Genomic DNA, 144,179 nt, shown 5'->3' on the forward strand with positions numbered 1-144,179 from the left:
TTAATAACAGAGTCATGCCACATTTCAAGAGACTAAAAATAGTAACTGTACCTTCCCTCTAAATTAAAACTCAGATTTAAAGCCAATTGTTCTCAATAAAACTAACATTGAGAGTATTTAACGTACAGAGGTTATATTCACAGTTGTGAAGCAAGGATTGGCATATAATACAAACTTAGAATATAATATATTAAACCAGTCCAAAAATAGTTTCAATATACTGGCAGAAATCTATGTAATAAATTACTGATGGTGTTTAGAGACCTACCATAGAATTCTCTTGAAAGTTATGTACAAAATCTATTAATCAACAGCAGTGTTTGTGAAGAAGATTTTTTATAATAGCATGATATCCTAAACCAGACATCTATTTCTTTAATGTAACATCCAATTTTTAATGTAAAATTTTATTATTGCATACATATCGATATCCATATCATACACATGATCTGTGATTGATGAATAAGTATGAAATAACTTGTAATGATAAAGATAAAAAAGCAATTTCATGAAGTCAATGGTATTCATTTTGACAACATTCCTCAACAATGTTAGCACCAAGTTAAAATATTAAAATAATACATTTGATAGTAAGCAGAGCAAACCTTTCATGTTTACAGCTACAATGAATCTCGATCATATGAAGGAACTATAGAAGTTTGAAATTGGTGTTAATCTCCTCACTAGCTTGAGAAAAATAATATTATCAACATTGTATTACTTGAAATGCCTATCATTTTCATGCCAACAAGATGAAGGTAGTACACAAAACTGCCAAATCTTAAGTACTTCTAATGGTTCTCTTATTTTTCATCCTTCCTGTTTCTCACTTCATTGAGGAATTAGCATCACACACACAATTTCACAATATTGTTCTGTGTGTTTTAAATGGTGGGAGTATAATTAGTAATAAAATAGTTGTGCTATGTTATTTAAAGATATTCTAGCTACTTGAATTTTTATATGGCCAATTGATAATACAGAAATCTCTGACCATGTTTTACAGACTTACTATATGTACCATTGTTAAGTTAATGTACAGTATATTACATTTGTTCTTACTTATTCATAATTCTCAGAACTTCAAAATGTGTAGTGTAATTCATGGTAAACAGTACTGCCATAAATAACTGGCCATCATTTCTTAATTAATTTTGAAGTTGTGCTGCTTTTTCAGTGGCATTCTTGCATACAAAGCACACTCCATAACATTTTCTTTTTTCTAAATTCAAGACACACACTTGCATAGCTCTATTGCTTCTTGTCTGGCTCCCTTCCTCTTTGGAAAGCTCCAGTACTTCTGAAAACGACCATAGAGTGCAGCATCTTCTACTGTCTCTGGAAGTTTCTCATTAAGAGATTCCGGCACAAATGACACAAAAAATGATGTAATCAGTAATACACTTGCAAGTACACTAAACATGTACTGAGGGCCAGCCACTTTTTCCTATAACAGAAAGGTTCAAATACAATGTTTGTGCCAACATCTCACATTTTCATTTATCTAGAAACTGCTTGTTACATCATAAGCACATTAATAAAGAACTGTATGAAACCTAGATATACAATTCTGTAAATCATGAAAAACACAAAACTCATTTTAAACAATAAGAATGATGTAGAAATATAATTATGCATGCCAGATTCATTCTTGGAGGGGGGGAAGGGGGAGGGGCAGATATCACCACTATTTCTGAAGCAAAGTGCACAGTAAAGACACAGGCCACTGAATAAACAGGAATGTGTAACTGAAGACAAGAAGTAGAGAAGGAAAGCAGGAACCACAAAAACAGAAATGAACACAGGAATACATAAATGAGGACTTGATATTGGTAGAGTGTAAGTAAACACAAAGAAATAAGACAATTTATATTTCTGAATGCAGAAAGCTAACAAGGAGCACTGTGATGTGGGCAGGAAATGAACAGGTGAGTAAAAACAAGCAAGACAGGAGTTTAATTTCCTGATAACAATGGTGTCATTCTGGTTTGTGATTAAGAATGCACCAGTAAATCATATCTGCTATTTAAGGAATCATTCCAATGTATTAATACATGAACAGGCTAAATTATTGAACCAAGGAGGACATTTGCACTGCCATATATGTGGTCAAATGCCAGTGTCTTCTACTTCTTACATAACATCTGCATGTGGTGTGGGAATCTGCTCCAGTATCACAGGCAGTCATGTGACAAGGATTGCCAGTGTCATGCGTGTTATAAAACATTACTACAGACAAACCATAACATGCCAACCTTTAGCAGCTGCCACCTGTGGACCCAGTCTCACTGTTAAGCAGCACACACATTGGCAACATTAGTGTTTCCAGTAGAGGGACCACGCTGCATCCACCATCAAGTGCACACTCAGGGACACACAATAATCTTCCAATCACTGCCTATAAAATTGTTATTTCACTGCAAGCAGGCAGCAGTGCTCACATTCACAGTCACAACATAATGCACTGGCATTCATGGCCTATTATTCAGAGCTCATAACAGCCATGCAATGGCAATCTGTCAGTTATCTCTTTCAGAGTCTTTGTCCATCTGATGCCGACATTCCCCAGCTTTGGTACTTCAGTGGCCATTGCAGTTACCGTAGTGACCCATGTCACAATGTACTAGTATCATCACCTTGGTCATGACAGACTGTTGGCTTCACAAATATTCATATTTCATCAGGAGGATCCTTCCAGTTGTACCATTCAGAAGCTACACTATGTTGAACTTTGTTCTTTCTGTGTGGTATTAATAAAATGTCACTTGTATGCTACTTGGGAACTTATTTATTGTCTGCAGCCTACCTCTCAGGACACTGGAGTTGCCATTGATAATCAAGTTATGTCACTGCTCTGTCCAGTCTCATCTGCATCTCTTTTGCCAGCCTCCTGCAGCCACACCCAACAATGCTGCTGCTGCTGCTCTGCATGTTGCAGTCACACAGCCCTCCTCTCAAGAATGGCACTGCTCTGGCTTGATGTTTATGTCTAATGCTGCAGCAATGGGAGTTGTCTAACACTGTTTTCTTGTCTGACTACTGCTCATCCCCACCATGTTTGATGCTGCCCACCTACTTTGCACCTTCACAATGAAGATGCAGCTATGACCGGGCTTCCTCATGAAGATGGTACAGCACAGGAAACATCATTTGACAACATTGATACAATTCCATTCCTGCTGCACCTGACCTCATCTGCCCTGCCATCACCCTCCTCTGGCCATGAAACTGATGCTACTTCTCCAGTCCCATGTCTTCATCAAGAAAATTCAGCCCTTTTCAGTCTCTCTTACAAGAGTTATGCAGCACATCAGTTGGCCATGAGAATTGCCAATGTACTATATTAGATTAGAAAAGTGGCAGAAGATTTGAAGTTCAATGTATTATGTCTCCAAGAACCATTTACTAAGGGAGGAAAAGTCCCCAGTATGCCAATAACTGACAAGATAGTCATCCAAGGACAATATCCTATGGTATCAATAACAAAATTTAACAAAACCATTACCAGGACAAAAATATTGCAGTATTTTTCAGAACACACAATCAGTTTGTTAATGTTAACTGGAAAGGAAAGTGGTATCCTGGTTTCCACATATTAAAAAGGTGAATTTAGTGATTATATCAACACGTATCTGCTAAGACTGAAGGTTATCAGTCACCTAGGGTGAATTAAACCCATTGTGTATCACACTGGTGTAAATATGAAGTCAGTATTTTGGCATAGTTGTGTAACTGGTGACTTAGGAAGGCAACTAGAAGCAGCCATTACAGAAATCAACCAAGAGGTACTGAATACACGTCAGTCAGTCAATCTATCAAAGGAAGGTCACAAAATCATCAAATACAAATGTCACTCTAGCAAATACTGCAGCAGCATGCTGTGTGAAAGACTGGAAGGTTGAGAGCAGATTGATGAGTGTTCATATCATCATACACAATACCACCAATGAAAGGGAAAGCCAAGACACCACAAAAAAACGTGTGCATAATGTCTGACTATCATTTCAAGGAAGTGTTTCAGTGTGTAGGAAGTCCATAGTTGGATGCTGATGAAGATGTAAAAGGACAAGAACTGACAGTGACTATACATACAGCAAGGAGGCTTATATACCTATTAGGAGATGTTTTTCTAGATGAGTACCTTGCATCTGGACCAAAGCACAGCAGAAATTAAGATGATCCAAGGCATAGATAAAGGTATGTATTTTAGAGATGTGTCATGGAAAACAAAAATAGAGTGATGGAAACAGATTGTAGAGATTAACTTAGAAACTGGTTCCTGAGGAATACCATACAAAATAGTCTGCAAGAAAATACAACCACAAACAGTCTTTTCTCTTCTAAAAAGGTGTGGTGGTATAGTACCAGGAAGTTGCAAATAGTCAGCTCCAAAAATGTTATATGAATACTATAGAAACAAGCTTCTGCACAAGAAGAATTTATGTAAATAATTGAAAGACTAAAAAATAAAAAGTTTCCAGGATTGGATGGTATTCACACCAAAGTAACACAAACCTTGCAGGAGCAAATAGATTATTACTTGTGTGAAATATGTGTCTTGCAAGGAAGGGTCCTTGCACCATGGAGAATGCTGAAGTGGTGTTTAGTAAAGGGCAAGAGAAGGCTTTAATGACACAGAAATCCTACAGATCAGTTTGTCTTCTGAATGTTCTTGGCAAGACCTGTGAAAAAATATCATCCAAGAGTTTATACAAGATCATAGACTGCTACACAGGATGGGCCCTCACAAATATGGGTTTTTGAAGAGGCAAGTCCACTGAAGGACACAATAAGGTACTAGTGACAGATACTTCATCAATGTACACTGTCTGATGATCAATATTGCTGCACTTTTGATAACCTAGGGTGACCATATCACTTTCATCCCCTGTATTATTAGATCTGCATCATTTACCTGTCATGACTGGACAGACTGCATAAAAATTACATACATACTTGTTGTTTACAATTTTTCATAGAACATATGAAGAAAGCTGTTCTCAACAAAGACATATCATATAACAATATTATATAACAAATGAAAACAATATTATTTTGCTCAATCACTTTTGTCACTGTTGATAAATTTTCCAATAAAGTATGAAGGGGGCTGTTCCAAGTCCTACACAGTTTTCCTTACAAATAACCCTGGGAGCAGACATTGCACTTCTTGAGGCAGTGTGTTGGACATTTTTAGAGCAACTACTGGAACACTATATTGTGGTCCACACGGTTAGCACCTTGTTATTTTAGTGTCCTCTTCTTGTGGATGTCATAATTACGTATTTCTTGCCTCATGCTGAAAACCTCCAGTGTTTTGCTTTCTCTTATGCTGATAGGGCATGAAAACATATACGGGCTGAAAATATTCCTAACAAGGTGAATACGGACTTGCAATGTTTTAGTCTTCAGCTTGAAGTGATGATCCAGGCAGGTTTTCTGTAGCATTAATATCTCCTTGCAACCTAAAGTGTGCCCCCCGCCCCCCCCCCCCCATTACATCAGGCAATATTAATGTGGCTATGAAAGAGCATAGTACACTCTCAAGAGGTACTGCTCAGTTAAACACTGTTTTGTCTGCTTAGAAAGTACTTTACATGGGAGAGCTTGGAATGTACATACACACTGTGTGTTCATTGATTGATAGTTTTCTGTCAACCATGGAACCCAGAGTTTTAGAGCCTCTATATAATCCAGGAATTCAGCGTTGCTGAGGCTGCACATCAGATGTGTTTTTTCTTTGTCCATTTTTATTTTATTTTTGATGAACCACTCTTTGACTTGTTGAAAGAATGCCTCTATTGCTTTAGAGCTGCATCATTGTTTTCTTTGGCAAAAAGGGTGGTGTTATCTGCAAACTTTAACATGTGGTTGTTACAACCTATATCATTGACATAAATAAGGAAAAGGAAAGGCCCTATGAAGGTCCCCAAGGAAAAGGAAAGGCCCTATGATGGTTCCCTGGGGTACACCATGCTCCAATTTTTGTTCTTCAGAGATTGCTCCATGAACTGATACTACCTGCCTTCAGTTTTCAGGATAAACTGAAGAGTTGCCAGAACACCACCTCCAGTACCATAACACTTAGGCTTATTTAGCAATATCTTGTGCAAGATGTGGTCAAATGGCTTGCTAAGGTCACAGTGTTTCAGTGACACACTTTCACTGTCCTCAAACCCCTTCCTTATCTTTGTAGTTACATCTAGTGTTGCTGTAACCATTGACTTTCCTTTGCAAAAACCATGCTGTGTGACATGGAAGGGTTTACTGTTTTCAAAGTAACTCAGTATCTGGTATTTCATTATGCATTCCGGAACTTCAGTTAAAATTGGGAACATTGAAATTGATCTAAAACTGGAAACTTCACACGGGTCATCATTTTTGTAGACTGGTACTATCCATGCCAGTTTCAAGATTCCTGGAAGTCACTGAAGGATAAAGATTTATTGATTACTGCAGCTAATGGTTGAGCAAGCTCTGGAATAATTTTCTTCAGAACTTTGCAGGAAGTGCCACATATCTGCACACACTGAATATTTACATGAATTCACTATTTTTACTATGTCCTTGGGGTGCACTTCATTCGAGTTTCTAGTAGCCAAACAGCTCACACATTTTTTTGGACCTATATCCAAGTCTGGAATTTCACTTACAGCATTCTTCATTGCCCTACCAAAGTACTGACTGAAGACATCATGACTACATGAATTTAAGGTGGAGGTAGGCTTTTTCTTGTGCTCATTTACCAGGTTCCAAGCTGCTTTACGCTTAATGAACCTGTCACTGTGTTTTTTTAACATTCTCCACTCTCTTTCCATAAATTCTCATGGCTTGTATGTAATCAGAATGAAACAGCACTTTAGTCAGAGTGTCTAAAGTTGTCTTCATCCAGTCCTTTATGATTATAACAATGAATTTTAATTTATCTAGCTCTAGTGTATACCTTATGTCCCCTTTAATAGGTTTTTCCCCCTTCCTTGTGATATGACAACAGAATTCTTCTTGGGGATTTTTGGGAACATGACATCAAATTTCATTCTTAAGGTCTGGAAGACATTCAAATTAATCACTGGTCCCAATTTCGGATATTTTCTGCTGCATATTTACACCAGTCATTGCTCCCCTCAGGTCATTTAATGTTTGTTCTTTAATAATCCTTTTACTGAATGTGTAACTTGAGTGCAATGTGCTGGGTTGCAATTTACTCTTGCTCTCCATATTGAGGTCCATTACTAATGTGTTGTGATCTACAGCCATTGGTTCAATTACACTGATACTGGAATCCCAAGTATTGTGGTTGGTGATAACTATGTCTAGATAGGTATCACCTCGTGAAGGGAGTTAATTTTCTACAAACAACTCAAATCTGTTTATTAACTTCCTAAGGACCCTCTCTTTATTACTCCCACCACCCATATGTTTGTTGAAGCCACCATATAATGCAATTCAGACTTGAGGTCTGTAAATTGAGATAAACAGTTCTCTATTTGTGTAATAAAGTTTTCAAAGTTGCCATCTGGTGGATAATATACAGAGATAACAATGAGATCAATATTCGCTAACACTACTATGGCCAATTTAAGATCAAGATCTGTACACAAGTTTTTTTAAATTATTTTGTTTATAGTAAGATTTTTGTTTGCATAAACTGACACACCATGAGTTGTCATGGTTTGATACCATGTATTGCCTTTAGAGAATTGGAATGTCCAGAACCACTGTACAATTGCCTAAGAGACAGTTGCCACATGAGACATCCACATTTAATGTGTTCAGCAAATGACATAATGAAGACAACAAAAGGCTGTCTTCAGGGATCACTGTGGAGTCCAGAGTTTTGGGATGTACCACTGGAGCATATACAAGGTAAGTTACATGACATCAGTGAGCTCACTACAGACTCATCTGTGGCATTGTGAAAGTTTTGGTTGCAGTGTTTGCACCACCTGAAAGCCATGCTGGGGCACATGAACCTGGAGCGAGGCACTCAGTGGTGAGCTGAGAATGAGATAGTTCAGCAAGTGCTTCTAATGTGGGTCATGAGTTGCTGAGTCTTTAACAGGAAAAGGTTGTACCTGGCTTGTCATATGGTCTGGGGACGTAGCCACAGAACTATGTAGGAATGCAGTTTAGCATTCCTAGTTACTATTGATGAATGTGGGAACAACTACCTGACAATAGTGGATTTAGTCACAATGAAACTTCCTGGATGGGAGTTATATTTATATACAGTCTAAAGACAGTAGCAGGAACTGTGAAATTAGTGGTACATTTCTTCTAATGTTAAGGAGTTGGCCTGGTTAAGTTATACTTCAGTCCTGTCCACCCACATAGTAAATGCAGTAATGGTGTTTGAGATGTGTAACTAACCCAGTCATTATTTTAAATGATTCTGAGACTCTTTTCATAAGTAGTACCTCAGTTTAATCCATTTGTAGTTTGTGAAATTAGTGGTCATTGACACTTGTATTTTGCACACATTGTCAAAAGTGCAAGTGAAGTTACATGCAAGTTGCCAAGACTAGTACATTCTCACAGTGAGTTTATGGGGCATTACCATTAAAGCACAAGTGTAATATGGTGGGCTGGTGGTTCATCCAATCATCAAAACTTAACTGCCCAGTGTGAGTTTAGTAACACATTTTAGTAATTCGCAAGATATTAAACGAACTTTGCCTTTTGTGATCTAAGAACATTTGTACTCTCTTGTTGGTTATCACTATATGTTATGTGAAAGTGAAGCATACAAGCAGTAAATCCGGTGTAATGGCATGCATTCTACACTACTTTTGGAAATATAAGATACGATTTTGAAGAATTGTTAATACAGCATAACATGAGTGACAGCATAACAAGAGTGACTTCACAAAGTGAGACAGTTATTGACAACATAATTACTAATAACTATGAGTCACATGTAGTTCAGACAGAGATATCTGATCATCATGGACAACTAATCAGCTTTTTCAGAAGTAATGAGACAGTATCAGAACCAAAACAAACAACCAAAGAAATTAGGATCATATCAACATCTTTAGAACAATGTTAAGTAAGGAAACCTGGAATGAACCCCTACAGGCCCAGAGTGTAAATAAAAAAAATGATGCATTTATTTCAACAATTAAGTGCCATTTTAATGTAGCATTTCCCACAGTAAAGAGACAAGAAAGGTGGCAAGATCAAACACAGTGGATTACCAGTGAAATACTAGAACAGTGAAGGAAGCTTCAGGATGTGAGATGGATGGGCGAAGCTGAAAACTATAAAGTGTTAAAAAAGAAGTATAGGAAAACAATAAGAGAAGCCAAAGCAAGAGCAATTGACACCACTATAGCAAACTCAAAAAACAATGCAAAGGCAGCTTGGAATGCAATCAATACTGAAAGAGAGGAAAAAGATGGGTCAAACAAAGAAGAAGGTATTAGGTCAATTAAAATAGACAAAACAGTGGTCACAGATGGTATGGAAATAGCAAACATATTGAATAATAACTATATCAGTGTAGTAGAAAACTTAAAATTGGAAAGAAATAGTCAAAAACAGAAGGGTATTAAGGTACCAAAAAGATCATGCAGCACTATGTTCTTAAGACCAGTCATGGAAGATGAATTGCGGAAAACTATACAGAAACTGAAGTCCAAGAAATCAGCTGGTGGTGATGAAATATCAAATCATGTAATAAAGCTGGTATGTGAGGAGATAACAACACCACTGCTGAACATAGCAAACTGTTCTTTCAGAGATGCAATTTTTCCAGAAAAACTGAAGATAACAAAGGTAGTACCAGTGTACAAGAAAGGGTATAAGGATGATCCCAACAACTACAGACCACTTTCACTGATATCAGGTTTCTCAAAAATCCTAGAAATGCTTATGTATACCAGAATAGTTAACTATTTGGACAAACTTAACATTGTCATACCCTCACAACATGGTTTCAGAAAGGGTAAATCTACAGAATCAGCAATTGCCAGTCTAACAGAATACATTTTACAATCCTTAGATGAGAAAAAAATTGTCTCTGCAATGTTTCTAGATCTTTCAAAGGCATTTGACACCACTGACCATGAAATGCTGATACAAAAATTAATCAACTATGGCATTCGGGGGCAACCAGGTGAATGGATAAAATCATATTTGTGCAACTGCAAGCAGTATGTATCATTAGGAAACTTGTACCAATCAGAAACCAAACCCATCAAATATGGAGTGCCACAGGGTTCGGTAATGGGGCCATTGTTATTTAATGTGTTTGTTAATGATATAGGGCTTGAGGAGGAAGAAAAGAAAATATTGTATGCTGATGACACGACAATACTAAATAGTGACCAAAATATGGAACAGCTTGAGAGAAGAGCATACATTTCTGTAAATGTCACAGCTCAATGGCTGTTGGAAAACGAACTGGTTATAAATCTAAAAAAGACTATGTATGCAGTGTTTAAAAACAAGGAAAAGGCTGTAGACATGGATTTAGAGGCTGATGGAGCAAGGCTGGAAGAAGTAGATTCTGCTAGATTCTTAGGTATTCTTGTGGATAATGAACTGAAATGGAAAAAACATATTAATAGTGTCTGTAAGAAACTGAGCTCTGTCATATTCTTAATGATGCAGCTATCACAGTATTCAGACAAGAACCTTCTGTGTACAGTGTATCATGGACTTTTCGAACCATACTTATAGTATGGAGTGACTGTGTGGGGAAACCCAAACAAACAAGAGACAAAACGAGTGTTCACATTACAAAAAAAAAAGCAATTAGGACCATTTGAAGAAGAAAGACCTCTGAAACGTGCAGAAACTGTTTCACGAATTTAGGTATCTTAACTTTTTCATCGTTGTATATATACAAAACAATAATGTACATCACAAAAGGTAGTGAGGACTGGATTGCAAATGCTAGTGTACACACCCACAATACAAGAAGGAAGAATGAAGTACGGAGCATACCCCACCAACTGGCAATGCTAGAAAAAGAACCCCAGTACTCTGGTATCAGACTACTAAGAAGTCTGCCCAAAAACCTGCAAGATAGTGTACTTCACAATGACTTTCCAAAGAAACTTAAAGACTATCTCATTGAAAAAGAGTTTTACAGTATTGCAGAATACTTATGCCATTAAATTTGTATATATTGTTATTCATTATCAGTAATGTAAAAATGTAAGCTAAAGGTGTAGAAAAATAAGTGGTAAAGAATGTTAATACTTTGACATGTCCTATATTACACGTACATTTACTGTACACAATGTAATCTTACAGGATCAAATAAAATTCATTTCAATTCAATTCAATTCAAATTAGTGAGACTGATGACCACCAGGTCATGACTGAACTGCTTCATATTTAGTTTTCTGTGGAGAAGTTTCATCCTCTTCAGTAATCCTGTTTTCTACAATTTACCTCCCTCTCTTATTGCTCTGTTTTACATCATGAAAGTAACAGGGAAAGCCTGTTATTTGAAAATAAGGAGCATGCATTATGAAATAACGACTAAAGCCCTATTTGTGTACATGAAAAATAATTTTGTACATTTTGTACATGGGATTTTATACCTCTCCTTTCCCTTTATAAATAACTGTTGGGTTTTGTATACATTTTATAGGGGAGGTTTGGTGTTAAATATGTTCTGTAACCCAGTAAGTACAGAGATACTTATAAGCCAACGCAAATGTTTCACAATGGTGAAATACTGTGAGTGACCACTGACATACAGACAGCAATGTGAGCTAGCAGCCAGTACCTCATGGACATTGTGCATCCTTCAGTCTCACAAGCCACAGTCCATGTGGTTTGAGCACAATGTGTGCTCCCCACCATTGAGTACACAATCCAGACAGCCATCACTCATTTGCTACATTTATTGTGACCACAAATTAAGCGGTATCCATGAGAAGGGAGACTATTTGCATGCTCAGCTTGTCATGCATCCATTGCTCTTCCGTGGCCATGAGACTGCAGTGCATGCTTGATCACTGATGAGTATGTTCTCTCCAGGATCAATGCTCAAGCCATTCACTATGGCCATGCAATCATGGGACATTTTGAATGTGATTATTATGAGTTTTTGAAGTGTATACATTGCTGTTAATAACTGAGTTGTTGCATAATCATGTGTATTTAATTACTGTAACCTATTCCTCCATCTTGGACTTAGTGCATGGGCACAGCAGTATGAAGGCTCACAGTATGACAGTTTTGAAAGTGGCAAAAACCACTTGTTGCATGCTTCAGTAATGCTGCAAGGGTACATTGTGAAACATGCTTGGATAGCCTCATTACAGCATTTCACATGTAAGTGAAGGTTTTTTGTTTAAATTCCAGCTCATCATATAATTTTAATCTGTCAGAAAGTTTGATAACACACTCCATTGCAGAGTGAAAGATTAATTCTGACTTAGTCAGAAATTTGAAAATGTAGGCCAGTTGATATCATCCAACTAGTGTTGGAAAATGTGAACAGAAGGCAAACTATGGGAAATGAAGACTGTAAATAAAATCTGATGATTTATGTTATTACAGCCTGAAATGAAATAAGAGTTGTAGACCTGAAGTTTCTGTATAATGAATACCTACAACAATGAATATTCATCTTAAGTGGAGACACAGATAAATCTGTAGTAAAGTGCATAAATATTCATTTTCCCCTGAATAAAATGCATGAAGGAATTGTAAGTTGTGTTGTTAGGTCAGAAGAGGAAATTTATAGCTGTCATCAATGGCTAAGACACTACGTAAGAGTAATGTTGTGTAGGTAATTCTTAAAATTTATCAGAAAAAATATGTTGCACAAAAATATAATCACAAATCTACCTAGTAAACAAAGCAAAGTCGTGTCTGTGTCTTTCTTTTTGTCTATTTTGGAAGAAGGCCTTGTGGCCAAAAGCTTACATATTTAGTAGTCTTTATGTTGAGTCTGTCTTCAACTCAACATCCCTGCTATATGGTGAGTAACATTTCTGTCCTTTTCTAATATTGTCATTAATCCATTCTGGATTGTCCATTGTTTGAAATATATTTTCAACACACAATGTCATTTATCACACATGTAATTAAAAAAGAAAATTTTAATGCTGGTTCTTATGCAAGCCACAGAATTAGTTATAAAATTACTAAGTGTAAATAATAACATTAACATAGATTTCATGGCATAGGAAAGCATAAAGTAGAACAAAAAAGCTTTAGGTAAGAAATAATGATAGTAGAATTAGAACAAGCTGAAGATAAAGATGAACATTACTGAATGGAAGAATTATTTGATTAATAATGTATCATGAAAATACCAGTTACTCTTCGTACAGTCAGAGATGAAAAATTTGTGAAGGCAGAATAATTATCACAGTAAATGCTGTAAGTCATATATCTCACAACCAGCAAATTCAAACCTGTAATACATACCAGGTGTGCAAGATATGGTGGTAGGCAGTGGACACATGTAAGAAGAATATACTCCATAGCTAAACTGATCTGTCTAATGCAAGTAGGGTGTATTTCCATGCTCTGCAGATTTGTGAGTGACACTGAGCAGTGTGAACAGAACTGGAGTAACAAAGATCCAGTTAACACCATCCACGGAGGTGATGACTCTGAAAAATATGTTCCTTATTTTTTCATAACATTTACCTCACTAGATATAGTTTCTGATTGACACATTCAAAAAGAAGTGAACAGGCACTTATCAGTCATATCATCATATCATTGGCCTAACAGCATATTTGTCCACCTTATGTGAACAGCCATAAGAAGTCCAAGTATCAAATAGATTAATATGTAATTTTCCCACAGCATAATGTGGCCACTAAGAGTCCATGATCCTTATGGCAGGCAGATATTGACATCAAATGGCAATCCTGATGAAAAGTAAAAAGTGTAGCTCAGATTTCTAGTAAGACAAAATTTTCTTCCTGAGTATTGTGTCATATGTATGTTTTGATTCTTGGTGAACAAGTTAGGTGTTTAACAATGTTTGAATTTTATGACGATGATGACTATGATGGTAGTGGTGATGACAAGAAGGAGGGGGTGAAACCCAGTGCCAGCACAAGCCTACACATTCTGAATAGCATTAAGGGAGCCACCAAACTTGGCATCCCCACTTAATAGTCTGATCACCATGAACAGTGTCACACTCAGATATTTAGGTTATAAACTATCTTTTTCCAGAAGAAATAGACGTATCTGAAAAACCACCAGGTACACAAAAACAATGGAAGTCATTAGCATTGTAATAAAACCTTTCCTAGTATGGAAATACTCCATAATACCCTTTTCTAAGACCTGATTTGCTAAGGCAGTGAAACCTGGACCATAAAAGCAGAGGTGCAAAGAGACTAACAGCCTGTTAAATGACGTTCTTGAGATGAACTGCCTGTTACAAGAAATAGGAACATGAAAGAAATGAATATGCACTGAAGGAACTAACAGGAAGTTACTACACATTATATTTAGAAGTACCAGAACTGGAGGAAATATATACAATGAATGAACTCAAAGAGGATCCCAAAATCCATGCTACACTACCACATTAATTGTGCAAGACCATTACATAAACCAATGAAAAGATGGCAGGAGAACTTATCAAAAAGACTGTAACAGGCCAAGAGGTGTAGAACTTGGAAGGAAGAAGATGAAGATGGTGATTACGATGTAGATGACCCCTTCATATGAACCTCACTCATTAATTAACTTTACTACTGAATTTGACACAGACTGACACTCATTTCACTTCACAGATATGGCAAGACTGTGATGCCCATACCCTTGGATTAGGCAAAGAAATTTCAACTCTTGATGTAAGCAATGTGCTTCGCCTTCATTAACTTTCTTAATATACATCAACTGCAACATTATGTGTACAGTCAAAGAGAATGGTTGCTTCCACAGTATTCATTCATAACATTTACCTCACTACATTATGCTCTTTGTCAAAAATCACTTAAGAGTCAAAGACATTTCACTTTTTGCACACCTACATTATATAAAGCATCCTTTGTATCAAGTGCATCTGTATCACATGCACATAAGTGAATGCAAACAAACTCTCCAAGGTAACAACAATGAAATCCTTGAAACTGTGTGTAAGACACTGTCCCAAGAGAACAACAGAAGTAGTGAGGTGAATAAGTAACATAAGAAAGGATAGATTCTGATGTATGGAGACCATCATGGTCACAGAATAGTGCAAAACATCGTGAATATCCAAGATGACTTTATGGGTATGGATCACATTGAACCAGGAGCACCTCTTTCTGTTGCAGTGTAGCCATGTGTGTAAAATAGTGAATCATTCTCAACAAATGATATCATCATAATCATGGGAGATGTGAATGATATAGTGAAAAATCAAGCAAATGACACTATCAGGCATACAAAAGGACACTCAATAAGTTAATTATCACTAAAGCGATTTCTGCTAATACTCCACAGACACACAGTATAATGCAACAATTTATTTATGATCAAGAAGTGCAAAAGACAAACGATAGGATTAAAAAATATGTAATAAATTTCACAATGTGTCTCTGGTAAATGTCAGTAATCTAGAAAGAAACCTGCATACTACTTGAGGTATCCACATGAATAAAAGATGCAAAAATACTGTCAGTAAATCAACTGCAGAGGAAATTAGACAAAATTCTCCACAAAGTAGCGTAAATAAGTGCATGAACATGGAATGGCACAAGTCATCAAATCAAGATCTGCCTCATAAACTGTTACTGCAGGCATGCCAGGGAACTTTTAAAGCCTACTGGACAGTTTGGTAGCCCAACTTCATCCTGTATAGTCTGGCAGGAGAAATTCAGATTGTATTTCATATATCAATCTTGGTAGTCTTGAAAACAAGCACAATGATCTGGATATAATTTCATGTGTTGACAGACCTGATAATTTAGTCATAACTGAGCACTAATTAGCATCAGTCAACCACTCTCCATGAAGTTTTGTTCTGCCTTTGTGCAGGAAAAATAAGACTGGTGGTGGTGTAGCAATCTGCACTGTAAACTCAAGTAATTTCAGTGTTATTGACAAAGTGCCTTCTCCATAGAAGGAGTCGCAGAATTTTCTGCAATAAATCTAAAACAAGGTAGAGTAAACATAGCAGTTATTGGTGTGTACAGGTCACCTGGAGCCTGTATAGAGATCTTTTTCAAAAAATCTAACCCATTTTGTGATATATTCACACACAGGTGTTACATTTTCTGCGTTAAATTGCCCTGTAAATATTGTAACAACAGGGGATATAAATACAGACTTAAAACAAATGACACCAACTCCAAAAATGTACATATCCTACTCAATGAATTCAATCTGACCCCACTGATCCATGAGCCTCCTAGAGAAATTGGCAACAGGGGAAAATGTCTGGATTGCATAATAACAAACATGACCCATCTTTCCTAGAGTACCTCTGTTCTGAAACTATCCATCTCTGCTCACCATGCAGTTCAGCTTAAGTTTGAAGCAAATAAGGTGCCTTTTGTCACTAAAATGAAACTATATGTAAGCAAAAGAATTATGTATAATGATAAAATTAACAGACTGAACTGCATGTTAGCACACATACTTGTACATGAGAACAGTAGCTTTTCCTATTACAGCTTAGCTGTTGCCTTCTATGACTGTTCTGATGACACTTGTCCACTTGAAGCAGGGATGTGGCTTGCCTCCTATTTAAAGGACCAGAAACAGAAAGTTATGGTAAACGACACTAATGGGGAACCAGTGTCCTCTTCTTGGGGCACAGTAAACTGTGGAGTCCCACAGGGCTATATTCTGGGTCATCCACTTTTCCTTATTTTCATAAATGACCTTCCAATGAGTACAAGGGCTAAGGTAAAATTTACTTTGTTTGCTGATGACACGACAATTCTGGTAGACAATTCAACAACTACTAATCTTGAGATTGCTGTAAATGCAATTTTTCAGGAGACTTAACTGGTTTACCTCTAATGGACTATTACTAAATTTTGAAAAAACTCAATTGATTCAATTCCATACAAGCCGAAATATCGAAGGTGAGATTAATGTTAAATACAATTATGGGAATTTAGCAAGAGTGGAGTCAACAAAGTTCCTGGGTCTACTTATTAATAGCAATCTAAACTGGTCCTTACACATTCCTTACCTATATAAAAACTAAGCTCAGCAATTTATGCTATTCATGTGATTGCTTCCTTCAGTTATTTAAATACTTTGAAAGCTGCCTATTTCAGTTATTTTCATGCCCTGATGGCCTATGGAATTATATTCTGGGGAAACCAGCCAAAGGCAAACAAAATCCTCATAGCACAGAAAAGAGTCATTAGGATTCTGTGTGGTGTCAATTACAGATATTCCTGCAGGAAACTCTTCCAAGAGCTGAGAATACTCACAACAGTATCTCAGTACATTTGCTCTCACATGTGTTTCTTGTGTAAAAACCATTCCCTTTTTGAAATGAACAGCATGTATCATAACTATGACACCAGGGTAAAAAATGATCTGCATCTTGAACAAAAGAATCTAAGTATGGTACAAAAATGCATAAAAATATTTAATGCTCTCCCTCAGGCAATAAAAATTTCAGTTATTGATCCACCCACTTTTAAAGATCAACTTAAACAATATTTTCTAAGTAAAACCATTTACTCACTGGACAAATTTATGTATGAGAATATGTGAATTGATTTTGATTTATTGTAAGTCTGTTCAATGTAATTTGTAACTTTTTACAAAAAGCAATTCTTGTAAACATATTTTTCTATTAATATATTATTCATTGTACAACCTATTATTATAAACAAATGTCTCAAATCTATGTAAATGACACATTCTACACCCAACTGATTTATCACTAATGGGACTACAGAAAAAGAATGAAATAAATAAATAAATTGTAGCCACAAAATTTAAATGAACAAAAATATAAACAAAAGTGCCTGGATAAATGTCACTGAAACAAGAAAATTAAAATTACTCAATAGTGTAATGTTGAATCACAGAGAAAATCTCAAGCCAAAGGAGACCTTCAAAATTTATCAAGAATACTATGAAGATTTATTAATACATGCCAAGAGCAAGTATGTTACAAACAAGCTACAGGCTTCACACAATGTTACTACTGGTGTATGAGAAGTGATAAATCACTTAAGAACAGGCAGAGAGAAATTCTGTATGGACTTAATTATTGACCACAGTTGGATGATCATGAAACACCAACTTGAAGTTGCAAATATTTTTGATGAATGTTTTTATTCAATAAGGGAAGCTGTCAGTGACAAAAATAACAACCAGCAGTATAATTTTAAAGGAAATGCATCTAAGCATAGCATATACATAGCTCCCTCAAATGCAAAGAAACAATGGCGATCACTAGCTCTTTAAAATCATCCAGTTCTGCATGGCATGGTGGCCTCAATGTAACACTGATCTTTAAAAATGGCACAAATACAAAATTGAAGACTACAGACCAATCTCAATAATTCCTGTTATTTCCAAAATAGTTGAAAAAGTCCTACATACAGTTATAACCTTTCTCAATAAGCACAAGCTAATGTTTGATAACCAAAATGAATTCTTTAAATGTAAACCAAATAGCACAGCAGCTGATCAGTAAATTGAAAAGGTAATAACCGGCATTGAGAACAATCAACAAGTTGCAGGAATGTACCTCAACCTTGAGAAATCTTTTGATTGTGTGAATGGTACTATCCTATTACAGTAGATAAGCTGTGTATCATTGGTATCATGGGCAATCATGAATTAATAATGTCTTACAGGAGTAACCAAAAACAGTTTGTACAGCTTAAAACTGAAAGTGGGGTTCACAATTCCAGAACACCAATATAAAATATGTTATGTCCCAGGGCTCAGTATTGGGTCCTATGTAAACAACATAAAATAGTACACTCAAAGTCACAAATTAGTTCTATATGCAGATTATATGCCTTTCCTGTGTAAAAAGGAATCATTTAACTAACTAGAGACCCGTTGTAATAATGTCACAAGGAAATTGTCCAATACGTTAATGAAAGCCACTTCAATGTACACCCCAGTAAATCATGTCTCATGGAGTTCAACAACATTAGTTTTAATGATGAAATTAAATAATCAATTAATTTGTAATAAATTAATTTGTAAACAAAAAGAGATTAGTGTAAAATTCCTTGGATTAACAATTCAGAACAATCTAAACTGGGGGACACAAGATGACACTCTAGCATGTAAATCATCTCTCATTTGAATTATGGAATAAAAATTGAGAGAGCAACAACCAAAGAAAATCTAAATACGCCACTACTACTGCAAAAAAGGGCTATAAGGATCATCTACAGAGCAAAATATAGAGAATCATGCTGTAGATTGTTACCTAAAACTTTATGTGCTAACTCCAGTAAAGATGTATATTCTAAAAGCCATACTACTTGTTAGAAGACTGCAGCTCAACTTTTGTTCTGATTTGCATCAGTACAGTACCAGAAACAAAGAAAAATTTTACATCAGCAGCTACAGAACATCACTGTATGAAAAGGGTCCACAATATGCAGGTTTGAAGTTAACCAGTGTGTTGCCCACTACTGTTATGACTCTTCCCACAATAAAGCTTAAATTTCAGCTAAATCCCTTTTACACGTAAGAAGAGTATCATACTTACATGCAGAATGAAAAATGTTTTGAAAACTGTGTAAACTGTGTTAAGCAAACCATTTTATTTGTAATATAATCATTTTGTTCATCAATGACATTCAGAAAAATGTATTACTATCAAGAACTGAAACCTGTTTTTGAATAAATGCAAAGAATCATTCAATGTTGAATAATAATAATAATAATAATAATAATTCCCGTGGAGGCCCGGGAAAAGAATAGGCCTCCGGTATGTTCTGCCAGTCGTAAAAGGCAACGAAAAGAACAAACCACTAATAGGGCTAACCCCCGTTTTAGTGTGATTACTTGGTTCAGGACAGAACTAAAGAAGCCTCGGACAAGCGCCGTCATGGTCGGGGACGACGCTTGAACCCTATGCCCGCCCACAATGGTAACGACACTGCTAGCCAACTGGAAAATGATTTAAATCCAAATAGAGGTGTTTTGCAGGATATGCTTCCTGCAACCACCCTAGAAGGAAAACAAAGACAGAGGATGAGATGGTCAGATGAAGTTAATCGACACCTCATGTTCTGTTACTACCAAGCAACAAACCTAGGAACCAATACAACTGGATACAGATCACAAGTATACACAACATTTATTACCAGATACCCAGAATTAAAATTTTTAACAGAACAACGACTAGCTGATCAGATCCGTGTAATAATCAAAAATAACAGGATACCCCAGTCAGAATTAGAAAACATCAAACAACAAGTACAACAAATACTAGAACAAAATAATGTGCAATCAGAAGAAGAAGAAAATACAGTAACGGACTCAATCATCCCAGAGAAAACAAACAAAGAACAAAACGCGACAATTAAACAATCAGAGGAAAACGACATCTTAAGACAGCCACCAGAACAAGCACAAATAGAACACGAAGTGACACACATGTTAGATATAGAAGAAAAATTTCAGCTGACATATATAGAATACAAAGACACAAATACAGACATTAGACCATTCTTGCATAGACCACCAAATAACCCACAAGTCGAAACAACAATGACAACTATCAACACAATCATACACAACAAAATAAATGAAAACACAACTATGGAAGAGTTACAACTACTGGTTTACGTAGGAGCACTCACTACACTAAATATACACACTAGGCAGAGATCAGAACCAACCAACACACAGAAGAAACCCACAAAACCAACATGGCAACACAGGTTACAGATCGGAATAGAAAAACTGAGAAAAAAGACATCGGACAGCTAACACAATTTATAAGAAATGAAATATCAGACAAAAAACGAAAAAGGTTAGGTAAAATCTCACAACAAGAAGCAATAGAGCAATTAGATGAAAAGAAGCAGAAATTACAAGCATTGGCCAAACGACTTAGAAGATACAAAAAAAGTAAAAATAGAAGGAAACAAAACCAAACATTCAACACAAACCAAAAGAGATTTTACCAAACAATAGATAACACACACATTAAAATAGACTATCCACCAAACATAACAGACATGGAACACTTCTGGAGCAACATATGGTCAAACACGGTACAACATAACAGACATGCACGGTGGATACAAGCAGAAACAGACTCATACAATATGATACCACAAATGCCTGAAGTGATAATTTTGCAACATGAAGTCACCCGAGCAATTAACTCTACGCACAATTGGAAAGCCCCTGGAAATGATAAAATAGCAAATTTCTGGCTAAAAAAGTTCACCTCAACACATTCACATCTAACTAAATTATTTAACATTTTCATTGCAGACCCATACACATTCCCTGATACACTTACACATGGAATAACCTATCTGAAACCTAAAGATCAAGCAGACACAGCAAACCCAGCTAAATATCGCCCCATAACATGCCTACCAACAATCTACAAAATATTAACTTCAGTCATTACACAGAAATTAATGACACATACAACACAGAACAAAATTATAAATGAAGAACAAAAAGGCTGCTGCAAAGGAGCACGAGGATGTAAAGAGCAACTGATAATAGATACAGAGGTGACATACCAAGCTAAAACTAAACAAAGATCACTACACTACGCATACATTGATTACCAAAAAGCTTTTGATAGTGTACCCCACTCATGGTTACTACAGATATTGGAAATATACAAAGTAGATCCTAAATTGACACAGTTCCTAAACATAGTTATGAAAAACTGGAAAACCACACTTAATATCCAAACAAACTCTAATAATATCACATCACAACCAATACAGATTAAGCGTGGAATATACCAAGGAGACTCATTAAGTCCTTTCTGGTTCTGTCTTGCTCTGAACCCACTATCCAACATGCTAAATATTACAAATTATGGATATAATATTACTGGAACATACCCACACAAAATCACATATTTGCTATACATGGATGATCTAAAACTACTGGCAGCAACCAATCAACAACTCAACCAATTACTAAAGATAACAGAAGTATTCAGCAATTATATAAATATGGCTTTTGGAACAGACAAATGTAAGAAAAATAGCATAGTCAAGGGAAAAACACTAAACAAGAAGATAACATATTGAATAACCACAGTGACTCCATAGAAGCAATGAAAAAAACAGATGCCTATAAATATCTAGGATACAGACAAAAAATAGGAATAGATAATACAAATATTAAAGAAGAACTAAAAGAAAAATATAGACAAAGACTAACAAAAATACTGAAAACAGAATTGACAGCAAGAAACAAGACAAAAGCTATAAATACTTATGCTATACCAATATTGACCTACTCATTTGGAGTAGTGAAATGGAGTAACACAGACCTAGAAGCACTCAATACACTTACACGATCACAATGCCACAAATATAGAATACATCACATACATTCAGCAACAGAAATATTCACATTAAGCAGAAAGGAAGGAGGAAGGGGATTCATCGACATAAAAAACCTACTTTATGGACAGGTAGACAATTTAAGAAAATTCTTTCTAGAACAAGCAGAAACTAGCAAAATACACAAAGCAATCACTCATATAAATACATCGGCTACACAACTGCAATTTCATAACCACTTCTACAACCCTTTAGATCACATAACATCAACAGATACGAAGAAAGTAAATTGGAAAAAGAAAACACTACATGGCAAGCACCCGTATCATCTAACACAGCCACACATCGATCAAGACGCATCCAACACATGGCTAAGAAAAGGCAATATATACAGTGAGACAGAAGGACTCATGATTGCAATACAGGATCAAACAATAAACACCAGATATTACAGCAAGCATATTATTAAAGATCCCAACACCACAATAGATAAATGCAGACTTTGCAAACAACAAATAGAAACAAGTAGATCACATCTCAAGTGGATGTACAATACTAGCAAATACAGAATACTCCAGAAGACATGACAATGTAGCAAAAATAATACATCAACAGCTTGCCTTACAACATAAACTTATAAAACAACATGTTCCCACATACAAGTATGCACCACAAAATGTACTGGAGAATGATGAATACAAATTATACTGGAACAGAACCATTATAACAGATAAAACACCACCACATAACAAACCTGACATCATACTCATCAATAAAAAGAAGAAAGTAACACAACTAATCGAAATATCCATACCCAATACAACACATATACAAAAGAAAACAGGAGAAAAAATTGAAAAATACATCCAACTGGCTGAGGAGGTCAAGGACATGTGGCATCAGGATAAAGTTGACATTATACCAATTATACTATCAACTACAGGAGTCATACCACACAATATCCACCAGTACATCAATGCAATACAGCTACATCCAAACTTATATATACAATTACAGAAATCCGTAATTATTGATACATGTTCAATTACCCGAAAGTTCCTAAATGCAATATAACATATACCGTACAGTTAAAAGGAAATCACGCTTGATCAAGATCTGTGTCACTTTCCATTTTTAACCAGACCTAAGGTCTGAGAAAGGGAAGAAGAAGATGATGATGATAATAATAATATTTCTATAATACCAAGTAACATTAAAAAATGCTCTGCATATTCCCAAAATTAAAGAGATGTCCTCATCCCTTAAGTAGAATTAATCCTATTGTTCTAACTGAACAATGTATGTTAATTTCTCTTACAATAAACTAACATTTTATTTTGTCTAATCAGTTTTAACTAACATTGTATTAACAATTTGCATGATAAACTACCATTGCATTGTTAAAGTATATCTGGTAAAATATATAAATACCTTTGGGCAAAAATATCATGGCAATGGACAGGACACCTGCAATCAGTAAAGTGAGACAGTGTGTAATTCGCCTCCCAAGCACATTACCAACAAAGTGTGCCACACTGACAGCAGGTATCTGTAGAATACCTTGTGCAACATAAGCAAGAAAAGGATTTTCTCCAAATGTAGTGTTACTAAAAAGTAAAGTGAACATGGCAAGTGCACTAGCAGACCTGAAAGGAAAAGAATAATACTAAATTAACATTGGGGTGAAGGATAACATGCAACATCATGCAGTTTAGATTCAATGTGGAGTGATATCATGTAATATCTGATCCTTAACATAATATTTGTTGTACAATCATAATCGAAGTAAAACCTGCTGCCTGAATGTCAATAACCTTCCCATTCACCTAATGTATCTTGTAGTTATAGGTTTGTGAAATATATTAACAGGGTGCATAAATTACATTTTCTGAATACCATATAAAAGTAATGTAAGGACATACAATGCAACACTGACACTACGACATATCCTAGAAGATAAGTTGAAAAAGGGAAAACCTATGTTTACACCAATTGTAGATTTGGACAAAGCTTTTGGCTAAGTTGACTGGATTAGGCCTACATCCACAGAAATTTTGAAGGTAACAAGGATAAAATATAGGGAGCAAAGGTTATTTATACCTTTACAGAAACTACACTGTAGTTGTCATAGTCACAGAACATGAAAGGTAAGTCACAGTTGAGAAATGAGAGACAGGATTGTAGGCTATCCCTGATGTTATTGAATCTGTATACTGAGCAAATGAAGAGTGGACCCAAGAAGAAATTTGGAAAGGCAGTTAAAGTTAAGGAAGAACACATTTCCACTTAGCAACAGTGACAAGAAACATTTCAGATTACATGAGTGGTTGCCATGAAAATTTCAACTCTAGCACTGACAACAATGGACAAAGTTTGAGAGTACTGCATAACACGTTTCAGACAAGTACAGGGCATACATAAAGTCTGGGAACACATTCAATTATTTATTGCACAAGAACTAAACACTATACAGCTGTCATACATATTTCAATTTGAGGAGAAACTCAAAGTTTTTTTACTAACATTCGACATGCGAACCATGAGTGACCCAGCAAACGTCAATAATGTAATCAAATTCTTGCTGTACCCATCCTAGCATGGCATTGTCAACTGTGGCAGTCACTTCCCATATTCTCTCCCCGAGCTCTGTTACAACATGTGGTAGATGCAGAACATAAACCTGATCGTTAATGTGTCCTCACAGAAAAAAGTCACACAGAGTGAGATCTGATGATTGGGGAGGCCATTTCATGAAACATCTGTCCCCTTCTGTAGCATGGCTGATCCATCAATGTGGCAGCTCCATGTTCAGGTACCCATGAACTTCAGGATGAAAATGGGGTTGAGCCCCATCCTGCTGAAAGATGAATGGAGAGTCTAATTGCATTTGAGACATCAGCCATTGCTGCAACATGAGGAATATCCAGTGACAGAGCTCTCGGCAAAGAATAATGGCCTGTACAGTTTTCAGACTGACAAGGCACAAAAAATATTTACCTTTGGGGAATCACATTCAAATTCAATGCATTTGTGTAGACGTTTTGTACCCCAGATTCAACAATTATGCCTGTTCACTTTCCCATTAGTGTGAAAAGGGACTTCATCACTAAAAATTAAGCAATCAACAATGCCATCCCCATCCTCATTCAGTTGTTGCAACTGCAAACAGAACTCAAAATGCTTGTCTTTATCATCATCATTGAGCTTATGCACTAGCTCCAATTTGAATGATTTCACAGACAGCTTCTGCTGCAGGACTTTCCACGCTGTCATTGAAGCCATTTTGAATTTGCAGGATGCATGACGCATCGATTTCTTTGGACTCCTTATGAATGTCTCTCATACACACTCCACATTCACTTCACTCTCACTGGGACATCCACTTCTCTTTGCCGGGCACTAGCAACCCATCAAAACAAATTTCTTGTTGGTGGCTTCTTACTGTATTTGTTTCTAAACATCTGTTGAACATCAGAGCACACTTGTTTTTGTTGAACTTCAACACACAGAAAGCTCACTCTGCACCTGAACTAGGCGTATTTGCAACTATTGCTGACTATTGGCAAATTACCAAACTATGCTGTGGCAGTATAAATGAATAGAAAACTTTCTGGGTTTCTCCCCAAAATGACATATGTATGATATCTGCATGACGTTTGGTTCTTGTTCAGTAAATAACAAAGTGTTCCCAGTCTTTATGTACACCCTGTATATGCCAAGTGAAGGGATAGGAAAGATCCACCATGGTTTGACAGCCATGTTACAAAAATGCTGGAAAATCACTGAGAGCTTTCCAGCAAATTTAAATGTAGTCACAGCCTCACAGAGAAATAAACACTGAATGAAGTGTCAGGAGAGTCATACATAAGGCATTCATTCAACAAACTTGAAAGTAAAATTCTATCTACCAACTTGACAGAACATTTTAAGAAGTTTTTGTTTTACCTTAAATTAGTACACAGATTGAAGCCATCTGTCCTGACATACTGTCATCATAATGGCATCAAAATGAGGACAACAAAGATAAATACACAATTTTTTCCAGTACTGCTTCACTGAGGAAGATCACACACTAATTCCTGTCTTTGATTGTTACATGAACATCAAAATATCAGATGAAATATAAAAGTAAAAATTTTATAGGCCAAGAGCAGTAACTATAATTTTATTTTTGATTATCAGTTTCTGCACTCTGAATTGCCATCATTGGAGTTGTAAAGCATATAGATCAAAATTATAATCATAATAGGATTATACTTGTTTACATAACATGGACACACACTACTTATCTTGCAGAAATACATCATAATAGAATGTCCATCATCTGTACAGTATATTGTCTTCCATCATAACAAGTCATGTGTAAACAGAGAAATCATCAACACAAACAGAAAAGTCAGGAAGATATGTAGCATTTTCTCTAATGTTACATTTATTGAAGAAACAAGCTCACTGTGAGAACATTTCACAAAGCATAGCCTGCACAGAAACGACTATGGTAAACAAATTCCATGCAAAGAAATATTAGAAAAAAATTAGCAGCACACAGGAACAGGTGCAGAGACCTATACCACTGTCTATGAGGGAAGAAATAGAAGATATAATACTATATTCAGTAATAGATTCAAAACAGCCACAAGATGAAAGAACAGAAGAGGAAACATCACACTGCCCTACAAAGGAGAGAAAGGCAGTGTCATCGCCAGCAAAAGAAGAAGCTGTGGCAGAGATCCTGCAGACAAAATATGGGAGAGCAGAAAGAACAAAGTAGCAAGAAGTAGGATTTTTTTGTACTAGCAGGTAAAAAGAAAGGTGCCATAGAAAATCGAAACATTAACACAAATATTTCTAATACAAGAATATTGCAGCACAATGTAAAGTATGCATCCAGTAAATTAGAACAAATAGAAGTACTAGCAGCTGCAGAGTTACCACATGTGTTTATTATATCAGAACATGGGCTAAAGGGAAATGAAATTAATGTATGAAATTTATTGTATGATTATATGATAGCGGAACAAACACTGGTAGCAGTTACTTCTGTAAAATATCTGGGAGTATGCGTACGGAACGATTTGAAGTGGAATGATCATATAAAATTAATTGTTGGTAAGGCGGGTACCAGGTTGAGATTCATTGGGAGAGTCCTTAGAAAATGTAGTCCATCAACAAAGGAGGTGGCTTACAAAACACTCGTTCGACCTATACTTGAGTATTGCTCATCAGTGTGGGATCCGCACCAGATCGAGTTGACGGAGGAGATAGAGAAGATCCAAAGAAGAGCGGTGCGTTTTGTCACAGGGTTATTTGGTATCCGTGATAGCGTTACGGAGATGTTTAACAAACTCAAGTGGCAGACTCTGCAAGAGAGGCGCTCTGCATCGCGGTGTAGCTTGCTCGCCAGGTTTCGAGAGGGTGCGTTTCTGGATGAGGTATCGAATATATTGCTTCCCCCTACTTATACCTCCCGAGGAGATCACAAATGCAAAATTAGAGAGATTAGAGTGCGCACAGAGGCTTTCAGACAGTCGTTCTTCCCGCGAACCATACGCGACTGGAACAGGAAAGGGAGGTAATGACAGTGGCACGTAAAGTGCCCTCCGCCACACACCGTTGGGTGGCTTGTGGAGTATAAATGTAGATGTAGATGTAGAACATACAGGAATATAAAAAAGTTGCTAATTTCTCAAGATTTGAACATAAGAGTGTAGGGGTGGCAGTCTATGTACACAGTAAAATAAAGGGTATCATTCCATGGTCAGTATAAAACTGTACAGAAATGCTGTTTGAAGCTGCAGCCGTACAGACTACATACTAAGGGGGGGGGGGGAGAATGTGTGATAATAGGGCCCTACAGGTCACCAAAAAGTCAGATAAATGGATTTCTAAAAGAGTTAGAAGTCCTGTTAGATAAGGCCAGCAGGGAATTACCTCATATAATTGTAGCTGGTGATCTAAAGATTAACACACTAAAAGACAACTGCTATACAAAGAGTTTTCAATGTCTGATTAAAACTTATAGACTTAATTTAACAGTAGACAGTCCACAAGATGCTGTAAATACAGAAACATTAATGGATCAAGTGGATCACTAATATAGCACAGAGCAGGCAGATAGTACAAGTCATATACACAACCATTGCAAACCTCTATGTGGTATTAGTTGAATTAGCAGGCAACATAGGAAGGCAAGAAAAAATATTTGAAGACTTTAAATAAACTAAGCAAACAAACATAGATAGTAATTAAAACTTCCGGGCTAAGAGGCCATGGCCCAATAGTAGAAATACTTCTCCCTGACGTTTCGTTGCCAGCTGCGGGCATCAGCATCTGAGGTGAGTCTACGACTGGCTGCTAGGCCGTGGAGGTCCTGTTTATATAGAGCGTGTAGAGGACACCACCACTCATCACATGTTGTCAGCAGTAAAACTATCTCTGGCTGGCGTCATTACTCTCGATCGAAGGTAATCGATTGTCACATCTTTGGTACAAAGTTGATCGCCATATCTTATCTAACTTCAAGCCTTCTTCTTTCCTGTTAAAATTATTGTGGTGTATAAAAATCTCTACAGCTTCTCTATACATACGTGCATAACAATGTGATGTCTTAGCTAGCACCCTCGTCTCACTAAATTTTATTTCATGGTCATCCGTTTCAAAAACATGTTCCGCTACAGCCGATTTGTCCGTGTGTCCCAGTCGACAGTTCCTTTTATGTTCAGTTAGGTGAGTATTGATACTTCTTTTTGAGGTTCCAATGTAAACCTTCCCACAACTACACGGAATCTTATACACACCAGGAGTAGCTAAAGGGTGTCGTGCATCTTTCGCCGATCTTAAGCATTCACTATATAAACAAGTCCTCCACGGCCTAGCAGCCAGTCGTAGACTCACCTCAGATGATGTTGCCCGCAGCTGGCAACGAAACATCAGGGAGAAGTATTTCTACTATTGGACCATGGCCTCTTAGACCGGAAGTTTTAATTACTGAAGACGCCGGCCGTGAAAGCCTACATGCTATGATTAGATGCCTCTACAGGGAGGATATGTCGGTTATGGTATGACGATTGGAGAGCCTACGCAAGAAGAAGGCCCAGCAGCTTTGTTCACTCACTTTCTTGCTACGTTGTCATGACACCGGTACAGTTCTGAAGTTTTTGAAGGTGAGAAGATTGTTTCATTCAGCGCAAGCTAGCCGTATCTATTCACACATGGAACTGGCAATGCTACGAGAATGGATCCATCAAACACGTCAAGGACTGACGGTAACAAGCAGTCAACTATTAAATCTCCATCTATTTATCAGCAATAGAGTGCAGGTTTGCGACTGGAATAAGGTGGATGGGCTAACATTTAGATGCATGGAACATAGTGCAGAAGTGTCTTCTAATAGGCAGAAGAAGTAGTTTGATAATCTACAGAAGAGCAGACAGGAAACACCGGTTACAGACAATTCTCGAACGGTTATAAATTTGTCCAGAAAAGAATTATCCAGGGAAGAAACTTCTGTTCTCTTGAAAGGAGGAACTTTTGCAATTACCCCACTGAAGATTCCAGTGGAGGATATTGTAGCTAATATAGAGGCGGGGATTCGGCTGTTACCATCACACACTGCTGATGAAGTTAGGATGGAAACAGCCGGGATACTGTGTAAAGCTAAGCCACCTAGCAGTAATCTGTCTCAAGGAGAAAAGAAAGCATCACGGGAGATTAATGCGGACACGAGTATTATTGTACTTTCTGCTGACAAGGGAAATGCTACCGTGGTGATGAAGAGTGAAGACTACCACAAGAAGATCAGTGACCTTTTGGATCTTACCACGTATAAAAAGTTGAAAAAGGATCCTACAACGAAAGTGTTGACAGTTACCAATCAATTAATAAAAAAGTATTCTCTTCCTTCAGAGGATAAAAAAGATCTTTGCAAAATGGAAGCTTATCCTCCTAGATTATATGGGCTACCTAAGGTGCATAAACCTAATGTCCCACTGAGACTGATAGTAAGTGCTATTGGATCCGCTACTCAAGAGCTGGTTAGACATCTTGCCACCTTGTTAAATCGTTTATCAGAAAAACTGATCATCATATTAAAAACTCTATGCACTTCATCGAAAAATTGAAGGAGATTACTGTCAGCCCTAGTGATATTCTTGTCAGCTTTGATGTGGTGTGTCTGTTCACCATGGTTCCTGTCAATGAAGCTCTTGCTTGCATATCTGACATATTTCCTACTGATATAGTAGCTTTGTTTAGACATTGCCTTTCCACGACTTATTTTCAGTACAATAATGAACATCAACAAAAGCATAACGAGGATAACGGAATGTAGTCAAATTAAGAAGAAGAGAATAGAAGCTTTCGAAATGTGGTGCTACAGAAGAATGCTGAAGATTAGATGGGTAGATCACATAACTAATGAGGAAGTATTGAATAGGATTGGGGAGAAGAGAAGTTTGTGGCACAACTTGACCAGAAGAAAGGATCGGTTGGTAGGACATGTTCTGAGGCATCAAGGGATCACCAATTTAGTATTGGAGGGCAGCGTGGAGGGTAAAAATTGTAGGGGAGACCAAGAGATGAATACACTAAGCAGATTCAGAAGGATGTAGGTTGCAGTAGGTACTGGGAGATGAAGAAGCTTGCACTGGATAGAGTAGCATGGAGAGCTGCATCAAACCAGTCTCAGGACTGAAGACCACAACAACAACAACAAATGAGTTCTATGAACAAATTAATGGAGTGGCAATGGGTAGCCCTCTAAGTCCAGCCATTGCTAATATTTTTATGGAATTTTTTGAACAGCACTGCAGTCAGCCAGAAAAAGGCCTTTGAAGTGGTATCGGTATGTGGACGACACTTTTGTCATATGGAATCACGGTGAAGAAGAACTGAACCGTTTTTTGAAGCATTTGAATACCATCAATTCAAAAATACAATTCACTATGGAGACAGAAAGTAATGGACAGATTAATTTTTTGGACATCTCAGTAATTAAATGAGCAGATGGGACTCTGGGTCACAAAGTCTACAGAAAAGATACGCACACTGATCGTTATCTTCATAAGGATTCAAACCATCATCCCAGGCAGAAGAGAGGTATTATCAAGACATTGGTGGACAGGGCTAATAAAATCTGTGAGCCAGCTTATTTGCAAGAGGAACTAAACCACTTGCGAACCGCTTTCCACAAAAATGGGTACGCCGGCAAGGAGATAAATCGAGCACTCCATTCCAGAAGAAAAATGTCCGAAAACGTGCAACAACAACAACAACCATCGGTGGGGAAAGTTTTTCTTCCATTCATCCACAATATTACAGACTGTATGGGAAAGTGCTGGCCAAGTTCAGAGTTGAAACAATCTTCAGACCCACCAAGAAGATTAGTGAATGCTTAAGATCGGCGAAAGATGCACGACACCCTTTAGCTATTCCTGGTGTGTATAAGATTCCGTGTAGTTGTGGGAAGGTTTACATTGGAACCACAAAAAGAAGTATCAATACTCGCCTAACTGAACATAAAAGGAACTGTCGACTGGGACACATTGACAAATCGGCTGTAGCGGAACATGTTTTTGAAACGGGTGACCGTGAAATAAAATTTATTGAGACGAGCGTGCTAGCTAAGACATCGCATTATTATGCACGTATGTATAGAGAGGCTGTAGAGATTTTTAAACACCACAATAATTTTAACAGGAAAGAAGAAGGCTTGAAGTTAGATAAGATATGGCGATCAACTTTGTACCAAAGATGTGACAATCGATTACCTTTGATCGAGAGTAATGATGCCAGCCAGAGATAGTTTTACTGTTGACAACACATGACGAGTGGTGGCGCCCTCTACGCGCTCTATATAAACAGGATCTCCTTGGCCTAGCAGCCAGTCGTAGACTCACCTCAGATGATGTTGCCCGCAACTGGCAACAAAACGTCAGGGAGAAGTATTTCTACTATTGGACCACGGCCTCTTAGCCCGGAAGTTTTAATTACTGAAGACGCCAGCCGTGAAAGCCTACATGCTATGAAACATAGATAGGTTACAAAGGCTATTGCAAACCTAAGACTTTAGTGAAGCATACTTAACAGAAAACCTAGATAAAGGATGGGAATCATTCTGCAATACATTAGGCCATTACACAGATGTTGCATGTCCGTTAGTACATAGGGAAATAAATAAGATGAATAATAAAAATTGGGTCACACTAGAGATAAAAAGGAAGGGGGGAAAAGTATGTATAAAAATTGTCAGCTAAGGCAAACTAACTACAGTTTGCACATGGCATAGTTCACAGTGGAACAAACTTATAAAACTATATGAAGGTAAGAGCACATCACAACGATATTCATAGGAAGATTCTTTGAGAAATATAGTCTACCCACAAAGGAGATAGCTTACAAAAGCCTCATTCAACAAATACTTTAATATTTCTAGTCAGTCAGTGATCCACACCGAATAGGATTTAAAGGGGAAATGGAGAAGATCCCAAAAAAACAGTGTTCCTTTGCAGGTTCATTTAGTAAAAGCAAAAGCAAAAGCATCACAGAGATGTTCAGACAACTCCAGAGGTAGACACTGCAAGAGACATTCTGTATGATGGTGTGGTATACTATTAAAGTTCAGAAATGATAAATTCCCAGAAGAGTTAAATATTATATTGCTTACTCTTATGTGAAGCTCATGAAAATACTATGAAGGTGAAATTAGAGAAACTTGGGCTTACATGTAGGCTTCTCTCATCTTTCTTCCCATGAACCATTCATGGCAAACAGGACAAGGGGGTAGTGGTAGTGACACAATTAGTACCCACCACCACAGACCTTGAGATTGCCATGCAAAGTACAGCTGTAGAGATATGTAGAAGAATTAAAGTGTCTAAGGTTTGCCAAAGAATATGTGATTCAGTCAGATAGCAAAGGACATGGAAGAATTGTTGAATGGCGTGATTAGTGCCTTGAAAAGAGAATGTAATATGAAAAAGAGCAAAAGTAGAACAAGGATAATAGAGTGCAGCCAAATTAATTCAGATGATGCTAAGGGAATTGAATTAGGAAATTAGGCAGTAAAATCCATAAATCAGGTTTGTTATTTGGGGAAAAACAGAACCAATACTGATGATGTCCAAAGTAGAGATGATGTAAATTGCATACTGGCAATATTACAGGAAGCATTTCTAAAGGAGAGAAATTGACTAAAATGTAATAGCAATTTAAATGTTAGATAGTATCTTCTGATGGCATTTGTGTGGAGTGTAGCTTCATGTAGAAGTGAAATATGTATAATATGCATTTCAGACAAGCAGACAGGAAGAGAATAGAAGGTTTTGAAATGTGGTGCTATAGAGGAATGCTGAAGATTAGATGGGTAGTTCGAGTAAAAATAATGAACTGAATCAAACCATGGAAAAGAAATTTGTGACACTCTTTCAGTAAAATAAGGGCTCATATGATAGGACACAGCCTGACATATCATAGAAATGTCAATTCAGTAATGACAATGGAAGGAATTAGGAGTGGATGGGGATAGAGGAGATAAAATATGAGATTTTCTGTGGGTGTTTCATTTACTTAGTATGTTATAACTGTACATAACCATCATTGAAATGTTAACTCCTACTTTCATCATACAATCCCGTATAATGCCAATATCATCAATTTTAAATGAATTTGCTTAAGTGCAGTAAGAAATGGTTTGTCAATAGTGTCTTTTACATACATATGGTAACTGAGGATTGCAGTACCTACATAAGCTTAAGGTACATACTTGCCACACATTAAAAGAATAGTATTCTTGAACAGGTTTTTGTTGGTGAAGATAGTTTTGACACTCATGTTTGGACTTCTTTGTTGAGACAATATATTCAGCTTGCTGAACATATCTTGTGGTACTGGCTTGCCATTTACTTTAGCAATATGTTGAAGAACCTTGAGAGCCTCTTCTGGATGACCCTTGCTAATATACCATCGAGGAGATTCAGGCAGATACCTGCAGAACATAATTTATCAAGGTACTACCACATTTTCATTGCAGGAATTCAATTTCATATTTAACATGTTCACTGATTCTGCTGATCACAAACATTTTGAAAACGTAGTAGGCCTATTTATGAACTGTCTTGGAAGATTAAAGTGTACTTTAAGTGTCATGCCTGCATTGCTCAGTCGGTAGGAGTATTACCAACAGAAGTCAATGTTCCTGGTTCATGTTCCAGTCCAGAAAATAGTTTTAATTAGGAAATATCAGAGCAGCACTCACTCTGCTGCAGAGTAAAGTATTCAGTGTTTATGGTAGAAGTGAAATCTGATGAAGTGGAGCTATTCCTCCTTACCACATTTCAAGATATTGTATTTAACCAAATGAAATGTATCCCAGGATAAATATACCACCATGGTCCATCATATTAATGACTTATCAGGTAATACTAATAACTTCAGACTTTTGCAGATGATTGAGTTACATTACATTGTACTGTCTGGAAGTGCTGCACAAATATCCAGTCCTGTCTTAATTACATTTCAAACTGATGCAAAGACTGCCACATGTCTTAAATGTAATCAAAACACCATAAAAAATTAGAAAACCTACTTATTATCAAGTGATACAGATAATGATAGATTAATTCTTCATTAAAAACTGAATTCAAGAATCAAACATTTTTGTACACCATTGATCATTTTCCATGAAATCGGTTTCATCACTGTAACATAATACAGAATGTAGTAACACATATGGGTACTTAAAAATAAAATACGTTAGTGTCAGTTAACTATACCACACATATTGAACACAGCAATAATAAAGTACACCACAGGAAAATTTCTAAGAGCTAGCACCCGTAAGTTATAGTATAATACAGTAGAGTACGAACCCTGTGCAATAGTAATTGGGTAGAGCATACAGGACTTAATTGTATGAACTGCAGAAACCTAACTACACAAATTGTAAACACAACACACAGTAATATAATAAACTACAGGAAACTTTGTTAAATGCTAATATTCTCCAGAGGCATCTCAAAGAATTCTTTAATATGATAAAATGGGTTATCTGATACACAGCTGTACCGCTTTGCGTGCACACACGCACACACTTTTGTTGAGTATTCTGGTCCTAGCAAAAAGGAGGATGACAGTGCCCCATGTGACCTGTTTCACACACTATGCACAGGACCTCTAATTTATTTTTAAAATATTCTTGATGTCAGGGGATAATCCACATACAATCAGATCTTATGACATACGAGTACACGACAGGAAAAGTCCTGAGTATGTCACCCTAAGGTTATATAAGCTCACTAAATCCCTAAGTTTGAAAATTAGGTATGACACCCTGAGATATATTTTCATGCAGTTGAGTGATATGTTCCAGTGGAATTTGGAGTCAATGTAAACACCTAAAAGTTTTAGTGACTTATTTTATACTTTATTTGACATTCCCATAACAAGTTATTGGGTTTTATTACAGGGTGTATACGCAGAAGAGGAAAAAAAAATTCCTGGATTTTTCCCGGATTTCCTGGTTAAAAATACACTTTCTCTCAGGTGAAAACACACTTTTTCCATGTCAAGTGACAGTATATTTTCCCTCGGAACCGCAAAAATTATCAGTCCTTTGAATGGTTAAGGTTTTATACACGGGCATAGAATTTCCTGGCACTTTACAAAATGAAACTTAGGGAAAAAGACACATCTTCGAAATATCTTTGATGTGCAGCAACATCTACGCTGCATATTTTCGTATTACGAAAGTATACATTGGAATTCCACCAAACACCGCACGTTATGTTCCGAATCATTGAAATTGAGATTGTGATGCCCTTTTGTAAGCCAGTCATAGCTCATGTCACATGATCTCACCAGCCAATTACAGTGGCTATTCAGAGCAGATAACATGGCGCATGTTACACTTTAAGCTATATCAACACAAAGGTGCCAGTAAAATTTTTAATGACATAAATGTCTGATCTTCAGGGTTCGAAATTCTTCTAAATGGCTTGTCATCAAAGAGTTGATTTTTAAAGGAGAATCAAACCCTCTTTGCCATAAGAAATTCATGGTACATTATCGCACATACACTCCTGGAAATTGAAATAAGAACACCGTGAATTCATTGTCCCAGGAAGGGGAAACTTTATTGACACATTCCTGGGGTCAGATACATCCCATGATCACACTGACAGAACCACAGGCACATAGACACAGGCAACAGAGCATGCACAATGTCGGCACTAGTACAGTGTATATCCACCTTTCGCAGCAATGCAGGCTGCTATTCTCCCATGGAGACGATCGTAGAGATGCTGGATGTAGTCCTGTGGAATGGCTTGCCATGCCATTTCCACCTGGCACCTCAGTTAGACCAGCGTTCGTACTGGACGTGCAGACCGCGTGAGACGACGCTTCATCCAGTCCCAAACATGCTCAATGGGGGACAGATCTGGAGATCTTGCTGGCCAGGGTACTTGACTTACGCCTTCTAGAGCACGTTGGGTGGCACGGGATACATGCGGACATGCATTGTCCTGTTGGAAAAGCAAGTTCCCTTGCCGGTCTAGGAATGGTAGAATGATGGGTTCGATGACGGTTTGGATGTACCGTGCACTATTCAGTGTCCCCTCGACGATCACCAGTGGTTTACGGCCAGTGTAGGAGATCGCTCCCCACACCATGATGCCGGGTGTTGGCCCTGTGTGCCTCGGTCATATGCAGTCCTGATTGTGGCGCTCACCTGCACGGCGCCAAACACGCATACGACCATCATTGGCACCAAGGCAGAAGCAACTCTCATCGCTGAAGACGACACGTCTTCATTCGTCCCTCCATTCATGCCTGTCGCGACACCACTGGAGGCGGGCTGCACGATGTTGGGGCGTGAGCGGAAGACGGCCTAACGGTGTGCGGGACCGTAGCCCAGTTTCATGGAGACGGTTGCGAATGGTTCTCGCCGATACCCCAGGAGCAACAGTGTCCCTAATTTGCTGGGAAGTGGCGGTGCGGTCCCCTACGGCACTGCGTAGGATCCTACGGTCTTGGCGTGCATTCGTGCATTGCTGCGGTCCGGTCCCAGGTCGACGGGCACGTGCACCTTCCGCCGACCACTGGCGACAACATCGATTTACTGTGGAGACCTCACGCCCCACGTGTTGAGCAATTCGGCGGTACGTCCACCCGGCCTCCCGCATGCCCACTACGCGCCCTCGCTCAACGTCCGCCAACTGCACATACGGTTCACGTCCACGCTGTTGCGGCATGCTACCAGTGTTAAAGACTGTGATGGAGCTCCGTATGCCACGGCTAACTGGCTGACACTGACAGCGGCGGTGCACAAACGCTGCGCAGCTAGCGCCATTCGACAGCCAACACCGCAGTTCCTGGTGTGTCCGCTGTGCCGTGCGTGTGATCATTGCTTGTACAGCCCTCTCGCAATGTCTGGAGCAAGTATGGTGGGTCTGACACACCGGTGTCAATGTGTTCTTTTTTCCATTTCCAGGAGTGTAGTTCAAGTTACATAAAATGATATTTACTTTGAAAGTAATGCTTTTCAAGCCACCATTCGCAATATTTTCCCGCGACTGTTACAAATAGGTTCATTTCAGATAGTTGCCCAAGAGCGCAGATAACAGGCAACACCGCGCTTGCACAGCTACCATTGTTGTTGTTGTTGTTGTTGTTGTTGTTCGTTGTTGTTTACTGAGCACCCGTTTTATCATGTACAATGATATGGGATTTGTCATGTGTTACATACAGAAAATATATGAATAACAACATATTATGTAAAAACTATCAGTGAACAATCTGAATTAAATATATGGGCAAAACAACTATAGCTTACATGATATAAATTGGTTACAATATAGGACACAAATATGTTACATATATTCTGTGTATAATGGACAGCAACAAGAAACAATGATTATAACACTCTATATTGACAGATTAATTAATTTTTGTGTGTACATAAAAGAGTCTACCCCACGACAACAAGTTTGTATATGAGTAACTTATAAGATAGGTGAAGGCACGCTATCTTTCTGAAGAATTCATATATTCACTAACACTGTAAAAACTATTACTGATTAACATTCTTGTGAGTTCACTTTTAAAACTGCTCAGCTGCTGAATTCTTTTTATTTTTAAGGGAAGAGCACTATAGAGAGTTTTTGGGTGGTATATTGCACTCTTGTTGTACTGGGCTTTCTTATGCACTTCTCTGTGAAATTCATTACTCTGTCTTGTTGTATAGTCATGGAACTCACTGTTTAAAGTAGAAAACTGGGGGGGGTGAGACTTCAGAAAGCATATACTTTCATAGATGTAAATGGATGGAAGAGTCATGATTTTATATTCCTTGAAAATTTCCCTACATGGATCTCTAGGTGCAGCTCCTTTTGTGATTCTTATCGCTCGTTTTTGAATAATAAAGGATCATTTTGCCTGACTTGAATTGCCCCAAAATATGACACCATATTGCAAAAGACTATGCATAAATGCAAAATATGTACACAATACTGTTTGATCACTGCAGCAATTTTTGAGCATTCCAAATACATAGCAACATTTACGTAACTTTTTATTGAGCACATCTATATGCTTGTCCCATTTTAGATGCTCATCTAACCAAATTCCTAAGAATTTTGTATTTGGCGTTCGTAGTATATTCTGTTGGCCTAGCTTCACAGTTATATTGGGCTTCATATTATTTGAAACATGTCTGTAATTCATCCATAATGTTTTTTTCTCATTCACAAATAAACTGTTGTCCCTGAACCATTTACTTGCTTCAACTGTTGATGTTTCAATTTTGCTGTTAAGGCCAGTCTCATTCTGAGCTTTAATAAAGAGACTTGTATCATCAGCAAAAAGTACACAATCAGCTTGTGTTAAATAGTTTGGCAAGTCATTTATAAAGATCAAGAACAACAGGGGTCCCAACACCAAACCTTGGGGCACCCCATAACTAACTTCCTTATAACCATAAAAGTATGACTTTCCATCATGAACTATTTCTACTTTCTGGCATCTGCCAGATAAATATGACTTAAACCATGCATGAGCAGTACCACGGAGTCCATAGCAACTAAGTTTTTTGAGCAGTAGTTTATTATCAATAACGTCAAAGGCCTTTGATAAATCTAAAAAGACCCCACAATTTACTTCATTATTATCAATGGAATTTAGGACAAGTTTTAGAAAGTTGTATATAGCTGTTTCAGTTGATCTATTCTTTCTAAAGCCATTTTGTTCATCAACCAATATTTCACTTTTTTTAGGAAAGTAGAGAGTCTTCCATGCATTACTCTTCCTGTAATTTTTGAAAAACAAGATAACATTGATAAAGGCCTGTAGTTTTTTACATCATAATGATCCCCATTTTTGTGTAATGGTTTTATAATTGATTGTTTCAGCTTTCTAGGTAAAGTGCCAGTACTGAAAGATGCATTAATTATATCTTCAAGAAGAGGAGAAATATATCTGCTGTGTTTAATGATTTTGTCTGGAATGCCATCGGTGCCATGTTTGCTGATGGCATTCTCTACCTCATGTACTGTTACAGGATACAAAAACATAGTTTCGGAATTCAATGTGATGTTATGACTGATGTCTGTACTACTTTGGGTTTGTATGAGGTTTTGAACTACACTTGTAAAATGACAGTTGAATATATTGGCAATTTGTAGTGGATCATTTATAGTTTTGTCCTCAGTTTTAATAACAACGTTGTTTCTTACTTTGCTTCTTCCTAAGTTACTATTGATCACTTTCCAAACTGATTTCATTTTTTGTTGCCATTATTTCTACTGATATATGAATCATCATCATCATCATCATCATCATCATCATCATCATCATCATCATCATCATTTAAGGCTGATTATGCCTTTCAGCGTTCAGTCTGGAGCATAGCCCCCCTTATACAGTTCCTCCATGATCCCCTATTCAGTGCTAACATTGGTGCCTCTTCTGATGTTAAACCTATTACTTCAAAATCATTCTTAACCGAATCCAGGTACCTTCTCCTCAGTCTGCCCCAACTCCTCCTACCCTCTACTGCTGAATCCATGAGTCTCTTGGGTAACCTTGCTTCTCCCATGCGTGTAACATGACCCCACCATCTAAGCCTGTTCGCCCTGACTGCTACATCTATAGAGTTCATTCCCAGTTTTTCTTTGATTTCCTCATTGTGGACACCCTCCTGCCATTGTTCCCATCTACTAGTACCTGCAATCATCCTAGCTACTTTCATATCCGTAACCTCAACCTTGTTGATAAGGTAACCTGAATCCACCCAGCTTTCACTCCCATACAACAAAGTTGGTCGAAAGATTGAACGGTGCACAGATAACTTAGTCTTGGTACTGACTTCCTTCTTGCAGAAGAGAGTAGATCGTAGCTGAGCGCTCACTGCATTAGCTTTGCTACACCTTGCTTCCAGTTCTTTCACTATGTTGCCATCCTGTGAGAATATGCATCCTAAGTACTTGAAACTGTCCACCTGTTCTAACTTTGTTCCTCTTATTTGGCACTCAATCCGTTTATATTTCTTTCCCACTGACATTTCTTTCGTTTTGGAGATGCTAATTTTCATACCATAGTCCTTACATTTCTGATCTAGCTCTGAAATATTACTTTGCAATCTTTCAATCGAATCTGCCATCACAACTAAGTCATCCGCATATGCAAGACTGCTTATTTTGTGTTCACATATCTTAATCTCACCCAGCCAGTCTATTGTTTTCAACATATGACCCATAAATAATATGAACAACAGTGGAGACAGGTTGCAGCCTTGTCTTACCCCTGAAACTACTCTGAACCATGAACTCAATTTACCATCAACTCTAACTGCTGCCTGACTATCCATGTAAAGACCTTTAATTGCTTGCAAAAGTTTGCCTCCTATTCCATAATCTTGTACAACAGACAATAACTTCCTCCTAGGAACCCGGTCATATGCCTTTTCTAGATCTATAAAGCATAGATACAATTCCCTGTTCCACTCATAACACTTCTCCATTATTTGCCGTAAGCTAAAGATCTGGTCCTGACAACCTCTAAGAGGCCTAAACCCACACTGATTTTCATCCAATTGGTTCTCAACTAATACTTGCACTTTCCTTTCAACAATACCTGTGAAGATTTTACCCACAATGCTGATTAAAGAGATACCTCTGTAGTTGTTACAATCTTTTCTGTTTCCATGTTTAAAGATTGGTGTGATTACTGCTTTTGTCCAGTCTGATGGAACTTGTCCTGACTCCCAGGCCATTTCAATTATCCTGTGTAGCCATTTAAGACCTGACATTCCACTGTATTTGATGAGTTCCGACTTATGGTTCATGGTGTGGGTTCCTGTAGTCATGTCCTAGTCCATGAACCACGGGCAACATATGAGTGGCCAAGTAAGTGGTCCTGACAGTCGCGATACCAGTTACTTTGGAATAAGGCTGGGCATCTCGGACATATTCTGAGTCGTGGACACCTTTGTGCACATACGGCAAAGACTACCAAATCCACCGGTTAGTCCCTCAGCCGTTAGGGGTAAAACCCAATGGGACTCGGGGCAAGTAAGGCTAGCAACCTGCTTCCCTGGTACTCTAAATATGATGCTGGCAATAATCAGAGCAAAATGCCTCAGACCTTTGGAGGTGACGGAGTCCCACCTCTAACTGACATATGAATCATTATTTAACTTTTTTGCTGCAGTGATTACTTTTTTGTATAATTTCCTATAACACTTAACACGTTGTTTCAAAGCTGGATTTTGCCTTGCTGATTTATTTAACATTCTGTGTTGCTCTCCAGATTTTCTTATGCCCTGTGTTATCCATGTGTTAATTTTGCCTTTTACTTTCATTTTCTTAAGGGGAAAAGCAATTTCAAAGGTATGTTTGTAATCAGCTAGAAATGACTCAAACTTCATGTCTATACTATCATGTTTATCTAGATCCCAACTTGTATTTTTTAACAAGGAATTAAAAATCCTAATGATGTCCTCATTAATACATCTCCTGTGGATGTGTTTCTCACTTGGTCTAGAGTTTTTACAGAGTACATTATTTATACTAAGTTTTAGTGCTTTATGATCAGAGAATCCAGTGTCAATCACTTCTACAACATTGTCTAGTTTATGTAAGTCAAGAAATATTTGGTCTATTATTGTTTCAGAGTTCTTTCCATGTCTAGTGTATTCAAATATAGTTGGTGCTAAATTATGCGAACAAAAGACATTGGTCAATTTTGTAACATTTAAACAGTTGATTTTAAAGGTGACATTGAAATCTCCAAGTACAATAATGCTTTCTGTAGAATGTCTTAACTCACTAAAAAAACTTTCAACACTGTCCAAAAATTCCATAAAATTACCTGATGGGGAACGGTATACACACACAATAATTATTTTAAGGTCTATTAGTTTGCAAACGCAATATTCAAATACTTTTTCAATGTTTTTATCTTACTAAACTTGATTTCTTTATATTCAATTCCTTGTCTGACGTATATGCATGTTCCTCCCCCTTTAAAAGTTTCTCTACTGAAGCTACTAACCATTTCATATCCTGTTATTCTGGTAGCAAAAGCTTGATTTTCTTTTAACCAATGTTCACATACACACAAAACTGAAACATCCTTTAGTTCATCAATCAATAGTACTTCTAATTCTGGAATCTTACTAATTATACCCTGTACATTTTGATACAAAACTACTAATTTTTTATGCTTGGCATCTGTTGCAGTGCTCACCGCATTGGCTGATTGGTGCCTGCCTCCAATAAAAAATCTTTGAGATTTTTTCATTGCTTCTGCTTGAGTAGTTGGTACTGTTGTTGAACCTGTTAGTGATGTAAGTTGATCTGCTTCTACTGAAGACGGTGATTGTAGTACTGGAGAAGATGCTGTAGACTGGGCTACTGGAGGCAGAAGAATAGTGGGCTCACTTTCCTTAGTAGGTACTGTTGTTGAAGCTGCCAGTAGTGTAGGCTGATCTGCTTCTGTTGAAGATCGTGATTGTTGTCCTACACACGATGCTGTAGACTGGGTTACTGGAGGTGGAAGAATAATGTGCTCACTTTTCTTGCATCTGCCTAGTGAACAAAGGAAGTCTCGGATTTTTTGTCCTAATACAATCTTTCCCCTGTTGTTTAAATGCAGGCCATGTTGGGTATAATGTTCTCTCTCCAGTGAATCTGCACTAATCAAATGTGAGTTCTTGAATGCTTTGCGTATCTTCTTGAACTGTCTGTTAGCCTTAATGATTTCTTTATTTACAATAGAAGTAGTCATAAGATCGTGTCTATGGGGAATACCAACGACAATTACAGGTGTTCTAGCAAAGCTCAAAATTTCTTTCAAATTGTTAGTGGGTTTGTAAAGTTCATACCTGTAGACATCATTAGCTCCACCTATTATAATTGTACACTGAGTTGAGGCGGGGTGATTTCTGACTTTTATGTTCGTTGTGATTTCAGACATGGGTGCCCTCGGTTTTACAATGGCGGTTGCATTTACACAATAATTATCACGTAAGAAGCCCGTATGCACGTACATGTAAAACATTAAGAGGTCATACATTATGTCACAAAAGAAACAAGGCATTAGAGATAACTGCAAGAGCATCAGAATTTCGTGAACCATATTTAAATGTGCACATTTGAAGTGCATGCTTAAGGTGCATGCTGGCCGTGGTGGCCGAGCGGTTTTAGGCGCTTCAGTCCGGAACCGTGCGACTGCTACAGTTGCAGGTTCCAGTCCTGCCACAGGCATGGATGTGTACGATTTCCTTAGTTTTGTTAGGTTTAAGTATTTCTAAGTTCTAGGGGACTGATGACCTCAGATGTTAAGTCCCATAGTGCTCAGAGCCATTCGAACCATTTTTTTTAACTGCACATTCGTATGTCCAGATTCTCAATGAAGTAGACCTCGACCTGATATTAAGCATTTCAGTGTGGGTTTCAGGATGTAAATTTTCTTGAAGCACCAGCACTGTATCATATCATGTTTGGTTCTTTATTGTGGCATAAAGCCATACGTGCTAGAAGATGAAAACATGCACTTGAAATGCCTTAAACAGTTGAAACTAGCCTGTACTGTGGAATTAAACATTTCATTTCAAATACATTGACTGCATCAGTGGAAAAGGTTAATAAAAGTCAAATTTCCTTAGCAAACAGACAGAAATAACTTCATTGTTCTGCAAGGCAATTAATGCTTGACTGTCAGAAAGGTGGAAATAAAATAAAATCTGAAACTAATAACATATTTTAGCTTTCCATAATTATGTGAATGTATTTTAATTTCTAAGGCGCTGCAGTCATGGACTGTGTGGCTGGTCCCGGTGGAGTTTTGAGTCCTCCCTTGGGCACGGGTGTCTGTGTTTGTCCTTAGGATAATTTAGGTTAAGTGGTGTGTAAGCTTAGGGACTGATGACCTTAGCAGTTGAGTCCCATAAGATTTCACACACATTTGAAATTTTTTGTATTTTAATTCACTTTATAGCTCCCAGCAACAGATATCCGTTTTGTTTTCATTTGACTTGAGTAAACGAAGGGGTACCAGCAAGATCACTAAACGTAAACTCGGCTCACGTAGAGACTACCCACTCTGTGCATCAGCCCCGGATCTACGATATTTGCAAACAGGGGCAATATTAAAAAAATCGAATTTTCAAAAATATGTTCATCTTGTAGTGCACATCTTTCTGAAAAGTCTGAAACATAAAACATATGTGTTCAAGGAAATGTAAGACATGTCATTTGGTTGCAAGTGTGCCAAAGTGCAGTTCCACACCTCTTCCTACAGCATTCTTCCATAGCATGTCACTATTTCGCTCTGTGGAATTGAAACGTGTATATTTTGTAATGAATGCCATCAAACCTACAAAGGTCAATGGAAATTTAAATGTCCTGTGGTGCCTCTCCTAATCGCTATTAATAGCAAATGGGATTATTTGTAATTGGGAGAACAAGAACTCTTCAGAAAATTTGCACTCTTTATTGTCTATTAGCTAATAACTTGCTGTTTTGTGTGACATAAAATTAAATATAGGATACATAAAACCAATAAAGACAAGAGACAAGCAAGATAGTTCACATTTCTTCAGTTCTTAGCTCCTTGCATTTTTTTTCTCTAATCTTGCTACTGATTTGCATGGCGTGCTTTCCTCTCTGTGAAAAAATCTATTACCCCATCAAAGTTTGTCAAATGTTTTGCTACATGAAAAATCGAAATGTTGTTATCTAATACCAAAAATCTGTTAATACAAATAATACCCAAGACTGGTGTGGTTTCTCAATCTGATTACGTCTATTTTGTCACTGTGTGTTAGATAAAACAAAATAGGTCTCTCTAATATTGCAGCAATTTTGTAACACACACCAAATAAACAAGAGTGTTTTGGCACAAATGGTCATTTTTATAACACGACAGAATATAATTCACAAAGTACCAATATCAAATGCTTATAAGGCCTACAGCAAGCAAAAAACTTTATGTTAGGAAATAGTTTCACGTTTCATTCACACACACCAGTTTCTCAAGCACGAGATCGAATAGTAGTACTACAAAATTTTTATATAAATTTGGGATCATCTTACACTTCCATAATTTGTGTGATGTCCCCATTTCTTCTCCTTCCTCTTTCTTAAAAACAATCTTGTCATCAAGAAATCTATAGCTATTCCTGCCATTGTCCAAATTTGTTCGCCGATTAATATCACAAAACCTGCCAGAATCACAGGTTTTGTTATCCCACGATTGTTCTCCGGTTAGGCATTGTTACACAGTCGCACAACACGTTCTCCACATTACTTCCAGAATAGAACTGAAGCAGCTGCTAGCCAGGGACTGTACAACTGGTCCTTACTAGTGTAGCGATCCAGTGAAAAATTTTCTGTCAAAATTACAATTTCTTGGATACACCGAGAAGATAATATGTAGTCTTTCTCACCTGTTATTCCTGTTAGTCATTTATTTCCTCTCTGGTACTCTGAATCTACGGATTTCGCTAGTAATTATAGCAAAACTGAACATTTGCAAACCCAATCAACCACATAGACAGCGGTTGGCGTTCATCCGTTCAGTTTTTCTCCGCTCAGCTTGTATAGCCCCATCCCCTTTTGTCTACGAAAAGATTATTTCTAGATGTGACGAGGATCCTCCTGACAGAGGCATCATGCACACTAGGCACGTATTCAAAAATCAACTTATGATTCATTCAGAAATCAACTTAAAATCTGTTAAAAATGTTCAAATATCTACAGGGATGCATTTCAAAATCATATGAATAATCTATAGACCAAAATGCACTGGATGCTAGGCGCTTTGTGAAACAGGTGGCCCCCTCCCCCCCCCCCCCCCCACACACACACACACACACACACACACACACACACACACACAGAGGCATATCAATATGGCACCCCCCTTTTCCCAGTAGCATCTAGTTGCTTGCTGTGACTGCTTGCACAGCCAACAGCCACTTTCCTGTAGCCAGACGCGGGAGAATCTACTACTCAAACGCTACTCAACTGTGCATGCGCCTGCTCGTAACTGCTAAAACAAATCTAATGTAAACAGTTCTGACTTCATGCTCATCGGAGGCAGTTCGTTGTTATGAAGCATTGCATAGTCTTCCTAAAGCCTTTGACACACTGTGCTGTTGGCAGCAGCTTGCATGAGCACTGTGTGTTCGTCGTCATGCATTTCCTTTGCAGTTTAAGTTATCTTTGTTTTTTTCACTCGTTTATGTTTTATTGTTGAAGTTTTATTCTGCAGTACGGAGATACAGCGATATCCTTTGGTAGAGTATTGGTTCTTACCAGTCAAAATTTAAAAAAATTAACTGAAAACTTAAACAATGAAAAATTCCTGGAGTTCTAAAAAATTCCCAGGCTTTCCCCAGTTTTCTCCTGGAAGAAAAATTTCCCGGGTTTTTCCCTGTATTAGGATTACACAGGAGTATTAGATTCAAATTAGTCAAAGGCCATATCAACAGTTTCTTTTGCTATCCTATTCAGATCTGAAATCCTTCAACATATGGTAAGTAGTGTTGTATCATCAGCATAAATTATGATAGAGTGAGCTATGTTATTAGGTAAATCATTGATTGTTCTATTGAAGAAGGGTCCTAGAATAGATCCTTGGGGGACATCTCTGCTGGTTTCCATCAAAGAGGAATTTATATTTCTGAGACAAATTTTTTCTGTTGCTTAAATAAGAATACATTACATTTAATGTGCTACCATACACAACCTACCCCCATGAACCATGGACCTTGAAGTTGGTGGGGAGGCTTGCGTGCCTCAGTGATACAGATGGCCATACCATAGGTGCAACCACAACGGAGGGGTATCTGTTGAGAGGCCAGAAAAATGTGTGGATCCTGAAGAGGGGCAGCAGCCTTTTCAGTAGTTGCAGAGGCAACAGTCTGATGATTGACTGATCTGGCCTTGCAACACTAACCAAAATGGCCTTGCTGTGCTGGTACTACGAACGGCTTAAAGCAAGGGGAAACTACAGCCGTAATTTTTCCCGAGGGCATGCAGCTTTACTGTATGGTTAAATGATGATGGCATCCTCTTGGGTAAAATATTTCGGAGGTAAAATAGTCCCCCATTCGGATCTCTGGGAGGGGACTACTCAAGAGGACGTCGTTATCAGGAGAAAGAAAACTGGCGTTCTATGGATCGGAGCGTGGAATGTCAGATCCCTTAATCGGGCAGGTAGGTTAGAAAATTTAAAAAGGGAAATGGATAGGTTACAGTTAGATATAGTGGGAATTAGTGAAGTTTGGTGGCAGGAGGAACAAGACTTTTGGTCAGGTGAATACAGGGTTATAAATACAAAATCAAGTAGGGGTAATGCAGGAGTAGGTTTAATAATGAATAAAAAAATAGGAGTGTGGATAAGCTACTACCAACAGCATAGTGTACACATTATTGTGGCCAAGATAGACATGAAGCCCATGCCTACTACAGTAGTACAAGTTTATATGCCAACTAGCTCTGCAGATGATGAAGAAACTGATGAAATGTATGATGAGATGAAAGAAATTATTCAGGTTGTGAAGGGAGACGAAAATTTAATAGTCATGGGTGACTGGAATTCGAGAGTAGGAAAAGGGAGAGAAGGAAACATAGTGGGTGAATATGGATTGGGGGAGAGAAATGAAAGAGGAAGCTCTCTGGTAGAATTTTGCACAGAGCATAACTTAATCATGGCTAACACTTGGTTCAAGAATCATAAAAGAAAGTTGTATACATGGAAGAATCCTGGAGATACTAGAAGGTATCAGATAGATTATATAATGGTAAGACAGAGATTTAGGAACCAGGTTTTAAATTGTAAGACATTTCCAGGGGCAGACGTGGACTCTGACCACAATCTATTGGTTATGAACTGTAGATTAAAACTGAAGAAACTGCAAAAAGGTGGGAATTTAAGGAGATGGGACCTGGATAAACTGAAAAAACCAGAGGTTGTACAGAGTTTCAGGGAGAGCATAAGGGAACAATTGACAGGAATGGGGGAAAGAAATACAGTAGAAGAAGAATGGATAGCTCTGAGGGATGAAGTAGTGAAAGCAGCAGAGGATCAAGTAGGTAAAAAAGACGAGGGCTAGTAGAAATCCTTGGGTAAAAGAGGAAATATTGAATTTAATCGATGAAAAGAGAAAATATAAAAATGCAGTAAATGATCCAGGCAAAAGGGAATACAATCGTCTCAAAAATGAGATCGACAGGAAGTGCAAAATGGCTAAGCAGGAATGGCTAGAGGACAAATGTAAGGATGTAGAGGCTTATCTCACTAGGGGTAAGATAGATACTGCCTACAGGAAAATTAAAGAGACCTTTGGAGAAAAGAGAGCTACTTGTATAAATATCAAGAGCTCAGATGGAAACCCAGTTCTAAGCAAAGAAGGGAAAGCAGAAAGGTGGAAGGAGTATATAGAGGGTCTATACAAGGGCGATATACTTGAGGACAATATTATGGAAATGGAAGACGATGTAGATGAAGATGAAATGGGAGATACGATACTGCATGAAGAGTTTGACAGAGCACTGAAAGACCTGGGTCAAAACAAGGCCCCGGGAGTAGACAACATTCCATTGGAACTACTGACGGCCTTGGGAGTGCCAGTCCTGACAAAACTCTACCGTCTGGTGAGCAAGATGTATGAGACAGGCAAAATACCCTCAGACTTCAAGAAGAATATAATAATTCCAATCCCAAAGAAAGCAGGTGTTGACAGATGTGAAAATTACCGAACTATCAGTTTAATAAGTCACAGCTGCAAAATACTAACACGAATTCTTTACAGAGGAATGGAAAAGCTGGTAGAAGCCGACCTTGGTGAAAATCAGTTTGGATTCCGCAGAAATGTTGGAACACGTGAGGCAATACTGACCCTATGACTTATCATAGAAAATAGATTAAGGAAAGGCAAACCTACATTTCTAGCGTTTGTAGACTTAGAGAAAGCTTTTGACAATGTTGACTGGAATACTCTCTTTCAAATTCTAAAGGTAGCAGGGGTAAAATACAGGGAGCAAAAGGCTATTTACAATTTGTAAAGAAACCAGATGGCAATTTTAATAGTCAAGGGGCATGAAAGGGAAGCAGCAGTTGGGAAGGGAGTGAGACGGGGTTGTAGCCTGTCCCCGATGTTATTCAAAATGGCTCTGAGCACTATGGGACTTAACAGCTGTGGTCATCAGTCCCCTAGAACTTAGAACTACTTAAACCTAACTAACCTAAGGACATCACACGCATCCATGCCCGAGGCAGGATTCGAACCTGCGACCGTAGCAGTCGCGCGGTTCCGGACTGCGCGCCTAGAACCGCGAGACCACCGCGGCCGGCGATGTTATTCAATCTGTATATTGAGTAAGCAGTAAAGGAAACAAAAGAAAAATTCGGAGTAGGTATTAAAGTCCATGGAGAAGAAATAAAAACTTTGAGGTTTGCCGATGACATTGTAATTCTGTCAGAGACAGCAAAGGACTTGGAAAAGCAGTTGAAAGGAATGGATAGTGTCTTGAAAGGAGGATATAAGATGAACATCAACAAAAGCAAAACGAGGATAATGGAATGTAGTCGAATTAAGTTGGGTGATGCTGAGGGAATTAGATTAGGAAATGACACACTTAAAGTAGTAAAGGAGTTTTGCTATTTGGGGAGCAAAATAACTGAGGATGGTCGAAGTAGAGAGGATATCAAATGTAGACTGGCAATGGCAAGGAAAGTGGTTCTGAAGAAGAGAAATTTGTTAACATCGAGTATAGATTTAAGTTTCAGGAAGTCGTTTCTGAAAGTTTTTGTTTGGAGTGTAGCCATGTATGGAAGTGAAACATGGACGATAAATAGTTTGGACAAGAAGAGAATAGAAGCTTTCTAAATGTGGTGCTACAGAAGAATGCTGAAGATTAGATGGGTAGATCATGTAACTAATGAGGAGGTATTGAATAGAATTGGGGAGAAGAGGAGTTTGTGGCACAACTTGACAAGAAGAAGGGACTGGTTGGCAGGACATGTTCTGAGGCATCAAGGGATCACAAATTTAGCATTGGAGGGCAGCGTGGAGGGTAAAAATCGTAGAGGGAGACCAAGAGATGAATACAATAAGCAGATTCAGAAGGATGTAGGTTGCAGTAAGTACTGGGAGATGAAGCAGCTTTCACAGGATAGAGTAGCATGGAGAGCTGCATCAAACCAGTCTCAGGACTGAAGACAACAACAACAACAACAACAACAACAATCATACACACTATAAAACTCCACCTTCCTTGGTAGTATGTCAATAGGAATGCAATCTAATGCTTTGATTGGATCACATAACAGCAGTGATACCATGTTTTTGTCTTTGTGAGCTGTTCAAGTTTGGTACACAATTTCCAAAATGGCTGCTGTTGTTGTTCTGCCCTTGCAAAAACCAAACTGATTGTTACATAGGAACTTGTTTTTCTCCGATTAGCTGCTTATTTGTGTATATATTTTTGAAAATATTGGCACAATTGTAAAATCATCAGAACAACAAAATTTATATATTTCATTTCCTTGAGAAAAAAAAAAAGAAAAAAGAAAAACGCATCACAACATTAACGTAAGAACTGTATACAACATAGCAAACTATGAGATTGGGAAAATGAATTAGGAAAATTCATCTGAAAATAAATAAAGAACAGGCCAAAGAACTAGAGATACTTTTAATACCTATTTTTGTAGGTAATTTACATTTGATTACATACTTAGTGGAAGACTAACTGTTTTTTAGGACATAAATAAAGCAATCCAAGAAGTCAAGACATAGAAGTGATTTGTGTGCACATGCAATGATTTTAATTAACAAGTGATTGGAATGTGTGCAAAAACTGCCCATAAAATAGTAATGAGGGGCATCTCGTGCATGAAATGTAAGTATTGGTAACACAGCAAGTGTGTGAAAATAAACCTGAAGTACATAAAGAATGAAGATCACTGGTCATCCCATCAGTGCACTGCACAAATAGCAGAAAATAAAATAAAATAATCCAAAGATACGAAAATATTTGTATTATAAGATTATGTATCATAATCATTTCCAAATGCAAGGCATGTTCCAAAACTAAATATACTAGATTTTTATAGGAGGGTTGTACCAAAAGTAAGGTTCCCAATAAACTACAGCCTCAAGGGAAGGTACTAGGCTAAATCTGACAACAGTACCATGTGCAGTGGTTTGCCCACTCTCAAGCCCACCTGCCTGTGATTTGCTATGTCACTCAGTGTTGGCTTGGTGGCCATTAAAGATGGAAGTATTGATCGTCACTCCCGCCAAGTGCGAGGTTCAATCAGTGATCCGGTTTCTCCAGACAAGGAAGTTAACACCCATGGAGATTCATTGACAACTGACTGGGGTTTATCATGAAGAGTCCATGTCCATTCAGCACATCCTCAAATGGTGCAGGGACTTTAAGAAGCACAGTGGAAGTGCAGGAAGTAGAGAAGTAGGGCTCAGAGAGAGGGAGAGGGAGAGGGAGAGAGAGAGAGAGAGAGAGAGAGAGAGAGAGAGAGAGAGAGAGAGAGAGATCCTGCTAGATTTCTGGAGTCGTGTCACTGTGGCAGGGTTTTTAGGTGGACATCTGACAAACCAATGACCTACCTATCTTAATATTGGCATCCACCTCAGAAATAACTACATCAGTATCTCTGTCCACATCAAATCTACCCATCATTAACAACACATCCAGTTCAACAGCTGCCAACAGCTGTCACCAGTTTCATGCCACTCTTGTTGATCTCAGTTGTAGTGACAAGCAGTCTCTTGCCAATTATGTCAAAGGTCCAACTGGTCTTTCAGAGACTGAAATTACCCTCCCAGTCTTGTCCAGAAACAGATCTCACATGATTTGTCCCTCCACTCACCTACCTCCTTCCCAAACTCAACTGTCTAGCCACAAAGCAACACTCCTCTCATGACTCAGTACCACCCAGGACAGGAGCAACAATCACATTCTCCACCAGAGTTTCATACCCTGAAGTGAGGAATAACCTCCCCCATCCTCCGCAGCTCTCTTATAGTAGTACTCAATAGCCCATAGAATAACATCCTGGGCATTTCCTACGGCATCCCTGCTCCCAAACCTCTGTTTTATGACACATTTCCCTGAAACAGGCCTGAATGCAAGAGTTGTCCCATACATCCTCCCACTACCATCTATCCACTCCTGTCACAGGCATCTCTTACCCTATCAAAGTCAGGGCTACCTGTGAAAGCACTGATATGATTTACAAACTAAGAATGCAAATACTGTGCCACTTTCTACATGGGAATGACAACTAACAACTGACTGACTGCACAAATGGCCACTGCCGAACTGCAGCGAAGAGGTAGCTTGACCATCTAGCAGCTGAACATGCTACCGAACAATGTGCTTCAGTTTGTGTCTGTTTCACAGCCCGTGCCCCTTCTGAATTCTTCCCAGCAATACCAGCTTTTCGGAAATGCACAGATTTGAACTCTCCTACAACACTGTCTTCATTCCCAGAACCTCCCTTGCCTCAGCCTTCACTAGACCCTTTCCTCCATCTACTTATCCCCTTCCGTGCTCCCTGTTGAACACCACCCACACCACTTCTGTTGCACCAACACACTCATTAGTCTTTCCCCCCTTCACCACTTCTCTCCCCTCCCCTTAACCTTTCTCTCTCCAGTTCTACAACTGCCCCCTCCCATCCCCTAGCATATTCTCCTGTCACTGCATCTAGCAGCCATATCCTACCCTCACCATGTTCCTGCATGCTTCCATGGGCAGCAGGTCATCTTCCACCACCCCAATCCTGCCATCTTTTCTTCTACACCCCACACCCCTTCCTCACCTCACCAAACACCGCAGCAAATTGCTGCTCTTGTTGGATACAATTGCAGGCACTCGCACCATGAGTGTTCAATTCTCGAGTGGATCAATGCGACCTCCATGTAGTGAGTGATGATCTACTCTTTCCTTATTTTTGTTAGTTCATGCTGGACTTCCCATAGAATTATACCACAGTAATGGCTGCTCAGGCCAGGAGGAGAAAGCAGCACATATTTTATAACCAGAATCTAAAATTGAATGCCACAAAATACCAGTTTCTGGAGTGCAGGTGACCCATTTCACAGATCTGTAAATAACATGGCATTTATTACTGTGTATTATATAATACATGTACCATACTAGTATTACTTTTTCTGGTATAATGAAATAATACTGCTTCTGGTCTAAAGACAGAAAACTGTATAATATGGGCTAATTTTTCCATTTCAAAACCATTCAATAAAATCAGAAAGAGAGAGTGCCAACATACATCTGAACACAATACTGTTGCTACATAGAAGCTGTTATGTCTGTTAATGGCAACTACCTAACAAAGCAAATTAAGTATCATTTATCCTCTGGGCAGTTATACTATCATAAGCACATTAAGCAGTTTTAGGAAGGCTCATGGATAAGTTTTTTCCCCAACCATCTGACTAAAAAATATCGTTGAAGTCACCACGCGAATTTCTTATGGCTTTCGATATTTACATTCTTATGGAGTAGGTATTAAAACCCATGGAGAAGAAATAAAAACTTTGAGGTTCGCCGATGACATTGTAATTCTGTCAGAGACAGCAAAGGATTTGGAAAAGCAGTTGAACGGAATGGATAGTGTCTTGAAAGGAGGATATAAGATGAACATCAACAAAACCAAAACGAGGATAATGGAATGTAGTCAAATTAAGTCGGATGATGCTGAGGGATTTACATTACGAAATGAGACAAAGTAGTAAAGGAGTTTTGCTATTTGAGGAGCAAAATAACTGATGATGGTCGAAGTAGAGGGGATATAAAATATAGACTGGCAATGGAAAAGAAAGCGTTTCTGAAGAAGAGAAATTTGTTAACATTAAGTATAGATTTAAGTGTCAGGAAGTCGTTTCTGAAAGTACTTGTATGGAGTGTAGCTATGTATGGAAGTGAAACATGGACGATAAATGATTTGGACAAGTAGAGAATAGAAGCTTTCGAAACATGGTGCTACAGAAAATGCTGAAGATTAGATAGGTAGATCACATAACTAATAAGGAGGTATTGAATAGAATTGGTGAGAAGAGGAGTTTGTGGCAAAACTTCACTAGAAGAAGGGATCGGTTGGTAGGACATGTTCTGAGGCATCAAGGGATCACCAATTTAGTATTGGAGGGCAGCGTGGAGGGTAAAAATCATAGAGGGAGACCAAGAGATGAATACACTAAGCAGATTCAGAAGGATGCAGGTTACAGTACGTACTGGGAGATGATGAAGCTTGCACAGATAGAGTAGCATGGAGAGCTTAATCAAACCAGTCTCAGGACTGAAGACAGCGACAGCGACAGAGTGCTTATTGTCTCTTAATTCCTTAGGGGGAACCTGTCAGTTTGTGTGCTGCTTGCATGTATTACTTCCAAATTATTTAGGGATTATTTGTTTGAAACTGTTCATTTCATAAAATGGTGAGGGGGAGGGGCGAATATCACCCAAGCATTATAATAGCTGTAACCTACTACCTATGAAAACTACAGAATGACAGGAACTGAACTAGTAGTAGATGTAGCCATGAAGGGATTGAGAAAAAAAGAAAAAAAAAGAGAAAAAGAAAAAATTCATCTTGGTAAGAATTTTAACAAGTTTAGCCCTTGAGCCCAGAAACCTAGATGGGGATGTACAGTGCTTAACACTATCGCCAGACCAATATGAGGTTGCAAGCTTAAGAAACTGCCAATTTCAAGCTGGCTGATTGCAAATTGTTGGGCAAAATGTGACACAGTTATGTACCACCTATAAGCAAACACCCCCCAACACAACATAAAAGAGGGTGCAAGTTGACAAACAGGGCAGAGTTCAACAGTTTGAAGTTCCTGCTGGCAGACAAGCCTCAGGTGTCTGTCAGCCAACAGCAGAAAATTATCTGAGTGAAAGAATCCATTCAGTTAAGCTTGTACCTTAAGAATGACTTTCATTCTTGCCTGTGCATACCTCTGGACTGTGAACAGTTAGTCTATCATGGCTTACATGTACCTATTGTTACTTACATATTTAAAAACAAAGATGATGTGACTTACCAAACGAAAGTGCTGGCAGGTCGATAGACACACAAAATAACACAAACATACACACAAAATTCAAGCTTTCACAACCAATGGTTGCTTCATCAGGAAAGAGGGAAGGAGAGGGAAAGACGAAAGGATGTGGGTTTTAAGGGAGAGGGTAAGGCGTCATTCCAATCCCAGGAGTGGAAAGACTTACCTTAGGTAAGTCTCCTTCCCTCTTCCCTGACGAAGCAACCGTTGGTTGCGAAAGCTTGAATTTTGTGTGTATGTTTGTGTGTCTATTGACCTGCCAGCACTTTCGCTTGGTAAGTCACATCATCTTTGTTTTTAGATATATTTTTCCCATGTGGAATGTTTCCCTCTATTATACTCATATCACTTATTGTTACTTACAGTATGATTTAATGGAACCAGAGGGTTTGATTAGAGCAATAAGAAACTGTCTCCTTTTCATGATTCAAGTGACAGTGATAGACCAAGTAGGCTACTTGTTCTAGTAATTTATTCATCTAGTAAGCCTCACCTACACTCTATGCTCATTGAAAATTATGATCCAGTGTCTGATCTTCAACATGTTCATGTAAACTTGGGAAGAAGCTATAAAATCAGACCAAGGTACCAACCCAGAAGTTCATTTCTTCATTTCTATCTCCCTAGCCTGATACCTGAGTATTACTGCATTGTCTCCTACTACAGAGACCTTATACATCTCGGCTAGATCCTGTCACTGACTTATTCCCTTGCACAAAGCCACTTGCGAGTCAAAGAGTCTGTAGACCTGAAAAATCCCACATCACTTCCTATTCAACTGAATGATTCACATAAGTATGTTGTGGCTCCCACCAGCTTACGACAAATGATATGTGCAAAATTTTTACTTTGTAGTTTGTCAAAATCAGTAATACTAACCATTTGGTTGTGGTGAACTGTTTTCAGAAATTTAAGCACACCAGCTGATAAATGTACTTTAGTGCTCCAGGAATAATTAATTAACAAGCTGTTGGGAAAGAATTCTTATACTGATACATATGGGCATCTGGAATGTGCTTAGTTTTGGTAGAAGTGATAAGACTCTTACTTCTTTTTCATTTAGCTGTAGTGGTCTATGCAATTTTACTTGTGACAACATTACTGGCTGGCTTTCACCACGCTGCAACTTGCTTTCAATGCAATACTTTGGATTTCAGTATGCTTTGTGCATGTAAATGGCCATTATGTACCATATTGCCATTGTTAAAGTGTCCAACAACTTGAGAACTGACTCCTTCAACATTACAACAATACGTTATCACTGTTAAGCTAACACCAATAGACAAAATGTCTGAATTAACACACCTAATATCATCATGGTGAGTACGATTACTAATGAAACATTAGGTACCTGTCTGCTTGTTTAACTGTATTGACCATTTAGATGCTTAATGTCACCCCAAAGAGTGTAATAGTAATTTGAACTTCACTGATGATCACTACGTCACTGACATATACACTGAAGTGCTGGGGGATGTTCACAAATGGTATTAGGAAAACAAAGTAACTCTCAGTGCAAATAAAACTGATACAATATGCTTTAGAATGAACAGAAAACAGAGTCCCTTAAATTTAAAACTAGATAACATCTCCATAGATAATGTACCTACAACAAAATTCTTAGGGTTGCACATTGACAGCCAAATGAAGTGGAATGAACATGCTATGAAGCTCTCGATAAAGGTATCCACAACATGTTATGCACTTGGAGTCCTTGTATCCGCATGCAGTAGCGAATGTTTGAGAACTGTATACTTTAGTTATGTTCATTCAGTAATCAGTTATGGTATTATTTTCTGGGGAAACAGTATTTAAAATGCAAAAGAGAGCAGTAAGAATTATAACAAAAAGCAGTAAGAGGGCCCACTGCAGAGAACTTTTCAAAATGTTAAAAATTCTAACTGTTCCTTGTGAATTTATATTCCAAACCATAGTGTACAATGACACCCCAATGTCACCCGACTCATGGAGATAACATCTTGGACCTACTGATAACAAACAGACCCAAACTTTTCGACTCTGTATGTGCAGAACAGGGAATCAGTGATCATAAGGCTGTTGCGGCATCGCTGAATATGGAACTTAATAGGAATATAAAAAAAGGGAGGAAGGTTTATCTGTTTAGCAAGAGTAATAGAAGGCAGATTTCAGGCTACCTAACAGATCAAAAGGAAAATTTCTGTTCCGACACTGACAACGTTGAGTGTTTATGGAAAAAGTTCAAGGCAATCGTAAAATGCGTTTTAGACAGGTACGTGCCAAGTAAATCTGTGAGGGCCGGGAAAAACCCACCGTGGTACAACAACAAAGTTAGGAAACTACTGCGAAAGCAAAGAGAGCTTCACTCCAAGTTTAAACGCAGCAAAAACCTCTCAGACAAACAGAAACTAAACGATGTCAAAGTTAGCGTAAGGAGGGATATGTGAGAAGCGTTCAGTGAATTCGAAAGTAAAATTCTATGTACCGACTTGACAGAAAATCCTTGGAAGTTTTGGTCTTACGTTAAATCAGTAAGTGGCTTGAAACAGCATATCCAGACACTCCGGGATGATGAAGGCATTGAAACAGAGGATGACACGCGTAAAGCTGAAATACTAAACACCTTTTTCCAAAGCTGTTTCACAGAGGAAGACCGCACTGCAGTTCCTTCTCTAGATCCTCGCACAAACGAAAAAATGGCTGACATCGAAATAAGTGTCCAAGGAATAGAAAAGCAACTGGAATCACTCAACAGAGGAAAGTCCACTGGACCTGACGGGATACCAATTCGATTCTACACAGAGTATGCGAAAGAACTTGACCCCCTTCTAACAGCAGTGTACCGCAAGTCTCTAGAGGAACGGAAGGTTCCAAATGATTGGAAAAGAGCACAGGTAGTCCCAGTCTTCAAGAAGGGTCGTCGAGCAGATGCGCAAAACTATAGACCTATATCTCTGACGTCAATCTGTTGTAGAATTTTAGAACATGTTTTTTGCTCGAGTTTCATGTTGTTTTTGGAAACCCAGAATCTACTATGTAGGAATCAATATGGATTCCAGAAACAGCGATCGTGTGAGACCCAACTCGCTTTATTTGTTCATGAGACCCAGAAAATATTAGATACAGGCTCCCAGGTAGTTTTCTTGACTTCCAAAAGGCATTCGATACAGTTCCGCACTGTCGCCTGATAAACAAAGTAAGAGCATACGGAATATCAGACCAGCTGTGTGACTGGATTGAAGAGTTTTTAGCAAACAGAACACAGCATGTTGTTATCAATGGAGAGACGTCTACAGACAAAGTAACCTCTGGCATGCCACAGGGGAGTGTTATGGGACCATTGCTTTTCACAATATATATAAATGACCTAGTAGATAGTGTCGGAAGTTCCATGCGGCTTTTCGCGGATGATGCTGTAGTATACAGAGAAGTTGCAGCGTTAGAAAATTGTAGCGAAGTGCAGGAAGATCTGCAGCGGATAGGCACTTGGTGCAGGGAGTGGCAACTGACCCTTAACATAGAAAAATGTCATGTATTGCGAATACATAGAAAGAAGGATCCTTTATTGTATGATTATATGATAGCAGAACAAACACTGGTAGCAGTTACTTCTGTAAAATATCTGGGAGTATGCATGCGGAACGATTTGAAGTGGAATGATCATATAAAATTAATTGTTGGTAAGGCGGGTACCAGGTTGAGATTCATTGGGAGAGTCCTTAGAAAATGTAGTCCATCAACAAAGGAGGTGGCTTACAAAACACTCGTTCGACCTATACTTGAGTATTGCTTATCAGTGTGGGATCCGTACCAGATCGGGTTGACGGAGGAGATAGAGAAGATCCAAAGAAGAGCGGCGCGTTTCGTCACAGGGTTATTTGGTAACCATGATAGCATTACGGAGATGTTTAACAAACTCAAGTGGCAGACTCTGCAAGAGAGGCGCTCTGCATCGCGGTGTAGCTTGCTCGCCAGGTTTCGAGAGGGTGCGTTTCTGGATGAGGTATCTAATATATTGCTTCCCCCTACTTATACCTCCTGAGCAGATCACGAATGTAAAGTTAGAGAGATTAGAGCATGCATGGAGGCTTTCAGACAGTCGTTCCTCCCGCGAACCATATGCGACTGGAACAGGAAAGGGAGGTAATGACAGTGGCACGTAAAGTGCCCTCCGCCACACACCGTTGGGTGGCTTGCGGAGTATAAATGTAGATGTAGATGTAGATGAACATCAAGAAAAATATAGAAAATTATAGCACAAATAGCAGTTTTCATAACTATAGTAGAAGAACAAGTCACTGTCTTCACCTAGACAGGAAGAATAAACATAAGACTCAAAATAGCTTCTTGTATGAAGGTGTAAAACTGTATAATAAACTGCCACAGAAAATAAAAGAAGCAGATAACATGTACCGCTTTAGGAAAAATCTTAAATTGTTTTTGCAGGAACACTGCTTTTACACTATAAATGAATTCCTTAGTACAAAATGATTGTAAATAGCTTTTGTTTCACAATATTTTGATAAGGAGCAAAAATGATTTAAAAAACTTATATGTCACAATGTTTAACTACATGTAACAACAAACTGTATAAATATATGAATGTACGCAACTGACACATCCATACATTTTAAAATGTCCATGGATGGCTAAATAAATAAATAAACTGGTTTCTGCATTCATCTGGTCATGTTTTGCAGTACTTTCTTTGTTCATTTTATTGCCTGTTCTTTTCCAAAGCCATTCTTGTAACTACTTCCTTTTAATATTCCATACTCTTAGTCTTTTTGATGGCACTGTTTTAAGATCTTTGAGATTTTATTTTTAGATTTCTTCACTTGTCGCTTCACCTTTTCTGTTTTACTCTCACCCTATTGTACCTCCTCTTTTTAAAAAATAGACCTGACTATAAACTCCTGCACATAGATTTCTTTCTATCCTGGACAGCATGCAAATTTTATTATCTTAACAATGAGCTTTGTCAGGCCAGGAGCACCCCTTTCAGAAATAATGAATCCTATCTATTATAAAGAAATTATGGAGTTATCTCTTTGTGACCATCCCCCACAGCTATGATTTGCCACATTGGTCTTGTGTAAACAAGGAGATCAGAGCTTCCAATGACCTTCTTTCTGATATATGCAAGCAATTCAAAAACTTTTATGTCGCTGATATTGGTGACATTGGGTACAGGTTTCACACATCACTTGGGCTTCACTTGAACAGTCTAGTAAAAAAAGTAAACACAGTCACTGTACAAGAAACCATGTTACCGATAGCACAAACAGCAGCAGCCAATGAACTTCTCACAATAGTAGCAGCTGATCAACACTGCCTGAGGAGGATTCAAAGGCTAGGTACAGCTGTTTCACTTAGTGATGATTTTTTATGGCACCAAACAAAGAAAAGGAAGAGATTGTGAGAAATCAGCCTGAAAAATTGCAGCTAAGTGTCAAAAATCAGCAACAAAGCAGCACTTCACCATGTATTGACAAAACAAAAAATACTTACAAAACTTTCAAGATAGTGAGTCAAAACATTCTGTGTCTCAAGAATAAAGTGTTAGAATTAGAAATCACCATAAACAACTTTGTAGATATCTCCTGTATGTGTCTATCAGAACAGTGGTACAGGGTCAGTGAATTAAGTCTTATAAATATAAGCAATTTTGAATTAGCATCTAATTATTTCCACAGTGTTTGTAAAAATGGTGGGGTATGTACACACACTAGGGCTTGGCTGTAGTATAAGGTTAGATCAGAAACATACCATCTAAATATTGAGAAACATTTTGAATCATGTGCCATAGAGCTAAAATCTGAGGATAAGCGTAAAACTCTAATTGTCATGCCAATGTACAGGTCACCACTAGGTGACAAAAATATGTTTTTTAAAATTTTTGAAGCAGTGCTAAACATTTTGTATAACAATGAGGTGAACTTCTTATGTGGGGATTTTAAGATCAACTTGTTAATTGAAAATGAAGAAAAAAGACAGCTTTTGAGTATCCTAAACAGCGTTCACATGAAACCACACTTCATGGATCCCACTAGAATAACAGTCATCTTCATTCCTATTAGATAATATCTTTACAAATATCAAAAATGATGTTACCGAGGCACAAAACATAAACTTAGGTCTTTCAGACCACAACACACTAGTAACATGCATAAATTCTTCTGTACCTGAAGTTGTTAAATACAAGTGGGAATATAAAAGGCACTTCTACCCAGAAAAGGTTAATATTTTTGTTCAGTAATTAGCAAAAGAAACCTGGGAGCATTTATACTCAAAATCATCAGCTGATAAATCATTCAATGCATTTTATAATACTTTCATGTCCATATTTCAGTTGTGTTTTCCAATAAAACTGACAAGAATTAATGTCATGTCAAGAAACAGCTGCCAGTAGATAATACCTGCTATCACAGTATCCAGTAAAAAGCTAGAACTTCTCAATCAACTGAGAAAAGACAACCAAGATGAACACTTTGCAGAATATGTTAAGACATATAAGAAAATTTATAAGAAAGTAATTAAAACAGCAAAGACAATGCACAATGACAAAGTAATCATAGAGGCAGCAAACAAGTTGAAATCAATATGGAACATAGTAAAAAAGGAAACAAACGAAAGTGTTAAAAAGCAAGATGACATTGTATTAAAAGATGATCATGGTGTGTTACTCAGAAATGGTACCAGAACTCTAGCAAATTACATAAATGATTATTTCATAAACACTCCAGTCAATCTGAGTAACAATTTTGCTAGTAATAGTAGTAGCACAGTTCAAACAAAGAAAAGTGGTAACTCAATATTGCTATGTCCCACAAATAAATTATAAGTTCTTAAGATAATAAAAACAATGAAGAATAAAATGCCCTCTGGAATTGATGAGGTACCAGGTTCAGTCATAATTAAATGTGCTAGTGCCATAGCAGAACCACTCTCACATATCATAAGCATATCTAATAGAAGTGGCATTCTTACAAAGATTAAAAATTTCAAAAATAAAACCATTGCACAAAAACGGTAATATTTATGAAGTGGGAAACTATAGACCAACAGCTTCGTTATCTGTATTTTCAAAAAAATAGGGACTGACATGAAAAATATAATTACAAATTACCTCAAAAAATTCAATCTCTTGTCTGTAAAGCAAGATGGTTTTCACAAAGGCATGAGTACAGAAACAGCAATTACCCAATTCATTGAAAACACTGTAATAGGACTTGACAGAAATAACAGTACAGTAGGAATAAACATGGACTTATCAAAGGCATTCGATACTGTTGATCATGATATATTCCTAGACAAACTAGAAGCTATAGGTGTACGAGGAGCTGCATTAAAATGGAAAGCCCACATTCTCTACCTCACTAACAATTTAAGCTCTGCTTGCTTTGCATTATGCATAATTAGTACTACGTTTAGTAGAGAGTGTAGCAGAACTGTCTTCTTTGCTTACATCCATTGTGCTATCACCTACTGCCTAACCTTCTGTAGTCATAATAAGGCAAACATGAAAACCATCTTCACCTTACAAAAACAAGCTATTAGAATAATTTCAAGCAGTACAAGGCTAACACCTTCCAAACAGTTATTTCAACACCTAAATATTCTACTTTACCATGGCAGATCTATATAAAAAAAAGTGTTGTTAATATAAAAATGCACATTGATAATTATAAAACCAACTCAGATCTTCATTCCTACAATTCAAGAATGTGCAATGGCATCCACATAAAAAGAGTAAACAAGACTTTAACACAAAAACAAACCAACATTCAGGTTACTACTTTGTACAACAAATTGCCAACTCAGCTAACAGAAATAAAAACATTGTCTACATTCATGGAAGCAATATTTAAATTCTTAATGACCAACTGCTATTATAGTATAAATGAATATCTGCAGTAACCTTGTAACAAGTAACTACATTCATTTACTATATGTTAATAGTACCATAAATCAAATGCTTGCCACAGCCTCAATGTTAATTTTTCTGAACAAAAGCATTAAATCAATTATTTACTCATAACATATTTCAAGTAAAAGGCCCCAAACAAAAGTGTTAAGTCAATTATTTATTTATAATGTATCTCATGTAAAAGATCCTTCTCATAATTTTATATTATTACAGTAATCAAAGCTGTATTGCCCAAGTCATGGGTACAATGAACCATTGTATTATGTAGGAAACTGTACACAATTATCTTATTTTTGTTATACTATGTTATTTGACGAAATCCATACAATGTACATTGTTGCTGGATGAATAAAGTACTACCTACTCCTAGTCCTGTTTTTCAGTCATCAGCCTCAAAACCATACAAATACCTTGAACTGTACATTACTTTCATTCTTATCATAGATTAGAACTTACCTCATAAGGAATATTGGAACAAATAAGGGGAGAGTTGCTGCCAGGATAAAGTAGACCCAATTCCTAAGCACCCAGGCTAATAGTGCCATAGCAATGGTTCCTATACAGTAACTGAAAAATGACAAGAAGTTGACAGTTGAACGATGTCTCACATCGGTCAGCTCAATTCCTGAAAACAAAAACAGGAAAGTGTTTTATGAAATACCTCTTTATGAAACAAGTGTCTCTGTTGTTATCTCAGATATCTTTTCAGATACTCCTTACAAGTAAAGCCCCGTCACACTATTGAAACCAAAACCCAGGTTCTCCATGTGGAAGTCAAACATACTGAAGATCTCACAAGTTGTATGACAGTTTTAATGAAGTCAATGTAAATTTGCTGTATTTGAGTGTGGCACTAAAAGTTTCATGAATTTAAGAATTTTATTACAAATATTGTGTAAGATGTCATTGTATTTTAGTGTAAACATATTTTCTCTATTAATGAGCAAGATGTTTTGTTAAAAATGTTAAAACAAAAGACAGAAAATACTACATGAGGTTTCTATGAATTATTGAAATAAGTTTTCAATGGTTTCAGAGAGTACAGAAATTCTTTTGGTATAAATTAATATAGAAACAATGAATACATTATAAAGTAAACAAATATCTATGTAGCAAAAGTAACAGGATATAGAAAGTATGCTTCCCGAGACAGATTAAATAACTGATTTTTATAATTCATTAATTCACACATTTTTTTACTGTAAATGGTGTCATGAAGGAGGGTCTTCAGGCATGGGTGGATCCAGGGTTCTGCTCTGGAGTGGGTCACAGGTCATTGTGTTTGTCGCTGACTTCACCCCACTCCTCCCCTCCTCACAAATATAGCCTGTCATCACTAATTCTTAAACTGCCATAGATATAAACAGTTTTAATGATGATAAAGTTATCTTTTTTATAATAGTAGTAAATTGATTAAATACCATAACATATAATAATAATAATAATAATAATAATAATAATAATAATAGTAATAGTAATAATAAATTCCCCGTGGAGGCCCGGGAGAAGAATAGGCCTCCGGTATGTTCTGCCAGTCGTAAAAGGCGACGAAAAGAACAAACCACTAATAGGGCTAACCCCTCTTTTAGTGTGATTACTTGGTTCAGGACAGAACTAAAGAAGCCTCGGACAAGTGCCGTCATGGTCGTGGACGACGCTTTAACCCTATGCCCGCCCACAATGATAACGACACTGCTAGCCAACTGGAAAAGGATTTAAATCCGAATAGAGGTGTTTTGCAGGATATGCTTCCTGCAACCACCCTAGAAGGAAAACAAAGACAGAGGATGAGATGGTCAGATGAAGTTAATCGACACCTCATGTAATGTTATTACCAAGCAACAAACCTAGGAACCAACACAACTGGATACAGATCACAAGTATACACAACATTTATTACCAGATACCTGGAATTAAAATTTTTAACAGAACAACGACTAGCTGATCAGATCCGTGTAATAATCAAAAATAACAGGATACCCCAGTCAGAATTAGAAAACATCAAACAACAAGTACAACAAATACTGGAACAAAACAATGTGCAATCAGAAGAGGAAGAAAACACAGTAATGGACTCAAACATCCCAGAGCAAACAAACAAAGACCAACACGCATCAATTAAACAATCAGAGGAAAACGAAATCTTAAGACAGCCACCAGAACAAGCACAAATAGAACACGAAGAGAGACACGTGTTAGATACAGAAGAGAAATTTCAGCTGACATATATAGAATACAAAGACACAAATACAGACATTAGACCATTCTTGCATAGACCGCCAAATAACCCAAAAGTGGAAACAACAATAAAAACTATCAACACAATCATACACAACAAAATAAATGAAAACACAACTATGGAAGTGTTACAACTACTGGTTTATATAGGAGCACTCACTACACTAAATATACACACTAGGCAGAGATCAGAACAAACCAACACACAGAAGAAACCCACAAAACCAGCATGGCAACACAGGTTACAGATCAGAATAGAAAAACTGAGAAAAGACATCGGACAGTTAACACAATTTATAAGAAATGAAATATCAGACAAAAAACGAAAAAGGTTAGGTAAAATCTCACAACAAGAAGCAATAGAGCAATTAGATGAAAAGAAGCAGAAATTGCAAGCATTGGCCAAACGACTTAGAAGATACAAAAAAAGTGAAAATAGAAGGAAACAAAACCAAACATTCAACACAAACCAAAAGAGATTTTACCAAACAATGGATAACACACACATTAAAATAGACAATCCACCAAACATAACAGACATGGAACACTTCTGGAGCAGCATATGGTCAAACCCGGTACAACATAACAGGCATGCACGGTGGATACAAGCAGAAACAGACACATACAATATGATACCACAAATGCCTGAAGTGATAATTTTGCAACATGAAGTCACCCGAGCAATTAATTCTACACACAATTGGAAAGCCCCTGGAAATGATAAAATAGCAAATTACTGGCTAAAGAAGTTCACCTCAACACATTCACATCTAACTAAATTATTTAACAGTTACATTGCAGACCCATACACATTCCCTGATACACTTGCACATGGAATAACCTATCTGAAACCTAAAGATCAAGCAGACACAGCAAACCCAGCTAAATATCGCCCCATAACATGCCTACCAACAATATACAAAATATTAACTTCAGTCATCACACAGAAATTAATGACACATACAACACAGAACAAAATTATAAATGAAGAACAAAAAGGCTGCTGCAAAGGAGCACGAGGATGTGAAGAGCAACTGATAATAGATACAGAGGTGACATATCAAGCTAAAACTAAACAAAGGTCCCTACACTACGCATACATTGATTACCAAAAAGCCTTTGATAGTGTACCCCACTCATGGTTACTACAGATTTTGGAAATATACAAAGTAGATCCTAAATTGATACAGTTTCTAAACACAGTAATGAAAAATTGGAAAACCACACTTAATATCCAAACAAATTCAGATAACATCACATCACAGCCAATACAGATTAAGCGTGGAATATACCAAGGAGACTCATTAAGTCCTTTCTGGTTCTGTCTTGCTCTGAACCCACTATCCAACATGCTAAATAATACAAATTATGGATACAATATTACTGGAACATACCCACACAAAATCACACATTTGCTATACATGGATGATCTAAAACTACTGGCAGCAACAAATCAACAACTCAACCAATTACTAAAGATAACAGAAGTATTCAGCAATGATATAAATATGTCTTTTGGAACAGACAAATGTAAGAAAAATAGCATAGTCAAGGGCAAACACACTAAACAAGAGGATTACATATTGGATAACCACAGCGACTGCATAGAAGCGATGGAAAAAACAGATGCCTATAAATACCTAGGATACAGACGAAAAATAGGAATAGATAATACAAATATTAAAGAAGAACTAAAAGAAAAATATAAACAAAGACTAACACAAATACTGAAAACAGAATTGACAGCAAGAAACAAGACAAAAGCTATAAATACTTATGCTATACCAGTATTGACCTACTCATTTGGAGTAGTGAAATGGAGTGACACAGACCTAGAAGCACTCAATACACTTACACGATCACAATGCCACAAATATAGAATACATCACATACATTCAGCAACAGAAAGATTCACATTAAGCAGAAAGGAAGGTGGAAGGGGATTTATAGATATAAAAAAACCTACATTATGGACAGGTAGACAATTTAAGAAAATTCTTTCTAGGACGAGCAGAAACTAGCAAAATACACAAAGCAATCACTCATATAAATACATCAGCTACACCATTGCAATTTCATAACCACTTCTACAACCCTTTAGATCACATAACATCAACAGATACAAAGAAAGTAAATTGGAAAAAGAAAACACTACACGGCAAGCACCCGTATCATCTAACACAGCCACACATAGATCAAGACGCATCCAACACATGGCTAAGAAACGGCAATATATACAGTGAGACGGAAGGATTCATGATCGCAATACAGGATCAAACAATAAACACCAGATATTACAGCAAGCATATTATTAAAGATCCCAATACCACAACAGATAAATGCAGACTTTGCAAACAACAAATAGAAACAGTAGATCACATAACAAGCGGATGTACAATACTAGCAAATACAGAATACCCCAGAAGACATGACAATGTAGCAAAAATAATACATCAACAACTTGCCATAAAACATAAACTAATAAAACAACACGTTCCCACATACAAGTATGCACCACAAAATGTACTGGAGAATGATGAATACAAATTATACTGGAACAGAACGATTATAACAGATAAAACAACAACACATAACAAACCTGACATCATACTCACCAATAAAAAGAAGAAATTAACACAACTAATCGAAATATCCATACCCAACACAACAAATATACAGAAGAAAACAGGAGAAAAAATTGAAAAATACATCCAACTGGCTGAGGAAGTCAAGGACATGTGGCATCAGGATAAAGTCGACATTATCCCAATTATACTATCAACTACAGGAGTCATACCTCACAATATTCACCAGTACATCAATGCAATACAGCTACATCCAAACATATATATACAACTACAAAAATCTGTAATTATTGATACATGTTCAATTACCCGAAAGTTCCTAAATGCAATATAACATATACCATACAGTTACAAGGAAGTCACGCTTGACCGAGGTCCGCGTCACGTTCCATTTTTAACCAGACTTAAGTCTGAGAAAAAAAAAGTCAAAAAGATAATAATAATAATAATAATAATAATAAATTTTATTGTCTTTAAGCCATTACAGCAATAGACAAAGTCATACACATAATACGATACAGTACATGCTATAAAAGAACAGAATTGTTATTAACGTTACAGTTTAATATCACAGGTCATGAAATCCTTTATATTGTAAAATGGTTTTACAACTAACGAGTCATAACATGTTTGTTTGTATTGTTGCTCTGGTAAATTTTGTATAGCTTGTGGAAGTTTGTTAAATAATTTGTGGCCCATAAGTTCATAATTGTTAACTGATTTTGACAGTCTGTGGTAGGGCATATAGATACAGCTGTTTGTTCTAGTGCTGTAACAATGTATATTTGCCCTGCGTTTTACTTAAGGTAAGTTCTTTTTGTGTAGATTAAAACATAGTAAATATATAGGTTTATTACTGTCATGATTTTTTGTTGAGTAAACAAAGGTTTACAATGAGCCTTGTATGGTGAGCATGTAATTATCCTAATAGCTTTCTTTTGCACCAATAGTATACCATGCACACAAGTGGAGTTCCCCCTTGAAATAATACCATAGGATATGATGCTTTGGAAAAAATGAGTAGTAAGATACTCTAACATAATTTTTAGGTACACAGTGCATTAATCGCCTTAACAAATATATTACCCTAGACAATTTACCACTAATATACTTAACATGTGGATTCTAAGAAAGTTTATCATCCAAATATACCCCCAAAAATTTAACACAACTAGGATCATCTGATGGAAACTTGTCTTTTAAACTAAGCAAGAACCCATTTGCTTTAAACCAGAGTGAAGCTTGCTCAATTGTCTCTGTAACACATGTTTTAAAGCTATTAAGATCATTACTGCTATTCAGAAATGTTGTATCATCAGCATAGAGTACTGTTCTGGATTTAATAAATGATGGTAGGTCATTTATCATTATTAGGAAAAGGAAAGGTCCCAGTATGGATCCCTGCAGAATACCTACCTTAACTTGTTCTATACTGGACATTTCTTTCCCAACACAGACGGCTTGCTTACGGTTTTGTAAATATGATCTTAATAGCTTAAGGCTGTTACCTTTAACACCATAAAAGTCCATTTTTTCGAGTAGTAGTGTATGTTCTACACAGTCAAAGGCTTTGCTTAGGTCACAAAAAGTCACTTGAGCAAAGCATTTATCTTCAAATACTTGATGGATGTATTTAATAACATTGCCTATGGCATCAATGGTTGACAGGTTTTTCCTAAAGCTGTACTGTGATCCACTTATTAATTCTATGTTATCAAAGTAAACAGATAATTGTTGGTAAATTATGCATTCTAGAACTTTTGAAAAAACTGGGACTATGGATATTGGCCTGTAACTTGAGTCAGAATTTTTATCTCCTTTTTTATGTACTGGAACTACCCTAGACAGTTTAAGGTCACCAGGGAAAAAACCCTCCAGTATACACTTGTTTATACAATATGTTAGTGGGTAAACTATACAGTCTATTACTTTCTTCAGCATGTTACAAGGCAGGTCATACATATATAAAGTACTACACATGGGTTGTATATTCTGTAATCCATTGCCATTTTGAATACCTTTAGCTTCCACATTGCTCTGTTTTACAGAAGCTACCCTGAAATTTGATAACTGATGTATAAAGCAGCAGGATGGATGGCTTCAAAACAGGGTCCTGCTCAAATGGTGGAACAGTCAGACTCAGAGGGGGAGGGGGAGGGGGAGGGGGAGGAGCCACCCGAGCAGAAATGCAAATTGTTTTGATTGGGGAGAGGGGGAGGTAGGAGGGCGATGAGTCATGTGAATGAGAGTGCTGGGGACTTTGGTGGGAGGGTGTGGCACAAGCTGAATGCTGCTGCAGATAGCTTCAGATAGAGACAGCCAGAGCAGTTGTGCAGAGGGCTTCAGTTTCAGACAGCCCAAGAGGTGGCACATGGTTTTGGAAAAGGGGGGCTGCACCTGGCCACAGCACAGAGTGCTTCTGGGGAAGCTATGCCCAAACAGCAATGCAGTGGGTTTCAGGGGATTCAGCTCATGTGACAACACTGAGCATTTAATGGGCACAGTGAGTAGCAGTACAGAGGACTTTAGAGTGCAACACCCAAGTGACAGCACAGAACGTTTCCAGGGACAGCAGCAAAGTATCAGCTTAGAAGGTTTCGTAGGGAGGGGAAAGGGAGAAGGTGTGCCTCAGCTGTGTTGAACAAGGTTTCAGGGTAGTGTAATTTGAGTGGCAGGAAAGCGAAACTCTGTACACCAACCAGTGATGAGGGTTTTGGGAGGAGCAGTCCAAATATGGCTGCACAGAGGGATTTTGGTGGGAGGAGGGGAGGGAGGAGGGAGAGCTGGGTGCACTGCACACAGCAGTGGCACAAAAGGTCTCAGGCAAAGGCCGTGAGTGGCGGCACAGAGGGCTTTGTGTGAACAACACTTTAGCAACACTAATGATAGCTTTGAGGCTGGTGTGCAAGTGGTGCTACAGATAGCTATGGCAGGTGGGGCACAAGAGGTAGCACACAGAACTTTAGCAGGCAATGTATGAGAAGCATTAAAGGAGGCTTTGGGGAGGGGGCAGCACTCAAGTGGAGTTGAAGAGAACTCTGTGTGGCACTATTACAGTGGCAGTGTGGAAGGCTATAGGACGTACACAAATCAAGTGGCAAGCAGTGCACATCAGGTGGAGCACATTCCAATGGGCTGCTGGGGGATTGTACCTGAGTGACTACATGTAGTGATTTGTGGGGGACAACACATGTGGAGAGAAGAGGGATTAGGTGGGGGCTGCATATGATTAATGAGAGAGAGGGCTTTTGGAGCCACAGATTGAGTAGTGGCATGGAATAATTTCGCACTAAAGAATCTGGCTGTGAACACTGGTATTTGCAGGGGGCAATGGGTAGAGGGATTTTGGGGAACTGCACCTAAGCAGCAGTTCAAGTGACTTCTGGAGGCAGGAGCACAGACCAAGCTATGTTGAGTAGGGTTTCATCTCCAGTGCAGAAAGTTTTGTGGGTAGCAACTTCAGCAGTGGTGTGTGAGCACATACCAGCACCTGAGCACAGAGGGCTTGGTGTTGCAGTGCTCGAGCAATGGTGCAAAGTGCTTCTGGGTGAGGAAAAGTGGTGCCCAAGAAACTAAACGCAGGTTTCAAGGTTCTGTGCCTGAGATATGGTGCAAAGGGCGTTGAGGGGCCACATCCAAAGACAGTGAAAGGGCTTTGGGATGCCATGCCCTAGCAGTGCAAGAGAGGGTTACGTGGGCAGCAACTGAGTGGTGGGCTTGTGGCAGTGCAGTGGGCTTAGAGTGTAACAGTGGAAACAGATTCAGAGGATGGTGAAACAGAGGGATTCTGAGGATGGTGACACAGATGATTTCAGAGAGCAGCATGTAAGTCAAGGCACATAGGGCTTCATGGAGAAATGTATAAATAATGGTGCAAATGGCTCCAGGTGAGCCCAGTCCAAGCAGCAGTCATGAGGACTGGTTTGAGGAGGACAGTGGTGCAGAGAAGCTTGGTTGGAGTCATTCAAGTGGAAGTGTACAGGGATTTGCTGAGCTGCATCATAATTGGGGTGCCAAAGTGATGGTGCTGGTGGCTTTGGTGAAGCACTGCTTGAATGATGGCACATAGGGCTTCAAGAGGGTCACAGATCTAGTGGCAACACAAAGGGTTTAGGGAGGGGAGCTGGGCTAGGAACAAAGTGAAGTGCTTCATGGTAATGCTGCAGGGGTAGTGCACAGTGCTTTAGTGGGTGATGGGGTGGAAGGAGGGGATGCAGTCCAAGCTGTGGCACAGAGGGCTCTAAGGGAAATGCAACCTGAGTAAAGGTGCAAGGATTTTGGGAGTTTTTGCCAAAGCAATGTCGCAGATGGCATCAGGATTGCCAAACTCTGGGCAATCACTTGAGAGGCAGCACAGGAAAGACTGGATGGGTCTAACAGCAGAGATGGTGCAGATATCTTAGGAGGACAGCTCTCAAGTGGAGGGCAGGTGGGTTTAGGGGAGGGGTTTGGCACCTGAGCAAAAGCACAAAAGGCTTCAGGGTAGCAGTGAGTGGCACAGCAGAGAACACTGAGAGGGTAGCAAGGAAGATTTTTTGAGGTACAGAAAGCTGGCTAAAGCCTGAAATAAGTTCTGCAGAAATTTTTATGAAGTCTCAGACGGTGTTCAGGAATGATAGATTAGGCAGAATTGGTGGTGGAGTGTTTGTGTCTGTCAGTAGTGGTTTATCTTGTAGTGAAGTCGAAGTAGGTACTCTGTGCGAATTGGTATGGTTGGAGGTTATACTTAACAGCCGAACTAAGTTAATAATTGGCTCCTTCTACCAACCCCCAGACTCCGATGATATAGTTGCTGAACAGTTCAGAGAAAATTTGAGTCTCGTAACAAATAAATACCCCACTCATACGGTTATAGTTGGTGGGCACTTCAACCTTCCCTCGATATGTTGACAAAAATACTTGTTCAAAACTGGTGGTAGGCAGAAAACATCTTCCGAGATTGTCCTAAATGCTTTCTCCGAAAATTATTTCGAGCAGTTAGTCCACGAACCCACACAAATTGTAAATGGTTGCGAAAACACACTTGACCTCTTAGCCACAAACAATCCAGAGCCAATAGAGAGCATCATGACTGATACAGGGATTAGTGATCACAAGGTCATTGTAGCTAGGCTCAATACCATTTCTTCCAAATCCACCAGAAACAAACGCAAAATAATTTTATTTAAAAAAGCGGATAAAGTGTCACTAGAAGCTTTCCTAAGAGAGAATCTCCATTCCTTCCGAACTGACTATGCAAATGTAGACGAGATGTGGCTCAAATTCAAAGATATAGTAGCAACAGCAATTGAGAGATTCATACCTCATAAATTGGTAAGAGATGGAACTGATCCCCCATGGTACACAAAACAGGCCCAAACGCTGTTGCAGAGGCAACGGAAAAAGCATGTGAAGTTCAGAAGAACGCGAAATCCTGAAGATTGGCTAAAATTTACAGACGCATGAAATTTGGCACGGACTTCAATGCGAGATGCCTTTAATAGGTTCCACAATGAAACATTGTCTCGAAATTTGGTAGAAAATACGAAGAAATTCTGGTCGTATGTAAAGTACACAAGCGGCAAGACGCTGTCAATACCTTCGCTGCACAGTGCTGATGGTACTGTTACCGACGATTGTGCCGCTAAAGCGGAGTTATTGAACGCAGTTTTCCGAAATTCCTTCACCAGGGAAGACAAATGGAATATTCCAGAATTTGAAACACGAACAGCTGCTAGCATGAGTTTCTTAGAAGTGGATACCTTAGGGGTTGAGAAGCAACTCAAATCGCTTGATACGGGCAAGTCTTCAGGTCCAGATTGTATACCAATTAAGTTTCTTTCAGATTACACTGATACAATAGCTCCCTACTTAGCAATCATATACAACTGCTCGCTCACCGATAGATCTGTACCTACAGATTGGAAAACTGCGCAGGTCGCACCAGTGTTTAAGAAGGGTAGTAGGAGTAATCTATCGAACTACAGACCTATATCATTGACGTCGGTTTGCAGTAGGGTTTTGGAGCATATACTGTATTCAAACATAATGAATCACCTTGAGGGGAATGATCTATTGATACGTAATCAGCATGGTTTCAGGAAACATCGTTCTTGTGCAACGCAGCTAGCTGTTTATTCGCACGAAGTAATGGCCGCTATTGACAGGGGATCTCAAGTTGATTCCGTATTTCTAGATTTCCGGAAAGCTTTTGACACCGTTCCTCACAAGCAACTTCTAATCAAGCTGTGGGCCTATGGGGTATCATCTCAGTTGTGCGACTGGATTCGTGATTTCCTGTCAGGAAGGTCGCAGTTCGTAGTAATAGATGACACATCATCGAGTATAAAACTGAAGTGATATCAGGTGTTCCCCAGGGAAGAGTCCTGGGACCTCTGCTGTTCATTACCTATATAAATGACCTGGGTGACAATCTGAGCAGTTCTCTTAGGTTGTTCACAGATGATTCTGTAATTTACCGTCTAGTAAGGTCATCCGAAGACCAGTATCAGTTGCAAAGCGATTTAGAAAAGATTGCTGTATGGTGTGGCAGGTGGCAGTTGACACTAAATAACGATAAGTGTGAGGTGATCCACATGAGTTCCAAAAGAAATCCGTTGGAATTCGATTACTTGATAAATAGTACAATTCTCAAGGCTGTCAATTCAACTACGTACCAGGGTGTAAAAATTACAAACAACTTCAGTTGGAAAGACGACATAGATAATATTGTGGGGAAGTCGAGCCAAAGGTTGCGTTTCATTGGCAGGACACTTAGAAGATGCAACAAGTCCACTAAAGAGACGGCTTACACTACACTCGTTCGTCCTCTGTTAGAATATTGCTGCACGGTGTGGGATCCTTACCAGGTGGGATTGACTGAGGACATCGAAAGGGTGCAAAAAAGGGCAGCTCATTTTGTATTATAGCATAATGGGGAGAGAGTGTGGCAGATATGATATACGAGTTGGGATGGAAGTCATTAAAGCAAAGATGTTTTTCGTTGCAGCGAGATCTATTTATGAAATTTCAGTCACCAACTTTCTCTTCCGAATGCGAAAATATTTTGTTGAGCCCAACCTACATAGGTAGGAATGATCATCAAAATAAAATAAGAGAAATCAGAGCTCGAACAGAAAGGTTTAGTGGTTCGTTTTTCCCGCGCACTGTTCGGGAGTGGAATGGTAGAGAGATAGTATGATTGTGGTTCGATGAACCCTCTGCCAAGCACTTAAATGTGAATTGCAGAGTAATCATGTAGATGTAGATGTAGATGTAGATGTAGGTAGTGCATGAGTGGCAGGACAGAAATATTTGGGGGCTCAGACTGATTAGAGCCAGAATTCAAGCTGGGCATCAATGCAGAGATGATCTGAGACTGACAGGTAAGTGTCTGCCAGGAAGGATTTGGAGGTGTCACCTGAGCCACAGCAAAGAGGGTTTCCAGGATAAGCCAGAGCAGTGGCACAGAGGGCTTTGAGAGAGTGGTGTCCAATTAATCATGAACATCCTTGGTATTGAGTGTGACCCCAGTGTAATCTGTCAGACTATTTTACTATTTGATCCTTATCTTGAAGACATAATCCAGGTTATGGTGTTCCATTCAGTGGACATAGACACTTATATCACCTACTTTCTGCTATCAAGAGAGAATGCACAGTTAATTATTATTTTTGACACTGTGTCAAAAACTTTTATTTCAAGTCACATCATTTGCACTGTGACATGAAAACTTTTGTGTTAGAATTTACGATCACTTTTGGAATGTCTTGTTTACTATAAATATAAGAAATCAGTACATGTGATATTTACCCATAGGGTCTGAAGTGAGTGAGAGTGAGAGAGAGAGAGAGAGAGAGAGAGAGAGAGAGAGAGAGAGAGAGAGAGAGAGAGAGAGAGAGAGATGCAATGAAGACTTACCCAGAGCTAGAGCTGAGTCAGTGCTAGGCAATCCTGCAGCCTCCGCCATTACAGAGAAAAAAATGTACAGTGGGAACACAGATGAAGAAACAGTCAACATAGTTCTGGAAACTGCTATCATACCTGTACTCACAAGGTATTGCTTTCTCCTTCCAAATCTGCAGAACATGAAATATAAGCAGCTATTATGTGACATTCCCAGTAAAGTACATGAAACAAACAATCAGGCATAACTTGATTATGGGCAAGGGTACTGACAAAATGATGGAATGTTTTCATATTTTCAAAATGCCTCTTCACAATTCTGTTATGTCCAACACAACATAATATGTAGAAGTAATATCTACATATATAACTGAAGACAATAATGCATAGAGACATGTAGAAGAGGCCTTTATCAAATAATGGATGTTAAAGTCTACAGTCTCTGAAGATAACAGCATCTTCACAAATATTGGCAGTTGCTGGTTTACTGTAACATGTCAAAAGAACACATCTCTCTCATCATGTCTAAGATTATGACAAAGTACTATATGCCTGTTGATTTTACTTTTCACATTGTGGAAGAGAGACTATATTGATTCAAAAACATTTTTAATACTTTACCTCTTCTTTTAAATACAGTAAACTAGTGACTCGATATTCATTTCTCCACAATGGTCCTCCTAACTTCTGATATATAATCATTTGAAGGGATCTTGGCATATGTATCCATTTCATCAAATATTACTTATTTAGGTACTCTATATGTTATATCATTTCCTACTACTTGAATCTGCACATTCACCAATGCATTACTATGTAATGTTGTTCTTGTCTTATATAGGTAAAGCTGTCCTGAATCTGAAAGCAAGTTTGTACACCTCTACCTGAGGTAGCACAGCTTTTTCTTCTGACTCCAAGACTGACTTGCCCTACGGGCTTTTGGAGAAACCAACGATGGAATAATCTGGTGTTATTCTGATAAACATTGACAGACATGAAATAAGTGGTAAAAGACTGACAAAAATCGTAGGACTGATTGAGGATCAGACCCCCAGGCCTTAGTATCTGTAGTCTGGCACCTTAACACTGAGCCATGAGCCTCTGACATAATGTTATAATATGATAATGCTATAATATTATAATGCTATAATATTATAATGCTATAATATTATAATGCTATAATATGATAATGCAATATGCTACAGGGTTGGGTTTCCTGTTTCAATTCCAATGAAGGCTCTTCATGAGATGGAGAATTGGCATTGAATCCAATAGGATAATCTCTATTCATAGTGTATTTCTTAATCTTTCCATTACTGCTGGATATCAGGCTGTCATGACCAAGATATCCTTTAACAATCTGCATCATCTTTTTCAGTCTGCATCATCATCATCAGATACACTTCCTACTCCTAATGTATTCATAGAAACCTTATTTTTTAAATGTTCAGTCAATCCAGCTTTTGTATTGACATGCAGCATTGTGTCTACAAATTCCCTTTCAAAATTACAAGTCTCTCCCCTTAATGACCTATTAAAAATGATGTCTTGAATGTATTCAGAAGCTATAGTTGCATATTTTTATTAAACTTGTATCTAATAAACATATTTTCCTGGGTTAACATATTTACTTCACTTAATATTTTGTGATGAGAGAGTTGTGCTCTGTACCATACATCTTCCTCTTAGACAGCAGGCTCCAAGTTGTAAAAGTGGTTCTGACAGGTGTATAACAACTTTCTTACAGTTCTGAACCAGTTTCTTTATATATGTGAACCACCTACAACAAATGTCAATATACATCACTAGATGTTTCAGCAACCTCTTAGCATAAAAATTTTAAGGCCAGCATTTCATAATTCATTTTTGGTATATTTACCTACTGTTGATTTAGTTTCTAGCCGTTCACATTCTCTTCTGCTATACCACTCAATTCTGGATAAAAAAACAGCAGTCAACTTCTGCTGTATATCCTTCAGACTATCTTAATTATACATTATGTAAGTAGATACATTTTTTGTTTTTGTTTTAGTTGTTATCTTGAGTTAACATACATAATACATGTATGAAATGTAAACATTAAAAAGCTGAGGGAAAAAGATGGATCCTTAGTGATTTACTGAGCAACCTAAATGGATGTATCTTAAGGCATCACTGCTGCTGCTACATTCCAGTTTGTGACCAAGCAGTTGACTACAATTAAGACACTGGACTCATATTCGGGAGGAGAAGAGATCAAACACATGTCTGGCCATTGTACTGCTGTAATGAAATTCTGGAATGATTTCTCTGGAAAGTGCACGGCCAGTTTCCTTCCACATTCTTTCATAACCCAAGGCTGTGCCCCATTTCTGATTACCTTGATGTCAACAGGATGTTATAGTCTGTGACTGTTTGGAGTTTTGAGTCAACTTTAAGTGACTTTACACAACATCATGAAGCAAATTCTCATGTTTATGCTGTCACTGGTTAAAGATCAACTTTTATATAACTCACACTTTTAACAAGACAGATCAGCAAACACACTTAACAAGACAGATCAGCAAACACACTTAACAAGACAGATCAGCAAACACACTTAACAAGACAGATCAGCAAACACACTTAACAAGACAGATCAGCAAACACACTTAACAAGACAGATCAGCAAACACACTTAACAAGACAGATCAGCAAACACACTTAACTTAACAAGACAGATCAGCAAACACACTTAACTTAACAAGACAGATCAGCAAACACACTTAACTTAACAAGACAGATCAGCAAACACACTTAACTTAACAAGACAGATCAGCAAACACACTTAACTTAACAAGACAGATCAGCAAACACACTTAACTTAACAAGACAGATCAGCAAACACACTTAACTTAACAAGACAGATCAGCAAACACACTTAACTTAACAAGACAGATCAGCAAACACACTTAACTTAACAAGACAGATCAGCAAACACACTTAACTTAACAAGACAGATCAGCAAACACACTTGACTTAACAAGACAGATCAGCAAACACACTTAACTTAACAAGACAGATCAGCAAACACACTTAACTTAACAAGACAGATCAGCAAACACACTTAACAAGATGGATCAGCAACCTAAGCAAGTGTAAACCAAATAAGTGGTTTTAATAAATGTTTCATACACAATGAATTTACCTTAATGCTGATTTTTACAGCTGATTATTTGATCATTAATGAAGGAAAACACATTGCAGTATATTAGGACTTTATGTAGAAAATGCATGGCACACAATTCCTGTTTATATACATTTGATTGTATTCTGCTGTAATTTGGTGGCACTGTCTACAGTGCCCGTAAGAAAACACATGTAATACAGTTTTCACAAATTGGTTGAATGTAAAGTTATTACATTTAAAACAGTAACATAAATGGCAACAGTGAAAGTAGTAAATATGTACACAAATTAGGCACTGAAGTTATTATGTGTAATTATTCTTTAATATCCTGAAAATGGTACAAATTTACTGGTTCTATTTGACATAGCAAACTTTTGAATATGTTTTCATCTAAGAGTTTTACACTAAGCTTCTTGATTAAACTATTCAAAGCAGTCTAAAATGCAACTTGCACGTTGCCTCATAAACACTTAAGCTATGTGAGAATAAATATTGGCAATCAATATTATTAGAACATTTTGTCAATGGTCTGTTGTCTTCAATTCTCCATACCATCCCTTATTTTCTACATACCTAACTGAAATTTGAGGAAAATCCAGCAAAGCAAATCTCAACAAGCTATTGATTTTTCAATTAAAGAGCTGTGAGAATTGTCTCTGAAGGTAATTAGAAGGGAACAAAAGTGAATTTGTTTGAAAGTAAGCTAGAGTTTTAATGTTCGGCAACAGGCAATCTTCTGCAGTAAATCAAGTCCTCTGTTGCTCAACACATATGGATGTCAGCCTACTATGTGAGAAATGATGCATAGTGCAACCATTACTGTAGTCTGAGAGACAAGTCTGGTACTGACAGCTCAGTACCATCACTCCATTGCCTAGCACACACACGTAGCCAGCTAATGACAAACTGCACTCTAGCATGTAGCAGGGGGCATGTTGCTGCTCTGCAAACCTCATGTACCAGTGAGTGACTCATGTGCAATCAGTGCAGTTGTTTTGTCATTTTATTAATGGTTTGGGTCATAGTTTATTTCATTTTTGTTATTGTAATTGTTTATTTGCTTTTGTTTCCTTTAAAGCAATGCCCAGTGTGGTGTGTAGTGCCACCCAAACATGTGAAGTGAAACAGAGGAAAGAAGGTGTGCTACACAGCCAGGCCTGCAAATTCTTGTGTTTGGTGAGGGACTACTTTGCAAAAGAAGAGGAAAAAGGTCAAGAGGACTGCAGTAGCATTGAAAATAAGCATGAACACTGTTGTAACAATAGGAAAAGAACAGTACACTACAGACTGAGGTGAGAGAGGCACAGAAAGGCTGCACACACCAGAGGCTAAGGGGCCAAGGAAGAAGCAAGTGACAGCTTTGGACAATTTCCAGAAAGACGCTATTCTTCATCATCATACATATGGCTATTATAAGCAAAGAGAACATCCCACTGAACTTATGTCACTCCAGAAAGATCATCTTTTTAAAAGAAGCTTATTTTCATTATATACACTGCTGAAAGACATAGGCTTCAACTATTCAGTGTTTAACAGGCGCAAAATATCGATGGAAAGGACATGCAGTCACATGGCAGAGCAGATTTCTGTGCAGAATCATGGGTGGAAAATTCGAAAATGTATGTGGATAGATGAAATGTGGGTTAACGCCAGCCATTCATTACACAGAGGCTGGAGTGACGGAAGGCCAGAGGGGACCAAGGCAGTGCCTGTTGAAAAAGGAGGTCAGATAACTGTTTTACATGCAGGTACATTGCATGGTTATGTGTCAAACAGCTTGTTAATTTTTCTTTCAGGAAGACAGTTGATTACCACAAAGAGATGAACAGTGTGGTTTTTCAAAATCAGTTCAGAACATTGCTGATGATTGGTTGGTTGGTTTGTGGTATAAAGGGACCAAAATACAGAGTCATCAGTCCCTTTTTCCTGATGCAAGCAAGGTTCAAGCTACAAAAACACCCAACACCACACCTTTTTTTTAAAAAAACCTCAATGGAATGAACAAAAAATGGGGAAAACATACACCACAAGGAAAAGTAGAGGAGGGTATTAAAACCATAGAGCATATGATCTGGGCTGGGTTATCACAATAATAAAAAGAGGATGAGCCAGCCACTCTGCAGCACATTAAAATGTCCACCCCAAAAAGACAAGGCAAGATGAACACATGTAGGGAGAAGTCAACCACCAAGGCAAACAAATGCAAAGAAAGTGCAACAGAGTTCATATGGAGGGAGGGTGGTGACCTCAGAGAGGCCACCCTTAGATGGTACAATAAAAACCCACTCACGAATAGAACGTAAAACTATATCTGTTATTGAGGCATTGTTACCCAGCACTGAAGGTAGGGTGCTGGGAAGGTGAAAGTCTGCCACAGAGCAGCTAAAAGAGGACATTCCAGCAAGATGTGGATGACAGTCTTACATGAGTCACAGTGACACCAAGGTGGGTCATCGTAACGGAGGAGGTAGCCATGTGTTAGCCGCATAGGGCCAATGTGGGGCTGGCACAGAACCACAGAGTCCCTGTGAGAGGCCAGCATGAAGGTCTTCCACACATTCAGAGTCTCAAGGGCACGCAGTTTGTTGTGCATACTAAGATTATGCCATACCGTCTCCCAAAGCTGAAAAATCTTGCGGCATAATAATGATAGCAGGTCAGTTACAGGGGTGACAATCTCCAGAAGCGGTTTCCATGTAGCCTGTTTGGCCAGCATGTTTGGAAAATTCATTTCCTGGGATTATGATACGGCCTGGAGTCCACACAAACACCACAGAATGACTGGACCATTCTGGTGTTTAGATGGACTCCTGGATTATCGCTACCAAAAGATGGCTGGGGTAACTCTGGTTGATAGCTTTTAGGCTGCTCAAGGAATCAGTACAGAGAAGAAACGACTCACCAGGGCATGAGTGGATGTGTTCAAGAGCATGAGAAATGACCGCCAGCTCTGCAGTGAAAACACTGCAGCCATCTGACAAGGAGTGGTGTTCAATATGTCTTTCATGAACATACACGAAGCCAACATGACCATCAGCCACTGAGCCGTAAGTGTAAACCACTTCATGGTCCCAGTATATATCAAGAATCGAGAGGAAGTGACAGCAGAGAGCCGAGGGGGTTAACTGAGTCCTTAGGACCATGTGAAAGGTCCAGGTGAAGCTTCGGCCTATGTGTACACCATGGAGGTACACGTGAATGGACCTCGAGTATAGGTGGTAAAGGCAAGGACTCCACTCCACACAGAAGAGATAGGATGCAAACTGCACTCTTAAGCCCTGACCTGAGCCTCCAATGTGGTAGATGAACTGCTGTGGATGGCAAAAGGAGATGGTAATTCGGATGCTCAGGAGAATTATGAATGTGTGCAACATAGCTGGCAAGCGGTTGTGCATGCCTAATCTTCAATGGAGGGACTCCTGCCTCCACCAGGACACTGGTCATTGGACTTTTTCTAAAAACTCCTGGTGCCAGTCAAACGCCACAGTGGTGCTCTGGGTGGAGTAAACACAATGCTCAGGGTGCCGCTGAACCATACACCAGACTCCCAGAGTCAAGGCGGGATTGAACAAGGGCTCTATAGAGCTGCAGCAGTGTAGAGCAATCTGCATCCCAGTTTGTGTTGCTCAGGCAGCGGAGGGCATTAAGGTGCTGCCAGCACCCCTGCTTCACCTGATGAAGATGATGAAGATGATGAAGCCACATCAATTGGGTGGCCAAAACAAGTCCTAAGAATCGATATGTCTCCACTACAGTGAGTGGATCATCATTAAGGTAAAGTTCTGGTTCCAGATGAACAGTGTAACGCCAACAGAAGTGCATGACATACGACTTCATGGCTGAAAACTGGAAGCCTGGGCTAGAGCCCATGACTGCACCTTGTGGACGGCTTCCTGTAGGTGCCACTTGGTAACACCATTACTGGAGGAGCAATACAAAATGCAAAAGTCTTCTACATACAGATGGCCCGACAGCTGCTGCTAGACCTTTAATGGCCACAACAAATATAAATACACTCAATACAGAGTGCTGCAGGACCTCATTCTCCTGGATATGGGGGAGGGGAGGGGAGGGGAGGGGGGGGGGGGAACTATGGGAGGCATCAACTTGAACAAGGAAAGTACAGAGCAATAGGAAATTTTTGGAAAAAAAAGACATCAACTAGGTGTTGGAGTCTGGAAAAGGCTGTCTCTATGGCAGACTCGAGGAAAACTATATTATCAATGGTAGAGCAACCCTAGCGGAAACTGCCCTGGCACAGAGACAGTAGGCCACATGACTCCTGGACCCAACACAACCGCTGACTTACCATATGTTCTAACAGCTTACAAAGAACGTCAGTGAGGCTGATGGGCCAATAGCTATCCACATCAAGCAGGTTCGAGCACTGGAATGATGGTGCTCTCCCATGATTGCGATGGAAAGATGCCAACGTACCACATCTGGTTGAAGATGATGAGGAGATGTCGCTTGTAGTCAGACGAAAGATGTTTGATCTTCTGACTGTGGATCCAAACTGGCTGAGGAGCTGTGTCATGGCAATGTGCAAGGACGCTGAGGAGCTCCCACTCTATAAATGGTGCACTACAGAGTTCACTGTAATGTTCAGTGAATGAGAAGACTTTCCTTTCCATCTGCCATTTGAGAGTGCGAAATGCTGGAGGCTAATTCTCTGATGCGGAGGCTCGAGCATAGTGCTCATCTAAGTGCTCAGCAATTGTGTTTGTGTTGGTAGATAACAAGCCATTGATGTTAATGCCAGTAACACCTGTCAGGGTCTGGTACCCACAAACATGTCTGATCTTCATCCAGACTTGGGAAGATGAAGTATGGCAACCAATGGTCGAGACGTACCTCTCCCAACAAGCCTGTTTCCATCTTTTTATAAGCTAGTGAACGGGGGCACAGAGCCGTTTAAAAGCTATTAGTTGCTCTAGGGAAGGGTGCTGCTTATGTTGCTGTAGAGATTGCTGACACTCTTTAACGGCCTCAGCAATTTCCGGTGACCATCAAGGTACTGACTTCCACTGGGGGCACCCTACAGAACAAGGGATCATGCTTTCTGCTGCAGTCAGGAGCATTCTAGTGACCTGCTCAACTACCACATTGATGGTACCATGTGGGAGAGATTCAGTGGTGACAGCAGAGATGAAAACTTCCCAGTCTGCCTTGTTTAAAGCCCATCTTGGTAGATATCTGGGGGAATGGTGCTGGAGGAGTGACAGGAAGATGGGAAAATGGTCACTACCACACAAGTCATCGCGGGCTCTCCAGTGGACAGATGGGAGAAGTCCTGGCATCCACAGGGATAAATCAATGGCTGAGTAAGTGCCATGAGCCACACTGAAATGTGTGTGGGCCCCAGTATTTAAGAGGCAGAGGTCAAATTGAGACAGTAAAGTTTCGACATCTCTACCTCAGCCAGTAAGCACAGTGCCACCCCACAAGGGGTTATCGGCATTAAAATCTCCCAAAAGTAGATAAGGTTTAGGGAGTTGATGAATCAATGCAGCCAATGCGTTCAGTGGTACTGCACCATCTGGAGGAAGATTAATGTTGCAGACAGTTATTTCCTGTGTCGTCCTTATTTTGACAGCCACAGCTTCAAGAGGGGTTTGAAGGGGCACAGGTTCACTGCATAGTGAGTTAAGGACAGACACAAATTCCATCTGACACTCTATTATAGTCACAGGGGTCTGCATTGCTGGGAACCAGGTGTCCTGGAGGGCAATGCAGAAAGCAGGTGTAAAGCTTAACAGTTGCCACAGCTCAGCCAGGTGGTGCAAAAAAACACTGCAATTTCACTGGAGGAGGATGTTATCGTAATGCTGGAAAGGCATGAAGCATGCAAGGAGGCAGGTTACACCTCAGGGTCACCTGCTACCACTGATTGGGTACTTGTATCCATTCCTATTGTGAATGAAGCATCAGTGAGATCCAGGTCCTCAATGGACGTTGAGATCTCCACCTCATCCGCAGGTGCAAAATTGGAAGGGAGTGTTGGTGTTGGGGCCACCGAAGGGTCCTTTTTCTTAGCTGACTTATTTGTTTGCTTGCCCTCTCGCTTCTCTTTAGGGGCTTGCTGTGAGGACTTCTCTGAAGTAGCCTCTGGCAAGGAGAAAGACAATGAAGCTCTTAATCCAGCAGCTTCTGGCTCCTTTAGCCACTGACGAGTGGTTGCTGTGGTATTAGTGGAGACCTTGGAAGAGAGGGTCCCAAAGGACTCCTTCTGCATGAGAGGAGCTGGAGGCGGCTGTTGCTTCTCCAGCTGGGAGGAGGGGACCAATGTCCACTGCATTTGGAGGGAGGAGGGGGGGGGGCTTACTCCCAAAGTAGGCAAAGTAGGTACTTTCAGAGCAACAGAAGGAGATTTTCCCCCTACCAAGAGGGCAGATGTATTCTGGAGGCCCAGAGGGCCCACTGTTCATAGCATAGTGTGTGGTACGACTGGTACTTGTGATGGCGATGGTAATGTAGCTGCAACGTATGTGGACATCAACCGAATGGAGTGTAATTGTTCAAATTTACATTTAGCCTCTTGGTAAGTCAAACGGTCCAGGGTCTTGACTCCATGATTTTCTGCTCCTTTTGGAGTACTGTGCAGTCTGGCGAGGAGGGGGAGTGCAGCTCTCTGTAGTTTATACAAGTGGGAGGAGGCACACACGGAGTATCTGGATGCAGTGGATGTCCACAGTCCTGACATGTGCCATTGGAAGTGCATGAAGACATTTTATGGGACCTGAACTTATAGGGCTGAAAAGTGTGAGACTACTTTTAGTCACCTTTTACAACAGGCAGTGATACCTCGGGTCTATTCTAGCCCTGGACCCACAGGGGGTACATTGCTGATGACAAATCTGAAAAGTCCATCAGTGATCGTCAGGGGCAATGCCCCATATCATTCCATTGTTCACAACAGGTCACCAACTTAAGTAAAAAAGGTATTATTCAGTTGCAAGAACAACGAGAAATTACTTGAAATTGTGGCACAAAAGAAATCACAATTTCTGACATATGTAATTGATGAGAGTACCAAAAGGCAAGGGCATGAAACTCTTCAGCTTCCTGTGTACCATTCTCATTTCAGTGCCACTGAAGGGATATGGACACAAATAAAAAATTATGTTGTAGCAAACAGTAATACTCATGCTCTCTGAAATTGGAAATAATCTTGTAGCAGCTCTCAATCTAGTGACAAGTGAGATATGGGCAAAAAGTATGAAGAGTATTGCAAGTGTCAACAGCGGGGCAGCCAAAAATAAAGGCATTGTGGAAAAATGTACAGAAAATTTAATTATGCACCTGGGAGGAAACCGTGATAGTTCAAGCAGTGTTGAAGGAGACTATTATAAATCTGATTCTGACAGTAACAAGTGTGTTGTTTTTCCATTAGCAGAACTACAACACACTCACTCAAGAATGTGAGGAGTGAGCATGCCATCGACCTATCATCATATTGCGAGTACTGTCTTCATATTGTAACTGTTAATATACTGTGAAATTATTCAGTTGGTCAATGTAAAACTAATTAATATTGCTAATATTTAACAACAGAAAAAAGAACTGCCAATTTTCAATGATTTGAGGAAATAGTTTTCATTTATATTGGGAAGTTTGACCAATAACTATGATGCTTCAGCATATTAGATACTAAACAATTCTTTCCACTTTTTTTGAGATTATATACACTATGTGATCAAAAGCATCTGGGCATCCCAAAAAAAACGTGTTTTTCATATTAGGTGCATTGTGTTGCCACTTACTGCCAGGTACTCCATATCAGCAACCTCAGTAGTCAGACACTGTGAGAGAGCAGAATAAGGTGCTCTGCGGAACTCACAGACTTCAAACATGGTCAGGTGATTGGGTGTCACTTTTGTCATACATCTGTATGTGAGATTTCCACACTCCTAAACATCCCTAGGTTCAATGTTTCCAATGTGATAGTGAAGTGGAAATGTGAAGGGACACCTACAGCACAAAAGTGTACAGGCCAACCTTGTCTTTTGACTGACAGACTGCCGACAGTTGAAGAGGGTCGTAATGTGTAATAGGAAGACATCCATCCAGACCATCGCACAGGAATTACAACTGCACCAGGAGCCACTGTAAGAACTGTGACAGTTAGGCGGGAGGTGAGAAAATTTGAATTTCATGGTCAAGCGGCTGCTCATAAGCCACACATCACACCAGTAAATACCAAACAATGCCTCACTTGGTATAAGGAGTGTAAACATTGGACAATTTAACAGTGGAAAAACATTGTGAGGAATGACAAATCACCATGTGGTGATCAGATGGCAGGTGAACATTATCTTCCAGTGTGTTTAGTGCCAACAATAAAATTTGGAGGCGGTCATGTTATGGTGTGGTCATGCTTTTCATGGAGGGGGCTTCCACCACTTGTTGTTTTGCATGGCACTATCACAGCCCAGGCCTACATTGATGTTTTAAGCACCTTCTTGCTTCCCACTGTTGAAGAGCAGTTCGGGGATGGTGATTGCACCTTTCATCATGATCGAGCACATGCTCATAACGCACGGCCTGTGGCAGAGTGGTTACATGACAATAACATCCCTGTAATGGACTGGCCTGCACAGAGTCCTGACCTGAATCCTATAGAACACCTTTGCGATGTTTTGGAATGCCAACTTCATGCCAGGCCTCACTGACTGACATTGATACCTCTCCTCAGTGCAGTGATCTGTGAAGAGTGGGCTGTCACTCCCCAAGAAACCTTCCAGCACCTGATCGAATGTTTGCCTGTGAGAGTGGAAGCTGTCATCGAAGCTAAGGGTGGGCCAACATCATACTGAGTTCCAGCATTACCAATGGAGGACGCCACAAGCTCTTAACTCATTTTCAGCCAGGTGTCCAGATACTTTTGATCACGTAGTGTATATTACAAGTAGGAATTCTAAATTTACGCATACTAATATGACCAGCATGGATGCTTTTCTTTCTGCTGTTAGAGAATGCATACAAGTAAAGACTGGGCATGGAGTGCTGTAAGTGACATTTGGCAACATTGCCATCTGCCTGCCTCAACTGTCAATACCAATCATTCATCTCACAGACTATAGGGGCAGATTTATAGTCTAGTACAAGCTGTTCCATCTCAACCATCAGTCTGTGAGCAACTAGGCAACTGTGAGCAACACTTTCCAGGGGTGGCCAAAGAGCTGATGCACAGGCAGCCAGCTATGCTGTAACCTATGTGATGGTACAGCCCACTGGCAGGGGTTTCCAAGTGGTTCACACATCTGTAGAACATGTGCAATAGAGCTATCTGGCAGGTAACACACACTGCTGGTGCCAGCCTTTGGGGAAGCCGATGGGCACTGACAAGTGCCTGTGTACTAGAGGACAGCCTTGGAAGAAACTGATGTAGGGAATATTCTCTCAGAAATAAAACATACAGAAGGTGTTCATGAATGACTAGTTAAATTTCATTCTCACATCAACCATCACATGATTGATGTGAGAATGAATTTTAAGTATTCATTCATGAACATTACATTCACCCCAGACCCCGTGATCACAGCCTCAGGATGATAGGATTGTCTAGCAGGATGATTCAATGGGCAGTAGAGTTATAAGAACTCTGCAAACAGTTAAAAGTAAAATGATAAAGACATGAGAGCTTTGCCTTCCAACCATGTCTCCAAAAATTCCTTTATATTACCAAACTGAATTTCTGTGAGACCATCTATATTGTTTCCACTTTCCACTTTCATCCTTGTAATGTACTTATTTTATGTTGATTTCTCAACAGATTTGTTTGGAGAGATTAGAATAGCAATAAAATTGATTGGAGTCAACAAATATTGTGTAATGAACACTGTGATTGAAGAGTAATTTCAGCTCCATCAAGTATAATAAACATGTGATATACTATATTTCTTTATGTGCGCAACATAAATTTAGGTTTGTCAACTTGATTCAATAAATTCTGAACATCTGATTCAGCATTACTCACCTGTCACCACCATAGAAGAGCAGAACTCCAAATACAATTGAAATGAACAGGCTCACTGAGAATACCATATTTGGATACATATCCTTCTCACACACCCAGTTCTCCTGGGAAGTAACAGTGGCCGAAAACCAAGAGCCATCATAATCCCATCCATGCATACAGGGAACTGTTTCATTTCCCTGCCAGACATCCTTGTACATAAGGCACTTGCTGTATTCCCCATCTTCCCTGGAAATAGAGACTCAGTGATGTCTCTAAACACAAAATGATCTCACATATAACTGCAAAGACACATTTCATATTTGGTAAATAAATTCGGTAACAGTTGATTGATGGACAAATTCTTACACATTTCCATCTGCTTTTAATTGCTTGACAATGCAAGAAATGTGAAGCAAGATAACAGTTTTCGTAAAATACATTGTACTTACTCTTTAAGTCACAAAGATTTCAATTTTTCCTTCTTTTATTCTAACACAAAAGAACTGCATGCACATGCCTGTCTCTCCACATTATGCTCAGCCAACAGCCAGCTCTTTCCTGGTATGGGGTGGAGTCAGGTAAGCACAGCTCAGAAAAGGAGTTGTTGTTGTTGTTGTTGTTGTTGTTGGTGGTGGTGGTGGTGGTGGTGGTGGAGGAGGAGGAGGAGGAGGAGGAGGATCCAGATGGCATGGGTTATGAAGCAGCCATTAAAAAATATTACATGTGCTCTGCTGCATGTTGTGACATTGGGTTGTCCACCTCGTTTTTGGCAACAGTTTGGAGGTGGCCATTCATTATAGTTGACGACTCTTTAGTTGCTATATCAGTGTAAAATGCTGTGCAGTGATTGCAGCAGGGCTGGATATAACATGGCTGCTTTCACAGGTAGCCCAGTTTCTGATGATGTAGGATAAACCTGTGATTGGACTGCAGTAACTGGTGCTGAATAGGTGGACTGGGCAGGTCTTGCATCTGGGTTTTCTACAAGGATGTGATACCTGTGGCAGGGGACTGGGGCTGGGACTGGGAGTGACATAGGGATGAATTAGACTATTGTGGAGTTTGGGTGGATGGCGGAACACTGCTTTGGGAGGGGTTGGAAATATCTTGTGTAAGATGTCCCTCATTTCAGTGCATGATGATGGACATGGTTCAGCCATTAAAGTCCAGGGTAGTATTGGGTAACAAGGGTGGCACTTCTTTCAGGTTGGTTCTTGGGTGGATGTGGGGATCAGGTTTGTGTGAGGATATGGCACAGGAGATCTGTTTGTGAATTACATCTGGAGGGCATTGCCTGTCTGCAAAGGCCTTTGTGAGGCCTTTAGCATACGAGGTGAGGGGGTTCTCATCACTGCAGATGCATCTACCTCAGGTGTCCAGGCTATGTGGGATGGATGTTTTGATGTGTAATGGGTGCCAGCTGTGAAAGTGCAGGTACAGTGGGTGATTGGTGGGTTTGATGTGGACTGAGGTGTTAATGGAGCCACATGAGAGGAGGAGATTGACATCTAGGAAAGTGGCTTGATGCATGGAGGAGAACCAGGTGAAGCAGATGGGAGAGAAGGTGTTGAGTTTGTGGAGGAATGAGGATAAGGTGTCCTGGCCTTGGATCCCAATTATCAAGATGTCATCAAGACAGAAAGATAGCCAAGTTCTGTACCTTTTCTTAATGCATCTATTGACGGTGCAGTGCTGCTTTTATTCTAGGAAGTCAAGCAAAGTTTCCCGATATATTTATTTATTTTAAAACCTTATATTTTCATCACACTAATATTGATCATGAATAACAAAGAGGAAACTGATAAAAAAATTGTGTAAACATTCCAAATCTCATTTTGGACACATTGCTCTGCACACTAACAAAATCTCAGTAACAACTTGGTTACACAGTTGACAGAGGCTACATAATATTGTTTTTATAATTTTATTATGCCTTACCAGCATTAGACCTCTTATTGATCTTCAGAAGCACATGTAAATATCATTATATCAAATGGACAAACCAATAAATTGTATGTACAGTTGACAGCAAAAAAACTGGACCACTGTAGACAAAAGAGCAAGAAATTTGAACTGTCTTGCAATAGTAGCAGAAAAACTGGTACCAAGTGTGACATCAGACAAAGGAAATGTGTTACTGATACAAGAAATGCGTATTACAAAAATGTATGAAAGTATGTTTATACAAATGTAGGACATCTCCTCTGAAACCAATAGACCAATTTCAATGACACTTTGTACATGTATCACTTACTGCCTGGAAAGAATTGCTGTGGGGTAACAACCACTACCTTTCGGAGTGTTCAGTATAAAGTTCCTGAATTTACTGCCCTCCAGGAAGCATGTGGTGCGCAAATTATTCTCGGGACTGAGACGTGGCTGAACCCTGAGATAGGAAGCTCTGAAATATTTAGTGAGGGGTTTTTTTTTTTTTTTGTTGTGGTTTTAGGGCGCACGACTTCAATGGTCATTAGCACCCTGACTACTCTAAGAATGCACCGCGAGGCACAAGTTGACAACAATAACTAAAAGGGAAAACACGATAAAAGACAGACGGACAGGCATAGGATTAAAAAACAACATCAAATGTCCTTAGCGACGTTTGTCAAATTGATAAAACAAAGAACACGAGCAGCTGCTCATGGGTCATCCGCTAAAATGGCATCAAAAGTATTAGGCAGGTTAAGATCGAGGCGCAGTGTGTTAAGATCTGGACAGGACATTAAAATGTGTCTAACCGTCAGCAAGTGCCCACATGGGCATAACGGCGCCGGCGCAGCCGTCAGCAGATGGCGATGGCTGAACCGGCAGTGTCCAATTCTTAACCGGGCTAAAACGACCTCCTCCCGCCGAGAAGGGCGTGAGGAGGACGTCCAAGCCACGGGAAGAGGTTTTAAGGCCCGAAGCTTGTTGTCGGTAAGTGCAGCCCAATCGGCATGCCACAGCCATAAGATGCGCCGACAAATGACCCTGCTAAAATCGGACGAAGGGACACAACAAGAAGCTGTCCGACGCTGAAGGACCGCAGCCTTGGCCGCGGCATCTGCAGCTTCGTTCCCAGGGATACCGACATGGCCAGGAACCCACATAAAGCTAACCGGAGAACCGACGTCCACCAGCTGCTGAAGACAGCGTTGGATCCGGTGTACGAAAGGGTGAACCGGGTACGGATCACTGAGGCTCTGGATGGCGCTCAGGGAGTCGGAGCAGATGACATAAGCAGAATGTCGGTGGCGGCAGATATAAAGAACAGCCTGGTAGAGGGCAAAGAGCTCAGCTGTGAAGACCGAACAATGGCCATGGAGCCAGTATTTGAAACTTTGTGCCCCGACAATAAAGGAACACCCGACCCCGTCATTGGTCTTAGAGCCATCTGTATAAATGAAAGTCATGTTGATGAACTTCGAACGAAGTTCCAAAAAACGGGAGTGGTAGACCGAACCGGGGGTGACCTCTTTTGGGAGCGAGCTGAGGTCAAGGTGAACGCGGACCTGAGCCTGGAGCCAAGGTGGCGTGCGGCTCTCGCCCACTCGAAAGGTTGCAGGGAGTGAAAAATTAAGGTGTTGAAGGAGGCGACGAAAGCGAACTCCAGGGGGTAGCAGGGCAGATACATACAACCCATATTGACAGTCAAGAGAGTCGTCAAAAAAGGAACGATAAGACGGATGGTCGGGCATTGACAGTAGCCGACAGGCATACCGACAAAGCAGTATATCGCGCCGGTAGGTGAGTGGCAATTCGCCAGCTTCAGCATGAAGACTCTCTACGGGACTGGTATAAAATGCTCCGATCGCAAGTCGTAAACCCCGATGTTGTATGGAGTTAAGGCGGCGTAAGATGGATGGCCGTGCAGAGGAGTATACGAAGCTCCCATAATCCAGCTTGGAGCGGACGATCGATCGATATAGACGAAGTAGGACGGTTCGATCCGCTCCCCACGACATACCACTGAGAACACGGAGGACATTTAAAGAACGGGTACAACGGGCGGCCAAATATAACACATGTGGAGACCAGATAAGTTTCCTGTCAAAGGTAAGGCCTAAAAATTTGGTTGTCTCCACGATTGGGAGAGCAACGGGACTGAGTCGTAAGGACGGTGGGAGAAACACTTTGTAGCGCCAGAAGTTAATACAGACCGTCTTCTCGGCAGAAAAACGGAAGCCATTGGCGACACTCCAGGAGTAAAGACGGTCAAGAGAACGCTGAAGACAGCGCTCCAGGACACGTGTACACTGCGCGCTGCAATAGATGGTAAAATCATCCACGAAAAGGGAGCCTGATACATCAGCTGGGAGGCAATCCATTATTGGATTGATCGCGATGGCGAAGAGAGCGACGCTCAAAACTGAGCCCTGTGGCACCCCATTCTCCTGGCGAAAGGTGTCGGACAGGACAGAACCCACACGTACCCTGAACTGTCGATCCATTAAAAAGGAACGAATAAAAAGAGGGAGGCGACCGCGAAGGCCCCATGTATGCATGGTGCGGAGAATGCCCGCCCTCCAACAGGTGTCGTAAGCCTTCTCCAAATCAAAGAACACAGCCGCGGTCGGGCGCTTCCGCAAGAAGTTATTCATAATGAAGGTCGACAAGGTAACCAGATGGTCAACAGCAGAGCGGCGCCTACGAAATCCACATTGTACATTGGTAAGTAGGCGTCGAGACTCGAGCAGCCAAACCAATCGAGAGTTAACCATTCGCTCCATCACTTTACAGACACAGCTGGTAAGCGAGATAGGTCGATAACTGGAAGGCAAGTGCTTGTCCTTCCCCGGCTTAGGAATCGGGACAACAATAGACTCGCGCCAGCATGCGGGAACATGTCCCTCAATCCAGATGCGATTGTATGTACGAAGAAGAAAACCTTTACCCGCAGGAGAAAGGTTCTTCAGCATCTGAATATGAATAGAATCAGGCCCTGGAGCGGAGGACCGTGATCGGCCAAGTGCGGTTTCGAGTTCCCGCATGGTGAATGGGGCATTATAACTTTCACAATTCGAGGAGCGGAAGTCAGGTGGCCTAGCCTCCTCTGCCTGTTTGCGGGGGAGGAAGGCAGGGTGGTAATGAGCGGAGCTCGAAACCTCTGCGAAAAAGCGGTCGAAGGCATTGGAGACAGCCTCAGGGGCCACAAGGACGTCATTCGCGACCTTCAAGCCAGAAACTGGGGAGTGGACCTTAGTGCCAGATAGCCGGCGCAGGCTACCCCAGACAACAGAAGAAGGAGTAAAACTGTTGAAGGTGCTTGTGAAAGCAGCCCAGCTGGCTTTCTTGCTTTCGTTAATAATACGACGACACTGAGCACGTAATCGTTTATAATTAATACAATTCGCCACTGTAGGGTGGCGTTTAAATGTACGTAAAGCACGTCGACGAGCATGTAAAGCGTCTCTACATGCTGCGGTCCACCAGGGGACCGGTACGCGACGTGGAGAAGAAGGAGGGTGAGGGATGGAATATTCAGCAGCAGCGAGAATGACTTCCGTGAGGTGTGCGACCTGACGATCGCAGCTTGTGAAGGTTAGATCCTGAAAGTTCGCCCTGGAAGAGAAGAGCTCCCAGTCTGCCTTGGAGATGGTCCAACTAGAGGAGCACGGAGAGGGAGTATGCTGCAGGAGATTGATAACTCACGGGAAGTGGTCGCTCGAATATGTATAAGCAAGTGCATACCACTCAAACCGGCGTGCAAGTTGGGGAGTACATATAGAGAGGTCTAAATGGGAATAGGTGTGAGATGTGTCCGAAAGAAAAGTAGGGGCGCCAGTATTGAGGCAGACAAGATTGAGCTGGTTGAAAAGGTCTGCTAACAAGGAGCCCCTCGGGCAGGATGCTGGAGAGCCCCAAAGGGGATGGTGGGCATTGAAGTCTCCAGTTAACAAAAATGGTGCAGGTAGCTGAGCAATAAGTTGCATCATGTTTCCCCTGGTAACGGCAGATGACGATGGAGTGTAAACGGTACAAAAGGAAAACGTAAAAGTGGGGAGAGTAATGCGGATGGCAACTGCCTGCAGGCCGGTGTGCAACGTGATGGGATCATAGTAAATATCATCCCGGACCAGCAACAGAACCCCTCCATGAGCTGGGATACCTACCACAGGGGCTAGGTCAAAACGCACAGAGGTGTAGTGTGCCAAGGCAATTTGATCGCATGGGCGTAGCTTCATTTCCTGGAGGGCTACGACGAGCGGACGATGCAAGCGGAGTAGCAACTTCAAGTCCTCTCGGTTGGAGCGAATGCTACGAATATTCCAGTGAATAAGTGCCATCGTAAGAAAAGGGAGATGAGAGAAGGGGTCACCTCGAAGGCCGCTTAGGGCCTGGCTTCGAGCGAGCACTGCCGCCGCTATCAGTAGGCCGACAGTCATCGTCCATGGGGTCTATAGGGTCATCGGCCATCTCGGGAGGATGGCCGGGAGGGGGAGCTTCCTCCGCCGGTGAACGGCCAGATGTACGGCTACCAGCGGTGCGGCCAGGCAAAACGGATGACGGCCTGGGGTGGCAACCGCTGGGTGGCGCAGGAGAAGAAATGCGCCGTGGCGGAGAAGGAGAACTGTGCTTCCTATGCCCCTTTTTGGAAGGACGTTTGGTGGAAGTACCGGTCGAAAGCTGGGAGGTCGAGGGACGGAGGAAGTCTGCATGGGATGGTTCCTTCTTGAAGGCCCGTGCATCTGACTTCGGGGTCTTCGACTTAGCAGAAGCTGAGGAAGGGGCTGGTGTCTGTGGGGTGATGGGAGGAAGAGGAGACGTCGACCGCGCGATCTTAGCACTGGCCGAACGGACGACCGTGGTGCTGAAGGTCAGATCGCATGTCTGGGTTGCTACCTCCCGGGTAGTCCGAGGAGAGGCGAGGACAGTACTGTAGTTCCCCGCTGGGAGCAGCGTGGGCTTCCTACTAGCCAATAGCTTGCGAGCAGCCGAGGTGGACACTTTCTCTTTGACCCGAATTTCTTGGATACAGCGTTCTTCCTTATAGACAGGACAGTCGCGGGAGGATGCGGCATGGTCACCCTGACAGTTCACACAACGAGGAGACGGAGGTGGATAGTCACCCTCATGGGCATCCCTGCCACAAGTGACACATTTAGCCGCATTGGAACAAGACTGTTGAGTGTGATTGAAACACTGACACTGGTAGCAGCGCGTAGGTGTCGGGACATAGGGGCGAACAGAAATAACGTCGTAGCCCGCCTTGATGCGCGATGGCAGCTTAACACTATCGAAGGTCAAGAAAAGTGTCCGGGTCGGTACAAGGTCATTGTTGACCTTTTTCATGACCCGATGGACAGCCGTCATGCCCTGCTCAGCGAGGAAAGATTGAAGCTCCTCGTCAGTCAATCCGTCGAGGGAGCTAGTATAGACTACACCACGAGACGAATTCAAAGTTCGGTGGGCCTCCACCCGGACAGGGAACGTGCACAGGAGGGTGGCCCGAAGCAGTTTTTGTGCCTGAAAGGCACTCTCAGTTTCTAGCAATAAGGTGCCGTTACGCAACCTGGTAAGAGATTTGACAGATCCGGCTATGGCATCTACGCCCTTCTGAATAACGAAAGGGTTGACAGAGGAAAAATCCTTTCCGTCCTCAGATCGAGAAACTACGAGGAACTGTGGGGCAGGCGGTAGTACTTTTGTCACTGTTGGCTGGTCGCGTTTCTGTTTTTGGGTCGAAGTCGAGAGAGATGGAGTAGAATCCATTGCGGAGGAATCCCCCATGATTGCCAGCGTCTCCGACGGCACGCTCCTTCCTTGTGGGGACCCTCTCAGAGGGCACTCCCGCCTTAGGTGAATGTTTACACCTCAGGTCACACCTCCCGAGAAACAGACGGAGGGACCAATCGGCATGGTCAGAAGGTATCAGCTCAGGCAATCACCCCTCCCCGGGCCTGGCCTTTACCAGGGGGTACGCGCGTGCCTTACATGTCTACCCAGGGCGGGGACTTACGCGTTACCTCGTCACCGGCTACGCGTGCTAACGCGTGGGTCGGCCTTCAGGCACGCACAGGGAGGAAGGAAGAAGAGGAAAAAGAAGAGAGAGAGGGAGAAAGAGGACAGACTGTCTCAAACGCCAAGGCGGAGACCAGAGAAGGCAAGGAGAAGAAGGCAATGAGAAGGCAAGGAGAAAAAGGCAATGAGAAGGCAAGGAGAAAAAGGCAATGAGAAGGCAAGGAGAAAAAGGCAATGAGAAGGCAAAGAGAAAAAGGCAATGAGAAGGCAAGGAGAAAAAGGCAATGAGAAGGCAAGGAGAAAAAGGCAATGAGAAGGCAAGGAGAAAAAGGCAATGAGAAGGCAAGGAGAAAAAGGCAATGAGAAGGCAAGGAGAAAAAGGCAATGAGAAGGCAAGGAGAAAAAGGCAATGAGAAGGCAAGGAGAAAAAGGCAATGAGAAGGCAAGGAGAAAAAGGCAATGAGAAGGCAAGGAGAAAAAGGCAATGAGAAGGCAAGGAGAAAAAGGCAATGAGAAGGCAAGGAGAAAAAGTCAATGAGAAGGCAAGGAGAAAAAGGCAATGAGAAGGCAAGGAGAAGTCAAGGGAAAGAGTAAGGAAGACAGTGAGGTGGAGAAGAGCAAAGAAAGGAACCAACAAAAGGAAGGAAGAAATGAGAAGTGAAAAACCAAAAAGACCACGATTATAGGTCGTGGAACCGTCCGGCTCCGGACGCTGGTGCTAACTACCCCCGTGAGGGGGATGGACTCCTTTTAGTCGCCTCTTACGACAGGCAGGAATACCTCGGGCCTATTCTAATCCCCGGACCCGCAGGGGGGAGTGAGGGTTGAAATGTGTATCGGAAAGACATATTAGACACCGTAGGAGGTGGTGTCTTCATTGCAGTTGACAAAAATATTGTGTCTACTGAGGTCGAAGTAGAGGTGTGATTTTGAAGTTATCTGGACATGTTTAACAGGGCTAGGAGAAATAAAGTTAATTGTTGTGTGTTATTACTGGCCACCAGGTTCCACTGTGACAGTTCAAGAATCATTCAAAGGGAGTCTACACTGTATCGCAGAAGTACCTGGATCATGCTATATTAGTCAGAGGTGACTTCAACCTACCTAGTATGGGCTGGGATGTCTATGGATTCATTACAGGTGGTACAGACAAGCAGTCATGTGAATTACTTTTGAACACATTACCTGAAAACTGTCTTGAGCAGCTAAATCGACAGCCAACGCGTAATGGAAATATTTTAGATCTGGTAGCCATGAACAGACCGGACCTCAACGATGGTGTCAGTGTTGAGACAGGGGCTAGTGATCATGATGTTGTCATTATGACTATTGTTACAAAAGTTAAAAAGTCAGTCAAGAAGGCTAGGAGAGTATTCTTACTAGAAAGATCAGATAAGCAGTTGTTAGCATCCCACTTAGTAAATGAATCAACTTCATTTACTTCCAGTACGATGGACGTGGAAGAATTATGGACAAATTTTAAACACATTGTAAATCACGCATTGGAGAAGTATATGCCAAAAAAGTGGGTTACAGACAGAAAAGAGCCACCGTGGTTTAACAGCGCAATTCAAAGAATGCTCAGGAAGCAAAGACAGTTGCACTCGCAGTACAAGAAAGATCGAGAGAATGAGGACAGGAAAAAGTTAGTAGAGATTCGTGCTGCTGTAAAAAGAGTGATGCGCGAAGCGTTCAACCACTACCACCGTCATACCTTAGCAAAAGATCTTGCTGAAAACCCAAGGAAATTCCGGTCTTACATAAAATCAGTAAGCAGGTCGAAGGCTTTCATCCAGTCACTCACTGATTAGTCTGGCCTGGCAACAGAAGACAGCAAAACAAAAGCTGAAATTTTAAATTTAGGATTTGAGAAATCTTTCATGCAGGAGGGTCGTACAATCATACCGCCATTTGAGTCTTGTACAAATTTCCGTATGGAGGACATCCCCGGGGTTGTGAAGCAGCTGAATGGGTTGAAAATAAATAATTTGCCAGGTCCTGATGGGATTCCCATTTGGTTTTACAGAGAGTACTCTACTGCATTGGCTCCTTACTTAGCTTGCATTTATCGTGAATCTCTTGCCCAACGTGAAGTCCCGAGCGACTGGGAAAAAGTGCAGGTGATGTCTGTATGTAAGAAGGGTAGAAGGACGGATCCTCAAAATTACAGACCAATATCCTTAACATTGGTTTGTTGCAGGATTCCCAAACATATTCTCAGTTCGAATATAACGAATTTCCTTGAGACAGAGAAGTTGGTGCCCATGCATCAGCACGGCTTTAGAAAGCATCGCTCCTGCGAACCATGGATGAAGGGTATCAGATGGATGCCATATTCATTGACTTCCGGAAAGCGTTTGACTCAGTGCCCCACTGCAGACTCCTAACTATGGCACGAGCATATGGGATTGGTTCCCAAATATGTGACTGGCTTGAAGACTTCTTAAGCAATAGAACCCAGTATGTTGTCCTCGATGGTGAGTGTTCATCAGAGGTGAGGGTATCATCTCGAGTGCCCCAGGGAAATGTGGTAGGTCCGCTGTTGTTTTCTATCTACATAAATGATCTTTTGGATAGGGAGGATAGCAATGTGCTGCTGTTTGCTGATGATGCTGTGGTGTATGGGAAGGTGTCGTCGTTGAGTCACTGTAGGAGGATACAAGATGACTCGGACAGGATTTGTGATTGGTGTAAAGAGTGGCAGCTAACTCTTAATATAGATAAATGTAAATTAATGCAGATGAATAGGAAAAGGAATCCTGTAATATTTGAATACTCCATTAGTACTGTAGCGCTTGACATAGTCACATCAATTAAATATTTGGGCGTAACATTGCAGAGCGATATGAAGTGGGACAAGCATGTAATGGCAGTTGTGAGGCAGGCGGATAGTCGTCTTTGGTTCATTGGTAGAATTTTGGGAAGATATGGAGACCTCTTATAAAACACTAATACGACCTATTCTTGAGTACTGCTTGAGCATTTGGGATACCTATCAGGTCGTAATGAGGGAGGACATAGAAGCAATTCAGGGGCTGATAGATTTGTTACTGGTAGGTTTGATCATCACGTGAGAGTTATGGAAATGCTTCAGGAACTTGGGTGGGAGTCTCTGGAGGAAAGGAGGCATTCTTTTCCTGAATTGCTACTGAGGAAATTTAGAGAACCATTATTTGAGGCTGGCTGCAGTACAATTTTACTGGCGCCAACTTATATTTCGCAGAAAGACCACAAAGATAAGATAAGAGAGATTAGGGGTCATACAGAGGCATATAGGCAGTCATGTTTCCCTCATTCTGTTTGGGAGTGAAACGGACGGAAGATGCTAGTTGTGGTACGAGGTACCGTATGGTGGATTGTGGAGTAATTATGTTCATGTAGATATTAAAGGACAAAAGGACAGGGGGGGGGGGGGGGTAAAAAGTAGTTTAGGCCATTAAACACAAATACTCATATTTTATTCATACAGGATTTGAGAACAAGAGCACTTAGAGACTAGCAAAAAAATTTACACGTAATTTCAAATCCTGAAAAAACGTTTTCTCAGTTACAACAACCATAAAATTTTGAAGGGAAACAGGTTTATCACTTAGTACATTTTCACTGTTCATTTTCACATCAGATATGACATTTTAATTTATTTCTTCTTTACCACTAAGTTCATACATGACATTTTGCAGACAGTGTTCATGTATACCACCGAATGTACCTGCAGAATTACATCAATGTGCAACACATATGGTAGACTCCTGCTACTCCAACCATTTCTTGCACATGCAGGTGCCAGATTAGAAGAAGTGCCAGACAGAGTGTCTGAAATTTGTTTTGGGAAACATAGGGAATGTACCTTATGAAATCAAAAGATACATCCATTTTTGAATGGTACTTCATGTATCTGGTTGCTGTATAATGTACTCAAGGGAGATGTCTGCAACTTCGGCACTGGTATAGTGGGAGATCTTCATTCTCTCCCCTTCTATTTCCACTTCTTTGTCACTTTCATCAGTACTTTGTAAGGTACCAACAGGAATGTGGAGCCATGACGACTCCTGTACAGTTGTCTGCTGCACTAAATTTCTTGGTTGAGGATCCATGGGTTAAACAGCCGAATTGAGGTGGACCCACAGATTCTCAACTGTGCATAAATATGTTGAGTCTAGTGGCAGTGAAGTGCAGTAAATTCATTCTGCTGCTCTCCAAACAATGCATGCACACTTTAAATTCTGTGTTGTGTTGCACTGTCCTGCTTGTAGATGGGCCCCAAGGATAGGTGCATACTTGTGTTGACCAACTCAGCCTTTCAGAATGACATCACCCAGGAAATGCCACAAAACCATTCCCCAAACCATAATGTTTCCTCCTCCAGCCCAGATCCTTCTAATAATTGTTGCAGGGCTGTAGGTGCTAATGGTCACATGTCTGATGGAGCAACACTGTGTGATTCATCCGAAAAGGCCACCTATCATCACTCTGTGGATGTCCAGTTGTGTTAACTGCATCAAAATTCTAGACTTTGCCATTCATTAACAGCAGTCAGCATGGATGAATGAACCATGTGCCTGCTGCACGTAACGATGATTGCTTAACAGTTGCTGGGGAGATACTATTGGTAGTCCACTGGTTCATTTGAGCAGTCAGCTGCTGAACAGCTGCCCACTAATTTGCCCATACATATTTCCACAGCTGTCATGTACTCCTGTTATTGATGGTATATGGTTGCCTCAGTGCCAATTTTTGCCTGAATGCTGGCTTCGTATGTTGCCATTTTGCCATGCACAGTATACTTTAACCATGGCAGCAAACAAACAGTTTACTAACTTAGCCATTTTGGACATGCTTCCATCCTTTGCATGAGAGCCAATCATCACAGCCATTTGAACATCAAATGGATCACTCCATTTCTACATTATGACAATTACTGCACTGTTGTCTATGTCCCTCGATATGCTTTTCATACCTGTAGGATTGGTTGGTGCAATGGTGAGCTTGATGCAAGAACCCTGGGCAGTGGTTTACAACTTTATCTCAGTAATAGTTCCGAGAGCACAAAATCAGAATGTTAATGAAAAAAAGGTGCTAAAACACAAAACATCAGATTAAAAGTATAAAATACATGACACACTTCCCCATTGAAGTCAATTGTTATAATCAATAGTTCAGTGCCACATACCTTCCACTACTAGCGATGGCACCTGTCATCCGAGCGATTATTGCACTTTGACACTGAACATAGGTTGTGCTCATGTTAATGTGATTGGACAATGTATGTCACTGTGTTGCAAACAATGTGGACATTGGGATTTCCCAATCAGCATAAAAAGTAGTTTGACTCCCATTTGTGCTGCAGCATGCTGTTGATGTTATGCGCCATTTCTATTGCTTGTATCCATGAACTTTCTTCTTGTTCTCAGCAGATAATATTTTTGAAGGAAGCATCTTGTAAAACCATTTTCATCAGCTCTGTACAAGGCATCATTAAACTCTTCTTCCTCTATTGTCTTCTGCATCATGTTTACAAAGTCATCCGAATCTTTTTTGTTAGCTGAACTATTTTCCCCATTGACTGTCAGCTGCTGAACACCAAGTCATTATTTTTCCAGTTTAATAGCCAGCCCTCATTTGCTGCAAGCAAGTTACTATTACCAAGTAGTTTGTTAAATATAACTGCTTTTTCTTTTATTATCACAACCTGATTGCAGTGCTGTATGAACCATGTATAAACAGCTGCATTTAGTTCTTTGTTTTTACTCTTTCGCATCAACTTCCATTTCATTGTCTATTTCTGGTGTGTATTGTTGAATAACATGTTTCCTTTAAATGTCAAATAATTGCTCCGATAACAGTGAACTCAGCAGTAATGCTTTCTGTGAAGCACATTGGTTTAATTTACACAAAATTTTGAGTTTCTGCTTCAGGTCTAACATAACACGTTTTCTTTTAGAAAACAAGGTACTGAACCGTGAAAAATGCCATCATTTCTGTTGGAATGTGGTACATTTATATCAGACATTACTGTGTCAATAGGGATCTCAACCATGAATATTATATTTTTACTGCACATCAGTTAGTCAGTTAATTCCATGCCATGAATATGTTCACTGTGTAAAGACAGATGTGTTGGTACTTACCTTTCTTTCTAAATATACGTCCTTAATATGGCAGCAGAGTGTGGTTTCAAACCAAAAATGAAGAGTGTCATTAATAAAAGTAGCAATCAGTTGTGAACTAAAAGGAACATTTTTACTCAGAAATTGGACATGGCTGAGTGTTTCCAAGATGTAACACAACTCTACAAGACTTGTACATTAAGTTGTTTGTTGTTCTTTTTTGTTTCTGGAACATACATGGCAGTTTCTTCATTTTTGCTCATTTGTTTCAGAAATAATTATTAGTTGGTGTTGCTTTACGTGACTGGAAAGCCTGTCAACTGGATCATGATGAGACATACGAGATGTAGTGGCAGCCTCCAGGTTTTGCTCAGAAGCAGATACATGGTCTTTTATCCATGAATCAGACACTTTCAATAAAAAAAAAATCATGAAATCTGAGACTCGTGTTCTGTACTGAAATATTGGCATGTACGGAATGCATTAAATAATGCACAATTAAAGAGTTACTTGCAAATTTTTTTTTACCATTTTATAGTTGTTCCATATATAGGGTAATAACTCAAATATTGGCCTCCCCAGTCCACTCCTTTTATGTATTTAATATAGTCTTTTACACTTTCAGGATTTTTTTATTGTGCATTTTTTTTTTACATTTTCTTTGAGTGTCAAAGTGGCATTATGTATTGTAGAGAACATTTGCATCATTTTAGCTTTTGAAGCTCTCCATACCTGTGTGAATACTTCGCCTTTCCATTGATGACAAGCTTCAAACACATTGACTTCTGTGCACTTTAATTTTTCCAGAAATCCTCTATTTTGCCGTATCGTTCCACAAACTCGGATTTTCTTTTCAAGTAACTTCTCTGCAATGCCTACACTGTTATAATTTCCATGTAGAGGTGATGCCACTTTCCATAAGAAGGTGTCAATAGTTCCATCATTGTTTTTGCTAAAGGCTGTCCTGCACCAGAATATACACTCCTGGAAATGGAAAAAAGAACACATTGACACCGGTGTGTCAGACCCACCATACTTGCTCCGGACACTGCGAGAGGGCTGTACAAGCAATGATCACACGCACGGCACAGCGGACACACCAGGAACCGCGGTGTTGGCCGTCGAATGGCGCTAGCTGCGCAGCATTTGTGCACCGCCGCCGTCAGTGTCAGCCAGTTTGCCGTGGCATACGGAGCTCCATCGCAGTCTTTAACACTGGTAGCATGCCGCGACAGCGTGGACGTGAACCGTATGTGCAGTTGACGGACTTTGAGCGAGGGCGTATAGTGGGCATGCGGGAGGCTGGGTGGACGTACCGCCGAATTGCTTAACACGTGGGGCGTGAGGTCTCCACAGTACATCGATGTTGTCGCCAGTGGTCGGCGGAAGGTGCACGTGCCCATCGGTGCACGGATGCACGCCAAGAGCGTAGGATCCTACGCAGTGCCGTAGGGGACCGCACCGCCACTTCCCAGCAAATTAGGGACACTGTTGCTCCTGGGGTATCGGCGAGGACCATTCGCAACCGTCTCCATGAAGCTGGGCTACGGTCCCGCACACCGTTAGGCTGTCTTCCGCTCACGCCCCAACATCGTGCAGCCCGCCTCCAGTGGTTTCGCGACAGGCATGAATGGAGGGACGAATGGAGACGTGTCGTCTTCAGCGATGAGAGTCGCTTCTGCCTTGGTGCCAATGATGGTCGTATGCGTGTTTGGCGCCGTGCAGGTGAGCGCCACAATCAGGACTGCATACGACCGAGGCACACAGGGCCAACACCCGGCATTATGGTGTGGGGAGCGATCTCCTACACTGGCCGTACACCACTGGTGATCGTCGAGGGGACACTGAATAGTGCACGGTACATCCAAACCGTCATCAAACCCATCGTTCTACCATTCCTAGACTGGCAAGGGAACTTGCTGTTCCAACAGGACAATGCACGTCCGCATGTATCCCGTGCCACCCAACGTGGTCTAGAAGGTGTAAGTCAACTACCCTGGCCAGCAAGATCTCCGGATCTGTCCCCCATTGAGCGTGTTTGAGACTGGATGAAGCGTCGTCTCACGCGGTCTGCACGTCCAGCACAAACGCTGGTCCAACTGAGGCGCCAGGTGGAAATGGCATGGCAAGCCGTTCCACAGGACTACATCCAGCATCTCTACGATCGTCTCCATGGGAGAATAGCAGCCTGCATTGCTGCGAAAGGTGGATATACACTGTACTAGTGCCGACATTGTGCATGCTCTGTTGCCTGTGTCTATGTGCCTGTGGTTCTGTCAGTGTGATCATGTGATGTATCTGACCCCAGGAATGTGTCAATAAAGTTTCCCCTTCCTGGGACAATGAATTCACGGTGTTCTTATTTCAATTTCCAGGAGTGTATCTTGAATGAGGAAATGTATCCTGTACTCTTATCACACAGCATCGATATGAGTATGCCATATTTCGTAAATATTGACAGATTGTAAACTTTAAAATTAACTATCTGTGCCACAGTATCATTCCTCCATCAGTTGATTATCCAGTTTATTGCTGTTGTCAGAAAAATGTAAAAATGGTAATATTTGTCTCAACTGGCTGCGGGACATTGTGTGAAATATCAGTGTGTCTATCAATGGACTCGTTGACCAATATTCATGGATCCTTGATTTTTTTTATAATTCCCGTAAGGATAGCAAGTCAAAACTATTTTCTAAGTTTAGGTCCTGTAACGTTGACAAATTTGGTATCTTTTTATCCAGTTTCCTTCCATTGCAATTTTGACTGTAGTACTTGTTGGTTTTGTTGCTAATATGTTCAAACAGATCATTCCCAATATATAACTCTACGATATCCTTGATGCTCTGTGTATCTTTGGGAAATGTGTTTGGACCCAGAGATCCTTCAAATTTATTATTGGTTCTTGGTAAATCAAAGTCTGACCACTGTGCGCTGTCTTCTTCGCCTGATTCATCCGAGTCAGTTGGCAACTGTAGCATTTGCCAATATCTTCTTGGGTGTATTTCACTACCTTCTGACAATTCTGCTTCACTTTCTTTTTTTGATATCCAATGTCTTCTTCCCAATCATCCACGTCATCCGGAATGTCAGACAAAACATCCGCACATTCATTGTAAATGATCATATCATCTCTTTTGTCTGCCATGTCAAAACGGCACAAGTACATATAAAAACAAAAAAACTTGTTGGTGTGTATAACTTATTTAAACCTAAACAAAACACCAAGAGAAGGAGGAAAAGATACTAAAGTGGTGTCACCGGCCACTGCATGGTACAATTCTCATGACAACTGTGGTGTCGCCAGCCACTGACCGCTATTTCGCACATGACGTCGCTGTGGTGTCACCAGCCATTGTCTGCTATTTTGCGCATGCTCTGGTGTTGCTGGATGGCATAGTGTTAAGATACCAGTGTTTGATGGAAAAGACTACGGGAACTGGAAATGGAGAATGGAAATTATCTGAAAATGAAGAAATGCTCTGCAGTGGCTTTGAGAGAAAAATTGAGCATGGACAAGATGAGTCACTGCAATTAAGGAAACTTCCTGCAATGAACTACAGACATGGAGAAATCTCGAACAAGCAACAAAAATTCCTTAGTAATAGGGAAACTGCAATTGAGATAGTGAAAAGGTTTGAAGAATTATACTCCAAAGTGTACACAGCATTGCACATTATGTGCAAAACAAATTGGACAAACTAAGGTTAGAGACTATAGTGACATGGCAACATTCTTGAGTATTTCTGAAAAGTCAGTGAATGAATTAAAATTAGGAGGAGTGAAAGTGACAGAAAAAGAGATGTTAAACTACATGTTGAGAACCTCACTGTCATCATTGAGCTGTATAAGGGACCTGTTTAATGTTTTGAAAGAAGAAGATCAGACAGTGAAATATGTCAAAAGTAAACTTCAAATGATGGATTGAAAAGACAAGGATGGAAGTGAAGGTGTAAACTCCAACATATTCCACTAAGAGAAGAAAACCAGTATGAGCTATGAGGAGCAGTTGTGATATGGATGTAGCAAACCAAGACAATTCAAGAGGGACTGTCACCAGTAAGGAACAATCGGAGATTAATAGATGTGTGGTGGATGTCATCAAGGAGATGGTCACAGCAGTTGGTAACATGAGCAAAGGAGTCAGCAGAGTGGGGTCAATGACAAATGGTCTCACAATCTGAGTAAATATTGTGGTTCAAGTGATAGTCATCAAGCAGGACACTGAGGATGTCAACAAGATGGAACTGGCACCTGCATCTACATCTATAATCTCTAAACTGCTATGAGGTGTGAGGTAGAAGGTATGGCAAGAGCATTTTTAAAATGGAGGTACAATCTACAGTGGTGTGTAATAATGTTAATTTAGGTAACAACATACACGTGGATTGGTTGTTGGACAGTGGTTGCATAGATCATGTTGTTAATAATACAAATTACTTTTATAGCATGTAATCTTACAACAGCCTGCGAATGCAAAAACTATGAATGGTAATGTTTTTCAAGGTACAAAAGTAGAAATCTAATTAGTTATTTTACAGTTTACGATGACATGATTCCAATTTTACATCAAAAGTATGGACAGAAGTTTGATTAGCCATGCTAAAGTGAAAAAAAGACATAACATTGTATACGTAGAAAATATCTCAAAGGTTTTTATGAAGACAATAACTTCCTTTCAATTGCTTTAAAAGAAGATGGGCTGTATAAAATGACAAGTAAAAGTTACAAGAAAGAGATTAATGTTAATAGTGCCAATGATAATTGTAACATGTACGTAAAGGAGAAACAGCATTGTGCACTTGGTCATACAAATTTTAATGATTTGAATACCTTGGGTAATCATTTAGCAGATGGACTGTCAATGAATTTAGAATTATTGAATTGTCAAGTTCATACTGAAAACAAAATAGCACAATTTACGTTTTGAAAACAGTAGAAGCAAAGCAATATAAACATTAGAGATTATTCATACCAATTTGAATAGGCCACACTCAACTCAAGGTTTACATGGGGAATCGTATCTTCTCATTTTTATTGATGATTATAGTGAGGCAGCTGGAGTCTATGCTATCAAATCGAAAAGTCAAGTTTATGTCTGTTTTTGTGGAACATGTTAATGAAATTGAAAATTTAACTAGTAAAATTGTTAACAAATTGAGGTGTCACAATGAGTAAGAATATTTAAATTTAGATATGTATTAATTTATAAGACAGAAAGGAAGCATTTTAAATGCATGTCCTCTTTATTTACCTGAATTAAATGTTACAGCTGAAAGATACAACAGCACAAGTATGCATATGTCAAGAAGCCTGTTAGCTTAATGAAGAGTCGGTATTAGATTTTGGCCTGAATCCTTATGAAATATTGTTTAGGAAGAAACTTAATGTTGAGTATTTAAAGTTGTATGGAAGTTGGGTTTTTCTACATATGCCAGAACTCATGAGGAAGTCAACGTGGGATTATTCGACTTGGGGATTTTGATTGGGTACAGTGATGTTGGATATGGAATATTAATTGACAACAAAGTTATCAATGTGAAACATGTTGGAACAGTGGAAGATTATCTCAGATGTATTGATATTAAAGACTCTGATTCAGGGAGTGAACATTTTGGTGCAAATGCATAGGCAGTGAATCAAACAAACAAATGGGAGAAAGGAGTATCTAAGGATGTCCAAGAAAACAAACAGAAACAGGATTAAAACTGGATAACATCAGCTAGAGAATGTAAAGTGCCTGATGAATTTAATGATTATGTCATAAGTAACTTCATTTATGTAAACTTCTGTATTGCTGATAGTCCAGAACATTTTAAGGAGGCAATGAATACTAATGACTCAGAAATTAGGAAGTGAGCAATTTATTACGAAATTGAATGGTTAAATAAAAATAAAGCATGGAACTATTAACTAAAACAGCGAATGTAAATGGTCTTGATGTAAAGTGGGTTTTTACAAGAAAATCAGAGACACTTGCATAGCAAGATTAGGTGTAAGGGGCTTTCAACAAAAAATATTGTGGGTGATATTTATTCACCAGCTGCTATGAGGCAAACATTGAAAGTTTTATTGCCTTTCTGTTATCAAAAGGGTTCAATTGTAGAACCAATTGGTGTACAGACTGCATTTCTTAATGCTAAAGTTTACTCAGAAATTTATGTGAAGCAACCTCCTGTGTACAAGGATGGAAAATGTAAAGTTTTAAAGGTATTTAAAACATTATGTGGTTTGGTATGATTGATTGGGCTAGTTTTTAAAAGGCCACAGATTTTAGAAGAAGTAAATATGATTATTGCCTTCATTTATAGAAAATACGTACTGGTATTGCACTGTTTAACACTGCGACTGACTAAAAACGTCATTGTGCATGATAATTCATTGTTGTACACCACTTTGCATGTGGTCCAGATTACTGAGAGGCCAGACTACTATGGTTTGGATTAACCAGAGTTTAGTATAGTTCAGGATATGTGACATCATACACAATGTTTAAATTTGTTACCACTAACCTACTGAACTGATTTCAATTAAATTTGGTAAGGAGACTGCTTGAACCATGAAGAAGAATATAGTCTAAATTAGAAAGTCTGTAGTACAAGGTAATTACTGATTTGAAGAATATTATGCAAATTAGAGAAAAATATTTATTCTTTGAGAAATATATGACTTCTCATTATGTCTGTGACAATGCTTTTATGAGTTAATATGTGCTATGTGATACAATTAAAAATAATGAATACAAAGCTTCAATGCTTATACTATCTTCAATGTGCTGAAGCCACACTTCTGCATTATTTTTCCATAATGTACACGTTGTATGAGGTAGGGTATAGGTACTATGTACACTATCCAATATTTGTGAACTTTCTCTAATCAGCTACCCCTGCAAAATGACAAAATGAAAAAAAGTTTACCACTTACTACATCTTTGATGTTCATGCAGTAAAACTATCACAGCACCCATGACATCATGATGATAAAAATTTATTTCTTCTTTCTGATAACACTATTAGCAACACATTTAGCAGGCAGTATGCACATATGCCACTGAATGTACCCACAAAATTATATCAATGTACTGGTGCGACAAAAAGTTCAGGAGATGTGAGGAGAGGAGGAGATGGACAGAGAGAAGGGCAGGAGGAGATGTATTGGATTAACAGAACTGAAATAAATACATACCAGGGCTATGAAAGCTGGCTAACTGGCTAACTGAATTGTATGATTCACCTTTGTCCTAAGGAACTTTAAAACTTAACTTTTGCTATTGGCTGCATATTTATGATCAAATCACAGTTTATGACTTATAATAATAATTATTTTTTAACAACAGTTAAAGTAATATGTAATCTACAACAAAAAAGTTTTTTCTAAGGAAGATGGAAGATATATACAAGCTGAAATTCATACACAAATGTCACCACATAGTGATCTGAATGAATTCCAGTCTGCAAAGATAAAGTTCTGATCCTGGAAAATAGTATATACTAAAATAGTGTATAAAATATTATTATTAATCACCAAGTTTTGTGACATAATGTAATCAAGTGCTCAGGATGTAAACATGTAGAACATTGCTACCCTTCAATATAGATAATTCAAAATATTGTTCTTTGTATATAACAACTACACTTTAGAACTAGAGTTGCTACTACTGAAATAAACTAAAATATTAAATTTACTATAATGAAGTTTTCTTATTTCAACAGTAGATCTTGAAATTAATCACTTTACTTTTTATTTTGCAAAACAGTTTATTTAAAATCTGTTACTACTTCCTAAATTAAATCTTATGATTAAACTTGCCTCAAGATATTTGAGTCTCATCTTTATCTATGATAATGATGGAAGCTGAATAAATGAATTAAAATTTGAGTCACATCTGAAACTTATGGCACAAACTTTATTTCTTCAGCTTCCATTGTTACTATATCTAAATTAAGTTAAAGAAACTTAATTTTATTGTTAATCCTGAAAAACTGGAATCTTAACATTATTTCTATAATCATGCATTGTCAATCTACTGTATACAATGGCTGCAGCTGCAGTCTTAAATAGTAGGTCACATGAGCTCCTTCCATCTCACCTCATTCTTATTTGGAAACTTATCTGGCTGCAGACTAGGAATTCTGGTTATTGTTATTGTTATTGGCATTGGCATTCCTTCTGCGTTGTGCTCATGTAGAACTTGGCCTTGTTTATGGATTACACCTTCATATCTGTATCAAACACGGAAGTGGTGACGAGTTCTCATTGTGTTTTAACACATTGGCACTGTTATGGATACCAAGCATCCAGGACTTTGGCAGCAACAGCTGACACTGATACAGCAGCAGCAGTTTGTAGCTCAGGAGCAATAGCACCAAGACCTGCTGGCTGCTCTGCTGCAGTTCAAGTCTGAACAGCAACAATTCTCTCAGTTGCTAGCCATGGCTACACCCCCACCATCACTCGCTGCCTTCAGTGAGATTTCAGAAAGCAGGGAAGCCTGTCTAGGCCATTTTAAACAGCACTTTTTTGCTTATGGCATTTCTGGTAGTCAGCAAAGTGGTTTGTTTTTATCTGTAAGTAGTCACATAAGGAAGTGGTGCAGGAATTGTTACAACCCTCAGACCCTAAACTTCCACAAACACCAAACAAGGTACACAGATCACATGAAAGCCCGAGAGAGAGAGAGAGAGAGAGAGAGAGAGAGAGAGAGAGAGAGAGAGAGAGAGATCACACATTCATCTTTTGCAAAACAGTAAATGGAAACCACTGTCCTCTAAATGTCAGAACTGATCTACACATTCTGTAACACAGCAACAGCTCACACTACTGGAAGCAGATGTTAGAAGAAAATTATTGTGTACAAAAAGCTATAGTGAAGACAAGAACTTAATAAATGAGCACAGCAAAAGGTACCAGTCATTTCGCCTTTCAGTTTTGGTGATTTTACCTTTTTAAGTTCTGCAGAGGATCTTTTCTCCATCTTCATTTGCTAGGTATGATGCGGACGAGAGCAATCAAAACAAGCAACCACCACTCCTTTATCAACTAATTAATGTTTTTTGGGTGGGAAGTAGATTGATAAGGAGTTAGTATAGTCTGTAACAATGCATCTACATCATTAGGACCATTGCGGAATTCTCACGAGTGATTATTTCAGAAATCCCTTTATGTGAATTCACATGGAACTGAATCTCATCATGCAATGTATGCCCAGTTGATTACCTTATTTCCTTTGATAGTTCAGTTAGTAATGGGAAGTGATGAATTTTGTTTTTGAATATCTGTATGTGAGCAACTGTGCATCCATGCTGTGGTCCCTTATCCCATTCATCCTTTGGACAGTTGATCAGTACATTACTGTTGTTTGTGTGTGTGTGTGTGTGTGTGTGTGTGTGTGTGTGTGTGTGTGTGTGTTCTATGCAAATATAGTCTCAGGAGCAAGCTTGATTCATGAAATAAATGTTAACGTATGTACTTTGTTTGTTGAACGTTTTGCCAGTGTGCACTCCATCATATTTCTCCATGTCCTGTAATCGTCAGACTATTTCTGCCTGTTAAAGAAAATTACTAAATATATTTAGTGAATAGTGATTCCTGATAGGTGGTTTGGAATGCACTAATTAAAATTTTGTTGTGCAGTTTCTCTTTGAGATACAGATTAGGGCTAGTAATGAATTAAAATTGACAAACTATAGACGATTTGGCACTCAGGGCTGAATATGATGTCTTATGTATGTGCACAGCTAGCAGTAAGATTGCTGAATATATGAACTACTGATAAGGTTAATGGTTATGCAGTTTTTTGTGCATTTTCAGGGTAACTAAAATCTGAGCAACTAAAGCTGGTGTGTACAGGAAGAAAGTGGACTGCTACATGTACTGGGAGCCCAGTACAAGGCGGCTCAACCAGGCATGGAAAATATCAGCTTGTTATCTAATGAGGCAGCACACAATAGAAGTTTGGTGGAGGCGCTAAATGTCATTCCGTGGCTGTCAGGGAGTGGGAATGAATGCTGCTATCGGCGCACCGGTTGGTGATGCGCTGTGCTGACAGCATCAAGACAAACATCCTGCAATCTTTCTCAAGCAATTTTACAAGATCTATTCATTAAAAAAAATAGTTTTAACATATCAGGTAGCATGGTGAAGTACCCACCATCTCGCAAATGGTCATACTTATTGTGATATTCGTATTTAAGAAAGACACTGCGTGAAATTCGTAAAGTTTGCTGTGGAAAATGTGGGTCGCTGCAATTTTGCGTTTGATGTATACATGTTGAGTTGATGCAAATCAGCTGGCCGGTGTGGCCGTGCGGTTCTAGGCGCTACAATCTGGAACCGTGTGACCGCTACGGTCGCAGGTTCGAATCCTGCCTTGGGCATGGATGTGTGTGTGATCCATAGGTTAGTTAGGTTTAAATCGTTATAAGTTCTAGTGGACTGATAACCACAGATGTTAAGTCCCACAGTTCTGAGAGCCATTTGAACCTTTTTTGTTCATGCAAATCAAATTTAGCTAAGGGATTGAATTTTTCTTTCCATGTGGGAGGCAGCTTGTGTCTCCAATCTCAAGAAAATAGATTTTACATAGCGTATTCATTTCTGATTCCATAATCGCAAGAATGAAACATTCCTAGCATATCTCATACATCATATCTCTTACACCATTCGAGGTATCAAAACGAGATTTAGACGAATGATAACACCAAAAGAGGAGAGTATTTTGCCGTATGGGTAACACAGAACTTTCGTGTCTATGTTGATGTAGTCTAAGCTATAGCTTTAATTTTTTATCAATCCAGTGCTATAATTTTTAAAAATTCACCCATAACCAGTGAAAGGAGAATTTATTAATAAGAAAAAGATATGAAATTTCTTATGTTACTGCAAACCGACACAATGAGGTTTTCTGTAAGGTATTGACCTCTTGTCACCTACCGGCACTGCTTGTTTAATAAGACACTATTTCAAAATTCTGTCACAATAACTCTCACAAGCTTAGTTTGTGCAAATTATACTGTGATTTGGCAAAAGAAGCAAGAGAAACAGCTATTACTCGTAAGTGTTCACGCTTCTTCATACCAGGAATGTCATGGAAGCTAGTAGTCTGCATGGTGACTCATCACACTGTACATATCATTTTCCTATGGTGTGGACAATGCAGTGCTGCTGCGGGTTCTACTTGCATGAAATGTTTGTGCACTTCAGGAAGAGTCTGTTGTCCATGTCACAGCTATTTGCTCGATTTGGAGGAGTTCAGAAAGTTAACTGAGGTGCAGCCAGCTACGAGGTGACAGCTGTAGTATTTGTTTGGCACACATGGACAGTAACTCCAGTGATCCAGCTACACACGGCTAGCAAAATTAAGACATAACCTGCTATAAATATCTAGATCAGCTATGAATAAAGCCATTGTAGTGATAGTGACTCAGACCTGCCGCTAAATTTTCACCAGATTACCCTAAAACATTAAGTCAGTCCTGCTCATTGTAAATCTGATGCGGTGTGAAAAAAAAAAAACACTCTCCGAGATCTCCTAACAAAAGCTTGACCATTATGTCTAACATTTATCTCTCAGTACATAGTTCAGTACGGTACAACTGCATGCATGTATGGTTATAATGACGTAACAATGTGACATTTACTTCTAAGTGAACGCAGAGTGCTCAGTCTGACAATTTTTTTATTTATTTTATTTAATTTATTTATTGGTCCATTTGATTCATTACATACTCAAACATTACATTGAATATAGGACAAGTCAAAATTGCGCACGCACACAGACACACACACACAGAGAGAGAGAGAGAGAGAGAGAGAGAGAGAGAGAGAGAGAGAGCACATAACAATCATAAATTACAAGTGACAAATATAGCAATTTGAATTTAACCATTATGACATAACCATTGTTTACAAGGATATTTTTTGTAATTTAAAAATTCTTTTACAGAGTAAAAACATTTTTCCACTAGAAATGACTTAAGATTATGTTTTAAAAAAATTTTATGCTGCTACGATTTTAAATCACTGGGTAGGCCGTTATATAGCTGAACTGTTATCTGTGAGACACTTTTTTGGTACAGTGTTGTTGTTATGTTTATTCGCATCTGTGTATGTTGCACCAATCAGGTCTAAGCAGCTCTGCTGTCATTGGCTGTTGCACTGAACTTAATGGTAGACGCCACAATTCGAACAAATACAATTCCTAAATAATCGCACATTAAAGTCGCTTACAGAAATTACGATGCACACGTTTCATACTCACCGAAAGGTACTTTAAATAGCAGGCAGTGGCGGCAGCATGCTTGAAGCACTCGTGCATACCTGTGTACGGTAGGTGTGTCGTGTAATTACGGCTTAACAACAATACATGACAGATTACGTTATCGCCTACTGTCCACAAAAACTCTGCAACTGTACACCGCAAACTCGAATTGTAGTAACACTGACTCTGCAGTTTACATTTTTATATTTGTTATTAATAGGTCAGCATGTTTTCACAATTGACAAGGTACAAGCCGAAGAAACTGCAAAGAAACATAGAAATTATGCACTTACTTTGAAGTAAAAAAGTTAGGGTACTATAAAATTGCAAAATATCTGGATCCAAACAGTAGTCACACAACAACCTATTTTTCGTAATGTATTGTAAAGACGCTAATTTTTGCATGTTTTAGAAATAAAACTCCATTGATGGCGCTGGAAGTAGTTTGAGGAAGTAAATAAGCAAAAAGCGTTTGCATCACGGCGGATCCACAAACCCACCTACTTTTACACAGATACTGACCGACAAAGACTTCAAGTTACAATAATTATTAACGAAAAAGTTGAAGCCACGTCCACACGAGTTGCGCAGAGCAGTGTCGTGAAACAACGTACAAGCTCCGCGCAGTGTCGTTGCATCAAACGAAATACACTGACGAAAAAAGTCGCAACTCCAAAAAACTAATGTATGGTAATGAAATTTCAGTAATACATTTGTCTAGGAGAAATATTTACGTGATTAACACTACAGGGTCACAGGTTAATATAAGTGCGAGATAGCCACTGCAAACGTGAAATGCTGGTACATTAATAACCAGTGTAACTGCCAGAATGTTGAATCCAAGCATACGTGCATTGTATTGTATAGGTGCCAGATGTCATTTTGTGGGATGGAGTCCCTTGTCTGTTGCTCTTGGTCGGTCAGTAAAACGACGGTTAATGCTGGGTATGGATGACGCTGGAGCTGTCGTCTGATGATGACAAATATGTGCTAGACTGGAGGTAGATCTGGTGATCAAGCAGGCCAAGGCAACATGTCGACTATCTGTAGAACATGCGATACAACAGCGGTATGTGGGCAAGAGATATCCCATTGGATAACGCCCCCTAGAAAGCTGTTCATGAATGACAACACAACAGATCGAGTCACCAGACTGACGTACAAATTGTTCAAATGGCTCTGAGCACTATGCGACTTAACTTCTGAGGTCATCAGTCGCCTAGAACTTAGAACTAATTAAACCTAACTAACCTAAGGACATCACACACATCCATGCCCGCGGCAGGAAGCGAGCCTGCGACCGTAGCGGTCGCTCGGCTCCAGACTGTAGCGCCTAGAACCGCACGGCCACTCCGGCCGGCACTGACTTACAAATTTGCTGCTTGGGTGCGTGGGACAAGCACGAAAGTGCTCCTGCTGTCGTACAAAATCGCACCCCAGCCCATAAATCCAAGTGTAGGTCCAATGTGTCCATCACACAGACACGTTGCTTGCAGGACCTCAGCTGGCCTACCGAATACAGGCCATCACTGTCATCGAGGCAGAACTAGATGTCATCAGAAAACAGAGCAGACCTCTGAAATCGCAAATGGATGTGGTTTGGGGTCCGTCGTATGCACGCTATAGGGCGTCTGGTTCAGTGCTGTCCTTGAAAGGATTGATTTGTAACAGTTCGTTGTGTCACTGTAGTGCCAATTGCTGCTCAAATTGCTGTTGCAGATGCAGTACGACGCGTCAGAGCCGTAAGTCGAACACGATGGTCTTCCCTCTTGGCAGTGCCACGTGGCTGTCTGGAGCCCAGTCTTCTTGTGACCGTTTGTTCTCGTGATCACCGCTCCCAGCAATCATGTACAATGGCTACATTCCAGCCAAGTCTTGTCAGCAGTATCGCAGAAGAAACATCCAGCTTCTCACAGCACTGTTACACGTCGTCGTTCAACCTCAGATGCTTACAACGGCATCTTTATCGTCCTAAAGGCTTTTTTGACTATCATCAGCTCACCACGTCCGATCTAAATGGTAACTAACGTTCAAGACCGTCACAGTGTGTATTTAAAGCAAACCTAATTTGCATTCTCATAGTGGCGCTACTAGCGCTACTCTTATGCAACTGCCACGAAATTTTAATCGACCTCTTTCACATACATAAACACGCCTTTCAAGTCTCGTGTGTGTCGCAAAACTCCTTGATGTTGCGATTTTTATTGCCCTCAATATACATCGTTCACGCACTCTCTGGACAGCGAGTGTCGTTCCTCGTGTCGTATTGTCACGCGCCCACTGGAACATCACTGCACATGTACAAGTAGACTGCTCCATTCTGCTGAGTTCGGTGCTGTCTGTGCTGCTGCGCGTCCGAAGTGGACAAGGTTTCCAGCCTCGCCTTTAGCTGCGAGACGAGGTTAAAACTACTTTCAGCTCTGTAGCCATTTTACGTTCAGTTAAGTTCCAAATTCCTAGCACTGGGCTGGAAACATACACCGCTAGCACACTCTGATTCTAACTGCCAATTGCAATGCCGTTTGAAGCTTCAAAAACGAAACTTCTCAGGCGAATGTTCAAACCAAGATAGATCCAACATTCGCAGTTATCAAATATTAGTACCCTCAGAAACAATACAGGCCCTAGTTCACTTTTTTTTTGAGAAGCCTCCGAACAACTACACGATAAGGCTGTCTTAGATTAGTAACAGTAGCTGCTTCTGAGCCCCCATGCACACCACACTGAATTACAGAATAGCTGGTCAGCCTTCACTATCTGAAGCTGCCACCATACAGTCTCGCACCTCTGCTTTAAGTCAGAACACTCACCTCTAGAAGTTGGAAAAGTGGTGATCAGTTTCCAAACGCACGCATAGAACATAACTTAGACTTTTTGTGGTCTTTCGCGGTTTTCCGAACGTAGTAGTTGGCCAAATCCCCCCACCCTTCTCTCTCTCTCTCTCTCTCTCTCTCTCTCTCTCTCTCTCTCTCTCTATCTCTCTATTACATACTTTCGGAGGATTGAAGTAGAGCTATAGGCGGAGGAAAAGAAAGCGTGATTTTGAAATTAAAAAAGAAGAAGACTTAGAAGGTTCTTCGTAATTTATTATTCTTGCTGGAATGTAGACATGGAGCCAATGGAAGAAAACGTTGATATTTAACCCGTATAATTAGAAGGAAATTATTTGTCTGAAAAGATAACTTAAAGGAAAAGTAACTCCTATTTTATCATTTCGGTTTCGATGTTTCATCGCCAATTGATTTTCCACTGCCTCTCAATTACAGAAAAATTAAGCAATAAGGGTAATTTAGAATATTAAATTTTTCACGCCTCCAGTATCACGTCCAGAATGTGTCATCATTTTGAACTTCAATTGTGCATTTTGGCATTGAATGTGAGAGACGTCGGAGTCATTGACACAGCCAACTTCCTCCCAAGCCTCAAGAATGCAGTCCCAAAGGGCATCAATTGTATCTCGCTGGATTATCAGCTAGATATCTGACTATGTAACGTCAGCCAGTGGCGGATACACAAAAACCTTAAGGAGGAGGCGCGAAAATTACCTTGAGCTACCTTTACTTTTACCGTAATAAAAAATAATCAAGTCACCTCTAAAGTTTAAGAAAGTTACAAGTCTCGTAACAATATTTTTTACTGAGAAATTACTATGAATTACTATTATTAATACTTCACAGTCAACTGATCACTCTCACTCCTGTCTAATCTTCACGTTTGCACTTGCTACAACTAGGACTTCTTACTTATTCAATCTTCAATCTTAATATTTCTGCTTCTGAACGTAAACCATCTTCTTATTCCAAAAAGCCCTACCTAGCAGGGATGAATAGAAACCACCTTCACAGGGAAACATAACACCAGATCAGCCACTTTGGCGTCGTTTAGTAACACCAGAGGTAGCATATCATGAAGATTAAGATGTCGCCTCAAAGCAGCCAAATTAGGGCATGAGATCTCTACATCGACAGTGAGAGATATCCTCACATAGGAGAATGTGGTCATGGGTCAACCAAGTGTGGCCAATGCGGAGTCTACAGAGGACGGCGAATTCTCTGCAAGAAATACACATCGACGACTGCTACATCGTCATTGTCTCCTTAATTGTCCCCAGTTTGCTTGGAGATATCAAGGCAGACCATTCCGAGTTCCAGATTTTTCGCAATAGATGGCATATAAATGACTGAAAATCCGATTTCGGGACTACCATTTCCAAAATAGCTAACCTCCAGGCCATCTTGGCCAACTGGTCTGCTCGTTCATTTCCCAAAATCCCAACATGATCAGGGGTCCAAAGAAAACGACTGGTTGTCCAGCTTGATGGAGGTCACAGGTAAGATCCTGGATAGCTGTAACCAGTGTGAGAAGAGAACATAATTGGTCTATACCCTGAAGGCTCCTAAGGGAGTCTCTACAAATTATGGGAGTCACTACAGATTTAGATACTCATTCCAGTGCAAGAACGAAAATGGCTGAGGGCTATTTAAATGGCCATCAATTCAGCAGTGAAGACACTGCAGCCATTTGGTAGAGAGTGGAGTTCACTGCACCATAGATGTGTCTATGCAAAGCCTTTTTGTCTGTCAACTGAATACCATTTGCAAACCCAGATACAACTCAGGGACAACCAAGAACGGATGACAAAAAATCGTGTGGTCAACGAAATCTTTTGGTACAAAGGAGACTCCGAGACAAATCCGTGTCAGGTCACAATCCATGACAGAAGATGCGATGTCTCTCTGACCAGAGACGACAATGGAGGAAGTTGCAGCAATTGTAAACCCAGATCTGGGCGCTGTTGCGGAGGATGGAGAAAACAGTATTTGGGATGTTCAGGGAAGCTAAGAATTCGTATAGTGTAATTCACTATCTGTTGTTGGCGCCTGATAGCTAATGGAGGGACTCCAGCCTCGACTTGTAGGCTGTTCACAGGGTTAGTTTGGAAGGCTTCTGTCGCAAGCCGGATCCCTCAATGATGAATAGTTTCCAGTGTGCGCAATGGTGAGAGTGATGCTGAACCACATGCAATACTCCCATAATCAAGACGGGATAGGTTCTGGGCTTTTTAGAGGTGAAAAGGGGTAGAGCAATACGCACCCCTAGTTAGTGTTACAGAGGAATCGAATTCTACTGAAGTGCTGCCAGCACTTTCGCTTAAGTTGGCGAATATGAGGAAGCCACGTCAGCTGGGAATCAAAGACCAGTCCCAAAAGTGGTTCGTTTCAACTACAAAAAGTAACTGGTCGTCTAGGTAAACCTCTGGGTGTTGGTGGGCCAAACTGCATAACAAGAGTATTTGTGGCTGAAAACCGAAAACCATGCGTGAGAGCCCATGAATGCGTCTTTCATATGGCGCCCTGTAGATGACAGTCATAACACCCATACTACAGCAGCAATAATAAAAGCAAAACTCATTAGCATATAACGAGGACAATACCGAAGACCCCACAGCTGCTGCTTGACTATTGATGGCCACCAGAAAGAGAGGGACACTCAGTACAGAGGCCTGCGGGACCCTGTTCTCTTGATACTGAGTGAAGCACCCACTTGAAACCAGAACATACGGTACGACAAAAAGTTATTGACATAATTTGGGAGTGGACGCCGGAAATTCCATTCCCATGTCGTGTCATAAGCCTTCTGTAGATAGAACAAAACAGCGATAAGGTGCTGAAGACATAAAGCCGTCCAGGTGGTGGATTCCAGGTGAAGCAAATTATCAGCAGTGGAGCAGCTTTTGCAAAAACTGCCCTGAGATGCAGCCAAAAGGCCCCAAGATCCAAGGAGCCAACGCAGTCACTTGCTCAGTATCCATTCAAGCAACTTAGAGAGAACGTCAGTAAAGCTAATTGGGCGATAACTATCAATCACTAGGGAGTTCTTACCTGGTTTCAGTATTGAAAGCGTCACACTCTCTCGCTACTGAGGTGGGAATTCACCCTCGTTCCAGATTCGATTAAAGAGGGCAGGAATGTGACGCTGACAATCCACTGAGAGACGTTTCAGTATTTTGTTATGGATGCGATCTGACCCTGGGGTCTTATCAGGGCAATGGGTTAGGTCACTGGAGAATACCATTTCAGTGAATGGAGCATTATACGGTCTCAAGTGGAGGGTGGTGAAAGAAAGTGAATTCGCTCAATCTGTTGTTTAATGATCCCTAAGGTGGGGTGGTAGTTCTCAGACACATATGTGCGATCATTATGCTCAGCAAAATGTTTGGCGTCAGTGTCTCGATCAGTATAAACGAAACCATCTGTGGAAATACTTGGTACACCTGCAAGGAACTGGAAGCCGTAGAGGCATCTAATCTTTGCCCATACCTGTGATTGAAAGGTATATGATCCAATGGTGAAAAGGTGCCATTAGCAGATTCTTGCCACTTATGGCACTGAACAGCCAGTCTACGATCTCTAATGGCTGTAGTGATTTCTAGGGTCCACCATGGTATGAGGCGATCCCAAGGAAGAGGGAATGGCTTGGTTGGCTACAAAAAGAATGGCTCCTGTAGTATTCTGAACAGGTGCATCGATACTGCCTTATAATGGAGAGCTAACGACGACAGCAGAGGTGAAATCCCAGTCAGTATTATGGAAAATCCATATGACTGGGCATCCATGGGGAGCAACACTAATGAAGGGGCAGAAAGATTGGGGAAAAAAATTACCATACAGGTCATTATTGACCCTCCAGTGGGTAGACAGAAGAAGACCAGGGCTGTAAAGGGAGAGATCAATGGCCGATTAAGTTCCATGTGCCACACTGAAGTTTGTGTGGGGCACGTGAGTTCAAGAGGCAAAGACCGAGCCACCCCAGTAAAGTTTCGACGTCTTTGTCGCAGCCAGTGGTCATTCTACCACACCACAAAGGCTTATGGGCATTGAAGTAGCCCAAAACTAAGAAAGGTGGTGCGAGCTAAGGAGTGATGCAGACAGCAGAGTTCGTGCAAAATAGTGACCACTAGATGCACAGTTGTCAGAGCAAATGTGAGGGGAGGGATAGTGATGGGGATTGCGGGTAGGTGCTGTAGGGGAAATGGCGAAGCATTGGAGGGGAAGTGCCGTTCTGAACTGAAGTTCACATTTTTTGTAAAAATTAAGTGGAGCCCCTCCACGCTCACGCTTGCTTGTTGACCATTCAGAAAGATGTCACCTCTGCTTTGGTTAGTATCCGAAAGAATTCCGCTGCAAATGCAGCGAACTATTTTCGCTTGGCTTGATAAACATTTGTAACTTTCGGAGAAGCGTCACGAGAGGTGAATTCTGAGTAAAATTTATACATTTCTATTGTTACCATGTTACAATTTGCTTCCTTTGCCAACATACAGCGGAGTTTAAGAAATGTCACCTGACTAACATGTTGTGCAGAGACAGTTCAGAGAGAATTGTGAAACAGTGGTTTATTACGTTTATTAAGCGAGGAACTGAGGAAAAGTAAGGCCTGTAGCTTATGAAAAAGCACATCGTCGGTACAAAGTAAACGAGTAACGTCTTCAATTATGTTGTTCCCAACCCCATAGCATTTCTAGTTTACCAGCTGCTGATAGTCCCTAAAATTGCAGTCTTTCACTGAAAAAGTCTGTAGTTAATGGAAAAACATAGCAGATAACGAAGTTTTGCATAATCAATATAAGGCAAAATAACACTCCTATATACCTCTTTTCGATGTCTCAAACCATTTACGAAGTATGAGGAATGTTGTGAATATTTCATTCTGGTTTTATCGCCGGTGCTGTGCGATCGAAAATGAGTGTGCTGCATCAGACCAATTTTCTCGAGACTGGTGACAAATTGAGACCTCCACCCAAGTGTAAAGAAAAATTCGATATGATAGCTAAATTTCATATGCAGAAACGTATAATATGCACCAAATGCAAAGTCTTCGCGACCCTTATTTTTCACTGCAAACTTTTTCCAATTTCTCACAATGTCTTACTTCCATGTAAATATCAGAATAACTATGACCATTAACGAAATGACGGTCACATTACTATGAATCGGACACAACGCTATAAGTAAAGCAAAACAAATTTTTTTACAATTTTTTTTTCTATAAATTCGTTTGAGAAAGATTGCGAGGCGTGCACCTCGATTCTGTGATCGCCGATCAGCGGAAGGTGGCAAACACGTCGGCCTCCCCCTCTGAACAAACAAATGAACTCAACCAGCACTTTGGACGAAAACTGGTCACCGCGCATCATTCAACTTATTCTGTGTGGACTCTACATCCTGGGACACGACATCATTCGGAGGGAGGTAAACATTAGAGATGGTAAAATCCTGATGTGCCGTCAACCAAACAGCCACATCCTCCAAAGGTGTATCAAGAGGTACAAGGTCATTGTCTATAGAGTCCAGCACATATATACATACTCCATCTGATACACACTCATACTCTGCACAATTCTAAGACTTACCTCTGTAGCCATGAAGGACAGGGGTTCAAGTTGGTGGAAACGATGTTTGTTGGATGCCAAAGCAGAGTTCAGGGTAAGTGCTTAAAAGCCGCCATATCTCTGCCAGGTGGTGGAAAAATCCTTTACAATTCCACTGGAGGATGAGACTGAATATCATGGAGCCATGAAGTGAATGGGGGCAAGGGGGCGGTGACAGGTTATGAACCCAGAGTCATACGTTGTCACCAGTTGAGATGTTAGGGAATCCACTGAAATAGATTCTGCAGCACATTGCCTGGGGAGATCTGGTGTCCTAGGGGCCACCGAGATCAACACTTTGGGCACAGAAGGAGTGCATGCAGAGTCCAGTGGTGTGGAAGCAGCCAAAGAGAAGTCACCCTCATTCTGCCAACAGTCTTGTCAAAGAGGGCTGAGGAGCGGACAGATATTCACGCCACTCTCTTGCCCCTAGGGTGGGAATGTGCCCCCGATAGATGGAATAATTGGCAAAGATCAACAGCATGAGAATGCAGAAGGTAATGGAGACCACTGAACGAAAGACGTTATGTGTGTCCACAGGACATATGACCTGGAATTGAAAAAGTGTAATGCTGATCCCTCTATTGGCAAGAGATTGCGGAATAGTCCCCCATTCGGATCTCTGGGAAGGGACTGCCAAGGGAAAGGTGACTATGAGGAAAAGATTGAATATCCAGTGACAGTGCAACGTTCTACGAGTCGGTGCGTGGAATGTCAGAAGCTTGAATGTGGTAGGTACGCTGGAAAACCTGAAAAGGAAAAGCAAAGGCTCAATCTCGATATCGAGGGGACCAGTGAAGAGAGAAATAAGACAAGGATTTACTTTCAGATGACTTTAGTGTAATACCAACAGCAGCAGAGAAAAGGTATAATGGGAATATGATTCCTTATCAATAGGAAGGTAGGGCGCAGAGAGAGAGAGAGAGAGAGAGAGAGAGAGAGAGAGAGAGAGAGAAAGAAAGTTACTGTAAACAGTTCAGTGATAGGGAAGCTCTTACTAGAATCGATAGCAAATCTACACCAGCGATAGATCAGGTATACATGCCGACGTCGCAAGCTGAAGATGAAGAGAGAAATTATATAAGGATATTCAACGAATAAAGAAACATGTGTAAAGGAAGATGAAAATCTAATAGCAATGAAGGAGCGGAATGCCGTTGTATGGAAAAGAGTAGAAGAAAGTGTTACAGGAGAATATGGGATTGGTAATAGGAATGAGAGAGAAGAGAAAGACTAATTGAGTTCTCTAATAAGTGTCAGGTAGTAATAGAGAATGTTCTGTTCAAGAATCACAAGAAGAGAAGGTATACTTGGAAAAGGCCCCGAAATACGGGAAGATTTCAGTTACATTACATCATGGTCAGTCAGAGATTCCGAAAGTAGATACTGGATTGTACGGCGTACCCAGGAGCAGATACTGACTCAGGTCACAATGTCGTAATGATTAACAGTAGGGTGAATTAATGATACTAGTCAGGAAGCATCAGCGTGCAAAGAAGTGGGATACAGAAGCACTATGGAATGAAGAGAAAAGCTTGAAGTTCTGAGGCTACAGATACTCCGATAATGATTAGCTCAGTAGGAAGGTCAGTTGAGGTGGAATGGACATCTCTAAAGGGGGGCAACCAAAGAAATTTGAAAGAAGAACATAGGTAAAGGAAGGTAACTGAAGAAACCATGGGCGTACATGAAATGCTTCAGCTGATCGACGAAAGAAGGCAGTATAAAAATGTTCATCGAAATTCAGAAATACAAAAATACTTGTCACCTAGGAATGAAATAAATAGGAAGTGCAGGGAAGGTAAAACGAAATGGCTACAGGAAAAATGTGAAGAAATCGAAAACGAAATCATTGTCGGAAGCACTGACTCAACATATAAGAAATATCTAAACAACCTGCGGTGAAATTAAAAGCGGGGGTAGCAACATTAAGAGTGCGTTGGTAATTCCACTGCCAAATGAGAGTGGGAAGTTGGAAAGAGTAAAAGAAGGCCTCTCTGAGGGGAGGGGAAGATTTGTCTGATGTGACAGAAGAAGAAACAGGAGTCGATTTGAAAGAGATAGGGGATCCAGTATTATAATCAGAATTTAAAAGAGCTTTGGAGGATTTAAGATCAAATAACGCAGAAGAGATAGATAACATTCCCTCAGAATTTCTAAAATCATTTGGGGAAGTGGAGTAGAATGTCAGTGTCTGGTGACATACCATCAGCCTTTCGTAAAAATATCATCCACACAACTCCGAAAACTACAAGAGCTGACAAGTGCGAGAATTATCGCACTATCAGCTTAACAGCTCATTCATCCAAGTTGCTGACAAGAATAATATACAGAATTATGGAAAAGATTGAGGATGTCTTAGATGTTCCGTTTAGCTTTAGGAAAAGTAAAGGCACCAGAGAGACAAGTTGACGTGCGGTTGATAATGGAAGAAAGACCAAAGAAAAATCAAGACACGTTCTTACGAACCGTCGACCTGGAAAAAGCTTTCGACAATGTAAAATGATGCAAGATGTTAGAAATCATGAGAAACACAGGCGTTAGCTTTAGGGAAAGACGGGTAATATACAATATGTACGTGAGTCAACACGTAACAATATGACTGGATGAGCAAATAAGAATTGCACGGATTAAAGAGGTTGTAAAACTTTTCCACCTATACATCGAAGAAGAACTGACAGAAATAAAAAGAAAAAGGTCAAGAGTGGAACCGAAATTCAAGGTGAAAGGATATCAATAATACGATTTGCTGATAACATTGCTATCCTCAGTGAAAATGAAGAAGAATTACATGATCTTCTAAATGGAATGAACAGTCCCGTGAGTACAGAATATGGATTGAAGCAAATCGAAGAAAGACGAAAGTACTGAGAAGTAGCAGAAATAAGAAAAGGAATTATTCTGCTAGACGACAAAATAGCGAATGAAGAACGGAGAAAGGAGGACATCAAAAGTAGACTAGCACAGGCAAAAAGGCCATTCCTGGCAAAGAGAAACCTACTAGTATAAAAATAGGCTTTAAGGGGAGCCGGAGGTGCCTATGCTGCCCATGTTAAAATCACTAAGTTTGAGGAACATTTATGAATAAACTACCAAATAGAAAAATTTGAATTTTTTTTACATATAGAGTGGTTTAGTATTGCAGTTATGACAGAGGGATTTTGGAGTATCTTTTCTAGTTTCCTTCCAATTATTTTTTTAATTAATGACCCAAGTTTTTTTACAAATAATTGCTTTATAATTAAACTGAAATGAAACTACTGAACATATTGCCAAATGGCTGTGTTACAATGTAAGTTTGACCACTAGGAGTGCTGTATAAAAATTTCATTTCTCTAGCTTGAGTGGATTTTGAGAAAATGTTCCTTATATTCGTAAAATTCTAATTTACGGGAAATGGTTATGAAAGTTTCTCAATACATTCCTGCACTATAGGATGGATTATCAAGGGTCTTCTTCTTCATCCTCCAAAAGCTTCCTCCTCTTTCTTCTTTTCTGGACTGTTGTTCCATCATACTTCATATGCCTTTCTCTTCTTTCTGCTCCTCTTATCCTTTCTCTGTCAATATTTCTTAGTGCTCGTACAGTGTTCACCCCAGCTGTAAATCCTAATGCCTTCAGAACTTCACACTTCACACTGTTCCTTTGGTTGTAGGTTGCTATTGCATCATAAATGCCAAAGTGCAGTGTTTTTATGCTTACAAACATCCTTTTAGGAATCACTTTCCAAATCAAATTGTTTACGCTCTCACTATGATTCTGCGTCTTTCCGTGTAGACATTTGTGTAACAATTCTGGCTGTGCTAAGTCATGAAAAATTGGTTTTATTGCTATTATCACAGCTGCTGGCAAACCATGTTTGTGATCATAGTCCTTTTTTGCATTATTTTTGCACCAGGAATCTTTTGGGCACAGGCTGTGTTGAGGGTATTCATTGAAAGAGGCAGTATGAAGGAACGATGCCCACACTGCTTTTCGCATGTCACTTACATTACTAGTATTTTGCCTTATAGCATACCCATACTATCTCTGTAGACGTTCAATCACGTCATCAGTAAGCCTGCCTCTCCCTCCTATTGTCTTTCCATCACTGAGCTTACTTGAACCCAAAGTTTGTTTGAGCCTTCGAAGCCATGCACCCATACGCTTTTGCACATGCCCAATGCATTCCAACTTTTCAACTACAAATTCATTTCCATATGGTTTCAGTTCCTCTATAGTCTTGAAACCTTTGGCGTCACCATCCCCAAGGTAGTATTTGCTAGAAGATGTCACAGGGCTATGGCCGGCCATGTGTTGCTTAGCAGAAGAACGCACTGTTTCAGTAATTGTAGTATCGCAACTTGGTATTAGTGTTAATTTTCTTTTCCATACGTTCTTCCTCTTCTTATATACACAGTTACTAAAACGTGGCATCGTAACCAGAACAACGCTTTACACAAGAAGTATAATACTACCAACAACAGGCGCAACACTGAACTAATTCGAAACGGTAAACAGCAAAGAGACGATGTTCCGCGCTCTTAGCGCTTCATTTGTCACAGAAAGCAATGTAGCCAACCCTTGCACACTCGCTGTATGTGTAACAGGCCGAGAAAATCCCAAGCAGTTCGCCAGGAAGTCACGAGAGGGTATTAGATGCATTCAGTGGCCGCCCATTTCCTCTGCAGGCGTGGGGGAAAATGGTAATAATTCCACTTCTAGGGCGAGTAGAACAATAATTCAAAGTTTACGTTAAAGAGGAATGTTCCAATTAATTTTCGGTAGCAAAAAAAAAATCGTAATTTTTTGGATTTGACCATCTCCGGCTCCCCTTAATTTGAGAAAGAAATTTCTGAGAACGAACATTTGGAGCACAGCATTGCGTGGTTGTGAAACATGGACTGTGGGGAACCTGGAACACGGGAGAATCTTAACATTTGAGACGTGGTGCTACCGACAAAAGTTGAAAATTAGGTGGATTCGTAATGAAAGGAATGAGGAGATTCTGCGCAGAATTGGAGAGGAAAGGAAAGGAATATGTGGGAAACACTGACGAGCAGGGACAGTATGATAGGACATCTGTTAAGACATCAGGGAATAACTTCCATGGAACTAGAGGCAGCTGTAGAGGGTAAAAACTGTAGAGGAAGACAGAGACTGGAATACGTCCAGCAAATAACAGGACGTACATTGAAAATTCTACTCTGAAATGAAGAGGTTAACACAGGAGAGGAATTCGTGGCGGGCCACACCATATCAGTCAGAAGACCGATGACTGAAAAATTTCTCATGAGAATAACTGTAGGGGTGTACAAGTTTCTATTCTGTGGCAAACTTCTCTCTCGCGTTTCTTCTTCTCGGGGGTTTCGGACTACCATTACCAGTAACCTGGACGTTGATAACCGTTTCCCGGAATCCAGAAAGTCGCAGTAGACTATGATATTTCCAGAGAGGACAGAGATTGGAATGGAACAAGTATTTTTATTCTGCTACGGAAATAACCGCCGAACGTCAGAGGGTTCAACACAGTTTATTTCCAATTAACTTCCCGATGAGCTAGAGATTTGAAACCTTCAACATAGCTGAGAGGCGGATGACAATGCAATATCAAAGCGCTTTCTTGTCTGGTGTGTTGTGTTGGGAAGTTTGTGTACCACTACTATTCCCCCCTTCCTGAAACAGTCGCGAATGTGTCGCGGTTTTGACGATTGCTGGTAGTCCTCCGTGTGACCTCTGATCTCTCTAATCTCTCTGATTTTTACCTTAGTGTTTTTTTCGCGATACCGTGTATTGGTAGGAGGAAGCAATATGTTGGTTGACTCAAATGATGAGAAACTGATATAAAACTGAAATTTATCAAATGTCAGCAAAATTTTTGATATCGACTGAAAAATTTCACACGCGTTAGACTAAAATGCGGAAAGTAATTATTTAAATAAAAAAGTTGTTAAAGTAACGTTTTTAAAGCGAACTAAAAAGTATAAATTAATTTCTCCTAGCCCCATACAGAATGTAACATCGTACTGACAGTCCTAAAAATCCGTGCTCATAGATTTTGAATAGCTGTGACACTACTTGCAAAATTTAAAACGATAAATGTGGGCACATGCAATAAACAATAGCAATGGACGTAGAGCATAGCCACCGTTAAGAAACATCACTGAACAATTGGTCTCATTTACAGTGCAATAAAATTTTCATTCACTTATATAATTGATTCATGTATAGTTCACCTATTACAGGTGCTTCATGTTTTTTATTTTTATTTTTACAAGTATTGTCATACCTATTAAAAATTCACATGAACAAATTTTCAGGACCCTCTGTATGGGGTTAGGAATCCGAGTTTCTAGGAAAAATTATTTTATATTTTTTGGGCTGTTTCATAAACGTGTTACACATAATACTAAAAGTAATAAATACACAACACTCCGAAGGCTTGGAGAAATATAACTAGTCACTCTCACACTAAAAAATCAAGACCTTGCCGGTAGTCGAAGAAATTCAGCAGAAATCTAGCATTTTTTCAAATCTCACTCGTGGGAAGAAATCCCATGTTGTCAATTTTCTCAGATGGAATATCTTGCACTGGAGTAAACGAAACTAACATGTTACGTTTATTTCTGTGTTTTACTTCATGACCCTACACTTACTACACTAAGTAAGCAGCACCACAAACAAAGCTTCGAATATTGCCTACACTGTTCAGCTTACTTATTAGTTCATACGTACCTGCAAAACTACGTCTTCAACTTCAGGTTTAATGGTTCTGTGGCAATATTTAGTACAATTACTATAGCAGCTTCGATAATTAATTTCCAATAGCGATCGATAACTTACACAAATGTAACATGAAACACCGATATCTTTTCAAACATCAACTGAAATGTAACGGACAGTTAATGTGTAAGATTATGGCACGATTCCGTTAGTGTTTCTGCCAGTTCGCAATAGCCTTAGTTTTAATCACACTGATAAACTAAACTTATAGTCTACTTGCTTAGTTATTTAAGTGCACCCCAGTCTGGCGCATTCGGTAGTAAACGAAACTGACAGTTATTAATAACTGTTAACAGTAACTGTTAACAGTAACTGGTATAAAAAAAACAACCATGACCGCAGTAACTGATACTTCGAAATAAGAGTTTTGTCCACCTTTACTCTTGAGCAAATACGTTTGATGACCCCTGATCTAACCGAACATGACTTCTAACATCGTATCGAGGGAGCTTGTCGCTCTGTGACACTAGCAACCTTACGTCTCTTCCGCCGTCCCTTTAGACCGCTCATTGAGTTGTGCCTTCAGGAAAATAGCCACTAGTTTGGGCACCGCACTTGCGTGAACATTCCGTCACCAGACCATCGGTCTGAACACAGCCTATTCTTTACAGCATGCTACATACACCCCTAGTACTTCGAATGTTCATGGCTCTCAAACATTGATAGAAATTTGCTTTACATTTAATTCTACACAGTTGGTTCGAATATTGCATTTACTTACATTGTAGATTACAGAGATAAACGCCTTATCTGAAGTAGCCCATTCACTTATCGTTCGTTGGTGCAGAAGATTTAGGGGTATTCACCCCAACGTGAAGTATCTGATGAATGCAATGCAACAGCATGTCACAGTGGAGATGCATTCTTTCTTACTTTTAATACTCAGCATTTCTATCGGTTTCACTAGCATTTTGTTGCACTTTCAGGAACTGTAGTCTAACTGCAAGGTAATTGGTACAGAGGCTAATAAAGCTTACGTCAAACCACCGAAAGCCTAATGATCTCATTCCAGTGAGGATGACAGCGTACTGGGTTGATTCGTTACCCTGTCTGGAATAATATGTATTAAGAAACATAGAAGATATTAGGTTAGGAACATACGTGTTTCTCGTTTATGTTTTGCTTATTGATATATAAATAGAAAATTATTAATGATAAACGAAATCTTACGTTACTGAAACTGTGAAAGTTATTTAGCCAATAATTTCGTGGTGTCTTACGAGCGACCCAGGGTCCTTTTTTCCATTTCATTTCATTAGAAGTAATGTACTTGCCTTGGTATTGTAAGGTTTTTCCACGCTTCTACGCTGAGATTTGCTGCCTCTCTTCCTGGAACATGGCACCAATGATCGGGCACAGTGATAGCTATCAATTTACTGTATGAAGAAGTTGTGTTGAAAATCACTGACACACAGTTAAAAATTATATTTAGGCGTTTTTGAAACTTCCCGTTACTTCCTATATCTTCCACAATGTCCTCAAATGTAATGCATTCATCAGATTTTCGTGCGTTCTGTAATCTTGAGTTCACTGCACCCTGAAAAAACATTAAAAAATTCATAAAGTATGTATTAATATGTACATACACAAAGAAATTCTTTAAAGAACATAACTTAGGTGCTAACATAATTAAACGTTAAATTTCTGCACATCTAACTTTTTATACAGGGCATAGTAAAACTATTCGTTCTAGTTAGTATTCGCAGGGAACTTAACTCAAACACGCAACATCTAACGCCCTCCGAGATAACAAGCGATGGCAAAACTACAGCATTACATTTTGTTTCTTCTCAGTTGAGGTACAGTTGACCATGAGTCGTATGACATTCATTCATAGATTCAACATACGAGAGATCATCAACAAATCTCGTGTACGTGATTCCCAGAGGAAACAGACGTACTGGAGTCAAAATGAAACGGCAAGTATTTCGCAGCAGACACGTTCCAAAACAGTAAACGATCACTCGCGTTTCTATGCTTACGTGATACATTCCTTTCCTCCCAACACGAGTTCTATATGAGTGAAGTAACTTTTCGACTACAGAATATTATAATCTTCAATGAGCTCAACGTATTTGGTCCAGCGAGATTCCATAATTTTTATTCCCCAGAAAAACATGTGTTTGCAACTCTGCATAAAACTAGTGCTTAGCACCGAAAACCTCTTGACCCATTTCTTCCTTCCAAGCTTTTCATCTTAGGTTGCTGGGATGGAAACAGGACAGCTTCGATAACCAGTAGGTTATATGGTTGGCGGAAAACTATCTATATCGCACACTTCGCCATTCTCACGATCGATGTGTGTGGAGCTACGTAACTCTTGCGACGGAAACTAGATTGTGCGATAATCTTGGCCACGTCTGCTTCAGTTCACGGTGCACAGGGGTTGGACCCGACTGATGGATTTAAGGAACCAAATTAGTGAATCATTTCTGTCTACATCTTAGGAGTATCGAACAAATAAAATTATTCTAAAAGAACGAGATGAGCAGCCAGACTGACCCTTAGCATCTTCATGGGCTAGAAATACAGTTAGCAGGAGAGATCGATTACAACTACAGGATGTTCCACAAAGGGGTTTGAACTCTTTGAACTTCAAAAACTATTTATTGCTGAGTCACATAGATAGTCACGTTATTAACGATGTTTTACTGCTGATGTTCTACATTTCCCCCAGCGCCATCAGTACAACTGGAACGATGCGAAATACATCGACACAAGTTTGTTATGCTTGCAGTTGGTTGTTTCACGGGTAGTCACAGTTGTCTCATGTCATTACAACGTGCGTGACTGTGTCGTGGACGGTGTCGTTCGGAGTTTCTCCACAGAAAGAAGTCTAACGGCGCTTCTGGGTGGAAGCTCAATACTTCCTCGTCGGCGTATCCACCTCTCAACCAACTTTTCATCTAGCAATTTCCGCACGTCACGATGGTAAGATGACAGTGCACCGTCTGGCTGAAGACAAAAGAAAATCTTCTCGGTACAGCTGGTCAGCATCTGATACAATTCGTTCCTGCAACATGGTAAGGTAATTCACATCTGTCACTGTTCACTTAAAACAAAACTGGCTTTACAAGTCTTTTGACAGACGTACCATGCCGCCCCCCCCCCCCCCCCCCCCCACTGATAACCCAGGAAGATTAACAGCTTGTACTTGCGTAACATGGAGATTATCTCTTGCCCTGCACACATATTTACGGCTATTGATTATTCCATTCAATTTTAACATTACATCATCAGAACAAACTATGAAATCATTTAAGTGTTCATTATAGCAAATTCATTCACAAAATGCAAGGCGCCTATCCGGGTCAGTCAACGCGTCAAGCAACCCGGGAATGTAGTACTTCGCTTGGTTTAAAATGCCCTTAATACAATTAGCTTACACCAGGTTCACGCACTGCTTGCCGTGTGGAATTCTTTGGGGATCTTGTGAAACCTTGTACCACTGTGCCCACCCCTCTTTCGTCCGCTACTGATTTCTTCCTGCCACACCGTCCCTTCTTCAGATCACGCATACTCACTTCCCTCTCAAATCTATCGCGTAATTTCCTTATCCTTTACACGATGTCGGAATATCAAATTCTGCCCATGATCATCTCTTTTCTTCCTTCACGTTTACACATTTCCAGTAACACTTTACTAGCAATCTTTTTTTTACCTGTAGGTACTTTCAACTGAAAATAAATAGAAGAAAAAACAGATGAACAGCTACATGTATCAGTCATGAGAGGACCATATAATCAGAACTGGTGAAGTTTTTACCAATGCCCCGTGGTGAACGGGTGGCGTCTTTGATTAACAATCGAATCATTCTTGGTCCTGCTATTTTTTTTTTTTTGGGGGGGGGGGGTTTAAGGGCGCTCAACTACTGAGGTCATTAGCGCCCAGTCACAATTGTTAGAGCACATAGAATCTAGTAAAACTCAAGGGGGGGGGGGGGGGGGACACCAGAAAGTTCTTACAAAGAGGCAGATAAAATAAGTGAAAGAGTTAGATGTCTTTGGACAATCCAGTCAAAGTAATGAAACGAACAACACGAGCAGCTGCTCGAGCGTCATCCGCTAAAATATCCTGTAAACAGGACAACACGAAATTGACTAAAAAGGGGACACGACAATAAAACATGGCGCACTGTTAATGCATGACCACAAGGGCACTGCGGGGCTGGGTCACCGGAGAGCAGGTAGCGGTGGCTACACCGGCAATGCCCAATCCGCAACATGGTCAGAAGGACCTCTTCTCGCCGAGATGGTCGGGAGGAGGTTGTCCAAGCAGTTGGGAACGGTTTGACTGCCCAGAGCTTGTTTCCTTGAAGTGAGAACCAAGTATCCCACCACAAGGACACAAGCCCCTTACAAACAACCCCACTAACGTCAGATGACGGGACACAGTGGGAGGCTGGCCGAGGCAGGAGGACTGCAGCCTTGGCTGCAGCATCAGCAGCCTCATTCCCAGGCACGCCTACATGGCCGGGAACCCACAGAAAGCTGACAGAAGAGCCACCCTCAGCGAAATAATGGAGGGACTGCTGGATCCGTTGCACCAAGGGATGGACTGGATATGGAGCTCCAAGGCTCTGAAGAGCACTAAGTGAATCAGAGCAGAGTACATACGATGAATGGCGGTGGCGGCGGGCATACTGAACGGCCTGATGGAGAGCAAAAAGCTCGGCCGTAAAGCTGGAACATTGGTCGAGGAGCCGGTATTTATAGGTGACGGCCCCGACGACAAAGGCACAGCCGACACCATCGTCAGTTTTGGAGCCATCAGTGTAAATGAAGGTGTGACTGGCAAGTCGCGCACGAAGTTCGACAAACCATGAGCAATACACTGCAGCCGGAGTACCCTCCTTCGGGAGCGAGCTGAGGTCGAGATAAACATGAACCGGAGCCTGGATCCAAGGTGTTGTCGGGCTCTCACCCTCTCTGAAGGTGGTAGGTAGGGCAAAATCCAATTGTCGAAGCAGGCGACGAAAGCGGACTCCAGGGGGCAGCAGGGCAGACACATACAACCCATACTGACAGTCGAGAGAATCGGTGAAGAAAGACTGATAATAGGGGTGGTCGGGCATTGACAACAGCCGGCAGGCATACCGACAAAGCAGTACATCGCGCCGGTAGGTCAATGGTAATTCGGCAGCTTCAGCATAAAGATTCTCGATGGGACTAGTGTAGAAAGCTCCGGTTGCAAGACGTAACCCCCCTATGGTGGATGGAGTTGAGACGGCGTAAGAGGGATGGCCGAGAAGACGAGTAGTCGAGGCTCCCATAATCCAGCTTTGATCAGACTATGGACCGATACAAGCGAAGCAGGACAGTGCGATCCGCTCCCCAAGATGAACCACTAAGAACGAGGACATTAAGGGAACGTGTACAACGAGCAGCCAAATAAGAGACGTGCGGAGACCAACAAAGTTTCCTGTCCAGTGTGAGCCCTAGAAACTTAGTTGTTTCCACGAATGGGAGAACAACGGGACCGAGATGTAAGGATGGCGGAAGGAACGCTTTATATCGCCAAAAGTTGATGCAAACCGTCTTCTCTTCAGAGAACCGGAAGCCATTTGCCACACTCGATGAATATAGGCTTTCTAGACAACGCTGAAGGCAGCGCTCCAGGAGGCATGTGCGCTGGTCTCTGCAGTAGATTGCGAAGTCATCGACAAAGAGAGAGCCTGAGACATTAGGTGGAATGCAATCCATAATTGGATTGATCGCTATGGCAAAAAGGGCTACGCTCAAGACGGAGCCCTGAGGCACTCCGTTCTCCTGGAGGAAGACGTCTGACAACACGGAACCCACACGTACCCTAAACTTTCGATCTGTTAAAAAGGAATCAATAAACAGGGGCAGGCGACCGCGTAGACCCCACCTCTGCATAGCGCGGAGGATACCTCCTCTCAAACAGGTATCATAAGCCTTCTCCAAATCGAAGAAAACGGCGACCGTTTGGCGCTTTCGCAAAAAGTTGTTCATGATGAATGTCGACAAGGTCAGAAGGTGGTCAACAGCAGAGTGGCGGCGACGAAAGCCACATTGAACATTGGTAAGTAGCCATCGAGATTCAAGAATCCAGACTAACCGAGCGTTAACCATGCGCTCCATCACCTTACAGACACAGCTTGTAAGAGAAATGGGGCGGTAACTAGAAGGAAGGTGTCTATCCTTCCCGGGTTTGGGTATAGAAGCAACGACGGCGTCACGCCAACGCGTGGGGACTGGACCTTCGGTCCAGACGCGATTGTAGGTACGAAGAAGGAAGCTTTTGCCTGCCGGAGAAAGGTGTGCCAGCATCTCAACGTGAATGGCATCTGGTCCCGGAGCAGAGGACTGGGACAGTGCAAGTGCACGTTCGAGTTCCTGCATAGTAAAGGGGGCATTATAATTTTCCAGATTCAGCGAGTGGAAGGAAGATCGCCGAGTTTCTTCTGCCTATTTCCTGGGAAGGAAGGCAGGGTGGTAATGGGCGGAGCTTGAAACCTCCGCGAAAAAGTGGCCAAAGGCGTTGGAGATATCCACAGGATCAACAAGGACCTCACCACCTGAAGTCAGGCCAGGTACCAAGGAGTGGGCCATAATGCCCGACAGCCGGCGCAGACCACCCCAGACGTCAGAAGAGGGAGTAAAATGTTAAAGGAGCTGGTGAAAGAGGCCGAACAAGCTTTTTTGCTGTCTTTGATGACTCTACGGCATTGCGCTCGGAGTCGTTTGTATCCCATACAATTCGCCAACATAGGATGGCGGCGAAAGGTGCGTAAAGCACGTCGTCGAGCACGGACAGCGTCTCGACAAGCCTCATTCCACCAGGGGACGGAAACGCGATGTGAAGAAGAGGCAGTACGAGGAATGGAATGTTCGGCAGCATTGATGATAACAGCCGTGAGGTATTCGACCTGACTGTCACAACTGAGAAAATCGTGGTCCGGAAAGGTCGCCAGGGAGGAGTAAAGTCCCCAGTCAGCTTTCGGTATGTTCCAGCTCGAAGGACGTGGGGATGGGGTGTGGTGCAGGAGACGAATGACACAGGGGAAGTGGTCGCTCGAATAGGTGTCAGAAAGGACATACCACTCGAACCGACGGGCAAGTGTGGTAGAACAGATCGAGAGGTCCAAGTGGGAGTAGGTATGAGTAGAGTCCAAGAGGAAAGTCGGGGTGCCGGTATTGAGGCAGACAAGATTGAGGTGGTTGAAGACATCCGCCAAGAGGGAGCCTCTCTGACAGGATGCAGGAGAGCCCCAAAGGGGATGATGGGCATTGAAATCGCCAAACAATAAAAACGGTGGAGGAAGCTGAACAATCAGGTGCATCATGTCAGCCCAACTAAATGCAGATGACGATGGAGTGTAGACGGTACAAACAAAAGAAGTAAAGGCAGAAAGAGTAATATGGACAGCTATTGCTTGGAGTGGGGTGGTCAATGGGAGGGGATAGTAATAGACATCATCCTGAACGAGCAACATGACCCCACCATGAGCTGGAATACCGTCCACAGGGGGGAGTGGGGAGGGGGGAGGTCAGACCACTCTGAGGTATAGTGGGTAAAAGCAATACGGTCAGTTGGGCGCAACTTGGTTTCCTGGAGACCAAGAACGAGCGGACAGTGCAGGCAGAGGAGCAGTTGTAATTCCTCCTGATTAAATCGAATACCTCTTATGTTCGAATGTAACGAAGCCAACGCTAGTCAGGAAAAGAGGGCGAACGAACGGGTGAATAGCTGGTCACCTCGACGGCCGCGGAGGGCCAGGTGTCAAGGGTACAACGCTACAACCGGCGGGAGGCGGATCCTGTTCCGTCGAATCGTCGCCAGCAGCGGCCGCTTTCCCGGGTTGCGTAGGAGGGGCAGCATCATTCGCCGACGAGGGGCCAGCTGAGCGCCTGGCAGCAGAGCGTCCCGGCGAAACTGAGGACGGCCGGAAGCAGCGACTCACGGATGGAGCATCAGACGAAACGCGCCAGGGTGGAGAGGGGGATAAAGATTTCTTCTTGGAGGCCTTCTTGGAAGGCCGATGACGCACAGGGATGGTGGGCTGGACCCGAAGAAGGTCCTCACGCGCGGGGTCCGTTTTGGAACGCCGGACCTGGGAAGCCGGGGTCCGGAACGTTTCCCCGATGGATGCCTGAGAAGAGGATCACTTCTCAGGCGGCGGAGGGGGAGGAGGAGGAAGGGTGGCCCCCGGGGCAGAGGGGGCAGGGGCCGCGAGGGAGGGATTTGGGAGGCGGAGGCATAGACCCCAGATGGGGTGAGGAGGTGCAGGGGGGACAGGATAGGGGTGAGGATACTGTGGAAGGAGTGGACATGACTGAGGCAAACGAAGTTGTCAACATCGCGGGATGGAGGCGGTCATACTTCTTCCTGTCCTCAGAATAAGAGAGACGATCTAAAGTTGTTAATTCTTGAATCTTCTTCTCCTCCTGATACGCGGGGCAGTCTAAAGATCTAGGCGAGTGGACGCCAGGACAATTGACGCACCGAGGTGGTGGGGTGCATGTATGTTCCTCACGAAGAGGACGTCCGCAATCGCCACAGAAGGGCTCAGCCTCACACTGTGATGACATGTGCCCAAAGCGCAAACACCGAAAGCAGCGCATAGGAGGCGGGACGTAAGGTCGCACGTCGTACCGGTAGCACATCACATTTACCTTCTCTGGGAGAACGTCCCCCTCGAAGACGAGGATAAAGGCTCCGGTGTCGATGCGACGGTCTTTGGGGCCACGCTGAACTCGCCGGACGAAATGCACGCCTCGGCGCTCCAGGTTGGCCCTGAGCTCCTCATCAGATTGCAGCAGGAGGTCCCGATGAAAAATAACCCTATTCAGAGCCAAATGCGGCACAATAGACACTGGGATGTCCCCTAGTCGGTCGCACGCCTGGAGCGCCGCCGACTGTGTGGCGGAGGTGGTCTTTATAAGAACGGACCCCGAACGCATTTTACTGAGAGCCTCGATTTCCCCGAAGATGTCCTCGATGTGCTGGACAAAGAACATGGGCTTGGAAGTGGCGAACGTCCCCCTATCGGTCCGAGAACAGACTAAATAGCGGGGGAAGTACTTCGCCCCAAGCCAGCGGGCCTGTCCTTCCTCCCAGGGAGTGGCCAAGGGGGAAAGGGCAGGAGAACCAGAACCAGAGACAGTACCTTTCTTTTTAATAGACTCGGCCACAGAGCGACCTGATACATGTTGACGTTTCATGTGCGAAACGTCCGTCCCGATACCACCCACTCCGACCAGGGGCTCTCCCCACGGGCGCCACCCAGCCTCAGCAAGGGCCACCTGGCAGGATGACCATTGCCGGGAGTCCCGATGCCCCAAGGAGACGGGCAACTACTCCTTGGCCGACGTGGGGAGGGTACAGCTCAGGTATCGGCAGTACGATCCCTGTGTTGTCAGGGGGCTACAACTTAGAGGGTACATGACGACCCCACCACAACGAGCTGGCTACCGTGCTGGATTTTGGGTGCCATGGAAAGTCCATCATGATCGTAGGTGCAGATGGGAACGCACTATGGGCGTAACTTGTGCAACCCATCAGGCGTTTAGGCCCAATTTGAGGAATAATGGGAGTGGTTACAACGCCGTTACAATGCTGAGTGCCAAGGTCTTAGTGCACTGAGGACCAATGATACACCACGTAAGGTGTCCTTCCCCAAAAGGCTGGTACTTCTGTAGAATTTTGAAAAAAGGAGGTCAAACCCCAAGGGGGACCATCACATGGAAGGCCGAAACGGTTGAAACTCCTTTTAGTCGCCTCTTACGACAGACAGGAATACCTCGGGCCTAGTCTTACCCCCGAACCCGCAGGGGAGGGGGGGGGGGGGGTCCTGGGATCGAAAACCGCCACCGTTCAAATTATATTAATAGCGTTGCTGGCCGAAGATTTCCGGCATAAGAAGTCACGCTCACTCTGCCAAAGGCCTTTTCAAAAACGGCGAAGTAGCGGACAGAGATTCAGGGCACTCTTGTCCTTGGGACGAGAAACTTCCCCTAAAGGCAGAAGAATAAGCTATGATCAATGGCATGAGGATGCAGAAGGCAAGGGACACCACTGCATTAAAGACACACAACGTTTGTCCACAGGACATGTGGCCTGTAACAGGAAAACTGTCATGATGATCTCTCCATTGACAAAAGATTCCGGAATAGTTCCCTGTTCGGATCTCCGAGAGGGGACTGCCAAGGCGGAGGTGACCATGAGAAAAAGTTTTAATAATCAACGGGATAATGTCCTACGAGTTGGAGCATGGAACGTCAGGAGCTTGAACGTGGTAGGGAAACTAGAAAATCTGGAAAGCAAAATGCAAAGGCTCAATCTAGATACAGTAGGGGTCAGCGAAGTGAAATGGAAAGAAGACAAGGATTTATGTTATGATTAGATGAGTAGACGGTAACATCAAGAACAGCAGAACATGGTGTAATGAGAGTAAGGTTAATTATGAAAAGGAACGTAGGGCAGAGAGTATGTTCCTCTGAGCAATTCAGTGATAGGGTTTTTCTTATCACAACCGACAGCAAACCAGCACCAACAACATAGTTGAGGTATACATGCCGACATCGCAAGCTGAAGGTGAAGATAAAGAGAAAGTATATGACGCTATTTAAAGGGTAATACAGTACGTAAAGGGAGATGAAAATCTAATGTTCAAGGGGGACTGGAATGTAGTTGAAGCGGAAGGAGTAGAAGAAAAATATTACAGGAGAATATGGGCTTGAGATAAGGAAAGAGAGAGGAGAGGGGACTAATTGAATTCTGTAATAAATCTCAGCTAGTAACAGCGAATACTCTGTTCAAGAATCACAAGAAGTAGTGATATACTTGGAAAAGGTCAGGTGATACGGTAAGAGTTCAGTTAGATTACATCATCGTCAGACAAATTCCGAACTCAGATAATGGATTGTAACGTATACCCAGGAGCAGATGTAGACAGATCACAATGTAGTCGTGATGAAGAGTAGGGTGAAGTTTAAGAGATTAGTCAGGAAAAATCAATACGTAAAGAATTGGGATACGGAAGTACTAAGGAATGTCGAGATCAACAAGAAATAATTCAGTAGGCAGTACAGTTGAAGAGGGATGGACGTCTCTAAAAAGGGCGATCACAGAAGTTGGAAAAGAAAACATAGGTACAAAGAAGGTAACTGCGAAGAAACCATGGGTAACAGAAGAAATACTTCAGTTAATTGATGAAACAAGGAAGTACAGAAATTTTCAGGGAAATTCGGGAATATGGAAATACAAGCCGCTCAGGAATGAAACAAATAGGAAGTGCAGGGAAGCTAAGACGAAATGGCTGCTTGAAAAATGTGAAAAATTCGAGAAAGAAATAACTGTTGGAAAAAGAAGTAATTGGCAGAAAAGTCAAAACAACCTTCAATGAAATTAAAAGCAGAGGTGGTAACATTAGAATTCCACTGTTAAATGCGAGGAGAGAGCGGACAGGTGGAAAGAGTACACTGAATGCCTCTACGAGGGGCGAGATTTGTCTGTCGTGACAGGAGAAGAAACAGGAGACGATTTAGAAAAGACAGGGCATCCAGTATTAGAATCAGAATTTAAAGGAGCTTTGGACGACTTAAGATAAAATAACGCAGAAGGGATGGATACCATTGCACCATAATTTCTAAAATCAGTGGGGTAAATGGCAACAAAACTACCACTCACGTTAGTGTGTAGAATATATGAGTCTGGCGACATACCACTGACTCTCGGAAAAAAATCATCCACACAATTCTGAAGACTGGAAGAGCTGACAAGTACGAGAATTATCGCACTATCAGCTTAACAGTTCATGCTTCCAAGTTTCTGAAAAGAATAATATACGGAAGAATGGGAAAGAAGGTAGAGGATGCTTTAGATCACGATCCGTTTGGCTTCAGGAAAGACAAATGCACCAGAGATGCAGATATGACGTTGCGATTGATAATGGAAGCAAGACTAAAGAAAATTCAAGACATGTTCATGTTCATAGGATTTGTCGACCTGGAAAAAGCGTTCGACAATGTCCGATGGTGCAAGATGTTCGAAATCCTGAGAAAAATAGAGGCAATCTATAGGGAGACACGTACAAGAGACAAGAGGGAATTGCGAGATTTGACGACGAATAACGAAGTGCTCGGATTAAAATGGCTGAGAGGCAGAGATGTAGTCTTTCGCCTCTACTGTTCAATCTGTGCAGCAAAGAAGCAATGATGGAAATGAAAGATTCAGGAGTGGAATTAAAATTCAACGTGAAAGGATATCAAATATACGCTTCGCTGATGACATTGCTATCCTGAGTGAAAATAAGTTTTATGATCTGCTAAATGGAATGAACAGTCTATTGAGTACGGAATATGGATTGAGAGTAAATCGAAGAAAGACGAAAGTAAAGAAGTAGCAGAAATGAGAACAGAGAGAAACTTAACATCAGAATTGACGGTCACGAAGTAGACTGAGTTAAGGATTTCTGCTACCTAGGCAGCAAAATAACAATGGGGCAAAAGTAGATTAGCATCGGCAAAAAGGGCATTCCTGGCCAGGGAAAGCCTACTAGTATGTAACACAGGCCTTAATTTGAGGAAGACATTTCTGAGAATGTACGTATAGAGCAAAGCATTGTATAGTAGTGGAACATGGACCTTAGGAAAACCGGAACAGAAGAGAATCGAAGCATTTGAGATGTGGTGCTACAGAGGAATGTTGAAAATTAGGTGGACTGATAAGGTAAGGAGTGAGGAGGTTCTGCGCAGAATGGGAGAGGAAAGGAATATATAGAAAACACTGAGAAGAAGGGACAGGATGATAGGACATCTGTTAAGACATCAGGGAATGATTTCCACGGTACTAGAGGCGGCAGTGGAGGCAAAAACTGTAGAGACAGAGACTGGAATACATCCAGCAAATAATTGAGGACTTATATTTCAACTGCTACTCTGAGATGAAGAGGTTGGCGG

General features: G+C 40.5%; 1 protein-coding gene across 1 annotated transcript; it reads right to left on the minus strand.

Annotated features, from left to right (window-relative positions):
* Window positions 1-532: 532 nt before the first annotated feature.
* On the minus strand, window positions 533-89,980 carry LOC126175161 (solute carrier family 22 member 7-like). The gene is made up of 7 exons (XM_049921746.1): window positions 89,775-89,980; window positions 76,663-76,820; window positions 64,397-64,565; window positions 34,180-34,401; window positions 23,850-24,064; window positions 13,399-13,586; window positions 533-1,447 (listed from the first exon to the last, which is right to left on the minus strand). The coding sequence occupies exons 1-7, from the start codon at window positions 89,972-89,974 to the stop codon at window positions 1,229-1,231; spliced, it is 1,371 nt and encodes a 456-aa protein (XP_049777703.1). The 5' UTR covers window positions 89,975-89,980; the 3' UTR covers window positions 533-1,228.
* Between the last annotated feature and the right edge of the window lie 54,199 nt (window positions 89,981-144,179).

This window comes from Schistocerca cancellata, chromosome 3 (genome assembly GCF_023864275.1).
Source record: "Schistocerca cancellata isolate TAMUIC-IGC-003103 chromosome 3, iqSchCanc2.1, whole genome shotgun sequence".
NCBI lineage: Eukaryota > Metazoa > Arthropoda > Insecta > Orthoptera > Acrididae > Schistocerca > Schistocerca cancellata.

What these genes read in the sequence shown, in the direction of transcription:
- LOC126175161 (XM_049921746.1), bottom strand. Translation starts at nt 89,974, where the DNA reads ATGTACAAGGATGTCTGGCAGGGAAATGAAACAGTTCCCTGTATGCAT. An exon ending in CTCTTCTATGGTGGTGACAG is followed by an intron (nt 76,821 to 89,774) that starts GTGAGTAATGCT and finishes CATGTTCTGCAG; the next exon opens with ATTTGGAAGGAGAAAGCAAT. An exon ending in ATTCTTTTAATGTGTGGCAA is followed by an intron (nt 24,065 to 34,179) that starts GTATGTACCTTA and finishes TTTTCCTTTCAG; the next exon opens with GTCTGCTAGTGCACTTGCCA.